Here is a 144,179-nt window from a genome sequence, read left to right as displayed (position 1 = left end):
TCTAGAGGAACAGATAAGTTCATCATCTGTAAAGAGGTTCCTTGCCATGGTTGTTAAGATAATTTGTGGATCACTTCGGTGATCCACAGATTTAAGAAAACTCTCTTCCTCTGTAGAACTGCTCTCTACATTTCCTTTTTCTAACTGAATCACTCTCTCCTCAAGACGACGTGTCTTGCGCCTTAGGGATCTTATATCTTCTTTTAATCTATAAAAAAATATGCATCATTTATTCATAAGATGTTAGACTAGACAAAATTATACCCTCAGTCTGACTGTCAACCTTTGACCTCCAAGTGTGACCTCGATCTTGGAGGGAGGGGTCTGATTTTTTTCGCATGACATATTGTCTGATTTATAATTGTGAACATTTGTACCAAGTTATATTTGATATAGTTTAATTCAGTTTGACTTGACATAGGAGATAGGGGTCTGGTTGTTTCATATGACATGTTGTCTTATTATGGTGAACATTTGTGCCAAATTGTTTCAAGATCCCTTCATATATGACTGAGTTATGGTCCAAACACACAGTGACAGACAAATGGATGTCCTAACTAGACAGTATTTATTATAACATCTGACAAAGAATTTAGAATATAGCACTGATACATGCGAGGATTACCTGGATTTCTTACAAACGTACACCTCTAGGTAGGTGGGAAACACTGAAAGTGTGTCTGAAAAATCTGAAGGGTGTTACACAGGATCAAACCCGGGACCTCGGTAGTGAAAAGTCAGTGGTCTAACCAACTGAGCTACTGTAACGCGCCACCATTTCAATATTCAAAATTTATTTTTACTGGCAGGAAAAGATGAACAAAATACCATATAAAATTGATTAACTGGAATGTTTGTAAATATAAGTTGATGATTTCATGAAATAAATTAACTTTCTAACAAAGCAAAATCATATTATTTAACCCTGAAGTTTATTTTACTCACTCATGAATTTCTTGATTTTCTTCCCTTGGCCCATGGTTGTGAATAAATTCATAATACGAGGTCTCCAATACATGAATGTTGAGACAGTTCACCTGGAACCCCTCGTGAAGTGTGATGCAGGGCACACCTTCTGCTTCTGCCTTTCCATCAACTATGTTTGTTGACTGACAGCACTTTCTCTCATGGGCTGTAGGTATGTGAATGCAACATCCACATTCACACCTGAAAATAATATTATAAATAACTATTAAAGCTATAACTATTACAAAGGTAGTTATTAAAATAATCTTAGAGATGGAAAGACGTTCTATTAAAAGTGGGTGCATAGAAAACTAGAAAGCACCATTTTTATTATTATTTTTTTTGCGGAGGGGGCGGGGGGGGGGGGGTTGGTGGTCGGAAAATTTCATGCTTTAACGGATAAATATATGTGAATCGCAAAAATCAAACTATTCAATAGAGATGGTAAGATTAAAATTAATCAAAGAAAAAAGAACAAGTCTAAACACAATTACCACTCGTCAACATGGCCGATAAAAGAATCATCAGAACTGTCTTCAAACTCCGAGTCCGAGTCGGACACACATTGGTCCTCCTGGCTTACAGCTCTCGGCTCATACATAATTATAAGGTCTTATTTCATTGACCTCTTCATCATAAATCTCAGAGTCGTCAGAAAAATCCATGATATTGTTTAATTTTTATTTAGTATAAGTTATCTGAGAAAGTTCAATATATATATTATTTAATAAGCGCGTTTCAATATAGCGGCGTTTCGAAAGTACATCTTTGACGTCACAAGCAAAGGGAAGTAATCGAAACAAATTTTAACTAAACGGTGCGTTATGCGAACATTTACTTGGTGATTTATGACATAGAGCGGAGGGTTATAACTTTGCAAATTATTTTAATCTTCTTTTTATATTACATACTTTAATATTTTCAAATAAAACAAAGAGTTAAATTTGACCTTTAAAGTGTTATAACATCTGACAACTAATGTTGACACAGTTAATTAAAAACTAGAGCACCACATGTGTTACCACACTCTTCTTTGGGCCATTGTTCTACTTAAATTCCAAGTTAAAAAGGGGGCATAACTCCAAAATTTTAGCTTTCAGAGTAATGCCCCTTCCCTTGTCTTGCAGCTGCACCCTGTCATGATCATAAAGTTTTCCAATTTTGGTCTTAATACCTTGAATACTTTTTAGCTCACCTTGAGCTTTTGTGATCGCTTTTCGTCCAGCGTCCGTCCGTCGTCCGTAAACTTTTGCTTTAAATGACATCTCCTCATAAACCACTAAGCCAATTTCATCCAAACTTCACAGGAATGTTCCTTTGGTGGTCACCTTTAAAAATTGTTTAAAGAATTTAATTCCATGCAGAACTCTGGTTGCCATGGCAACCGAAAGAAATTTTTTTAAATATCTTCTTTTAAACAACCCTAAGAGCTAGAGCTTAGATATTTGGCATGAAACATCTTCTAGTGAGTGTCTACCAAGTTTGTTCAAATAAAAGCCCTGGGGTCAAAATTGGCCCCGCCCCAGGGGGTCATTGATTTTCCCTATATGCATATAGTAAAAACTTAAAAAATCATCTTTTAAAGAACCCAAAGAGCTAGAGCTAAGATATTTAGCATGAAACATCTTCTAATGGGTGTCTACCAAGTTTGTTCAAATAAAAGCCCTGGGGTCAAAATTGGCCCTGCCCCAGGGGGTCATTGATTTTCCCTATATCCATATAGTAAAAACTTAAAAAATCTTCTTTTAAAGAACCCAAATAGCTAGAGTATAGATATTAAGCATGAAACATCTTCTAGTGAGTGTCTACAAAGTTTGTTCAAATAAAAGCCCTGGGGTCAAAATTGGCCCCGCCCCGGGGGTCATTAATTTTCCTTATATGTGTATAGCAAAAACTTAGAAATCTTCTTTGAAAAAACCCAAATAGCTAGAGTTTAGATATTGTAAGCCACCAAGCTTACAAGCTGACTTTAAGGGTTTTTAGCTAGTGTGAAAACTAATAATAAGAAACACCATTAACCAGAGCAACAGATAAGCTTTAAAAGTGAATTGGGTATTACTCCATCATTTCCTTTGGAATTGGGTATTGGCTCCATTTAATTGGGTATTCCAAAACTCGATACCCTATGATTTCAAGATCAATTGGGTATTCAATTATGAAGATATGAATTTTATGGTTTCAATATCAATAAAATTTAAACGGTTTTAAAAAGAAAATAGGATTAACAATTTACTAGAAATTTTCACAATTGTTTTATTTTTTATATAAAATGCTCATGTTATATTTCATAATATTTTTAACAAATTCGTTTTCTGACTGATTTTTGATTATTTACGAATCATTTTCCCTTTTGCACGACGCCATATTGCTTTCAAAGCGTCTATTGATACAGCTGGAACCTACTTATTGACGGTCTCCGCAAAATCAACGGTCTCTGCCGGTCTGTAAAAACCGTCGACCTGAGTAGACAAATCGACGGTCTCATGCTTTATTGATATGGCTTAGTCAGTCATTGGAGACCGGGGACCGTCGAAGACCGGAGACCGTTGATTAGTTAGCATTGATTCGGGAATATTCGGATAGCATGCATATCGATATAATTTGTCCAAAACAACAAGCGTACGACAGATTAATTTTGCAGTGATGAAAATGACAATACGCACGGGTTTCTAAGACAATTGCGTATTTTATTTTTTTAAATGGGTTTTGATACGCATTCTTAAAAAATCAATTGCGTATTTTCTAAAATTAATTGCGTAAATACGCAAATACGCACCTTATCTGTTGCTCTGCCATTAACGTTTAAATAATCTCTTCTGTATTGATGAAGATAACGAATTCAAGTTTATATCATCAAATATAATAATAAATTATGTAAGAACTTATATTTTATCTACTAAGACGTGCGGTTGTAACAGCAAAGGGGACCACCAGTTGCATAGTGTTGATGTTAAAAAGCTTGACTACGGGGTTGCTATGTAAACAAAACTCGGCATATGTAAACAAAAGGAATTAATTCTGTTTATTGTAAATAAACGGGACTAAAACACTTAAAGGATTGTTGTTTTCTTTAGGGATAACATGTTTTTTGATTGTAACTTACTGAATAAAATAGATTAATAAGATGTTTCTTTGAAAATATTCCCCAGTGCCTTGGTTACTATGGAAGTTATTGGAAGCTTGCAACTGGTGCCATTTTCGGTTACAGCCGCCCTTATATAGCTGTCGGATGTTGGCAAACATAGCGTCAGCCAATCAGAACTTGCAAACATAAAAATGCGTAAACAGGTTCTACAATGTTTTCAAATAAATAAACATCATTCACTCGACATACATACAATAAAATACATGTTAAACATAACAAGACGTTCCTAAATAATGACTGATAATCATTAATTTATCAATATATCAAAAATACTCTTGACATATAGAAATAATAGTTGCCAACATTTGCCAACTTTCCTACGCACAAGTGCCCTAAATAGTTCCTTAGAATCAATCACTCTCAAATACAATATAGCATTCATCCATTGTAGTATTTCATATGTAATGCAAAAATATACGTTAACAATCAATTTCTAATTCAACTTGTAACACAAACTTAAGTATTAGCATATATATCAAGATGACAACAATATTCTTGCACCGTAGTAGAACAAGTCAATATGGCGGCCAAATTCGAGTGCAAAATGTTCCGTATGATTGTACACAAAGTAATGGATTTAAACAGATACAAAATAATTAACAATGTTCTAAACTGTGTTGTTTAAGTGTACAATGACATAATATAACTAATAATGGAAATAATATGGATTAAAATTCTGCAATAAGGTGAGCATTACTTGTACAATTCATGTTCGGACAATTCATGTTCGGACAAAGCATATGAATTGGATAACACATATTACAATATTAAGCATGAAACATCTTCTAGTAAATATCTACAAAGTTTGTTCAAATAAAAGCCCTGGGGTTAAAACTGGCCCCGCCCCAGGGGTGTCATTGTTTTTAACTATATTTGTATAGTAAAAACTTAAATCTTCTTTTAAAAAACCAAATGAGCTAGAGTTTAGATATTAAGCATGAAACATCTTCTAGTGAGTGTCTACAAAGTTTGTTCAAATAAAAGCCCTTGGGTCAAAATTGCCCCACCCCCGGTGGTCATTGATTTTCCTTATATGTGTATAGCAAAAACTTAGAAATCTTCTTTGAAAAAACCCAAATAGCTAGAGTTTAGATATTAAGCATGAAACATCTTCTAGTAAATATCTACAAAGTTTGTTCAAATAAAAGCCCTGGGGTCAAAACTGGCCCCGCCCCAAGGGTGTCATTGTTTTTAACTATATGTGTATAGTAAAAACTTAAAAAATCTTCTTTTAAAAAACCCAATGAGCTAGAACTTAGATGTTTAGCATGAAACATCTTCTTATGGGTGTCAACCAAGTTTGTTCAAATAAAAGCCCTTGGGTTAAAATTGGCCCTGATGGGGGGGGGGGGGCTGAGGAGGGCCTATATACAGGTGAGCGACCTCAGGGCCATCATGGCCCTCTTGTTGAGTAATGGGCTACATTCAAGTTTTTGCACAACAAATCTAGCAGTCACAATACCTTGACTTTTTCTTTGAAATAGGCAAGCTAATAAGACAGATTATACAAGGGCCATTATCAAGTTCAGAAGGACATGAAACAATATTGAATACTTTCATTAAGATACAAATGACAATATTTGAAATTATGACAAATTTTTAATAATACAAGCAGATGAACTATCTATCTGATCTGTCCTCGAATTTCTTAGAGTCTGACTAGGTATCTGGCCTGCCAATATATAAATATCACAAATGTAACTATATAGGTTTCATTCATTCAGAAAAGCTCCTTGAATTTCTCATTTAATATGTTGTATTATCTTTTCCATTTTTTTTTTGTATCTGATGAAGTAATCATCAGCTTGTTTGCTTACCATATCAGAAATGTGTTATGTCCGAAATTGTAGGTTAAAGATAGCAATCAGAAGTTTCACATAATTGTAATCTGAAAGAATCATTTAACAAAACTGAAAAGTCTTAAAACACACAGACACACAGACAGACAGAGTAACTGTCTTAGCCAAAAGTAACCTGTTAGTGGAGCTTAACATTCTTACCTGGAAACCCATCAAACCTAGCCATCATTATATATTCAAAGTAGGCGTACTGCGCTGGTGTAAGTTTGCATCCTGTCTTGGCGTCAGAATCGTCCTAATACAGTATACTTTTTTTATAGAGTTTTTAAGTACCACATTCTCAATATCGTCAATTTTATAGGGTATTTTGGCCACAGGTTTGCTTGTAGCTTCACATGACAGAGGTTTAAGTGAAAACCCACCAGTCTTCTTATGCTTCCTTCCATCCTCAGGTCCGTCAGAAATAGGGGAGCTGGAAAGGCCACACGACTTGAATGCTTCAAAGTCGGACCGCAGACTTCCTAAACTGTCGTCCAGTTTGTCAAATTCATCCTTCAGGTTCACCGTCTCATTATCTAACTCTAGAGAATTTACTCTCTCTTCTAATGATTGACAGTTAACTTCAATACTCTTTAACTTATTTAGAGTAAAGTTCTCAAGTGCATCAAACTTAGTCTCCAATTTCAGCTCCATTTCTTCTAAGTTGTCTTGCATTTCTTCTAAAGACATTGCCTGAAACAAAACAATAGGAAATATAATTTTCTTTCAGACCATTGCCAATAACAAGACCTCTGCCTAGTCAATGCATATAAAATCAATGAACGGGAAAAAATTGAAATAACACACATCATTGTTTTAATTACCCTCTATCTACATACCAAGTTTAATTAAGCTATGTTATATGGTTTCTGAGAAATGACAAGTACTAGCAGCGCCAGAACGTAATACGTCGAGTGTAGGACAAAAGCCCTCCCAGACAAAAGCCCTCCCGTCCAAAAATGACAAGGCGGACAAAAGCCCTCCTGTGAAAATGGCAGGGCAGACAAAAGCCCTCCCGTAAAAATGATAGGGCGGACAAAAGCCCTCCCGTGAAAATGACAGGGCGGACAGTAGCCCTCCCGTGAAAAATAATGGGCGGGCAAAAGCCCTCCCGTAACATAAAATATATAATTATGTTTGTTAAATACCTGTTTATTTGTTTTTCTTTCTCATATTTTAAAACTGTAAAGAAGGCAGATACATTTGTTGTTGATATTTTCAATTTGGTTGGTCTTATGCCATGTCGGAACATTCAGGACATAAAATGCTAAAATCTGTAACTGCATATTTCGTATCGATTTATTCGGGAATCATCATTGACGTAAATAAAAAGATATATAAAGATGAAAAGAAGTATAAATTAACTAAAATTATAATTCCTAGAATGATTTTACATTTCGGGAACATTCAACATATGAATAAGCCAACACTTTTTTTCCGTTCTTTATTATGCTCCCCGAAAAAATTTCGGGGGAGCATATAGTCGCCGCCTTGTCCGTCCGTCCGAGCAGACGAGAGCTACATTATGAGGTTTAGGTTTATGTACAGGCACTCTGTATGGGGTTCATTCCGTAGAGACATGTATTATGTGGTTAAAAATGCTCTTATGGGGTTAAAAAAATTTGCTCTTGTGGGGTTAAGAGATCAAAGGAATAACCCCACAAACACGTCTGCTAAGTAAGTCCGTCCGTCCGTCCGCTTTTCTTGTCCGGGACATAACTTTGAAACAACAAGAGGTATCAACATGAAACTTTGTAGGTAGATAGATCTCATTGAGTAGGTGTGCAGTGTACAAGAACCATAACTCTGCCTTGCCTAATTTTTGAATTATTCCCCTTTGTTTATTTTTACACTTTGAACTTTGTCCGGGACATAACTCTAAAAGTATAAGAGGTATCAACATGAAACTTTGTAGGTAGATAGATCTCATTGAGTAGGTGTGCAGTGCACAAGAACCGTAACTCTGCCTTGCCTAATTTTTGAATTATCCCCCTTTGTTTATTTTATACTTTGAACTTTGTCCGGGACATAACTCTAAAAGTATAAGAGGTATCAACATGAAACTTTGTAGGTAGATAGATCTCATTGAGTAGGTGTGCAGTGCACAAGAACCGTAACTCTGCCTTGCCTAATTTTTGAATTATCCCCCTTTGTTTATTTTACACTTTGAAATTTGTCCGGGACATAACTCTAAAAGTATAAGAGGTATCAACATGAAACTTTGTAGGTAGATAGATCTCATTGAGTAGGTGTACAGTGCACAAGAACCATAACTCTGCCTTGCCTAATTTTTGAATTATCCCCCTTTGTTTATTTTACACTTTGAAATTTGTCCGGGACATAACTCTAAAAGTATAAGAGGTATCAACATGAAACTTTGTAGGTAGATAGATCTCATTGAGTAGGTGTGCAGTGCACAAGAACCGTAACTCTGCCTTGCCATATTTTTGAATTATCCCCCTTTGTTTATTTTACACTTTGAAATTTGTCCGGGACATAACTCTAAAAGTATAAGAGGTATCAACATGAAACTTTGTAGTTAGATAGATCTCATTGAGTAGGTGTGCAGTGCACAAGAACCGTAACTCTGCCTTGCCTAATTTTTGAATTATCCCCCTTTGTTTATTTTACTTTTTGTACTTTGTCCGGGACATAACTCTAAAAAGTATAAGAGGTATCAACATGAAACTTTGTAGGTAGATAGATCTCATTGTGAAGGTGTGCAGTGCACAAGAACCGTAACTCTGCCTTGCCTATTTTTGGAGTAATTGCCCTTTGTTCATTTTGACACTTTGAACTTTGTCTGGGACATTACTCTAAAATTATAAGAGATATCAACATGAAACTTTGTAGATAGATAGGTCTCATTGGGTGGAAGTGCAGTGCTTAAGAATCATTACTCTGCCTTGCCTTATTTTGAAGTAATTGCCCTTTGTTTATTTTTACTTTTTGACTTTTGTCCTGGACAATACTTTAAAACTATTAGAGATATCAACATGAAACTTTGTAGGTAGCTAGATATAATTGGATAGAACTGCAATGCTTAAAGAACCTAAACAAAGCCTGGTCTAATTTTGGAGTTATTGCCCTTTGTTCATTTTTACACTTTGACTTTTACCCGGGACATAACTCTGATATCATCAGGAAACTTTATAGATAGATAGATCTCATTGAATAGAAGTGCAGTGCAAAAAAACATAACTCCGCTTTGCCTAATTTTGGAGTTTTTGCCCTTTGTTCATTTTTTTTATACTTTCCTGTGTCCAGAACCTTCTCGGGGAGCATCACCCGGTTCAACCGGTTCTTGTTTTATAACAAATTTCAAAGTTCAAATTTAGTTACAAAACATAAAGCAATGCAAGTTATATACAGCACAAAGATACAGACAACATAAATATATACAACGTACAAATACATACAAATACATAACGTAAACACACATCTATCTATGAACAAGCACATTATCTTCAACACTAAATTAGCACATATAGTAGCACATATTCGTTCATTTATTCATCTGTCTGTCGTGCCAGGCGGATGCATTGTCCCATGGCAATGAGAAACTGCGCCATTGTCTTATCTCCCCTTTCATATTGCTAGCACAAGTTTTTAACCATCTTCTGGTGATTGGCTGCTGATTTTCTAACTCATTTTGACTCTGGTTGACCTTCATTGTACCTATGGATGGCAGCCTCGGACATTGCTGCATCTTTCTGTAGACACCCTAGTATGGTCCATAATGATGGATTGTTATGGCCAACTAAATGTTTAAAGGAATTTTTCCAAGACTCGCACATATTATTGGTTCCTTGACGGTCTAGAAGGGTCTCTTCTCGTACATTCCATGTCTCATGGTGGAATCAGGGTGGCGTTCTTCTGAATCGTAGAGTCCCCCCTGCTCCAACTACTGACCTGTTTAATTATAAATATATTATGTAGTTGTATGTATATATGTATAGAGAGATCAACATTGGTAGCAAATATACTAAAAGTTGTAATATACTCTTAATATAAAAATTGAAATCTTTGTTAAATAGCACCAGTTTCATAAAAACATTTCACTAACCTATAAGAATGTATCAATAATAACATAACTTAAAAGAAACCGCTAAATGCGCGTATTTAAACTGACCTGTAGGAGCCTGTAACAAGTACTACAAGACCTATGGTTCCTTCTGGCTCAGCTTCTTTAAGGGCTCGCATGCCGTCTGCTACCTTGTCAACCGGAAGGAATGCTAGCGCATCCAATGAACCGCAGAAGTTTCTAATGGATTAAAATATAAGAAAGAAAAACAAATAAACAGGTATTTAACATACATAATTATATATTTTATGTTACAGGAGGGCTTTTTTCCGCCCATTATTTTTCACGGGAGGGCTTTTGTCTGCCTGTTATTTTTACGGGAGGGCTTTTGTCCACCCTGTCATTTTCATGGGAGGGCTTTTGTCCGCCCTATCATTTTTACGGGAGGGCTTTTGTCCGCCCTGTCATTTTCACGGTAGGGCTTTTGTCCGCCTTGTCATTTTTGGACGGGAGGGCTTTTGTCCGGGAGGGCTTTTGTCCGTCTCCCTAATACGTCCCCTCGGGCATATAATAACAAAAGAGTCTAAAAACATAATGCATTGAAACTAAACAGTAACACAGAAGGATTAGCTTATACTATGTATTAAAGGCACATTACCCTTATGCATTTTTCTTTCGGATTATTCCTTAACAGTTTCTGTTATTAAAACCTACCTAGGAAATTAACAAAACTTACCATTGTTTAATTTGAAAGTTGTTTTCTTTTTCTGTGGCTGGCTACTCTTTATTTTCACAGTTCTGAAATGGGGAATATGTTGAATAAGTTTTACAAAATTAAAATTTGTAAATCTGTATATAGTTATTTACTTCTCTTTTTTATTATCCCCCGCCGATGGGAGGGGGATATAGTTTTGGCGTTGTCCGTCCATCTGTCCGTCCGAATTTCGTTTCCGGAGTAGTTCTCTGCAACTACTGGCTGGAATTAAACGAAACTTTATAGGAATGATCAATATCAAGAGGAGATGCGCATATCGTCGGCTTGTTCCGGTCCGACCCTTTAACTCAGAGTTATGGCCCTTGATTAGTTATGTAGTATGCATATAGAGTTAAAATCGTTTCCGGAGTAGTTCTCTGCAACTACTGGCTGGAATTCAACGAAACTTTATGGGAATCATCAATATCAAGAGGAGATGCGCATATCGTCAGCTTGTTACGGTCATTCACTTTAACTCGAGAGTTATGGCCCTTGATTAGTAATGTAGTATGCATATAGAGTAAAAATCGTTTCCACACTACTTCTCTGCAACTACTGGCTGGAATTCAACGAAACTATGGGAATCATCAATATCAAGAGGAGATGCGCATATCGTCGGCTTGTTCCGGTCAGACCCTTTAACTCAGAGTTATGGCCCTTGATTAGTTATGTAGTATGCATATAGAGTAAAAATCGTTTCCCCTCTACTTCTCTGCAACTACTGGCTGGAATTCAATGAAACTTTATGGGAACCTTCAATACCAAGAGGAGATGCGCATATCGTCGGCTTGTTCCGGTCAGACACTTTAACTCAGAGTTATGGCCCTTGATTAGTTATGCAGTATCCATATAGAAAAATATTTGTTTCCTCGCTACTTCTCTGCTACTACTGGCTGGAATTCAATAAAACTTTATGGGATACTAAGAGGAGATGTGCATATAGTCGCCTTGTTCCAGTCAGATACTTATAACTCAGATTTATGGCTCTTGATTAGTTATGTAGTATGCATACATCTCATTGGCATTTCCAGATTTTACTATTTAACACAAAGTTATGGCTCTGTTATTGCCCTGAATATTTATCAAGTTCAAAGAATATTACTGTTTATGCCATGATTAATATATAAATAAAGCCTTATGTCTTCAGTTGTTGTGTTAATAATAACCAGTACTCTGCGGGCGATATAAATTCAACGAATTTGCTTGTTAACATAACATTTACAAATAACATTTCAGAAATACATTTTATACTGTCCTATCAACTTTAAGCTTTAAATAAAACAGGTATTTGAACATGAGATCGAACTAGGGGTAAAATGCTGCTGTAACCATATAATCGACTGCTCATTAAACACAATCAACATAAAACCAAGCATCTAAGGTATATGTCAAGAAATGAATTATTTTTATACAGTAAAATTAGCAGGAGCACTAAAATAGACCAAAACAACTTTGTACATGTCTATAGTATATATGCATATTTTATTTTATTTTTCATTTCTCAGGTACTGGACTTTATTTAAGTATTTTTATGCAATATGTAGGGTACTCATTAAGTAAGACTACACATCAGCATTAAGTTAGACTACTTATGAGGGCATTGTTTTTGTTTTTTTTCGGGGCACTAGCCCTTCTACTCTGACTGTTCTTAACTGATTTAAAGTGTGTCTCACTTCAAATACAGATGGGTTATTGTTTCCTCCACCCTTATGTCTGTAGTGGCCAAAATGTTGCTGCAGAGGGTCTTGATTAAATGCATGAGTGAGAACAAAAGGAGCACCACTGTTGAGTAAGATTTTTATACACTGGACAATTGACTTAACTGAAATATTTTATCCAATCCGTGTTTGTATTGACAAGAGCATTTTATTTCTCTCACTTAGTGGTATATTTCCAGGATGTTCCATTACGGATTTCTCCCAATCTTTCAAATATCCTAAAAAATTGTCCTGTAGCCAGAAAAGGCGGGGGTCGTCAACTGAGGTGTAGGGGGTTAAATTGTCATTTCTTTTCATTTTCCCCTCGTACAAACTTCGTACATTCAAACAATCAAAAAACTTGTCCATACTTGATAACAAACTTACTGTCTCTGACACAGCACTACCATACAACATTTCTAGAGCACTGGATACTGTGCTTGATAGAATTTGTGCTGCGAGATTAACTTTCATAACACTGAACGCTGTGAGATGAACGTGAGAGTGGGTTAATTTGGGGCACGGCGTATACAAACTGTTCTCACAATGTTCTTCATACAGCCTTATTATATGCCGCCAGCTAATGTCTTTCCCATCTTTTCATAGCCGTCTTGAGTTTTTGTGCCAGAAACTGTTACTTATACAGTTTCTTGTAGTTTTTAAAAGATGTGGCACATCTGCGATAAAGAATATCTCTCTTGACCTGTAAAAGGAAAATGGATACCATCATTATTTAAAATTAAAGCACAGAAGGCGCTGAATTTGCTTGGGTCTCAGAATGTCAGAAAGGTGAAGGTTGTGAGATTATAAACCAATTTGTTTTTGTATTGTGCCACCAATGCTTTTCAGCATTTTAATTGTAGTAAATTGGCTTTAAGACTAATTGCAACACTGATATTCGATTCAATGTTTATTTGACTTAAACAATTTGAAGAAAAAAAGAGTTGCCTTCACTGGGATTTGAATTTCAGACATCTCGCTTCCTAAGCGAGCGCGCAAACCCCTCGGCCACGGTGAAGTTATATTTAAACGGCCTGAAGAAAACCGTATTATTCTAAATTAGGGTTTGTAACCCTTATTATTTCGACACTAACTGTTGTTTAACACAGATGTAAATAATTATGGAGCTTATTATAAGCATGTATACCTATAAAGAATAAAACAATATTAGAAATCTTCGACCATTCGAAAACTAGTTTGCTTGAAAATTAATGCGCCTGTCATTTGACCATCTTTACGCAGTGATCTCCCCTGAAATTTTGTGGCGTTAACAACTAGTGCACATATAAAGGGAAGTAACCGCTTCAAAAAAGCGGCTTACTTTTGGCATTTGCAATTAACAGCATCAGACTCTGAAATTTCCCTACCATTATTTGTTTGGTCTGACGACCCAAACAAATAAAAACAAAACCTTTGCATGTGACATAGCTACATTGTACATAACTCTGCAAAAATTAATATTTTAACAACTATCAAATATGTTCAACACCATGGTTTTTTCCCGGGATTTTGGGAACATGACCCATACTCAATAGAATTGGGAATTTCAGCAATGTTTTGTTAAAAATTGGGGGAAAATGCATGACTTTAATGTTACAGAGCCAGATAAAATGAATGCAAAGAATCACTGTCTAGGATGGCTTCATTAAACATTTAAGCTCTGTAATAGTGAAGAAGCCTTTATTTTCAAAGATTTAAGCATTCATTATTCAATATTTTTGTTTTGTTACTTTCAATTGGGAATTTTTTCCTGTGGATTTGGAAAATAATATACCATTATGCAATATTTCTAAGAATCCATTATTTCAAAATTTTTTTGGTTATTTTGATCTAAAATTCAAGCACTTTTCGGGTTTCTTTAATATAGGTGTGTCATTTTAGTATACATATGCAGTAAGTATAGAGAGTTTTAATATCAACAGTGTCAAATTTATTACTAGAGCAATATTATATAAATTTTTTATATATTTATCAGTATCTTAACAGTTCTTCCATATAAACATTTCCTGTTATTCAAAAAAAAATAAAAGAAGACTTGGATGCAAAATAATGAGGTTCCTTCTCCCCTTTCATTCATAAATTCAAAGTATTGATTAGTATAGAAAAATCAAAGCACTGAAAGTACTGTTGGAAGGAAATTTTCATAGAAATTCCCAATGCGTGTGAATTAAAAACAAAGGAATATGTGTATGTTCTAATTATATTTAATCAAGCTAGTCAAGCTTCAATCTACAGCTAGCTGATTGGATGACGTAAAATGTGACGTCATTGTTTCTGTTTTTGCACTACTCATGTTCAGAGGGCTGATAACTAGTTCTTGGCCCAGGGCCGCTGAAGTTGAAACCCATAAGTTGTGACACTCATAATCAGTTGAAATCATAGGCAATTCAGTTACTAATATAGTAATAAGTGAATTAATAGATAATACTACTGCATTATGAACACAAAGAACCACTCAGTTTGACCTAAATCGGCCATGACTTATATAACTACTTCATAGGAATTTAAGACCATGCCATAAGCATTATTTAATCATAGTTAATGAAGAGACTTTTTATTTTAAACTCAAGGACAAGAAAAGCTCATCATGTGTTTACATGTGTAAGTTCAAACATGACTAATTGTGTTTTAGTATGAAATTGATGTACATGCTGTTAAAGTCATAGCAAAACAAAGAACAATGATTTAAAATATACTTTTATTGTCAAAACTTGCATAAAAGTAAAAATATATGTGATATAAAAAATAAATGCTTAAATATATGGAGATAATGAAATTTAGTTTGTCAGATAAATTGTGTAAAAGGAACTCCACTGAGGTTTTTTGACATGATGAGACTGAAATTTATTTTTCTAGATTAATGTACCATTTGATTTATGTTTTGACCACTAATCTTTGAGAAAAATTTTCTGATCATTTGCGCACTTCGTTTTTCAAGAATAGTTATTCAAATTGTAAAAAAATGACCCAAAATGAAAGCGTTTAATCACATTTTACGCAGATCAGGCTGAGAAAAGCAAAAAAAAATCGATTTTCAATTTATTTTAAAGTATATTTCTTCACTATCTGTGCATATATTTATACCCCCGCACAACAAAGTTGTAAGGGGGGTATACTGGAATCAGATTGTCCGTCCGTCCGGCCGTCCGGCCGTCCGTCCGGCCGTCGGTTTTTTCTTGTCCGCCCAATAACTTAAGATTCCTTTGACCCTTAGTCTTCATATTTGGCATGGAGGTTAGTCATGATTAGTAGATGACCCCTATTGATTTTGAGGTCACTAGGTCAAAGGTCAAGGTCACAGGAGCCTTGACTTCAAAAAGCTTGTCCGCCCATTAACTTAAGATTCCTTTGACCCTTAGTCTTCATATTTGGCATGGAGGTTAGTCATGATTAGTAGATGACCCCTATTGATTTTGAGGTCACTAGGTCAAAGGTCAAGGTCACAGGGCCTTGACTTCAAAGAGCTTGTCGCCCAATAACTTAAGATTCCTTTGACCCTTAGTCTTCATATTTGGCATGGAGGTTAGTCATGATTAGTAGATGACCCCTATTGATTTTGAGGTCACTAGGTCAAAGGTCAAAGTCACAGGGGCCTTGACTTCAAAAAAGCTTGTCCGCCCAATAACTTAAGATTCCTTTGACCCTTAGTCTTCATATTTGGCATGGAGGTTAGTCATTGATTAGAAGATGACCCCTATTGATTTTGAGGTCACTAGGTCAAAGGTCAAGGTCACAGGGGCCTTGACTTCAAAAAGCTTGTCCGCCCAATAACTTTAGATTCCTTTGACCCTTAGTCTTCATATTTGGCATGGAGGTTAGTCATGATTAGTAGATGACCCCTATTGTTTTTGAGGTCACTAGGTCAAAGGTCAAGGTCACAGGGGCCTTGACTTCAAAAAGCTTGTCCGCCCAATAACTTAAGATTCCTGTGACCTACAGTCGTCATATTTGGCATGGAGGTTAGTCATGACTAGTAGATGACCCCTATTGATTTTGAGGTCACCAGGTCAAAGGTCAAGGTCACAGGGACTTTGACTTCAAAAACTTTGTCTGCCCAATAACTTTAGATTCCTTTGACCCACAGTCTTCATATTTGGCATGGATGTTGATCATGATTAGTAGATGACCCCTTTTGATTTTGAGGTCACTGGATCAAAGGTCAAGGTCATAGGGACTTTGACTTAAAAAAGTTTGTCTACCCATTAACTTAAGATTCCTTTGACCCACCGTCTTCATATTTGGTATGGATGTTGATCATGACTATAAGGTGACCCCTATTGATTTTGAGGTCACTGGGTCAAAGGTCAAGGTCACAGGGACCTTGACAAAAAAAAAAGCTTTTCTCAATTGCTAAAGAATGTCCTGTCCGCAATGTATTGATTTTGACATTTTCACATTTGAAGCATGTAGAATACATAACTTAGCAATGCACTGTCTTAGTAACCTCAGATTTGGCAGGGAGGTTGTTCTTGACCTCTAAATGGCCACTGTTGATTCTGACAAAGTGGTATGCGGGGGTATTCAAGCCATTATAGTGGCAGTTCTAGTTCTGTATCAATTGCCCCGGCTCATTTCTGTAGAAATTCAAATGTTATGTTTTAGGCTTTTAAACCTCAATGGAGTGAGTCCCTTTAAATTATTGGTACATATTGAGGTGACACAAGTTATAACAATCTGAATGAAAGAAGCTTTAATGCATTAACAGCCAGTGGTATAGGAGGTGCTGTTTTAAGGATTTTTAACATACAAGACTGACATTATACAACAAAATATAGTCAAAACTAAAAATGTGCCCATAGGACTTGAATGCCTGCGTTAAGAACAATGCTTATATTGAGTGGGTAATCAAAATATGTACATAATTAGACAAGCCCACTGGCAGCATATCTAGCCTGTTGCCTTTATTCAGAACTGAACCTTAAAGCTTCAGATTGGGGAGAAGAAAGTTATCTCATGTTCTTGGTGAAAGACTGGTGACTAGTTTTCTCCTCAATGTCATTTCTTTTTCTAATTAGATTAAGTCATGGTACTATATTCATGAGGCTTTCGACATCACATCTAAGAACTCATTAACCAACATTGCAAAGGGCAGGCAGTCTCCTGGTATTCCAATTTCTTTTAAGTTTTATAAAACCCAAATATTTCTATTTCTTTAGTGTTTCCGACATGAAGACACATCTACATGTGTCTTTCCTTATCACTCCTGCTTTTACTGTTCTATCATATAAGCGCCTCTGTTTCCTGAAATATTTGTATATTTGTTTAGAAAAAGTTAATTGCAAAATAAAATTTCCACTATTTTTGTATATATTTTTTTCGGGGGATGGGGGGCCTTGGTGCACCTATGTGTATGATTTCAGGCACATGGGTACCATCAATGTTCCATAAATGAGCTTTCTCACATGAAAAAACTTGTAAACCCTTGCTGAGCTCGAACTTACAGCAGTGAAAGGCTTAAAGTCAAGAAACTAAACCAATCAGTCACAGACACCCCAAGTATTTTATCTATTTGCTAAGCAGCAATTTTTTCAAAATTATTTAAATTCATAAATGTGAGTGATTCTGATAAGCTAAGTGATGATAAGATGATCATATATGTCAGATATGTCGGAGTGCTAACACTGCTTACTGTGAATATTCATTATTTTAATGTGAATTGTCCTGAGGTGAAAAGGAAAGGAAAGCTGAATTCCTAAATACATGTTACATGTCACAATTGTTCTTGCTATTTATTTTTTTCATAATTTCTTGTATAAGATGATATTTAAATACACTGTAATTCTTTTTTATAAATTTGTCTTTTTGTGACAATAGTCTATCCAGTGACAAAAGCTCACTGACTTAAAATAAACTGTCCTGTGTCAGCCTTTAAACAAGTCAAGAAAAAAAAGCTATTAGAATATAATAATTAAGAAATATCATATACAAATACTTCTAAATAATCATGTACCTCTTCCTTAAATGCCCATGCTATTGAAAGAAACATTTTTTTCCATTTATTCACTTCAAGGTTAGTCAGATTGACAGTCTCACATTTTAGCCTTTATCTCTCGTGATTTCATTGTCATTGACCCTAAAGCATCCTTAAAATCGATATCCTGCTGTTCACATTCACAAATGAATACCAAATGACTAACAATGGGTTACATAGAAAACAAGAACAAAACATATAATAATCAATCTAATTTATTGTCTATAAACATATGAAACAGTATACATGTAATTGTCACTTCTCATGTAATTGTCACTTCTTATCACTGAACATTATTCGCACATTACTCTGCTTCTTGTCTAAGCACCCTGGGTTGGTAAAGACTTGAAACCTTCTTCAGCAGTGCCGTTGCCGACAGTTGTTTCGCACGATAGCTGCAAGCAGAAAAATTAAATGGAAGTATTAAACAGTCAACAATTATAATATAAATGTATATTCATTTGAATGATATTATACAAATTAGAAATTAACATTAATTATATTTACATTGTATCACACACATTTTTCATGATCAATTATCAGTCTGTGATCATTATACTAGCCTCTGTTCCAATATATTACTAATGATATTCAACTTGACATTGAAAGAAATGGTCGTTATGTCACTTAATTTAGTATAAGACACAAATAATAAATCATATTGTTCCAAGCTTGAAATATCTGCGACTGCATAGATCTGTAAGTCTTTCTTTGCATTCGCCGCTGCTTCATCTCAGAAACAAGTCGCACTTGCGATTCCACGAATCTTGCTTCTTTGTACTATAGCTTAATCAAATTGTAGAAAGGCGGCGACATTCCAGCTCTGATATTCAGACGACGATGCCATCCTGCAAATATGCAAAATAATATATAATGTTTCTAGCTGAGTTATAAATCTTAAAAACAACATATAGACCCCTATATATTTAAATGGAATAAAATGTTTGTAACAAAATATTAAGCTGCTACATTTGTTGGCATCGGTCGAATGTTCCAATGTCGATTACTTTTACGATTTTACTAAAATTTATATATCAATATACATTGCAATATTAAATTTACCTTCGCAATCGTTGTTTGTTCGGACGGACTGTCCAAATACGCTCCAGTTTTTTTTACCGTCCACGTTGAGGATTCGAACCACGTTCTTCTGAGGTACTGGAACAATGGTTCAAGATGTTCAGATGTGTTGAAGTCTTCCATCTTATCGAACACTTCGATGATGTGTTCCATGGGTAGGAAAGGCAGACAGAAAATCATGCGCAGAAGAGAGTACAATCCGTGGTTATTCATATAATCTGTGGACAACCCAAGTCCCTGAAATATAAACAAATGATTTGAACATGTATTACAAGGTGTATTTTTAAAACAACATTTATTCTATTCGTTTCGATGAGATATAGATAATTATCGGAGATAGAATAAAAAGTCACAAACCACTTAATGAAATATATACGTTTTAGATTTAAATGGTCAGCCACTCAAAAACATATAATAGGAAACAACTTAAGCGAGATAAATAAGAACGAAAAAATTCTATACCTGTATATGATGCCAAACAGCCTGGCCCCAATGGAATGAACATCCCTTCATGAGTACGGTCGGGAAAACCCGCCTCAAAGCTTTCCAGATGGCCTTTTCGAAGTCACAGACTACCTCTTCAACCTCTTGTTGGTTCCTTAAACCTCGTTTGATGGCCTAAAAAATTGTAATACATGTATACATACATATATAAATAAAAGAGAGACAAAACTAGAAATGTGTCCATAGGACACAGATGCCCCCACACGCCACTGTTCTGTCAATCTTATGACTCTAGGTCAAAAAGTTTTTGGACTACATGTGCCACAAGTTGAAAACTAAAAATCAACAAAGGGCCATAATTCTGTTAAGTTTGGTTGCAGCAAAAATTCCTTCCTTTACTACCATCAGATTCTACACATTAGGGTTGTTAATCCCTGGAAGTTTAAGCAAAATCTGCCATCCAGTTTAAAAGGAGTTGCGGTCACAAAATTTCTACATAGTATATAGTGAAAAAATCAACAATTTAGGGCCATAATTCTGTTAAATTGTGTCGCAGCAAAAATTCCTTCCTTTACTACCATCTACACATTAAAGTTGTTCATCCCTGTAAGTTTAAGCAAAATCTGCCATCCGGTTTAAGAGGAGTTGCGTTCACAAGATTTCGGGATGTACGGATGGACAGACGGACGGACAAGTGCAACGCTATATGCTCCCTCATTGTGGGGGCCTAAAAAGTAACACTAAAGCACGCCTAAAACAGCAAGGTTGAAAAATTTACTGATTTTATAATTTTAGTTGATTTAGTTAATTCTTTTTCCCAGACATTCTTCCAAAAGCGAAATTTGATTTCAAACTGTTTTTACTTACTTTTAATACGTGCTCATAATCCGCACTTGTCCTTCCTGTCATAGCTACAAACACCAGCGGAACCTGCTACGCACAAATGCATGAATTGTCAAAAGCATGATGAACGGAGTACGCATCACCTAAAATATAAGTCAAATTAACGTTACATTCTGTCATGACAAAACTTTTCAACAGATAATAAATATATATCGTTCAGAAAGCATCGGAAGCATTTGATTTTCTTAAAAGAAAAGAGTTGAACTTGACGGACAAAATGTAAGTATAATATCAATTTAAATAACAATGTGATTTCTACTGATTTGATAACTCCATTATGAAATAATGGGCTTCTGATTATTTTTTTAAAAAAATCTAATTATTTTTAATTGGTACATTTATGTTAAACTGTGCAATTCTCAGTTGATAATCTTGTAATTTTTGGCTAACAACATTATTTTAACCAAAATAGGATTTTACATAAAAATAACTTTAGGGCCGATTTGACTAGTTTTGGGGCCGATTTGACTTTTTAAAATTGTTGTGTGGCCAATTTGACTAATTTTGAGGCCTAATTGACTAATTTTGGGGCCAATATGACTTGGGGCCGATCTGACTAGGGGCCGATTTGACTAGTTTGCAAAAAAAAACACATCATTACAGTTTGTGAAATTATTTAAACATAAATTGTTGTTAACAATTAATCATTTTAATAATTTTTAGAGCTCCCAGTTCAAAAATGAGGATGAAAAGAAACCATAGCCATGTGCAGATAATTCCTTATAATTGTCCGGAAATACTGTATTGAAGCTCTGTTCAGACTAGAAAAATACGCTTAAAAAAACTGGAAAAAACTAGCATCAAAACAAAAAACGAAAAATCATATTTCAATTGAGAAATCCTTAATAAGAAAATGCAAGAATTATACGTATTGATCTAACAGTTAAAGATCCTTAACAAATTAAAATTGACCACTCTCGCAGGATTGTTAATATACCGCTGAATGGCATAGTATCCACACCATCTGCTTCCAACAAGATTTTCTCCTAAAAAATACTCAATTTCTTCAAAACAAGCAAACCTGTCTAATCCAAACTTTATTTACAATCATTTTCTACCGTGACCTTTAACTTCATCATAAACTATTGCTTCATATATTAGAAGAAAATGATCAGCTTTTATTATCGGTATATTGCCGTGAAATCAATATGGCGGTTTACGGCTACTTTTTCCCAGGATGCATCAAAGCTCGGAAAATCCCACGACATATGATAACATACGGGAACACGTTTTGCGTCTATGCTGAATTTAACTGTGTGACGTCACAATAGCTTCTCCATTCTATATTAAGCTCCATGGAATAAGTCAGACCATTGTCATGAACAGATGAGACCTTAAACTGCCTGAAAGTACATATTCCAAAATATTTAATCTTATCATTTTTCAGTCCCCATGTAGTTTCCTCAGAGGAAAATTGAGGACAAGATGCAGGTAACAGATAGGCATTATAAGGCTTTTGGAAGGGTTCATTGACTTTGACATAAAAAATCAAACCAATCCATGTTTGAATTTACAAAAGCATTTTATTCCTCTCACTTTGGAATAAATGTTCAGGTTGCTCCATTACAGATTTTTCCAATTCTTGCATTTATCAAAGGAAGTCATCCTGTAACCAGGTAAGGTGGGGAACATCAACTCTAGTGTAGGGGGTTAAATTTTCATTTCTCTTCAGTTTTCACCTTATATAAACTTCTCATATTCAGAAAATAAAAAAACTTGTCCATATATGGACAGCACTACCATAATTATGACAATTCAAGTGCTCCAGATACTGTTTTGGATAGAATCTGTGGGTTCATGACACTGAAAGCTAGATGTACTTTTGGGAGCGTGTTGAATTTTGGACATGGTGTGTACAAATGATTTCAGTTGAGTGTTCTTGTTTACAAAGCCCATTGCCTGCTTTCTTCCAGCATTTGTTTTTTAATAAAAAATAAATCCCTTTCTTGAGCAAGTCTCTGCTTGAGAAGGTCACCTTCAAGCTTGACACGTATCAATTCCAGCTGGTATAATTCGTCTTGACTAGGCTGCTTCCTTTTTGTACCTGGGAATAAACATTAGAGTTATCAAAGGAATAAAAGATATGAATTTTATCACACATGTTTAGGCTAATATTAAAACAGATTTGACTTTGATGTACATGTAATTCCTTTAAAAAGAGAATTGTATCTTCTGTGTGTTGGCTTACTTAAAGATGTCTCTTAAGATGTTCTTTTTAGAGAAATTGTAGACAACAATAGACAAGATGGTTTGAGGAAAAAACCAATAACATTGCCGGATTTCCTCACTGCTGTAGTTCTCTAGCAGGTTTGAACCATCCCGAAACACCCGCCGATCAAATGGCAGGCTACTCAAATAGTGCAACCGACACTGCCGTAACACATACTCAGCCATTTTTCAGAGTGTATTGTGGGATTGATCTTTAATTTGATCCAACTAAATACAAGGATCAAAATTTGGATCAATTTTATCCAGATTTTCAGATCAGAATTGATCGTTATTCTTTGTGAACACCAACTTTGATCTTGATCCGAAAATTGATCCAAAAACTTGATCTTGATCCAAATATAAGGATCAGAAATGTAAGTGAACTCGGGGCCTGATGTTAGATTTTCTGGATTGGAGTACACACATGAATATTTTCCTCTGCGCATCTCAATATTTTCCCTGGAATCCTTACCGCTGTAAACCTGTTTATCTTGTAATTCCTGAACTTGTGCCTCTATCAGCGAAATTAAGGGCGAAATTACGAAAACGATTGGGTTTTCTGTGAGACCAAGTTCACTATATAAATATGATAATCCTTGAAAACACAGAGACTTTCCTGATCCTGTCTGCACAAACAAAATTAATGTGACCTTGTTCTAGCAGGTTCGAACGATCCCGAAACACCCGCTGATCAAATGGTAGGCTACTCAAATAACGCAACCAACACTGCCATGACACATACTCAGCCATTTTTCAGAGTGTATTGTGGGATTGATCTTTAATTTGATCCAACTAAATACAAGGATCAAAATTTGGATCAGTTTTATCCAGATTTTCGGATCAGATTTGATTGTTATTCTTTGTGAACACCAACTTTGATCTTGATCCGAAAATTGATCCAAAAACTTGATCTTGATCCAAATATAAGGATCAGAAATGTTAGTGAACACGGGGCCTGATGTTAGATTTTCTGGATTGGAGTACACACATGAATATTTTCCTCGGCGCATCTCAATATTTTCCCTGGAATTCTTACCGCTGTAAACCTGTTTATCTTGTAATTCCTGAACTTGTGCCTCTATCAGTGAAATTAAGGGCAAAATTACGAAAACGATTGGGTTTTCTGTGAGACCAAGTTCACTATATAAATATGATAATCCTTGAAAACACAGAGACTTTCCTGATCCTGTCTGCACAAACAAAATTAATGTGACATTGTTCTGCTCAATGATAGATTATATTTGCAAGCTTATCGAAATTTGATTCTTTAACAGTCGCCATTTTGTTTACAAAATTGTGAGCAAATACCTGTCTATTTATAAATTTTGTACACATGCGATATGTTTCAACCAATGAAACTGCTTATAAAGATTTTCTATTGAATTAGAAATTGAAAAACTTACATTGGTCGTTCAAAGCTCACTGTAAAGGTCAATATCATGAATCGATGCTAGTTAAAGCAGCTGCCTGAAATAGTGGGAGTGTATTCAATGAGCTGCTTGCTGATTTAAGTTACCATTTCAACATTAATTTACCTTCTCTTCTGTCATACTGACAGAAATTTCATTACAAACTGTTGCATTCTTTTCTCTAAGTTCTGTTAAATCTTTTGCATACTTCATTTGTTCTACTTTGGGTCTATAATTGTCTGCACATTCTGGTAAAACAGAAAGGATAAAACATTTCTTCCTTGTTCCATGGAGACTGGAAAACATGTTTGAAATTTCAATCTGTGTTATTTGGTTCTTGACTTTTTAGCTCACCTGTCACAAAGTGACATGGTGAGCTTTTGTGATCACTTTTCGTCCGTAGTCTGTAAACTTTTATTTTAATCGACATCTCCTCATAAATTGCTAAGCCAAATTCATCCAAACTTCACAGGAATGGTCCTTTGGTGGTCACCTTAAAAAATTGTTCAAAGAATTTTAATTCCATGCAGAACTCTGGTTGCTAATTGGCAACCGAAAGAAAAAACTTAAAATATCTTCTTTTAAAAAACCCAAAGAGGTAGAGCTTAGATATTTGGCAAGAAACATCTTCTAATGAGTGTCTATCAACTTTTTTCAAATAAAAGCCCTGGGGTCAAAATTGGCCTCGCCCCAGGGGGTCATTGCTTTTCCCTATATGTATATAGTAAAAACTTAAAAAATCTTCTTTTAAAAAAACATAAAGGCTAGAGCTTAAATATTTGGCATGAAACATTATCTGATGAGTGTCTACCAAGTTTGTTCAAATAAAAGCCCTGGGGTCAAATAAAAGCCCTGGGGTCAAAAATTGGCCCGCCCAAGGGGTGGGGGGGGGGGGCGTTAAAGATTTTCCTTATATGTATATAGTAAAAACTTAAAAAATCTTCTTTTAAAAAACCCAAAGATTTAGAGCTTAGATATTAAGCAAGAAACATCTTCTGGTGAGTGTCTACCAAGTTTGTTCAAATAAAAGCCCTGGGGTCAAAATTGGCCCGCCCAAGGGGGGCAATAATTTTCCTTATATGTATATAGTAAAAACTTAAAAAACCTTCTTTTAAAACCCCCAAAGAGCTAGAGCTTAGATATTTGGCATGATACATCTTCTAGTGAGTGTCTACCAAGTTTGTTCAAATTAAAAGCCCTGGGGTCAAAATTGGCTCCACCCCGGGGGGCCTATATACAGGTGAGCGATTTCAGGGCCATCATGGGCCTCGTGTTTGTTTCTGTTTTCGTTTCTAGTTATGCTGTAAAACCACAATGTAAAAGGTTTCTTGACAAGTTAGCTTGTATTGTTATGTTTTCCCCTTACACAATGTTGTTTTGTCTAGATTAGGTATATCAAACTTATGATAAGCCATGTTTCCTCTAAATGGGACTTTAGCTTGACTTTCAATGGTTCATAGTTGAACCATAAAGATGTTGAATTATTGGGGATAGGGATTAGTGTTGCTTACACAATTGGCTTACTTAAAACCAAAATCGAGGCGTCCGTGGCCAAGTGGTTAAGGTCGTTGACTTCAAACCACTTGCCCCTCACATCTGTGGGTTCGAATCCCAACAGGGACTTTGGATTCTTTCATGTGAGGAAGCTATCCAGCTAGCTTACGGAACGTCGGTGGTTCTACTCAGGTACCCGTTCGTGCCTGAAATAATGCACGGAAGGGCACCTGAGGTCTTCCTCCACCAGTAAAGCTGGAACGTCGCGATATGACTTATACTGTGTCGATGTGACATAAAACCCCAAAAAAAACAACAAACAAACTAAAACCAAAATGTTGCTCAACTGGGAGCTGGTTAAAATGCTCAGTCAAAGCAAGTTCCATACCAGAGTTCAAACAGTACTCATTTAACAATTAAATAAACTGTTATCAGTCTCCAGACCTTTGAAGGTTTGGTAACTTAATAGCCTACTGTTTCTTTGTTTTGTAATTTTGAGAACTGACCCTGGCAATTCATTACACATTTTTCAAGGAGTTGAAATGGCCAAGAAATTAAGTTGATAAGTAATTCAGTTGCTCATCATCTACTGATCTGTACTTTTTAAATGGGAATTATGGGTTCTATCTGCTTTCCCCAAACAGTCAAAAAACTTGTTCATGTGAAGGATAAACTTTACAGATTCTATAACTCTTTGATCGTAGTGCATTTCCAATGCAGTTTCCACTGTGACTGATAAAACTTGTGTAGCATACCTTACATTCATTGCACCAAAAGAGGTTACATTTACATGTATGTGGTCATGAGTCAATTTTGGACGTAGCCTGTACAATGGTCCTTGGAAAGGTTGACAATATGTAACCAGGATATGACAAATCCATCTTTCCACATTTATCTACTTTTCTTATGGAAATGCAATTTTGAGAAACAGTCCTTAGCTGTTTGAATTATATGTTGGTGTCACTAATGATGTATACATCCCGTTGAATGAGGGAAAGAATATTCAGACTGCTGAAAATGGTGCGCATAGCATTCTCAGGTTGATGAAGTTTAATGAAATGTCTATTTGGTGAGGCACCATCACTATAGTAATAAATTAAACTTCTTTTTCACAATGTGTCTCTAAAAAACCCAATTGCCCCCCAAAAAATAAAAAACCCGTGGTCGATGATGTTGGGGAATTTAAAAACTTAAGGTTTTCCAAAATTTCCTCTACCTTAAGACAAACCACTTTTGTTTTATCTTGAGAAAATTTGATTCCCTTTTTTGTCCAGGTGATTACCCATGTTCCCCAGATAAACAAACCCAATAAGTTACATGATGTCTTTATAAACTAAATCATGTTTATTTTGTCAGCCTAAGTCCTTGGGATAATCAAAATGTATCTAGATAAATATGTAATTTACATGTTTATACATGTTTATCATCTTTGGATGCCTGATGAAATTTATATAACATATTAAGTACGCTGTAAACTTATAACATTACCATAATTTATTATATTCACTTGATTATTCTGTACTTAAAACGGTCTGAAACTAAAAACATGCTTTTCTCATATCATGCATTTATTCAGGCACAAATATTGTAATTGGTATGATTATGAATAGTGAAAATATACTAGAAAACAGTACTTGTAAACCGATATGTGCCATTACGACAGCATATCTTACCAGTTGGACTCAACACTATGTTGGTCCAGGTCATGTGGCTTCCTCTGGTACAAGACCTGCCAATTTATCCAAAATTCAGTTGTGCTGGGCTCACCAACCAGTTTTCCTACATTTGCCATAGCCATCCCATTAGACCATAACATCCCAATGGCAACCCTCATTTTTGAAGGACAATATTGCACCTTTTGAATCTAACCATGTTGCTTGCGATGTTTTGTCAAATGTTTAGAAATGTTGGATCGAATCTGTTTGCAAAATTTGCAAAAATGAACCTGATCCCACACAATGGAATGTTTTTTTTCTTTCACCAAATGGACCATATCTTGATTTCAAAACTTTACGCACATAAAAACAGTATGTTTGTTCTTGATAAATCTCTTGTTTTTTGGTTTCATTTTAAAAATTAATTTTAAAAATGCACATTTGTTTTATACCTGTTTAGTATCTAGCAAATATCATCCATGAGCATTTCTGCCTTTCTTTGTTTTGGCTGGCAAGGGCAACAGACAATAAATTATCATTCCCAAGGATGAGAGATTCTATCAAGATTGACTACTCTGCTTCAGTCCACCTTGGTTTATGCACCTTGGGAACACATTCAGTTTCTGTTGGCTCCAAAATTATCGGACAAGTTTCTGGTACTGAGGGCTTCTTAATATGTATATAATTGACTCATTTTCATGCTTAACTTAGATTGGTCTCAAAAGTTTTTATAATCTCACTTTGAGTTAAATTCTCCTCTGAGTTTGGAGCTGAGATCTGAGTTGAGATTTTAAAATGTTTATAACCACTGGCCTGGTCCTAAAAAATATGGCAAAAGGGTCTTAGTTGAAAACAGAAAGAGCGCTGTTGTATATGTTCATGTTGTTAGAAATTAATGATCACTGATAATAAACTGTTGATAACTGTAGCTTGTCAATAATACACTGACCTTTATATTTTGAAAAGGGTAAACATGCAACTTTTGGGGCAACAAGATTTGTGATGATCTGCTGATAGAGGGTAGTTATGTTTTAGCTTTTTAATGTTTTTATAAACATTTTTTAATGTTTTTATAAACATTTTTTAATGTTTTTATAAACATTAGTATATAATTATGCGTGTAAAAAAGATTGTTGTGATAAAAATGCTGTATTATTTGTTGGTGTAAATGTACTATATATGTTGTTTAAATGCTTTTAAAAGAAATACATGTACATTGGAGAGCACACAGTTAATAACGTGTCATTTGACTCCTATTAAGCTTCTTTTTTTTTCAAAGAAATTTTTTCAAACTATTGTAACAGTCATGTTGTCAATGCAAGTCATTTACTGTTACATGAAGCATATTTTTTTTCTTAATGATTTGTCTAAATACTTGGCTGGATAAGACCTTCAAGTACATGACCCTGAACTTGACATTATAGGTCAAATTATTGAATTTTCCTTGATATTTTATATTTATACTTTATATTATTTCCCAAGATAAGAAAGAAATCATGGAAAAACATTGCACTATTTAGGGATAAACATTGATAGATATTTGAGTCATGTATAAAATGCAGAAAAAATGTTTTAGAAATTGTGTCATTTATCTGAAATAGTCATAATGTATCCCAATTTATTTCAATATTTAGTATGTAGTAGTAGTCTATTACATCACATGAATAAACTGTTACTCAAATGTGTTTGGTATCATTTCAAATATTTTTTACCAGTTGTTTTCCAATGAATAAAATGTAACATATTAACTAACAAATTAAAGCAAAACCAGTGAAACAAATCCACCTAACATAGTTATACTGAGTAATTAACGTCCCACTCCTAGTTAATGATGAAATAGGTCTTGGACAATTATCTGTAGGAGGCTCCATTTGCTGCACTTGAGGATTATCTTGTGCGGTAATGTTAACTTTATATTGCATCAATTGAGGCCGCCAAGTTTCGAAAGTCTGTAAACGGAATGTCACAGCTTTTATATATATTTTAATTGACAACCAGAAAGTTTAGTATTGCTTGATGTCATGTTCATTGTAAATGCTTAACGATTCACCAGCTTTTGTAGTCCTTGTAAGTGTCTTGATTTGTAGTCCTTGTAAGTGTCTTGATTGCTCATTTGACACTTGTAGAAAGATAATTGGATGTTGTGAAAGTTGTGACAATGCCTCTTCTTTCACTAATGTACCACTTAGAAGCTCAAGTGGAAACTCGTCGCTAACGTCTTCTCTTGATTAATGTTTTCTTTTACAGAAAATGGTTGGGTGTTTCCAGCATTATTAGTTTTCGAGCAATTTTCTTCACCAAGCAAAACGCTCTGAAAATTGAAACTGCTATCAATATCGCTGAAACCTAGTTGATTTTGCAGTACATCTAAACTGTAACTGTCATCCAATTCCGAATGGTCTTCTTGAGTGTTTAAATAGGACTGTTCCTGTTTGATTTCTTCTTTGAAAAGTGTCTGCCTTACCTTGTTTTACTTTCAGACAAGGACAATTGTCCCATTTTCAAGTTATCACAACCGTCCGACAAATTGTTTTTATGCTCATGCTTGCACTTCTTGATAGCATCCCCTTGTATTTGAAAGTGGTCATACTTCTTTTCCAGCGTTTTACACAGCACCGTTTCTATCAAACTTTACGTTTTTGTTTTATTTGCCTATTTTTTTTTGTCAGTTAAATGTTTCATCGTTAAATGTGTTTTAGTCTGTAAATGTCTATTTTTGTGTGATTCGCTCATATATTTTTTGCACTCTTTTATGTATTTTGGTTACAGTATTCGAAATCTCTATTCCATAAAGAGTGATTCAAACTGCCGTTCTTAATCAGCAATATCTAATTTCAAAGATGACCTTTTATAAGGTGATCTGTAAATTCATTACGAATGCTTTCAAATTTAATTTGCAATTCAATATATTATCCCCTTTTATTCTCAATTTCTTGTAAAGTTTTAATAAACTTTGTTGAAACATCTTATAGAAATTAATATGGTTGATAATGATTTTCTTCACACTGATATATGATTTTTTCTCCTATTGGGGATGTTCCTTGTTGGTGGTGTTGCCAATTCCAAATCCGACTTGATGCCCGAGTGTTTGCAGATTTTCCTTGTTGTTGGTGGTGTGAATACCCAATCCGACATGATGCCTAAATTGTTTGCAGATTTTCCTTGTTGATGGTGTTGCGAATACCCAATCCGACTTGATGCCTGAGTGTTTGCAGATTTTCCTTGTTGTTGGTGGTGTGAATACCCAATCCGACATGATGCCTGAATTATTTGCAGATTTTCCTTGTTGATGGTGTTGCGAATACCCAATCCGACTTGATGCCCGAGTGTTTGCAGATTTTCCTTGGTGGTGTTGTGAATACCCAATCCGACATGATGCCTTATGTTTGCAGATTTTCCTTGTTGATGGTGTTGTGAATACCCAATCCGACTTGATGCCTGAGTGTTTGTAGATTTTCCTTGTCGATGGTGTTGCGAATACCCAATCTGACTTGATGCCTAAATTGTTTGCAGATTTTCCTTGTTGATGGTGTTGCGAATACCCAATCCGACTTGATGCCTTATGTTTGCAGATTTTCCTTGTTGGTGTTGCGAATACCCAATCCGACATGATGCCTTATGTTTGCAGATTTTCCTTGTTGATGGTGTTGCGAATACCCAATCCGACTTGATGCCTGAGTGTTTGCAGATTTTCCTTGTTGATGGTGTTGCGAATACCCAATCCGACTTGATGCCTAAATTGTTTGCAGATTTTCCGTGTTGGTGGTGTTGCGAATACCCAATCCGACATGATGCCTTATGTTTGCAGATTTTCTTTGGTGGTGTTGCGAATACCCAATCCGACATGATGCCTTATGTTTGCAGATTTTCCTTGTTGGTGTTGCGAATACCCAATCTGACTTGATGCCTAATGTTTGCAGGTTTTTCTTGTTGGTGGTGTTGTGAATACCCAATCCGACTTGATGCCTAATGTTTGCAGATTTTCTTTGTTGATGGTGTTGCGAATACACAATCCGACTTGATGCCTAATGTTTGCAGATTTTCCTTGTTGGTGGTGTTGCGAATACTCAATCCGACTTGATGCCAGAGCGTTTGCAGATTTTCCTTGTTGATACTCAGCAGCTGCGAATACTTAGTCTGGTTTGATGCTTGAATGTTTGCAGTTGTCTGGATTTGATAATAAATCATTGAAAGCGTTCTGCTGCTGATAGACTGGTTACAATTTCTGTTTCAATACGATTTGCATAGATTCAATGTTTGATCAAGACATTCTTCGGTTTTTGAGCGTCTTTCCATTTTATAGTAACGGATTTAGATTTTGTCATATCAAATGCCCCTTTTTCCCCAACTAGAGTATTTGAGAATTTTACCCTTTCATACAACCCGTTGTTAGTGCCACTCGGATCTGTTACCCTTAAAAACAGTAACAAAACAAACAAGGGCCATGATGGCCCTGAAATTGCTCACCTGAAAAACAAGGTCACAGGAGCTAAAAATAGAAAAAGCTTGTTAACACTCTAGTGGCTGCAGTTTTGATTCAAATATTCTGGAAATTTGTCAGGAAGGTTGTTTTGATGTTTTTTAGGTCAACTTCGAAGATGGGTCATCTCCGGTCAAAAACTAGGTCACAGGAGCTAAAAATAGAAAAGTTTGTTAACACTCTAGTGGGCTTCAGATTTATTGACTAGTGCCTGGGGTTCATACAGGCCGTTTAAGAAGAGCTTGGCACAATGGGACCTTGTTTTATTCTTAAACAGGGCTGTTGTTGACTCTAGCCAAGTCACTGGAACACACATATCGGATCCAGATACCAGAAACGTGTATCCTGTTGGTGGTGCCTCTTGCCCAGAAGGAACAAAAATCTGCAATTGAAAAGAACGTCATATTAAATATCTGTATTATATAAAAACTTACTATAAAAACTTGTAGCTTTTAATTGTATATATTCCTTAGAGAACAAAAATGTTAATAAACAATAAAATTTAGAAGCTTGAATGTGAACTCCTTTGAAAAGTAAAAAATTCTTTACCGAGTTAAGAAAAGCTTTTTTGTGAAAATATGGTGGCTTTTAATTTTATCAACTGACTAGAAAACTGTAAATATGAGACAAAATAAAACAATAAATAATTTCCTATTACAACAGGAAAATAACATCTTCAGGCATCCTTCAAACAACAACAGTGCATTTATGGATGCTACTGTTTAATAACAAAAGGTCAAAAGTGAATAGCTGGAAATCTTTGGTTGCTTTGGAAGGTAGCTTGTTAAGTACAGGAAATGCTTGCATATCTGTAGATGCCATGAAAGTTACTGATTGTTAAAGGAAGTAAATGCTTGCTATGGCTGTAGAATTGTTACAAGGAGTGCTTAAATTTCTATCAAAGCTATAATTTGAACAAGTTGGTAGAGGTCTATCTGGCCAGGTGTCATGTTAAATATCTAAGCTGTAATCATCAGAGCCAAGTCAAAAATATCCTCTGCCTCCTCTGACTTCATTTCAAGCAATTTATTCATGATCTGCACAAGAGGAATCATACCTGATGTCATATATTGTTATGTCCTTTGAAGCTCTTGGACTTCGGGTGCTTTATGATCAACTGTGGATGACAAACCATTTTTTACCGTCGAGGCTATCACATCATGTGCGCTGGGTCCACATTCTTCTTGTTTGGTAAACAGTTATTCCACTGCTTTCAGTTTCGCAAGTTTCCTGTCTGAATGTGAAGGTGTACTCTGTTCAAACTTTTCTTCAGTGGTTCACTTCTAGAAGTTACGCCACTTTCACTTCCGGACTTCGACAGATTTTTGGAGAATTTCCTATCCACGTGCTTCCTCCGGATATCGATCCTTGTCCCATACTTCCACCGGATGTAGAAGCTAACTTATCTGACCCTTCGCCCATAATTGAACAACTTCACACAGTTCTGATCACAAAAATCCAGCGAAATTGGAATAGTTCACTGCTTTATATGTTTAATAATGAGACACGATACATAAATTCCCTTGTGGTACAAAAAAGTAATAAAATTTTCAATACATAACAATCCTTAACTAGATAAACTATTATTTTTATATTCCTCGTAAAATCCACAAGACTTAGTGGTCAGTTCCCAGATAGTGTTGTTCAGCTAGTGATTGGTTACATGACTGCGTTCCTTCACTAATGGGATTCTGATTGGTAGACAGGGGTAGCAGAATTGGTTGTTTAGTTATATTTTAAAAGAACTTATGAGCCAGTATGTATTTAGATAATGGTATCACTTAAATTATCATTCGAATTTTCATGATATAAGACTTCATGTGAATTTCTAAGTATTAATATTGTTTTAAACAGGTACTATGTTAGTTTGCCTACCTGTACATATTGCATTTCTTCTCTGTTATTGGTGTATGTGTATTATCATTTTCTTTGCTTAATTACTCGTTATTTCAATTTAATTGATCTATTTTAATATAACATTTGTGTATATATGTTGTGTATATGTTGTGTACATGTAAACTGTTAATATATTGTAATTATGTTATATACATACTATATGATCTAAAATGAAAAAACTGGTACATGTAACATTTTTTTTTATTAAACTTTAGAGTTATGATAAAAAAATTTATATACATGTTTATGGCATTTTTCTATTTCATGAATCAAGTCTGAAGACATAGTTTGCTTGTTTCCTAACAGTAGGATGTTACAACAAATAATTATTTTCATGCTCTAAGAAACTTTATTTTGTATTAATATTCAGATATATTTAAAAAGTACATGTTACAGTTTATACTGTTAATCCAGTGTTTGTGTTTCTGTTGAAGTATTCATGTGTCTAGTTCAAACATATTGTCTTTTACTGTTCTAAGACTACATGGAACAGCCAAATGTCTTGTGTTACAGTTCTAATTTCACAGGTCATGTTATATTTCACATTACAGTTTAAATACACTATTACAATTCTGGAATATAACATGTACCATAAAATTCCTATTAACGCCTAGGGGCTAAACTTTTCTAAAAGGAGGAGGGGGGGGCTATTATTACAACACAGTTTTTCCTAAATCCAAAAAGCGTTCTAAAATATATTTTAAATGTAAGCAAGTGTTAGTAATATCATTGAAAAGTGTTCAGGTTTTAAAATTTATATGTTACATTTTTGTGGGTTTTTTTTTATAAAATAAAATGTGTTCGGAAGGATTTTATGGTATGTGTTACGATTTGTAATATAACACGTGTTGCATAATACTAGTATAGAGCTGTAGTAAATGTAACTTACTTGTGTTTGTTCAGAACTATTGTATTTTTTGTTATCAAGACTGATATACCATGTGCTGCACTAGTTTTAATTTTAAACAAATTCTGTATGAAGTGAAAAATTTTGTTGTTGCAGTATAATGTTTACAATTGTTATTTTTTAAATAAAACATACTTTAAGATACTTGAATGTGTTCTTTTTCTTTACAAATGTTTGCCCATTCATTTTACATCATTTTATTTTTGGTAAGCTATTTATAGCTTGACAAATTTTTGTCCAGCATCTATAATCTTCAGCCCTTGAAGTTTACTTCCAATTTGTCAACTTCTTTGTGCCCTAAAACAGATTTTGGTCATATAGAACTCATGAACTGGTGGTCAAGTTGACTTCAAACCACTGCCTCTACATGCTGAAGGTACAAGCCCCTCTTAGTGTTGTTGAATTCTGCATGCGAGCTAGCTGACAGTATGTTGTTGGTTCTAATCACTGGTACTCTGGTGCCTATTTTTGCCTGAAAAAGTGTACAAAGGGCACACAAAGGTCTTCCTCAACCAGTAAAGTTGCAGTCACCATATTACCTATTCTGTGTCAATGGGATGTAAAACCCAACCAAACAATTAGAAAGTCTTCTATTATGTTAAGTAACACTGCTTTAAACATATATTTTATCCATTAAATGACCTCACATAAATCAATGGATTGATCATCATGTATCCTGGTCGGAAGAATCCATGGATGGTTTGTTACCGAGTTTGCTCAAATAAATGTTACGAAGTAGAAGATTACAACTGAACAAGGGAAATACCTTAAAAACTGGAACTGTGTCCAAAGGACACCGATGCCCCCACTGTGCAGATGTGCTCGTAAACAAGAGCATGCATATCTGTATGTAAGATTTTTATGTGGAACTTTTTCATTCCACTGTTTCATTTCTGTACATATACCTAAAATGATCTACAGGTAACCTTATGTACATGTTAAATTAAATTACAAATGTAAAATTTATATGTTCAATTATTTATATGGTATATAGTGAAAAAATCAACAAAGGGCCATAATTCTGTTAAATTTGGTCACAGCAAAAATTCCTTCCTTTACTACCATCTACACATTAAAGCTGTTCATCCCTGGAAGTTTAAGCAAAATCTGCCATCCGGTTTAAGAGGAGTTGCGTCCACAAGATTTCGGGACGTACAGACCGACGGACATACGTACATTAAATACGTACATCACTATGAAATGTGACTAAGTATTGGCAAGCATACAAAGTGATTTAGCAAGACAAAGGCAGTACAACTGGCACCAAGAGAAGCACTAGGAGGAATGGCAATTTATGTCAAAGTGTTATTTGTATGCTTAATTTTCATTTGAGAAGAGTTCCATTCGAGAAGACTCATTCTCAACTGACTGAAAAATGTTTCATTATTCTTAAAATGCTAAATACCCCCAGAGTGGAAGCATTTTGTTCAGTAATGCTTCATGCCAAATATGCAAGTTCTGGGCATTAGTTTTTTTTTTTTTTTTTAAAAAAGACATGTATTTTCTCATACTTAAAGCACATCACCCCCAAGCGGAGGGCCAATTTTGATCTCAGGGTCATGGTAAATAGAACTTGTAAGACTACAACTGATGCTCCAGTCAGGTATTTAGTTCTGGTTTCCGTAGTTTTAGAGTTAAATTTTCAAGATTATAGATGTCTACATACACTAAGTGATCCCTGGGGCATGTCAATTTTTAATCAAGTTATGATTTATGTAACTTCAGTAGAGGTCCACTTATTAATGCTACATGCCACATATCTAAGCTTTGGGTGTTGTTTTCGCAAAATAAGACTAAATGTATTTTCCTATACATGTCTATATCTTAAGGGACAGGGCCAATATTGATCCAATGGACATGATTTATATTGGGTTTTGGCCATTATTCAGTCATAATAAGTATCAGAATAATGTGCTTTTAATAGTGAGTTTGGTTATGTTTTTTATTTCCATAAAACTGTCAAAATCCATGCTAGAATTATTGACCTTCGACAGTGACCTCCTATTATATCCCCAAATAAGTGAGTGAAGTTAGAAGCAAATATCATTAGTGATTGTTGAGATACTATGATGCATTCAAAACTTTAACCAAAATGTTACGCTGACACACTGGCGAGTAGCAAAGCTCTAAAATTCTTTGAATAGTCAAGCTCAAAATACAAATAAGATGAGAACTTTTGTTAACTTTTTATTTCAATAAAAAATACAATGTGTTGATGATGGTGATAGCATGGCAATATATTTACAGTTATGATTAATTTGTTCTACAGCAGAGATTCCCCTATGTCATCCAACTATTTTATATACTTGATAACAAATTTCAGTTCCATGCAAAAGACTGCAAGTGAGGAAATTATGAAAAACTTTATTCAAGTCAAGACTAACTGGACTATATCATAAGAAGGTCAAACAGTGAGTTAATGATGATGTTATATGATATGAAATACGAGACACAGGAATGCATTACGACATCTACCAATAGTTAAACTATGTAATCTAGTGATCTCACAAAAAACAACATGTATATTTCATAGAAACATAACAATATATAAATGATGGTAAAAAAGAGCATTTTAAAAAAGTGAACAAACATCATTTCATATTATAAACCTCATAGCTGCAGATGCTGACCTGAAAGATTCTTAAAACTTTCCACTCAGACTCATAATAAATGATGTAAAATAGTGTAGAGCATTTTCTCTCTGGCAAAAGTAATCAAAAGAAAAATATCCACTACAGTTGACAAAATGGTCGTCCCTCATTTAAGACATCAATTGAAAGTATAATGTAAGTATGTATGTATGTGTTTGCTATTTGTGATCATGATTCATCCTTGTCATTATCACCTTTGCCATCTGGAGACTTTGACCTTGATTTAGACCTTGACCTAGATCTTTTTTCTGAACGTGACCTCGACCGTGACCTCTTTTCAGATCGAGACCTTGACCTGCTTCTACTCCTGCTGCTTCTATTGGACCTGCTACGACTCCTGCTTCTAGAGCGGCTGCGAGACCTGGACCTGCTGCGACTTCTAGAGCGAGACCTACTTCTGCTGTAGCTGTGAGAGGTAAAAGGGAAATTTTAAAACAGAAAATAAATTTTTTTATGCATTTAACTCATGAAATATTCCATAAAAACCTAAACTGATAAAAAATTAGGTTATGAAAATAACCTTATGGTTTCTTCCTGAAATATCAGTAACATAAAATGTCTATCAACTATAATATACATGAACGTTGTAAGTAAAATGTTCTGGAACAAAATATTACGCTGCTATTTTTAGTAGTTTTTTTTTTACGAGTTTACACATGCCCCAGTGCTCTCAATAAATAAAATATACTGACAAATTTTTCTGTCATTCTAGGTATTCCGTATTCATTTTAATCACATTATAAACGAAGAGACAACAAATATACAGCTTTATATACTTAAAATATTACCATTCAACATTCATTCTTCAAATATTGCCTCTGTATTGCAAATTCGAGAACAAAAGTTATTAAAAAATAGTCTAGCATTCCTGTATAAAAATAAAGCAAAAAATTTCTCCAATTCCAAATTTCTAATGAATTTTAAACATTGAACACATTGAAACCATAAATACGAAAGTTCTCACTACAATTGTGACATAATATGTGAAAATGACCATTAAACAACACAGCATATTTTTTAAAAATAACTTAATTTGACAAACAGATAGACAAATAGGATTTGGGGTTTTATCAGATAGACAAATAGGATTTCGGGTCATGCCTTAATAACAATTTTTAAAAGCGGAGTATAGAGATGTTTCACCTTCTCCTTCGTCTGCTAGGTCTATCTTCAATCATCCGGATCTTTCGTCCATTTATTTCAGTACCATCCAATTTCTCAATGGCTCTTTTCATCTCTGCTTTTGTTGAAAAATCCACAACTCTACAATATAAAATGACAAGTGTATGAAATGTATGTTCATATTGTTAAATAGAATGTCAATTTTATTTTCTTTGGTTTAAGTTGCACCTGATGCTGATAAAACGTCATGTGTTGCCTTTCCACTTTTCCTAGTTGTAAACTAAGTGTACAGTCATTGAATTTAAGATTTTGAATTTACTGGCCCGAATTCCAGTTTTGAATTTATTCTACTATATATATTTTACTAAATTTTCTTAAAATTTACACTGGCCTGAACTAATTTACACTGGCCGTGACCCCGCGGGTCAGTGCCTAATTCAATGACTGTGTGTATATAAAATTATGTCAGACATGATGAGCAACCAAGTAGGACAACAGTTCCTGTCTTCCATATGGTAGCGCAGTAACTTTCTCATATTAAGGAAATCAATGATTATACTTTAAACAAAGACTGAATTAAATATCTTCAATGACTGTTAACAGAATTAACAGAGAAACAATAACTTATCTGAACTAATTAAACTATTTTAATTTAGTATTTTCCTTAAACTGAATTCTAAAATAAAATAACCTCTTATATAACCCGAGAGTATGCTGCAAGGTACAACTAATGATTTCTGCAGACTGGTGACCTAGTGGCCAAGAAATTGGCCTATACACTTCACCAATGTATGACAAGTAACCTGCTTTTGTTAAACAGATTTGCCTACAGTTTAAGGATTTCAATATCAAAATACAAAACTAACGACAGAATAAAGCCTAGTCCGACAGAACAGATGTGCAGACTGACCTGGTTCTGTACTATAGTGGCAAAACTTAATGGATTCCAGCTCCAGCAGGTTACGGTTTCAACTAACAAGAGCTGTCAGAAGGACAGCGCGCTCGACTTTTTTAGTGCTTGCCTATAAAACAAAACTTTGACAGTTAAGGGCACACAAGACTTTAACTAGGAATTTCTAAGTACAAATCAAGAAACATTTTCACAGAGTTATCTTCTCTTGCTTACAGATAGGTCTCATGATGGCACATAAGAACTCCAACTTCCAAAGTAATATCTCAAATGGTTAAGTCAACAAGTGGACAAGAATGAAAATCTTAACTGAGTTTCTAAGTCAAAAAGGGCCATAATTCAAATAAAATCCTTAACAGAATTACCTTCTCCTGCCCATGTTTTGGGACCATGATGGTAAACAAGTATTCCAACTTTCAAATTAATATCTCAAACAGTTCAGTCAAAAAGTGGACTGGTACTAAAAACTTAACCAAGATTCTAAGTCGATAAAAGGCCTTAATTTTTAAAACAAATCCTTGACAGAGTTACCTTCTCTTGCGTACAGATGGGGGTAATGATGTGAAATAGCATTAAAAGTTTCAAAGCAATATCTCAAAGGGTTAAGGCAATAAGTGGATTTTACCCATATTCAATGTATTTTCTAAGTCAAAAAGGGGCATAATTCTGTCAAAAACCTTGACAGAGTTATGTCCTCTTGTCTGTTGATGAAGGTCGTGATGGTAAACAAGTATGGTCAGTTTCAAAGCAATACCTCCAATGGTTTTGAAATAAAGTGAGGTGGTACAAAAAACTTAACCAAGCTCAATACACTTTCTAAGTCAAAAAAGGGCCATAATTCTGTCAAAAACCTTGACAGAGTTATGTACTCTTGTCTGTAGATGGAGGTTATGATGGTGAACAAGTATGGTAAGTTTCAAAGCCATACTTGTAATACTTCTGAAATAAAGTGGGGTGGTACGAAAAACTTAACCAAGGTGTGACGCCAACGCTAACGCTAACGCCGACGCCGACGCCGGGGCGAGTAGGATAGCTCCCCTTTTCATAGAAAAGTCGAGCTAAAAATGCCTTTCTTTTCACTTACCCTTCATTTTTTCTCTGCTTGTGAGCATCAGCATATGTCACTTCCCCTGCTTGTCTCATATAGTCCTTTAAATCCTATAATATATAAAACATCAACATACCATTACATTTCTGCTACTGTTTAATACTGTAAAGATCTTAAAACTGCCTTATATAACAACGATAATAGAGATTTTATTTTAAATGTTTCTTATGTCAACATATTTAATTTCTGTGAATGTAAATTCTGCAAAAGAAAAAAATGCTTTAACATTTTGAAAAAATAAATTTATCTACCAAATAAGAATTTAATTCACCTAAATATTTTCATCACAAAACAAGGAACCTTTTCTGTTTTTTTTAGCCTTGTTTCAACAAAGTATTTTCCTGCAAGCTTATAATCAGGCCATGTTTATACATGTATTCTGTTTACTTTATTCATTACCTACAACGTTCGTCATAACATCAGCTAAGTTATCATCATGTACATGTATCATCATTAAAATCATCAGAGAAACATCAAGAGAATGATCATCATTGAGTAATCATCATCTTCAATCATCAACGTCAGAGATGAGTGACACACACATCTCACATCATCAGTAATCAATCAGCCAGAAATTTTATTCCCCAAATATTTTCACTCATCTGAGCAATCAGCCAGATCTTTTTCCCCCTATTTTGTGCCTCATCTTAGTAAACAGCCAGATCTTTTCCCCCTATTTTGTGCCTCATCTTAGTAAACAGCCAGATCTTTTCCCCCTATTTTGTGCCTCATCTGAGCAAACAACCAGATCTTTTTCCCCTAATTTTGTGCCTCATCTTAGTAAACAGCCAGATCTTTTACCCCTATTTTGTGCCTCATCTTAGCAAACAGCCAGAATTTCTCTACTTTAAAACTTCAGAGAGCTTCATGATTTCATCGAAGGGCCTCGTCAGATTTTGCTGCTTTTATAATATACATCACTGCTTATCTCTTTAATTTGAACCCAATTATATCAATTATAACTTATTTATTCATTTTATACATGTAACTTCTACATGGTAATGCATTTCATTTGTGTGTCTGGGGTTTGGAATTAGTTTGTACATACAGAAATATACAGACGCATTGTTACCCCTCACCAGTGTTCCTGGATTCTGTACCAGTACTTAACTTGTACCTGTAACAAGTAACTTCCATAATTAGCTATGTTAGGATTTTTTTTTCATTTTTCTAGCAATGACCCAAGAGAATAAAGCAGTGATGTGTAATATGCTGACATCAGGACCCGAGTCGGACAGCAGCTGTGTTATTACACCTGACATCAGCCAATCATCAGCCTCAGACACTTACTGACCCCCTCTCATCTCATCTGACAACCAGTGGTTTCACTTTATATAGAGTAATAAATCTATGTGTCAATAAATTCATTAAGATCTTTTCTTTATCACATCAATAATAGAAACTGTCAATCTTTCATAACATTTCATAAAATATAAGAACACTAAAAATCTTAAGCTACAGAATTAATTTGAACAAATGATCATTTTATTTCTTTCAAATGAGTTTGGTATAATTTCTTGAAATATCTATTTATAATTCTGGAAATGAAATCTGTCATTTGTTTAATGTTAGAGGTATTTAAAATACTCGTAAAAAACAAAGTAATGACTCAAAATTTTGAGGCCAGTCAAAATGAAACTTAAGATCTCATTAAAGGCTGGCATTAATGATCAGTCTACTTTTTCAAGAGTCTGTTAACATTTTTTTCATAAACCTTCAATACTTCAAAGTGTATATTTTTCTATTATTGTTCTACTCTTGTCCTAAATCATTAATCCAATAACTGCTCGTTTTTATAGTGAAAAATTTGACTGACAGTTATAACACTTTGTAAAATAACTTTCTTTTCATAAATGTAAGTATTATCAAACAATAAAGTTAAGTGCATCAGTTATCACAAGATGTGGATCAAATAAAGTGTAAGCTTTGGTATAATAAATTAGACTTACCTGCCAGCTAGCACGAGAGGATAAATTCTCCACTATAATCCGGTAATCAGTTCTTGTCGGTGGCCCATACCTATCACATAAATTCTTTATAAGAACTCCAATATCATTATTAAAAATTTGCCTTGCAATGAACATACCAAAAGTTACAAAAAGTTCAAGATGATAATGTAAACTGATATAAATACACATTTATACTGCAGTAGTTTGCTACATGACCAGTGACTAACAATGAAATCTCTTCAGCACTTCTATATTATTAACAAGCACACATCACTTAACTCAAACCAGTTTTTACCTAGAAACACTTTTGGACATGTATTCTTGTCAAATAAATATATACTCTGGAGTTTCATTTAAACTCAGCTAAAATTTACATGTTTAATAAATAAGTAATTTATAAATTGAAAATTATTACACTCACTTAGACAGCCAACTAGGATCGCGCCTGAAGCTTCTTCCACCGCCGCCACCACCACCACCATATCCACCGCCGCCGCCACCACCACCATATCCTCCGCCGCCACCACCACGATCACGTCTTGTACCTCTTGCATGCTCTATCACAACTCTGAAACACATCCATTTTCATTTTACACTTACCTGCTGAATTTGGATTTGGTTTTATGTTTCACCAATACAGTACAAAACATATGGTTAACTGGTGTGTCATGCACCGGACCTGCCTTTTTACTTTTTTTTAGTACGGAACTATTCAATGTGAGTTTGAGGGATTACAATATTCAAATTGCAGAAAACAGGGCCAGGTAAGAATGCACAGGCTAGTAATTGAAGTATTTTAACTGCATATTTGTTTTATAGAAATAATATTAAACTCAATCAAATTAAACACAGTAATTCAACAGTTCAACTACAAAAACAGCCATTCATGACGTAGATAGTGTAACATGAGAGGCTGACAGTCTACCTTCTTTATTGGCTTGCAGAAAAAAAATAGAGACAAATACTTGGATCATTCATTCACATGAGATAAATTGTTTAAGGTATCAATAAGCTAGCTGGATAGAATACTCCGACACATGAAACAAGAGGGCCATGATGGCCCTGAGGTCGCTCACCTGTATATAGCCCCCCACCCCCCCCCACACACACCCATAAGAAGATGTTTCATGCTAAACATCTAAGCTCTAGCTCATTGGGCTTTTTAAAAGAAGATTTTTTTAAATTTTTACTATACACATAGAGTTAAAAACAATGACACCCCTGGGGCGGGGCCAGTTTTGACCCCAGGGCTTTTATTTGAACAAACTTTGTAGACACTTACTAGAAGATGTTTCATGCTTAATATCTAAACTCTAGCTATTTGGGTTTTTTCAAAGAAGATTTTAAGTTTTTGCTATACACATATAAGGAAAATCAATGACCCCCGGGGCGGGGCCAATTTTGACCCCAGGGCTTTTATTTGAACAAACTTGGTAGACACCTATTAGAGCATGTTTGATGCTAAATATCTTAGCTCTAGCTATTTGAGTTCTTTAAAAGAAGATTTTTTAAGTTTTTACTATATGCATATAGGGAAAATCAATGACCCCCTGGGGTGGGGCCAATTTTGATCCCAGGGCTTTTATTTGAACAAACTTGGTAGACACCCATAAGAAGATGTTTCATGCTAAACATCTAAGCTCTAGCTCATTGGGCTTTTTAAAAGAAGATTTTTTTAAAGTTTTTACTATACACATATAGTTAAAAACATAACACCCCTGGGACGAGGCCAGTTTTGACCCCAGGGCTTTTGTTTGAACAAACTTTGTAGACACTTACTAGAAGATGTTTCATGCTTAATATCTAAACTCTAGCTATTTGGGTTTTTTCAAAGAAGATTTTAAGTTTTTGCTATACACATATAAGGAAAATCAATGACCCCCGGGGCAGGGCCAATTTTGACCCCAGGTCTTTTATTTGAACAAACTTTGTAGACACTCACTAGAAGATGTTTCATGCTTAATATCTAAACTCTAGCTATTTGGGTTTTTTCATAGAAGATTTTTTAAGTTTTTACTATACACATATAAGGAAAATCAATGACCCCCGGGGGGGGGGCAATTTTGACCCCAGGGCTTTTATTTGAACAAACTTGGTAGACGCCCATTACAACATGTTTCATGCTAAATATCTTAGCTCTAGCTCTTTGAGTTCTTTAAAAGAAGATTTTTTTAGGTTTTTATTATATGCATATAGGGAAAATCAATGACCCCCTGGGGCGGGGCCAATTTTGACCCCCAGGGCTTTTATTTGAACAAACTTGGTAGACACTCATTAGAAAATGTTTCATGCTAAATATCTTAGCTCTAGCTCTTTGGGTTCTTTAAAAGAAGATTTTTTAAGTTTTTACTATATGCATATAGGGAAAATCAATGACCCCATGGGGCGGGGCCAATTTTGACCCCAGGGCTTTTATTTGAACAAACTTGGTAGACACTCACTAGAAGATGTTTCATGCCAAATATCTAAGCTCTAGCTCTTAGGATTTTTTAAAAGAAGATATTTAAAGTTTTTTCTTTCGGTTGCCATGGCAACCAGAGTTCTGCATGGAATTAAATTCTTTGAACAATTTTTAAAGGTGACCACCAAAGGAACATTCCTGTGAAGTTTGGATGAAATTGGCCTAGTGGTTTATGAGGAGATGTCATTTAAAGTAAAAGTTTACGGACGACGGACGGACGGACGACGGACGGACGACGGACGCCGGACAAAAAGCGATCACAAAAGCTCACCCTGTCACTTTGTGACAGGTGAGCTAAAAATTAAATCCCCACAATATGACTTGTGCCAACAGCAGTGTCTGTGACAGGGTCAGCTGACATAGAAAGTCATTTTTAACAAATAAAGTTATAAACATATAAACATGTATTCTTACCTTTCACCCATAAGCTCTTTCCCATTCAATTCATAAACAGCATCATCTGCATCCCTGTCATCTTCAAACTCCTGTAAATGTAAATATATTTCAGAGTTTTAAATGGATTGAAATATTCTGTAGTTTTTAATGGACTGAAATATTCAAACACAATTTACGCACATTCTATATTCAAGCTGATGAAGTTCAGATCTACATGCAACATGAAAAGATCTGAATTTATCTCAAGATTTGGATATACAAGGACCTCCAATTTTCAGACCACAAGGCATGTTTGAAGTTACATGCAAATATCTTAAGTGTTAGTTGATGCAAATACTCTTTGACATTGAAACCTCGTGAGCATAAAAATAGCCCCTAAATTCATCAAACAATTAGCTAAGAGTTGTAGGCCAAGTGAAATATTGTGAAGTATATATGTGACTTATATCAAATTATATAAGATCATTTGATACACCTTTATTTATTCCTCTTCATTTGTATATATTAAAGACAAAAAGTTCCTTACCACAAAGCAGTATCCATTCTTTAGCATCACATCTCGAATTCGTCCATAACCCTTGAAAAATCTCTCAATATCTCTTTCTCTAGCATGGTGAGACACCCGACCAACATATACACGTGTCCCCATTTTCTATGCCAAACTCTTAAAATACAATAAAGCAAAACAAAATATATTATAATGATACTTACATGTACATTTTATCACTTAACATATTACTTTTCATAAAACTGTTAAGAAATATTTTTCATTACACATACATGTATATAACTTTATTTTTATTATAACAATTGGAGATTTACAATTTTTTATTCCAATTTTGGGGTTACTCAACTTTGCTATTTATGAACTTATAAAGAATTTGCTTGCATTTTTTATAAAATATTAATAACAACATCAATGATATTTAAAGAGATTTTTGTAAATATAATCGCTGTTGATTATAAAAAAAAGAGATTTATGATAATGCGATCTACTGCCTACTGCCGTAATCGGTCTACAATTTGGTTATTTATGATTTATTTTATGAACATTTCTTTTGCGGTGGCTTGGCTTAACTTAATAGGGAACGATCTGAGATAAGCATCGTATATGTCACTGATAAGAGACCTGTTCTAAAAATAGCCACATATCGATAAGTTTCGGACAAGGAAACTGGTTAATCTACATGTAGATTATACAACATGTAATGGTTACGAATACTTTTATTCACATTTCTCTCAATGGAAATGATGTTCCTGGAGTTAACCTTGCGTAAAGCATGATTGAGATGGTTTATAACCATCAGGAAAATAAAGATGATATGGTGAAAAAGAAATAACTTTCGGGCAATACTTTCCCTGCATGTCAATTTGAGAAAAATGCCGGCACTTGGCAATTTGTCTTTGTTTCACTGTTTATCAAAATTTGAAATGGTGAGATGATATTGTATGATTTTAAGAAATTGGGACTAAAAATGAAAGTATCTTTCTGTCCCAGATACACTGTACAAAATTTTGTTTCTATGTAAAATACGCAGATTAGAGAAGTCATGAATCTATCCACCAGAGTGCTACAAGTAATTAGATTAATGATTAATTATCTTAATTCTTTAATAATTTTAGAATAAGCAAAACTCTGCATTTTTCCTATTTTACCAAATAAAAAAATGCTGATTCTAGTATTTGTTTTATCAGAAATAATGTATACGTACATGCATGCTTGCATGTATAGTTAAACTGAATTGACAATTGAGGTCCGTGATTTAACATACACTGTTTACGTATAGACAATAAAATACATTTGTTTTTATTTCCCTCGGATATCATATGTGTCACACAAAATATTTGTTAGGGGTGTGGATCGTCGGATAAGTGACGATCCGATCCGAACCACGATTCAGCACTTACGATTCACAAATCGAACCACAAATCTTTTGTTATCAAGACACCCATAAAAACATGTACATTAGTTATAAAAACATGTTTTTTTTAAAAAACAAAAAACACAACAACAACAATATACTAAACATTAAAGATATAAAATATAAACTAGGTTTATGTTTTTATTCTTTGGATGAGTATTTTTGTTTTGTTTTTTGAAACCAATTACTTCCTAGCTCAGCATCATGGTACATGGTCTTTAACCGACAAATTGTATAAAAAATTTAGGTAAACTTCATATAATTTATACTCAAATCGTATTTTTCTCGATTTTAAGAGTGTGAGAAACAGTGAAAGTATATAAAAAGATTAAATTGCGATCCACGATCACTGGGCTTACGAATATTCAAACTCGATTCGTGATTATCCGAGTACTCGGATACTCGCCCCAGCCCTAATATTTGTTGTTAAAATCATCGCCAATTACTGGTGTATTTTTTCAACTTTTTTTATTAACAAGGTGGAAAGATGTATATAGAGGTCAGACTCTGTTACATATGTTTAAATTTAACTTTAAAAAAAGTACAGTGTTTAGTTGTCCCTTTTCTTTTCACACTAAATTCCATTTCCAACTTGTTTGCTTCCTACAATTGTATTAAATTTCTTAAAATATTGCATGTAAACAAAGTAAATATACGCTGATTAACATCATGTATAATGTGTACCCCCTAATCCCTTGTTCGAAAGTCAGTAGTGAGTACAGGTGATGTAGTGGTGATTAGGTAAAATCTATTTTTAGAACAGTGTTACCTTCAGATCGAAGGCTATTGACCGACTTACTGGAATTGGTGGGGAATTACTTAAATATTATTATAGGGCAAGTTGACCTGTGCGATGTTGGTATAGGGCCAAGATGACTCAGGAGCCGAGTTTGTAGTGCTGTTAGTATTTAGAGATTAGCATTGCCTACATGTATTTAATTAAATATGCATACTCCGAGAACTCTTTCTTTGAGCCTTCTTTCATAAACAGACACTTTAGATTGTTTTTGGCAAATAAGTGTAATTTTAATGCCACTGATTGAAAATAATATGTTATTGCAATTCAACACCATGTCATCATAAAGAGGGATTTGTGACACCAGTTAAAAACCTGTGGCTGTTCATACAAGTTTTGGCTGGATGACTAAATAACCTAACGAACTAGCTATTGCGGACCTTTTTTTTAATGCTGAAACATGTTTGGTGCAGATTTTTGACGCATACAAGTCATGGTCCTTTGATACTGATTTCCTCACTTTCTACCCCATTTTCAATTTTGGGAGCCAATTGTGCAAAAATCGTGACCTCCGCAGATCTCTGATTATATCAAGTCCTCTTTTAATACCTCTGTAAATGAGTATTAGAATAGTCTTTGATATTGGGTTTTCAATAAGGTACAATGGCATTAGGCAACAAGGCAGGGATTTGAACTCACATGAATTTGGTTTGATGACATAGATTCTAAGCAAAAAATGGCTTTGTGGTGAAGTGTCTGAGGGCAGGGCTCACACTGGCTCAAATAAAATAATAGCCAATATTTTTAACTTAAAAAATAATAGCCAAAAGTTCAGCGGACTATTCTTGATTCCATAAGCAGTTGATTAAATAAACATTACATATAAAAAAATTCAGTTTTAGAAGGATTCTCAAATAAACTGATACATTTGTGTATATTGATAACTACCTTTTTTACATAGAACCACAACTTAAATTGTTATTATAGAACAGAATAAAAATGTTATATAGTATAATTACTGTCTACTGTTACAATAATATTAAAGATTCATTATAACTTTACATAATGCTGTTATTAGACAATTTCTTTTGTTTGTTCTTATCAAATTTTGTCAGCTATAACCAGTCAATTTCCACATTTCACACAGAACTGGAGTAGATCTAGGTCATATTAGCCTATAGAAATAACATTCAAACTCATTCACAAAATGCAGCATTTTTCTGAATAACTTACTGAAAAATGTCATCATCACCAATGTAATACAATTTGTCTGCCATAACAGTAAAGATTTTTAAACAGAATATGGCTTATTTTCACCTTAAAAAAATGAAAATTAACGGTGTCGCGAAAATATGTGACAATCGGATTTTTTCTTGTTTTCCAGAGCTCCAGATAGCGTGCGTATAAGCGTAAAATACGCATAGAAAATCTAAAATACGCATCACTTTCAAAATTCGTGCGTCACAGTTACGCACAACAAAATGAAAATACGCTCGTATGTCAAAATTTATGCGTGAAGGAATAGAAGTGTAAACATTTGATACGTAAAAGAAAATGTTTTGAGCATAAAAATACAATATATTTCCATTTTATTGCATTGAAAACTAAAATTTCTGTTGTCAACAACGCATGTTAAAAACGAAAGTAGCAGGAAATACAGAAGGGAGGTAACTCCCGTACAACCTGATGAAATTTGTGCCAGATAATCATCGTAGGAGTTAACACAGTATTAAGTTTGTTTAGGCATCTATTGACATGCTTATGCCTCAATATTGACAAAAATATATTTTAATTTCTTTAACTTTTGTGGTTGGAACAAAATAACATGTTTTTCACCTGCAGTTTTGTACTTAATATTTTCGTACCCAGTCTAAAGTTACGGACAATTTTCTCTCAGATCAATACTTTTTTTAAGGAAAGATAAAAAAAAATCTTGTTTATGTTTCTTTAATTCTAATTTCAACTATAACTGTTCAGAGATTTTGAAGTCTTTGACTTCCAAATTTTGAAAATGGAAGCCCTGATAATTTTGCTGTGTATCCTAAACTTGAGTTCAAGTATACTCTGGAAGTCTGATTTTACATGGCATGCTTTGTATTGTTTCACATTAAATCAGTATTTAATTTGTAAAGGTTTTTCTAAAAAAAAAAAAATAATAAACAAACAAACAAACAAACAAAACAATAAGTTTAATTTGTTTATAAAAAATGCAAAATGCTTTTTTGACAGATTTTACCCCTCAAGTTTTTCAGAATTTGCATTTTACCCCTCACTCTAAATTTTGAGGGGTAAAAACCCCTTGGCCAAAAAAATTATCTGGAGCTCTGGTTTTCTGAAGAAATATTCACAATTTTGGTTGTTGTGCAAATAGTTGTTTGGAAGTTAATACTTTTTAAATATTTTATCATTTTTTTTACACTGACGATTTAGTCAAGCAGCTTAAAACCAAAAAATCAAAATTTGCAATTTACGCAAATTTTGGGTTGGCCAATATCCAGTTTATCAATTTTAAGATGATTTTTTGTGGCTAAGGCCATCCTTAATAATATATATGTTTGCTATTGCCGACCCAGAGTTATAAGGAGTGGGTCGGTAGGTAGGCTTTTTTTTTTTTTTTTTTTTTTTTGATATATAATTTTGACTGAACGTAAGTTAATACGCTTAGTACGTTGTAACAGATTGTGGAAATTTGGGCTACACTATCATCATCGGCAAAACTAACATGTAAAAGACAGTCAAAAACAATAAAAAACATGTTCACTAGTAATCATAACATGAAATAAAAAAAATGACTATGTGGACATAAATTCAAGCATGGTCAAATTACCGATGTGATAAACTAATCCTGCGTAAATATTCCCGTACGAACTGGTGGATCACCAGGACATTTCGTTCTCACGGATGCATGATCATTACTCAATTTATTACACGTCTGTAAAAAATAACACACGCAAGATTTGTCTCCTATAATTTCTGAATGGCGGATCGTTAAAATATTTCATTGTTAGTTACCGAAAATTATCGCAGATTGTTGAAATTCCATAGCGCTAAAAGACACAAAAACACTCGCGCAAAAAGTAGCATCCATAAATAAAAGGAATATAATGTTTCCATTGTTAAATATAAATACAAAATTTACACACGAAATGACCTCTGACAAATGACTGGTCGGCTCTTCTGAAGAATCTGTGAATCTTTGATGTTTACACACCTGTAGTTGTTGCCGAATCATCAAAGAAATGCCGACACTCAATTGACTTCCACCTCTTTTTTATATATCAGAAAAAAACTGTCATTTCTTTTTGTCAAGGAATGATTACACATGTTTAATTATTGCTCAAGTAAAAAATGTTGGATATTTATCGTGTCAATTATTGACATATTATTAATCGTAAGTGCATTTTGACATGGAGTTTAATTAGACGTATGTAAATCTGTGATTTTGATTGTGATATTTTATTTACATTTTTATGATCTTGAAGATATTTTGCAATACTTGTGTCTGCTATCAAAACAATAATGCATATGAAATGACCACAGCTTCCAAAAAAATATTTTTTCGGTCAATTTTATGACAGAATCCCCGCTGCTACCAGAAATGTACGTTTTATTGCATGGGCCACGGATTTTAAATCCGTGCATGGGCTAAGTATTTAATCTGTGTCGGCAGTCATAAACAAACGAACATGTACTCCAAAGCACATTAAAATTACCACATGGTAAACTAGTGACCATATAAATGCTTTACAAATATTCATTAACTGAAAAAACATTATTTTTAATCCCGTTTCCACACCTTAATTTGATACGTTCTATTATTAGTTAATTCGACTTAATTGCCGCGCGCATGCAGTACTGCGTGACGTAAGGAAAATATCCTTCCCTGGTTGGTCGCTATTTATGTAAATACTTTAAATAGTAACGCACAGAATGCCCTCATGAATGATCACTCGTTACTTTACATATTCAATGTGTGATTTTCCTCCGATTTTATTTTTGTTTTCGAGGGAATGTTTTAGGTGGAATGCCCTGGCTGATTTGGCGGAAATAAAAAAAAATCTGATTTTTTTAAGCTGAAAAAAACTTTTGAGTCGGGGCATTTTCGCTGGGTCGGCCGGCAATAGCAAACAGATAATTTTTTAAGAGTGGCCTAATTGACGGATATTTGATGGCTATTATAATGCTGGACAATATCTTTAAAGTACTTATACAATTTTACACCTTGCATGTATTTTTATCACCTCGGGCAATATAGTAAGCAGCACGCAACCGATAAAAAGTTGACACTCAATTAAATCCACGTCGCTGGTGTTAATTGGGTCTACTGCACAATCTTTATCGATTTTTACACCTTATATAAACACTGTTGGAAGTAAAAAATAATCGCCAGATTTTGTAGCCAAAATGCAAAAATAATCGCCAATCTTATAAAATAATCGCAAAATTATGGCGACTATGGCGACCGACAGCGTGAGCCCTGGAGGGGGGATTCCGGGTCAGCTCCACCCTAAAACGTACTCGGCCCCCCGAGTCAGCTCGGCCCTCTACAAACTCGGCACGGGTCAACTCGGCCCACTTTTCAATTATTTATATTTAGGTTTGTGTAATCACTATTTTTTGTAATATTTGTAATTATGTATAATACACGGACTTAATTTTCAGCTTTTGACAATTACAAACAAATTAAATGAAATTGGTTAAAGACATTAAAGGGACTCTTATTGTCACAGGCTATTATTATCAATCAGTGTGTTCGTAAGGATACCGATTAATTAGGTGATAATTATGATTGACGCATTCATTAAAAATTGATTAGTGACCACCTGCAATTAATTAGAAGCTTAATTATGATATTAAGTAAACATGTTTTTGTTTGATATTTTTTTTAATATTACTACGTTAAATATATTTTTTTAAAGTGGGCCGAGTTGACCCGTGCCGAGTTGGTAGGGCAGCACGAAATACCCAAATATACCCAAATACACCCAAATATTGCCCAAATATACCCAAATATTGCCTAGATATACCCAAATATTGCCCATTTATACTAAAAATAAATGTTTTATACTAAAAAAGTGCTGTTTTAATCATGAATACAATATACACTTTCACTAAGATATAATCATTTGTACCCAAATATACATTTTCTTATTATTGTGTTTTGAACCAAAATACAGTATATGTACTTTATTAAAGCTATTTTTTTAATAACATGGACATTCTTCTTCTGTATGATATGAAATTTCAACAAAATTACACCTTAAAATGTAAGTGTAGACAACAAATATCATATCTTGAATTAAATTTGCAAGTACAAAGTATAAAGAACCTATATTGTAGATAAGCAAATGTCACGTACAACTTTATTTTCTTACAACATCTTAACTGCCCATTTCAACGGAATGAATTAAAGTTATAGCAGGCTAAGTCATATTATTTTATAAATATTTATTTATTTCTCATTATTATCTATATTTTATACGAACAAAAATAAATATTGCTATATTTGGGTATATTTGGGCAATATTTGGGTATATTTGGGTGTATTTGGGTATATTTGGGTATTTCGTGCCGCCGAGTTGGTATAGGGCCGAGTTGACTCTTTTCCGGAGGGGGTGAACTGTCTGTAAATCAGTCTAACATACACAAATGGCGATGGCTCCACTTTACAAAATCAATTTTTTGTCGGAGCTAGAATTAAATGCGTATGCACAAGAACCTTAATATGCCACAACGTATTTTTTATTGATTTTTCATAATCATAAAATTATGAAACCATAGTCATGATAGAAGGGTCATAATTTTATCAATGATTAAAAAGACAGGCACGTAATGATGTATTCCCTACGAAGCAAGACATACTTTTGTCACTTATGCAACAGAATTTGTCTGAAATAAATGTTAAATTGCTAAATAATAAGTTGTTTTTTCACTTACAATTTTTTAAGTCAAACAACAAAAATGGCGTGCTTTCCAAAACGGTGCACATGTAAAGTTAGTCATTCATGACAGATGTAGGGAAGAAGAAAAATATCGAATCTTGTCCATAGGAACTCTGGAACAGGACCGCATATTGCGGCGCATAAATCCGAATCCGTACCGGCTTTACATATTGTTTGTCGGACCTTTGAATATCTTTTCATATTATGCGAGCGGGTGGTCTTTATTTATCTAATCTCAATTAAATATAATCTGCTAATTTAAAAATCAGTCAAATATACGGTATATTGAAAAAAGAAAAGGAGTGACATCCGCCATTTGCCGCAACGTTCGGCGTAAGTTACCCCCCTTGATATGCTTGATTTTTGTTTTAATTTTTCTAGTAATGAATACGAGATGAGTGCCTGAAATATTTATCTATGGATCATGTTTAAATATTCCTTTTATCAGTTAGACAAAATCAGTTGGACCATATTACTAAAGTGTCTGTTTTCTCCATTTTAACAAATCAATACACAAATACGCCCGTTATAATGCCGCCTATACATGTCAACACGTGTACAAACAATAAACCGTTAACGTTATATCCGGACGATACCTGATAGTTGACAAAAATAACGGGAACAAAATTCTGAAAAAATAGTAATCAATTGTAGCCAAAGGGGAAAAACTCATGCCGAAAACGTTGCGGCAAATGGCGGATGTCACTCCTTGTCTTTTTTTATAATACCGTAAAATTTGACCAATTTTAAAAGAGACAGATTGGGTTCAATTGATAATATATTTTTTGAGTCCATTCACTCGGATAATACTAAAAGATATTTAGATGTAGCAGAAACGTATTTAAAAACCGTTACAAGATCGAAAATATACGCCGCAATCTGCGGTCCCGTTCTCGAGTTCCTATGATCTTGTCAACATACACTAAACATAGATCTAATGCATTTGTAAGGAAAGATTTTTAAAGTTAAGGATAAATAATAATAAAAAGAATATCTATCAGATGGTATGTATACGTTTTTATTCGCTCGGACGTTCATAGATAAATATAGATAATAGTTTTTAGACTGTAAACAGGGTCAGCAACCACTAAATATGTTAACGTGACACATATACAGACTACAGTGGCACTCTGACACACGGTATGCCTAAAATACGAAAGTGAGATTTTTGACGAAAGTGAGCGAAAGTGAGCGAAAGTGACTTTTAAAATTTGAATTGTACCGTTTTAATAGAATTTTATAGTAAATTGCTATTTGCAGACATATTATAAGAAACTTATAATATTTCTTTTCAAAAATAATCACTATGATGATTTAATCGCCATTTATTTGCATAATTTCTATGAACAAGTTCTGAAACTTTCCTTTCGCTCACTTTGAAAAATACGAAAGTGACTTGTAAAATATTAAATATAGAAGTCTACTTATAGAGTTTAAATTGAAATTTATACTAAAATTGCAGCTTGTAGACGTATATTATCAGAAATATATAATATTTATTTTCAAAAATAATCATTATGATAATTTAATCACCATTTGTTTGCATAATATCTATACACAAGTTCTGAGATCTTCCTTTCGTTCACATTAAATAATACGAAAGTGACTTGTCAAATATGAAATAAAGCGTTGAATTGAAAGTTATACTACTAATATTGCATATTCAGGCCTAGTTTAATACATTTTCAATTTAAACTCTATTTCTAATAGTTTACTAGTCACTTTCGTATTTTTCTATGCCAGCAAAAAGGAAGGTAACTAAACTTGAATATAGAAATTAGGCAAATAAATGGCGATTTAATCATGATTATGGTTATTTATTATGATATATATACTAAGTTGCTAATAATATACGTCTTCAAACAACAATTTTACCGTAAACTTCTATTAAAACGGTGCAATTTAAATTTTAAAAGTCACTTTCGCTCACTTTCGCTCACTTTCGTCAAAAATCTCACTTTCGTATTTTAGGCAAACCCCTCTGACACATTTGGAAAGAAAAAAGATCTGAATCTAAGAATTGTAAAAACCACGAAAAAACCACAGACACTTGGGGTTTGGAGCTCAAAACGCCTTTAAAATAAAAAAAAAAATGCATATTTGTCAATCCCAGCACATGTACTGATCATATATATCAAAAAAACTTAATATAAGCCGTTTTGAAAAAAAATCATATTTCAACATCTATAATAATTATTATAGATGTTGAAATATGATTTTTTTTTCAAAACGGCTTATATTAAGTTTTTTTGATATATATGATCAGTACATGTGCTGGGATTGACAAATATGCATTTTTTTTTTGATTTTAAAGGCGTTTTGAGCTCCAAACCTCAAGTGTCTGTGGAAAAAACGACTGAATTTATAATAACCCATAGGAATACAACTAAATCAGTGATCCGATAAATACAAATTTATACAAAATAGAATGACCAGTTGGATGAACCAATAAAAAATTCTGTATTGTATCGATAGTTAATAGATTTTAGATAAATCGAAAATACTCTAAATTCTATCATATAACCAATATTAATGATAAAATCCAAAAATGACACCTATATACTATAATTTAATAAATAAACAAGTGAGCCATTGAATATGAAGTGATATTCACCAACAGATGACAAGGTGATAGCAGAGTCTGAGGTCAATATCATTTTCTGCCAGTGAATATCACATCATATTCATTGACTCACTTGGTCAATAACTGTTTTATTATATGAATAGTCTAAGATTTATAAAAATAAATCACAAAAACTTCAGCCTTATATACAACTATTACCTGTTTCATAGAAGCTCATGAAGAGACGCATGCAAACAATAATTTCTTTGTTCACTTCACAATATTTTACTTAAAGTTTTTATACATTTTCAAAATTTAAATGAACATTAGCAGGAATCTGGAGGCATTCTGCTTTAATTTCAAATAGAGGCCTTCTGTATAAAACTGTTGATAAGGAAGATATGAATTAGGTATCTAGTTAAATATACTATACATGCTAGTTAAAAAAAAAATCATGAACAATGTAACTGATGGAAATACATGTATATAATATTACTATACTTGTATATAATTACTTTGTTGTAATAGAAAAGATATACTGGTACCTGATTATGCAGTCAAAACAAGATGCAATGTGCACGTATATATAGGATACTCAAGTATAATAAGATTTTTTATTTTTAGTAAAATTTTGTAAATTCCTGCAATTTATTCCAGATGAAAAGCCCATGGAGTAAAAAACAATTGTCTTCAACCTGAATAAATGACATTGTGATAGAAAATAACAGATCATGTTAATGTATTACAGAAGTTTTACTTTACAGTAAAAAGGCGCCCCAAGATGTCACAACAACTGTTGTAAGCAAAACTGTCTGAGAAGATGGATGATGATATATGTATTATGTATACAAAATTACTTATGAGATTAAATAGGAAGTTGTCTGTAATGCATTATTTAGGTCTTAGGAGAGTGCAATCTGACTGTATTGGTCTTTCACCTTGTGTTTCAGTAGGTATTAGGATTGTCATACAAACTTTAATAATGGATGATGGGACATTATGATAATTTTTGTCTAGGAGACAATCCCTGTGTATTGTAGAGTGATAGCTATGTGAACATCATGCCATTAATTTGTCATTCTGTATATCTCCTTAGAAAAGTCAGCTGTCAATATTAGAATAATACAGTATTGGAAGTTCCTGTTATTTTTCCGGATAGTGAAAATCAAATGTAAATTGCAGCATAATATATGTAGATCTATCAGTATTGTAGATTTTAGTTGCTTCATATTTTCATATATCACATCACATCACATCAACTTAAAATAATGATACAAATTATGTTGGTGTGGTAAAACAGAAAGTTTAAATGTCACCAATTTGTGATGTATTTTTGTATTATAGATATTATTATTATCATTATTATGAAATATGACATTGATTTGACATTTATAAAGATACAAAAGCCAGGTTCAGTAGGAGACTAATAGCAAAAAAAAAAATGGTACCTGTACATGTTTGTGCAACTTTATAATGATAACAATTTAATTAATGTTCTCGGAGTACTAGATAGGAAGTCTGTACTACATAATTTTATATATACTGTTTAAGTTAGTGCTCAATAACACTGGTACCCTATCCATTCTTATAGAACCATCAATGCAAAATTTGAAGACTTGTGCTGCTGTTGTCCAACAGGACCAACTGTGAGAAGTACTTCATAGCATAGGATTATAGGATTATCTATCTACAGTGATACACACAGGTTTACGGTGCATTGATTGGTCATTTTTTACATTCAATAGTTTAAGGTGCATTGATTGGTCATTTTTTACATTCAATTGCATGGTCCCTGTAAAGACCAAAGCATTATCATAACCCAAGTCGATTTTATACATGACACTAACATAAAGTTTGTTAAGCATGATCTCTTAACAATTAATGCACACATAAAACATTAATATTTTAAGTGTATATGAAAATCACATTTCTTAAAACAGTTTTATTTCAAATATCTACTTTCGTTTTCTCAAATTGCTATGGATCACTTCTTCAACAATAACTTGTAATATTAAAATGTTACAGCCAAAATATTAAAATATTAATTGCAAAACATTTTATAATTGAATCGTGTGCAACATTCTTTTGTTTTTAAATGATCTTTTAACATTTTGTGTAATGATACCTTGCAAAACAAGCCCAAGGGTTCACGAAGGATTAAATGAATTATATATGTATGAGAAAAGGCCACTCACATTATACGTTAAAGCAAATTTTCATTTTTTTTTTTTTTTTTCAGATTTATTTCAATTAGACTTAAAATGTGTGTGTACCATATCTTTTAAAATAACAGTGTGTTCTGTACCATTTCAACATAACTTTATGAAAAAATGCTTAAACATCACTGCATTAACTTTATGAAAATATGCTTAAACATCACTGCATTCACTAGAAACAATGTACATAGTAAATCTGTAAGATTTAGCATTCATTTTGCTATGATACAGTGTAAAAGAACGGATGACTTGCTAGAAATCGCTTGTTGTGATAAATGAGTGTGTACCGTTCCCCTCGGCCCCCGCTATGAAAACAAAACTGTACTCGAATGTTCCCAAAAACCGTTCAAGGGTTTTCAAAATTTTGATTATCCGTAGGTAGCTGATATAATTACGGGTACTCTGCGCCTTATCTGATCAAATTCAGTTGAGTAACAGCAAAGTTATTGATAAAAAACATACCTGAATTGTGAAAAATCTGTGTGTACCGTACCCGAAAAGTGACATGGTATGGCCACATTGTTATTTGTACATGTATGAAGGTATTAAAAGTGTTTTCTCCAAAAAAAATTATGACATATCACTAAGTAAAGTAGATTTAGATTTTGCTGTTTCTACAGGGTATGTACAATGTATATCTTAAATGGCATCAACATTTAGATGTCAAATAATAGTACATTTGTAACTATGCAATTTAAATTAGCCAACTATCTTTAAGATCCATTAAACTTGCAAATTACGAATTGATGTACTGTTATCTACATAACAGGTATTTATGCAACAAGATATTTCAATGTTTTCTATATGGTTAAATTGAAATTTCTTCTCCATTCAATAAAAGATGTTCCTGTATATAGAATTTTTCAAAACAAATTGAAAGGGGAAATAATGTGAAAGGAAATTGCTTACTCAGAACATTACATGAGTAGAATATATATATACCTGAGTATGAATTGTATTTGTATCTTTGTATCATTTGAGGTAAATTAAGTTTTTTAATCAAGGTTTTTTTGGGTTTTTTTTTTTTTGGGGGGGGGGGGGGTTCCGTTCAAACCTTACTCATTTCAACTTATATCATTTCACTAGAGGATTACAGTGTCTTATTTATAGTTACAAAGGCTTAACTGTAGATTGTAAATAAATGATGACCATTGCTTTTTTTCTTGGCACACAGATGATTTTGTTAAGCAAATATATTCATTCATCCACATTGTACAATCTAATATAATCTTGTATGCATGCTGTTGGAAGTTAGAACTTCTTCAATTATAATATCAATACTAGTTATTTGCCTTGAGTAGGCTGTCTCAGGGAACCAATATCACCATTGATGACTGGCAGAGAAATGGATCAATGCTATATAGCCTCCATCTACAGCCGTGCAACATATGGGATCACGCTATCGCTATATCGGACCAAATATCAACTACCTGTGCCTGTGTTTAGTTTTGCTTTAATTCTAATTGTGGATTTTTAAATAGATCACTCAATCTGGAAAAACAGTGTAAGCTTTAAGAACCAAAGGGTAATTTTTTTCAGTTTATTTGACCATTATAATCTAAATTTATTGAGTCATGAATGAATGACTAATTGCTTATACATTGAAGTTCTTTAAAAAAAGGTTTATCTTGACAAATATATTGACATGGTGTTGTGTGTGTATGTACAGTTTACAGTATTGCATGTTTCCTTTTGATGTATATTGTATATGGTATTTATAAACATGTTTTGTTGGAAGTTCAATATGTGCTGTTGATACAGAAAGTGAAACAAGCTTACCATATGGTGCATAATAGATATTATATCTGATGTAGCAACTTTAATTAACAATCATGTCATGCGTGTATTACTTTTGTATGTAACAAGTTTGTGTAAACTTTTCAGCTTGGCATATGTGTTACTGATTTATTTGCTGTTATGACTTAGTACTTTCGTACATCTAACCTGAGTGTACTTATTAACATATAATGAGATACAATTTTTAGATTTATTATGTATGATGAAAAAAATCAATGAGATCAATATCAAAATTGTGGAATCAGTGCTGGTTAACAAATACAGTAACTGAAGCTTTCAGTATGCATGGGTAAGCTTAACTTGAATAAATATTGTCACAGTCCTTGTGGAGACGATGTGATTGGAGGACAGGAGGAAAAAATGGTCAATTCCTACTAACTGTTCTATTTTAGAAATAAAAACATTAGAATCATTTAAAGTATTAACTTTCCTGTCTGAAATTTCTATTTGTATGGAAGAAATATGATTCAATTATAAATATATAATTCATCAGCATATCTGTTTGTATTTCGTATCTATCTTCTGTACATATTACATCACTTTACTTTATTCATTGTAAAACAGCAATTCACAACAATATAAATAAGAATTTGGCTGCATGACAATATATATTTATACAACAACATAAGAAAGAGAAAAAGACATTAGCATATAAAGGAAATTAATAATTCAGTCTAGCAATAGATCTCTGGTGGCATGGCAGTGGGAAATAGAACAAATGATTATAGCTTAACCCTAATCCCTACCTACGGTATATGTACTAAGAACATCAGAGAAATGCGAAATGAATATGGGAATTTTTAATTGATTTTTTTTCATAAATCTATATTTTTTTGTTGTTGTTTTTTTATATAGCTCTATATATAGATGATGTCATATATATTATACATAATTACTATGACAGGTTTCTAGGAAAATCCTAAATATCATGTACAAGTTTTACCATTTTAGCTTCTCAGAACAGTCAGCCAATCACAATAAATTAGGTAATCTGTTGCACTTATTTTGAAACTTTAAAAGTTTGTTTGTACCCCCACATTTTTTAAGCTGGGTTAACCCAAATTATTCTTACTATTAATATATACATGTACATGCATGAATGTCACATTCTATCAGAAATATACTACAAATGTGTTGTGTTTTTTATACAAAATATAAAAATTGAGCTACCAACAGTACAGAGCCTCTACAGGCGAGCCTGCTATACTGGTGGCAAGGGCTAATTGTATTTTGGTTCCAACAGGTTAAGTGTTAAGCATGTAACACATTAAAGGAAATCAAAATGCTATTAAATACCTTTTTTGTTAAACCTAAAAGTAACATATGTTCTGAACAGGAAATAATGAGCCCATATGGTATGATAATCCAGAAGTTGGTAATTTGTCACAAAAATCAATAAAACTGCCAGTACATAGCAGTATTTGCTAATGAGAAAAACAACACTTTTGTTTTGGGAAATACCACCAAATTCTGTTGTGCAGTTTAAATTCGTGATTTATATCTGCATCAGACCTTGTATATAAAGGATACTATATACCTAGGGATTTAATTCATTGAAATTAAGTTAGTCCATTTATGGATTAGTTGTGGAATGGAATTAGTTTGGAGGTTTGGGGTTTTTTTTGGAGTATGTTTTAAATGTCACTATTATCCTGGAAATTTACCCAATCTTTGATACATTTGACTTTTTGCTATTGATGAATGAATGCATTTTGTTAGTTGTTCATTTATTCAGTGTTTTGTTTGTCTGTATATTGTTAAAATTTTATAATTTCATTTTAACTGTTTAGTTTAAAAATATTTACATGTATTTAAGAAGGTCTTGCAAGTTATATTAATAATTTTTTAGTCCACTTCCTTGAACTTGTACTGGTGTCTGATGAGGAAACACTTGGCGTCTTGACCAAAGTAGGACCCAAACCTGTTAGCTCAGGGTTGAGAGGCAAGCACCTTAACCACGAGGCCACTAACAGTTTCCCTCACTTAGTAGAATAAATCTGTTGCAGTGTTCAGACTACCAGATTACTTAAAAAAAATTACAGGTATTGAAATATTGATACCAGATGAATATTCTTTCCCATCCTTAACAAAAAGGTGGTGAATATTGGCAATTTTAATACCTTTGTATTGATTTAGATTTTCATAATTGTCACATCACTATAGTGATTTATTATGCTATGATAGCAGAAAACTTTAATAGCAAGGTTTTAGTTGTGACAGCTACAAGCTAATTATCAGTTTCAAGATATGTTCCCACCTGAGCTTGAATCCTGGAGAGACACGCTCTTTAGTTTGTAAGGCCAACATTGCCTTTGTGATTGAACTTTATTAAACAAAGATATGTAGCTTCATAGCCTTGTCATTGTCCTGATTAGCCAACTAATATTTAAAGTAGAGTGCATGTACATGTTCTATTACAAAGTAAAACTTGACCAAAAAATAAAATTAAAAAAAAAAACAACAAAAAAACATGCTTGTATCTTATTATGACAAAACTACATTATGACAAAAATTTTAGTAAACGGTTATATGGTTTTGATGTGACAATATGTCCTTGAGCCATCATCAGTTAGATATGAATTAATATCATAGATCATAGATTATTTATCATGTATGTAAGTGGTTTTATCATTTTATTTATTAAATAGGACATGTTGTGATTTTTATATACACAAATAGCTATATTTAGATTTAGATCTCATTCACATGTGACATACCAAATATAAAGTAGATATCGGTATACCAAAGGGCAGGTAACTCTATAAACATGGAATAAATATATGTGTTGTAACTATAGAATGTTTACGTAGATTTTTATTGTGATTTCTATTGATTGATTATCTACATTATGTTTGTATGGTTTATATAGGGAATTCACTGTTAAGGTGTGGAAAACATTCTCACTCAAGCTTCTGTTTATATAGAAAGATTAAATCTACCATGTCTTGTTTCTGTTTGTCCCTCATTGTTCATAAAACATGCCGTCTGCATAATTTATCAGGATAACAAGCATACAATAGCTTTATTCAAATTGTTATCTTTATTGTACAGTCCTAAGTTTATGTCAGCTTGATTTATAGGTTAGCTTTAATCTTTAATTCAATAGAATTTAACAAAAAAATATTTACTAGAAGTTAAAACTTTTATAAATCATGCAACGCATACCGGTATTTACTACTATGTATAGAGTACAGATTAATTTGAATAAATGCATAAATTTAATGGATGGGACTGGGATATGTACAGTGTTCTTTATCATGCAAAAAAATGAAGATGTTATATTAAACCATTCAAAAGTACTTAATCGAATTACCAATGGCAATATCTAACTTGAAAATGGTTGGTGTCAGATTCTACTTAGGTGCCAGATGGTGTCTAAGCAATGCACAGAGGAGATCTGAGGTCTTATTCCAGAAGTAAATTTGGAAAATCTTCATTTGAACTTTACAGTATTTTACAGTATTGTCATAGATCTTGTCTGTTAGGTAAATACCACAAGCATGATTAATAATGACTCTCAGGATGCCAGCAGCTTGACTTGAAGAAATATGATGGTTCTACACAGGATCTACTCAAGGATTTACATAAATACATACTGCACTAATAAGCACTTAGGGTCTTGCCAGAGATTCACCTTTTGAGGGCCGATCCTGAATCAATGAGGAAAATGTCCATTGTGATAGCAAGAGGTTGACATTCTACAATTATCAACAACAAAAAAAAAAATAAAATAAAATACCTCAAGATCTTAATCTGAAGCCTCTGTTCAGTTTCTGTTTGCTAATAATTATAACAAATTTTATACAATATTTTCAGATCACATGGAATGAGCCAAATTTCAAAGCTTCAAAGAATCGATATGATGTATGTCCATCAACCTTAATTGTGAGAAGAATTAGCCAATTTTAAAACAGAAATAAAGCTGAGTCATGGAGTTACTACAAAACGATCCTAAAAGCAGTAACTTTAGCAGCGATACATGTTCTTTTCCTCTTGTTTCTGGCAATAAGACAAGCGTCATCTACGAGGGGTATCTATATGGTGGAATCCCGGAAAATCTCATAATTAATGCTGTTGTATGGGTGGTAAGTTTGAACAATGTAATTATGGTCTGCAATACTATAAAGTGTTGGATGTATCAATTAAGTGCAGAACACAACAGTAACTATTTATTATTTTTAAGTAATTGCCCTTTGTATTTTTCTTTTTTTATTGGACATGATAAAAAAGTAAAAATAGCAGGTGTCCTTTTCCAATAGATAGATCACTAATTTTGTAATTATTATCCTTATAATTTTTAACACATTGTACTTAACTTTTTTTAATGGCACATGACATTAAATAATGTCAAAATGATATTTTAAAGTTATTATAATTATGATCTAATGCTCATTACAACTGAGAGATTTGGTATTATATATATTATAACAATTTGATTTTTGTTAGTTCTTATTATTATGTTACATGACTGTGTTGTGCTCTTCAGTAGTGTAGGAATAAAAGATATGGTGATTGTTTTTAGTGAACCAATGAATACATTTTGCAAAATTAAGATTGACTAAGAATTTTCATATACCATGGCATTTATAAGCAGTTGTACAAAAAGCAGTACATGTCTAAACAATTATTGATACCAATTTAAAAAAACTAAATTTGGACATATGCGCTAAAAATGTGTGGAGAAAAAGATTTGATTGACTGTTTCAGGTTTTGCTGTTTTTGTTTGCGGTATTAAGAAGGGTAGCATGGGACTATGGTAGAATAGCACTGGTTAGTCGACAAGAGGAAAAGTAAGATAATTTGATTTTTCTGTTGTCCTACATCGTTATTGTCATACATATTGTTTTGATGTAATTATCCAGCCTTTGGAGTCATCTGTATTGTATTTATTTATGGTTTATTTGAATTATATGATTTCATTGAGCAAAAAAAAGAAAACTGCAGATTACATAGATATTTCTGAGCTTAAAGGGTATAAAGCTATATCTAACAACATATTCTTATAAAATCTATAAAATGTAAAATTACGTTATTTCCATAATTTTCCTAATGGTTGATTATCAAAAGACGTTTATCATAGAATGTTTCTGTTATTTAACATACATGAACATGAATCTTGTATTAACTCCTAAGGAAATAATTATACAAACATATAATATTAATATAGGAGTGAATAAAATATTTATGTATATTTTTTCTTTCATAAAATTATTTTAGTAACTGTATCATTCTTCAATAAATTTGTTAACTACGGACAGCAGCTATATAGCTTTATACACTTTAAAATGTTTTTGCAGAGTGATTATCTTTTAAAAAAAAAACAACACATAAAAGTTTATAGAATGATTGTGTCTGTTTTAGGTCTTTTATATTGTTTCATATTATGTTTTTTATTTTTAATTTTTTTTTCTAATGAAATTGTTTATGTTTAAATATTGTAACACCATTAAGATATTTTAATATGATGTGTGACATTTTTAAAAAATGTTTTCTGACATAATCATGGCAATTCAAAATACATTGCAACATATTGTTATAGTGTAATATACATACCAAAACTGGGAGTAGAGTAGTGTGGGTGTTATATTATTATTCCATTATGAATATTAATAATATTGACAATATGATACAGGTCATATGAACAGCTTTAAGAATTTTACAATTCAGCATTTATGTTTGGAAAGCAGTGAATAGCAATTACCCCTTGAAAATCTAATTCCTGAAGCTGATACTTTTTTATCAGGTGTGCATCAAAGATTTTTTACCACAGGAGATCACTTGATTTCCACTGGTAATAATACATATTCTAGGGTTAGTTTAAGGATTTTACCTCTTTTTCAAAAGAAACATAAGTCTAATTATTTCAAGATTTTTCACTAGTTTTTACAAGATTTTCACTAAAAATGTACAGTTGGTATCCAATGCTGAGGGGTTTTGGCAAATTAGCCCCCCCCCCCCACTTCCCCACATGGTTATTTAAAATATTATAATTATTTTGCAATTATTTAGCAAGTAACTTTTGCTCTCTTTGAACACCTAACTAAAAAATTGAAAAATACAGATTGTTTTATAAGAATAGCCATGATGTACTGGTAAGGTGCGACCAGGTTTGTCTTTAGCATTTCTTCTTAAACATGGAGTGATATAATTATTTTAGTATTACTTGATACAAATGTTTACCATCATGAGACATAGTGTTACCTCTAAAGGTGAAAGGTCAGAGGAAAAGACTTTTCTTTAAAGCAAAACTTCAGCTTATGTTCACCATTTTTAAGCAGAGCATTTCGTGCAAAATTTCAAGTTTTTATGGCCAAGGTCAATGACACATACATGTTAACCATTTTCAGATAAAGTGATGTGCCCTTTAACTAGGTCAGTAGCACAAAGGTCAAGGTCACATCTGGAATTCTTAAAAAAATAGCAGCATTGCAAAATTCTTGACCCTTGTTATTTCATGACAAGTGTATTTTGTGACAATGATACCCATGTTTAATTAGATACTACAAATGTATAAAAAAAAACACAATTTTATCTTTAAAAGAAAGTCTGTTATCTCTCTATAACAGGAATTGTTCAAAGACAAGTTTTAAATTTTGTCTCCTCTGTCCTTTAAAAAGTGATAATATTTAAACATGAGAGGAAGTTTTTGACAGTTTCAATATGAAGAAAGTAATAGCTTTCTCCTAGAAGAAGTATTAACTATTTTGTCAATTTCAGTGTCCATAGCAACTGTTCTGAAATTTGTCTTTCATTTATTCAGTAACAATTATGTTGCAGTATTTTCTGATAACATATTTTTTGTTCAAAGGAGTTTGAAATTCTATCATAGTAAATTATACCCATATTATTAGATGTGGGAATGGGGTGTTATATTTTTCTAAATTAAGGATACAGATATCAATTTTGAGTGCCTTGTTGTAGAAACATGCACAGTTAATTTCAAATGGGCAGGTATATAATCACCAAGTTTGGTATTCCTCAGTGATTGATAACAATTATACTACCACCCTAGAAAAGTTAATATTCTTTTTCCATTCAAATACGCTAATTAAAAGAGAATTGATAATTAATATGCCGAACAACATAAAGCAGAGAAGTAATTTTCCTGACTTCATTTGGTTTATTGTATCTGTTTCTTTTTTTATGCCATGCATATATTGAGTAATGCACTGGACTGCCCTATCTTTTTAATAGGGGAATAATGTGAAGCGTGTTAGAATTTTATTTTATTGATAGAATATCAAACTGGCCTGTGAGGTTTGTACTTATATGCTGTAATAAATCAGAGAAATGTCATATTAGAATATCTTGATTTATTGTTGTAAATTTTAAGTATCTAGAAGCATGATTTATTGTTTTTCATGATTATAATAATATTGTAAAGTGATTTATTGTTGTTCAGTGTAAAATCGATAAAATTTCAGTTATTAAAGATTATGGTTGTTCCTCACAAAATCTTCTAATTTTATTTCTTTATTATAGGTTACAAATGTGTATTCACTCTGTGTTTGTGTTAATGATTATTTTTGTTGTTTATTGGTCAACCATTTGTGCTTGTTGTTTTTTAACAGTGACGAAATATCCAGGAGAGAATCAGGAGAGAATAAATACAATGTGTAATGTTTATTATTTTCTTGGAAATTCCCATAACCTTCCGCTATGCATGCTTTTCCCCCTGGGCAAGGGTCTTCTATAAAAATAACCGGAGTGAATTTTCTTTGTCAATCATCATACCCTTCATGTATATGTTAGTAAATTCCCTTCTAGAGAATATGTCAAAATTTGAGGCTTTTTAAAATATGGGCAGGAAAATATAGGTCAGATATGAGAGAAATTTGTAACAATAAAATAATATGTCTACTATGAAATCTCCAGGCAATTGAGTGTAAATAGATATGTGAAATATTGTTTGAAGAAATTTGCTATTTATGTAAATGTTTTATGGAATGATCAGAATGTTATTCAGAAATGTCTCTTTAACATTTTTCCTTACTAAATAACCTTTTTTTTCTGCCAAGATCACCTTATGGAAGTAGCCTGCTTTCACTTTTGACATGTCATTATTTTGTAATTTTAAAGAATATCAATATAAGCTTAAAGTTAGGCTGCCAGTACTTTAGAGTGTTGCCATGCTGCATGGGTGGTGGTTGTACTGGCATAGCTTTATACTGACAGCATAGTTGCTAGCATCTGGAGAACTATTTTAACAGCAAAAAATAAAAAAATAATTGTCCTATTGATTGATAACATAATCATAATAAACTTGCACTTAAAGCTATCATGCTTTTACTTGTTATCAGTAGTGAGTACCATTGCATTTAAAGACATGTTTGACTGCATTTAACAAAGTCATATTAGATGTACATGGTACCATAACTGTGTCATAAACTACTGAATTAGTGGATATTTCTGCGTGTCATTTAAAATTCCAGACATTTCGCGTGTAGAATTTAATGACTTGTTGTTTGATATTTACGCTTGAGGAAATTTTAGCAATTTTCGTTAGTTTGCAAAATTCACCAATATTTCCGCGTTGCTAACTTAACCACTTACACAGTATAGTAAGCAAACTGACAATATAATAAATTAATTTTCATTCATGTTAATAATGAATATCTAGACAGTTTTGAACTGGAAATATTTTTACTGGAACATCAATAACATTTTTACCCAATATACAAAAGTGTGTCAGAAAATGTAATTCCTATTTAGCAAGTTGGGGAAACATACTTGTTTTACCATAGGAAACATAATGAATAAACTATTCCCAAATGTACATGCCATTGGTACGGATAATTTTGTCTATTAGAGGGTGAATGATGAATAACTTGAAACATTGATTACAGCCCAGAGAGAAAGAAATTGTAGAAATAAAGATGGTCTTTATCTATTGTCTGCATCTTACATAATTACTCATACAAAACATGAGGACAGTGTACAAATTTTAACCCTTAACCTGCTGAATTTGTAGAATGGACTTGCCTGACTTTGAATTTGGAACAGTCCATTTAAAGTTTAAGGGATTTCAATGTCAAAATACAAATTTGGGCTACCAACAGTATAAAACCTGGTGTGCTTGTGACTCCCTGACCCCCATTGGAACTGTACATGATACAGTTTTATTAATTTTTCATGGAGTGAAAATCTACAAAATATTTATATAGTCAAAGGGTTATAAAGCTTTATCTGATGAAATATTTTTTAATAAAAATTTAGAAATGGTAAAATTATGCAGTTTCCATAATCTTATGGATGATTGTCAGAAGAGTTGTATCATATTAAAATGTCATGCCCTGTTGCTGTTCAGGAAATATACAATGTTCACACATTTTTCTTTCGGAATAACTCTTTTTTTTCAAAATTAAAACAATAATTTTGTGACCAGATATGTAGCTATATACACAGAAAGAGCATAATTCTGTCCTAGTAACCATAAAGTACATAATCTTCAGTTTTTATAAATCGCAAGGATATTTTAATGGGATGAAGGAACATGTGCTGTAACAGGCATATTGCTAGATTTATGACCTGAATGCAAATTAATTTTTTTCTTGAATTCAATTTCCTTGGTAATTTGAGAGGATTTATGGCAGTAAATTATTTTCTGCTGGTAGGAAGTTTCAAGCATGACTATTTCAGGCAAATCAATGCAATTGTATCAGTTTGTATACACATTTAACCATTTGCTATTTTAAGTTACTCTGCTTGCTAATAATGGAGCAAATGTTAGTCAATATTTTTTTATTCTTTTAACATGCTGAGTTTTTGTAATGTATTTGACAAGGTTTTAATTTAGAACAGTCCAGAATACAAAAGTTGAGCCGTCAACAGTATACACAGACATGCAGGCTGGTCTGTCTCCTATAATACTGATGGTAAAGTCTAATTACAGTCATTTAAATAGCGAACTGAATCTGACATCCCCGGCTGATTCCTTCTTTATTTTAAATTAAATCACATCGCTTTATATTACTCGCTTATGACGAATTTTCGGCATTAACGAACCATTTTTTCAAGCCCCAAATGACAGAAAACATGTAAATTTCCTTGGTTATAACAAACTGTTATAATTGAAATGTCCGGATGCGCTCGATTAGGATCAGTACATAAATAACACTATCTGAAAATTATACAATCGACTGATTGCACAGACTAGTTATGGCTTTAGGGAATAAAGATTTTTGATAAAATGTTCTCACAACATAATTTCCTACTTGTTACAGAAAATTTGTTTTTCGCACCCTCAGTTGATTGCTGTAAATACCCGATAATTACCAAATAATCGATTGTTTTTGTTTGCAATATTAACCAAACGATAATAAACAAATAGCAAAAGAATACTTTATAGACAAGTTCTACATGAATAAATACATGTACCATGTACATAATATATTGTTTTAGTAAAATACTGGTTACACCGGTAACCAGTGAAAGTATGGCTTTTTCACGGCAAATTTCCCCATCCAAACAAGTCAGCAAGTTGTTGCTACTTCGCTTTAAGCGAACTTCGGATATAACGAACGATATTTTAATGTCCCATTGAGTTTGTTATAACCGGAGTCGACTCTACTTCCTTTTCTAACAGGGTATGAGATAAAACTGTCACTAGAGTTATAGACTTTAAATCAAATGGGGCAGATCTATAATTTTGTTATTTATCTTTAGTAGTTTTCCTCATTTAATTGGGTTGATCGAGGCCCTTTGAGGCATATTGATTTTGGGAAGAATTATTGCTAAAATTGCTAATTTGGGAAGTGTTCTTCAAGCTGGTGTAAGCTCAGATTTTTGGGGAAACTGCATGATTTAGAAAACTAGATGAGGAAGAGGCCTATAATAAAGAAGAGGTTTTTTATATGCCTCTGTTATATAAGATGAAAATATACTGATCCTGTAGAAAATATGTTGAGGATTTTCATGGCCAGTCAAACCAGTTAAAATAATATTAAATAAACACATACATAACTATTGTTTTGACCAATTCAGGCGTGGAAATGTAATATAAGACAATAATATATGATTGATTTTTACTTGTTGAAAAAGAAAAAAGTTATCTACAATATTTTTTATTTTGTGAATTGAGTCTGACAATAAAATTATTCAATATGAATATTCATGCATTCTTTGAATTCAAGTTCAATGAGACTTTATATATACATGTATAATAATGTAATTGGTCAGCCTTTCAGAAATATATATATAATATAATTATATTACATGTATATGATTATACATTAGATGTTTATTTCTTGATTGAAATACAATTCATTCTATCAGGATTGTCAAGTGAACCAAATATAATTTTTCTCACTCTTTGGCTATTGTTATATAAATAATGAGATACAATTATATATTGTGTGGAGGCAGACAGACTCAGTTCTCCATTGACAATAATAAGAGACCACCCACTCCAAGCAATGAGATATTCTTGTTATATCAGTGAAAGACACAAATTATTCCTCTCCTTGACTTGTATTGGATGGTACTATCTGTCGACTAGATTGTCCTTGATGTATGATAACAGTGTTAGACAGGTCAAGTACATCAATATCTCCAGGAAGGAGAATCTTGTACAGGGACATATCATTGATTATATAATGTAAACTGTTAGTTTAATGCTTAGAGGGTTTGAAATAATATATAATAGTTTGACCATAACAAAAGTTTTGAAACAGGCCACCATGCACACTGGACACAACATTCTTGATTTGCTCGCTGTTATATAAAAGAGTCTCTGAAATTCAAACTATATTATGGTATTTTAAACTTGAAATTTTTAGATTATTGAACTAAACAGTGGATTGTTTTTGCGCTTAAGTAGGCGATCATCACTTTGGATCTTCCTCCACCAATAATGCTAGAAAATTACCATTACCATATGACCATTATTGTGTTGGTACAAACAACCCAATAAAAAACCTGGGTTCAAAATTTAAAGAATACCAAAGAAAAATCCATTTCAGAAAATAAATGTGGAAATGCTCAATTTGGGTTTTCTAGTTCTCATAAATAATGATAGTTTAAAAGGTATTGCTATCATATTTTCCTCTAGAGGCAATGCAGACGCTGGAAGAATACTTTTATGGCATAAGTCAAACCCAACATAATATTATCTGTAGTAAAATATGCCAAATCAATAGCTGAGGTGATAAGCATTCTTTATGAAGTGCACGGTTTGCATTGGATAATTATGTATACATCTATTACACTGTAATAACTAAATTATTATTTACAACATTAATGAATATAAATAAATATATTCCAAAAACAGGACCTACAAACCAATATATTGGAAGGGTTGGGTTCTGCTCTGTTATTTGAATGGAGCATATTTTATCTTTAATAAGGGATTCTAGTAACTGGCCCTACAAAGTAGGCAGGGAGGAAGAGAAAAGTGTGCCATGTTTTATTGTTTAAAGGGTTAAAAAAATGGTTTCCTAGTGATTTAATGATAGTTTGTGTGACAAGATTTCCTCTGGCCTACAATGACAGCATCTGACCTGTAGATGATAAATGTGCCCTCACTTGTAATTATTATGCTAAATCTCAGGAGATAATGATTCTGGTCAGGCAAGGAAAAGTAGATGCAAAATCTCTCTCTGGACATTGTTCCTCAGTGGGTAACATCAAATTGTCATTTGTACTAATATATATTACATTTGTTTCACACATCAAATAAAAATGTTCCAATTTTTTCTTCTTAAACATTAGTCAAAGCTTGTAACTGCTTTAAATGTATCAATTTTAGACCCAGATAAGTTTCAATTACCTATTAGTACCCTAGCTTATAAAATTGAAGAGCTATTTTAAATATATTTATGATACATTTGTAACAAATTTTTAAACTAGTGAAAAATGACTTTTGGGTGTATAGAATGACAAAAGTAAGTTTGCACCTGAGACTGTTGCATTCATTAAATTTTATTGAATCCGGTTGGGTACCACTTGTAATGTTTGGTTCCAAGTATTGGCCAAGATACCTAAGTGCTAGCCTATGTCTTAGTTTATGTTACTCTTGTACATGAGAATCAGAAAGACTGTTATTGCATGTGCTTTAATTATCAAAGCTTATTTTCACACATAAGTTGCTTAATTTTCACATCACTATTTTCTCCTATATAACCATGCATATTGTAGTTTGTAGGAATAGAAACGGCTTGGTGCAAGAGGGCTCTATCTCATGTAGCAAATTGTAATCATAAGACCTTTTTCCATCAAGGCATTGTGATTTTATCTGAAAAAATTGAATCTTTGTAATGTTTATGAGAAAATTATATAATTAAGTACATTTTATTAATCTGTACTATAGAACTATGTATGGGTAAGTATTGATATGTTACAGGTTCTTAATTGTTGCTTTTATGGTCTTTATTAAGGTTACTGATATTCTTTTATTCTGTGTTTGTTTAATTAATTATTTAATGTTACTAGCATTCAGACAAAAAATTTTCTTAGATATGGGATATTGAAATGATTAGTTTGATTTGTTATTGAATTTATTCAATGATTTAAAGAAGAAAAAAAAAAGAAGCAAAAATCAGTGCCTCTGAAGTAAGCTTCATACCGTTTTATTCATTGTCTACAATAAATTAAAAACAGAGTATACACAAATTTGATATTCTGTTTTTCACACACCATAAATATAATTCTTGGGTGGCAATTGTCAAAAGTAACCTATGCAGAATTAGTCTCATTTGCACATATTTTTAAGGGCTTGGATAAAGTGGGTTTAGCTTAATCTTTAGATTTGATTATTAAGATTTGTTTTAAAGAACATTAAATTTTAAGCTTTTAATTTGTTGTGATAAATAGCATTATGTTTAAGGTGTCTTTCTCCCTCGTAAATGATCTTGGATGTATCTGATATTAACTTCCATTTATACATTGTATTCAAGTACTAGTATATTCCATTGTTATTAACATTCTTATTCTTCAGTTAACAAATATCTCAACTACCTTATATTATAAGATCTTTAGATAATTTTGATATTAACAACTTCTTAGATTGTTTTTGTTAAAGCAATATTAAACATTAAAATATTAAATTTAACATTACATATTAAGCAGAAGTTTAGAAAGACTGAATATATCATTCATATATTCTTGTAAAGTGAAATCATTGTTCTTTGAGTAGTATTCATCAAGTTTGTATGATATCGTAATGATGTGACTGAAAAAATTAATGAAAGCCAATGGCAGTTTTTATTTTGTAATTAGCAAAGTTCGAGTCTTTTTGTTTAATCTCATGTTCATGTCTGGTTACTATTTCAGATGGACTTCTTTGTTTTATGGTGAACATGAAGGAAACCGTCATTATGGTTCTATGGAATCCCTTGACTCACAGCTTCATGCTCAAGACAGGGTAGGAATTTCTTTAGTTGGGGTTTTGAGCGACACTGACATTGTGATAGTCATATTGTGACTTTTCAGCTGTACTGGTGGAGGAAGGTCTCATCATGCATCTCTGTGCATTATTTCAGGCACAAGCAGTGAGATTTGAACCCACGCCAACCAAAACCCCTCAACCTTAGAGATCCTAAGGGTTTTTATGGTATTTAATCAAAGGTGCTTCAAGTCATTGTCAACAGTTATTACGGTCACGTTAAATAACAGGGCTAATGATGATAATGTCACATTGTCTCCACATTATAAATTTTTTGTTAAATTTAAAAATGTTTAAGTGTCCATTAATATCTGAGTATGCATAGTGGTATGCTAAAAAAAAACACTTAAAAGCTGCCATATGACCCTTTTAATGATGGTGTGAGCAAATATTGTTAGTTTTTCAGGTACATATGTAAATGAGTTACCTATAAATAGGTTGATTTCAGTGGAATTTATACTTGCATGCATGCATGGCATTTTCATCTAATGAACAATAAAAATTAATTTTGCTTGATACCTGAAAAGCTTGTGTTTATGATGTAACATGGATTTTAGCATTTTTGCTGAATCAACAATATTTTGTGCCATGTAAGATCAATGATTTATTCATTTCATAGAACTCCTAATGATCTGTATGACTTGATTCCAGTGTACATTAATGGCAATATGATACAATGCTGGTGAGGTGTAATGATAAAAGATGAGATTTCTGATTTTAGATTATGACTTTTGTTATTAGGGCTATATATTATACATGTATTGTAGCAGAAATATCCACTGAGGTCATATTAACATAAAAGCTTTATTGATTAGATCTATATATTATGTTGCAGAAAGGATAAGTTTTCCTCTATTATTTCAATTTTACAAAAGCGCATTTATACCTTTAAATAATTAATTAATTTTGTCTTTGAAATTTGTTTGCATAAGTTGTTAATGAAAATGCCTATTTATACAGAATTTAGGATTTCTTTTCTATTTGCAATGATTAAAATTTAATGCTGAAGGTTGAAGGTCATTGGAAAAACAAGCTATGAGAACTTTCCTTATTAATAAATGAACTTTAAAGTACATATATAATGATTTGTTTTAAACGTTTTTAAGATTGAATAACTTGGAAACTTGATAAATTTGAATATCATAACTGAACATTAGAATATCAGAACTGAACATTAGCAGCAATATTGATCTACATATTTATACCACCAGACCAGCTTACCAGTCTTTTAACTGATTGATTGAAATATTTTGTTCAAAATGCAGTGTAAGGCTTTTCCATTATACAAATTCATCTCAAATATTTCTTGACTTTTTCCCTAAGAAATAAATTATGTCAATTCTAGTCATTGCAGTATACATTATCTAGTAACAATGTGTCCACAGAAGCACCTCATTACCAGCTCATTGCCTTTTAAACCTATAAGAGCTGTCAGCAATAATGAAAGGCCCTTGCCAACAATATACAACAAGGTCAGTTAACCAACCTCTATTATAGTTCTATTATAATGGTTTCTCAGTAGATTGAATATTACATCCCTTATAAAGAAATGCAAGGTTCTGAAATTACTATAATAAGTTGCATTGCACAAAATATATAGGGGAAAAAAATAACCCTACCATGTTGAATTTGTTACCAAATGAATGTAATGAAATTTTCAGGAATCATGCATTTCTTATGTAAATGATTTATATGATGGAATTTCAGGTATCAAAATGCTTAAACTAAGTCTAGTAAGACAACATGTATGTGAGAATGTGATGGATGGAAACACAAGATAGTGGCAAAACAATTTTTACTACCAGTATTCCAGATATATATTGATTTTATATCTTTTTCAGGGATTCTGTTCTTGGATCACTGCATTCATCAGAGTAAAGTAAGTTTTCTACTTAGTGTAATAACCTATAACTGTCACTAAATAAGTAAAAATATATGTCCAAATACAGTTAAACCTGTTCTCAAGATTACCACTTAAAACCATCTACCTCAAAGATTTATGTAAAGTTATAAACTGTTGTTAAAGACTTAGAGATTAATACATGGCAGAGTAGGGACGGAAGGAAATAATCGGCCTGCAAAATGAATGGCCCAGAGGGCTTCAGCGCAACGGCATTATTCATTTCAGGACCAATTATCAATATCTGGCCGATCTATGTCATGTTTTAATCTCTTTAACAATAACTTGATAGATCTAATAGTAACATGAGTATTAATAGGATTTAATTTTTTCTCTTTGATTGTATCATATGTAACACTATTTTTATTGTGTTAAACCACACCTTAAGTTAAGGCCATCCTTTATGTATTTCTAAGAAATGATATTGTCAGACAGTTTAGACTACATGTTTGTCTGGAAAGTATGGCCAAGCTTAAGAAAATGGTTTTTGGACATGAAATAAATACATGTGATAAGATATATTGATACATCTGATGTTGGTGAACATATGTGAAAACATATATGTCTTCATCTCAACAATTATAACGTCTGGAAACTGTCCTGATGTTTTATTATTTCTGACATTGCTGGGAAGAATTGTGTCAGTTTAATGTATCCCCCCAGGATTTTCTTTTTTTTATGGATTCTATCTGTCCATATATTATGTAACTATATATAACATAGTGTTTGTTTGAATTAAAAACAAAAAGTGCCATTATTAGTCACCTTTAGACAGAATTGTATACTTAGTAATGCTCTTATATTGATATACGTAAATAGTAGATGTATTATTTCTTTGACATGACTTTCTATGCTGCCCATGAATGGCCATTATCTATGATAAATGTTTGATCTGACAAGGGGAGTTTTTAGAATGACTAATGACTAGAATGGTTTCCCCAGTGCTCTATTCATCCTTTTAAGTTTCACAATTCTTCCTCGTAACAAGCCTTCATTATCAAATAGAACTAAAAATAACAGGATTTCAGTTTATTTATGCTGAATTGTATAATATCAAAAATTCAAAATATTGAGAATTTTTTATAAACATATCTGGTAATCCCAATTGTTCTTGGTAAATTTACTTGAATTTTAATGTTAACTATGTGTTTTTTGTCCTGCATCATTAAAACATGTAAATGTCAGTGATGCTTACAGTTATTCATAGTAATGTTTTGGTTTTTGTAAACCTGTGCCTTTCTATGGAGGAAAATAGAGCATGATAAATCGGCAAAAAAAGAAAACGTGAATCAGAATCCAACAACCAAGAATGCAACATAGCCGCACATTTAATCAGATTTTCAACTTAATTGCAATTTAACATGCAATGTAAAATGTACTTAGCAGAGGCTATTCATGGTGACAGTTTTATGTCTTCTAGTTTACTAAATTTATCAGTTTTGATCTCAATCAGCTGCTGTTAACTTACTGTTTTGGTGACAAATGTACACAATGGCATTTAACAGGAAAATATATCATTTTAGTGAAAAATGCAGTTTAGAAATAGCCTGTAAAATACAGGAAAAACACTCTGGTGCAGCTGCCATTTTCACTATTTCTGTCAGTTTGTCTACCATTAACAATATCTTATAGAAATGAATATGATTTTCAAACCTGTTTTTATGATGTTTTGATAATGAGTTTAAATTGAGCATATAAGATGCTTATCACATGGAGTAAGTCTCATTTTCCTTCCCCAATTAATACATATTTCCTGCCTATTGTTTAATAATTTCAAAAAATAAAAAAATAAAATTATTTTACAACTGAAGGGTTAAAGTCTTTATTTCATTTGTGCTTCCTATCCACTGATTGTGAAATAGATTGTCATAAAAGTAGCCAAACATAAACAAGGTGCTATTTTGTCTTCCATACCAAATACATGATCATTTTATAAGTTTGTACATGGCTAAAAAGCAGGAGATAATAAATATTGCCAATGAGGATTGTCTTAAAAAGTGTAATAATAGGTACACAAAAAAGAAACAACATGGTTTTGGGAATTAAAAAGTACATGTACAAATGTACTTAGAAGTAGCTTTATTGGGACTTAAATTGGCCTTTAAATTTTCATTTGTATATTTTGTTTTTCAGGGACTCAGACATTGTAAAGAAATGCGGCATGGATGCACTACAGTACATCACATTTCAGCGCTATATATTACTGTATGTGCTTGTTGTCTGTGTGCTTTCAACTGCCATTATAATACCTGTCAACTTTACTGGCAGTAACAGTAAGTAATACCTGAATCACATAAACATTTAAATACATGTCCGAAGTTCAAATCTCAACAGGTATTGAAGATTATTTCGTGTGTGAAATTATTCCGGCTAGCTTATTAAAGATCAATGGTTCTACCCAGATGCCAAGAAAAGCAGCTTGAAAGTATTAATATTACATATTACATATTTTCTGTGACTTGGGATAGGTGTTATTTTTACCTACATGTTCATGATATACAATGTATCTACAATTTCTACAAGTTTTTGAATATATACTGTTGGCTGCACATGAATAATATTTTTGAATTTGAAATCCCTGGACTTTGCACTTCACTGTTATAAATTCTAAGGACTATTAATGTGCCATAGACAGCTATATTGTGATCTTAACTGGCAATTAAATGCCATCTTCCCTTTCCATTAATCCTTTTAACTTGACTTTAACAAATATATATTTATCATGTGCTGTAAACATATACATTGACATATGTTATCCTAGTATATAAATTCTCTGTATGCTGCCATCTTTAATTCATCATTCAACTATTCTCATTTAATCGTAAAGTTTTTCTTGTAAAATCCATCAGTCAGATATTAGTTTTAATATTATGCTTTTTGTTTCCTGTGAAAATTCTTGTAGGTTTCATTATTAACAATCTTGCATTTATTCTTTTATACTCTATTTCAGTTGGAAATGCTACTGATTTTGGGCACACTACAATAGCTAATCTTGATGCAGAGTAAGTTTTCACAATCCATTACTCATCTTAAATGGTAATTGTTGTTGTTCAGAATTCAGGAAATACTGACTAGACTAGGCTAGACAATCACATGTCTTTGTCAGCTTATGTGACAGTACATTATTCTACAGATTGAACAATACTATATTGGTTTTATGATGTAGGAAGCGGCTTAATTCTCCATTTATTTACCAAAATAATGTGAGTGGTTTTATCTCACATATGTGTTAAAAGCATAGTTAAGTAGATGGAATAAGATTTAATTTACTTTAATAGTCTGCAATACTAAGAGGATTGAATAGGGAAAATGACAGCAAAGCATGGAAGAAATTTCTCTATTACATAAACTGACTGAAAATTAATATTTTCTTATTGAAAATTAATATTTTCTTAGCACTTACTGTAAGTGGTGCTCGACCTATCATATTCCTCAGTTAAATGGCAGACACTTCAGATATAACACCTCTGAATTAACTGAAATAAAATCGTTATTTTAGTTATTTTTATACGATTTCTCAGTTTTAATGTTGTATGCTTACTATCTTAAATTGCTTCTTTCAGGTAGTCACGATGTTTCCTTTTATTAGTCTATGTATAGCAATGGTTTCTCAGTTTTATCACTTAAACGTGTTGTTCTTTTGATTTATGTATTTATATATATATATATATTTATATTCTATTATTGTGATATAGATTTTTCATCTCTTATAACTCCATGCTGGAGTGGCATTGTACTTTTATGCTGTAACTTTTTAACTTAAGTGTATGTCTGTACAGTGATGAGATGTAACTTCACCTCTGTAATCCTAAATAAGCCAGTTTTATACTATATATTAAAATACTAGTCTAAATATAGTAATGAATGATGATATATATTTACAGTTCAAACTTGCTGTGGATTCATGCCATTCTAGCTGTTGTGTTCCTGGCATTAGTTGTCATATTTATGAGACATTTCTCAGTCAATCTCACCTTTGATGATGATGAACAGGTATTTACCTTGTTGTTTTCTCAATATGATATTTTTTATAAGATACTATATATAAATTAATAAATATATATGATGCAAGTAATATGGCCAATGTACATGAATTGTGAAATTGCCGCTGTTCTTAATACTTGTAAAATTCACTTGCCAATGAATTATTGCTAATTTATTTCTTTGTTTATGGTTTATGAACATAAATAGAAGGCATAGGCAGGCTGTCAAAATAGTACATGTATTATTTTTGTTGATAAACTAATGTTTTCGTATAAGAAATGTTTTTGACTAAGATATATTAGAAAACGGTGATTTTTTTTTTAATTCACAAAGATATATACAATCAAAATTACATGTGTCAAAGAAAATAGGAATATATTGACTTTTAATCTGTATTTAGGAAGAATATTCATGTATAATTACAGGTAACCAAGACCCTGATGATAGCAAACATTCCCAAAGATAAATGTTATCGTAATGGGATAATGCAACATTTTCAGTAAGTTTGAAAAATTTGTTTTTTGCTAATTTACCTTTCTAAAAATTGAGGTATATACTGCTGCGTCCGTCTGTCCATCTGTCTGTCTGTGAGTAGTCATATTTAGAAGCCATACTAGAAATTTTTGGATAAATCTTTATGTTTATACAAATATGAATACATTTGTGGAATTAATGCCTAGACTGTTCCTGTTGTCAGCAACAGACTTAGGCCCTTTGTAATTGTGATCATTACTTTTGCACAAGAGCAAGGTTTCTCCGAAGCCTGATGGCAAAATTATTTCAAATTTTCACATGTTTTAATCACCAATCTAAACTTGAATTGTGTAAAAACCTTGAATGTTGTGAAATTTAAAAAAGAAATCAATGTATTTGGTATGTTAAAATCTTCATATGTAACAGGTTACGACATGTGTAATACTTAAGACAGCTTTTAGTTTAAACATATTTTATTGCATCAAATACATGTTAAATATTATCAAATGATGAGTATATAACATATAGCAAATGGGTTGGACAACAAGTCTAGGTAGATCAGAAAGAAAACTGATTTTAGATTCCCATAATATTGTTTTATACTTTTATGAATATGTTGACTAGTTTTCTATAACATGAATGCTATCTATAGTTGAAGCTTATTCAAATGTCAACTGTGAAACAAATCAGCCTCTAGTACTTTTACAGATGTCTCGGTTATTTTTATACCAGTATCAAATTCATAGGAGAAATCAGACTCCTGGAGAAGCTTGTTATTATAGGAAATAAAGTTGTCTTAAGTTGAAGAAACTGCGTCTGACAGATGCATTTATTCAGACATATTAATGTTCAGTTTAAATTTTCTAATCTTGTAAATTGATGCACTGGTAATGCACACAAGTTAACTTGAAGTACAGGAAAGAAAATAGATTTCTGTTAGATGGCAATATTATGCTTTAGTGTAGAGTTAATTTAGGTATTGGAGAAATACTTTAATAAAATAGCATTTGATGCACTTTATTGGATTTACTTGCAGAAATGTTTTCTCAAAATAAATGTTTCACTTTTATTACTTTAGGCTGCATTTCAAATTAAGTAAAGCTGTTAGAAAATTAAACTGATAATACTTTGAAATGGCTTTTTTGTTTTTCAAATTGAATGATACAGTAATTTATGGGCAAAAGACATTTAAGTAGAGACTTTCAATTACAATTGAGACTTAATTTAACAAACAATTTTATTTGATGTTTATTTCAATGTTCTCAAAGACTAATCAAGTCCTATAAAAAACCTATGTCACAGGGAGTGAATAATGTGCTGCCAGACTGGGAGTCGAATCCATGACTCACATAACAAGACAGGATTTTTTATGTTGATTTGAATTATTTGAATGCAATAAGTAGTAATATGAATTCCCTATGTCACAAGTAAAGTAATGAAAATTATAACCTCCCAAAAATGCAATAACTGGATATGTGCATTATAAACATTTAGCATGATAAGGGTTAATATGTCCTAACCCCAAGAAATATATGTTGATAAATCAGTCTGACTTGAAGAATCAGACTGGTTTTGGTTACTGAATACTTAAATACATCACAGCAATATCATTCTTAGACTGGTTTATAAATTCTGAACATGCTGGAATCAAAAATTATTACTTTGCTTTAAGTAAAGAGTTCAACTGCCCAGGGGTGTGACACAGATCTGTTCTGTTGTAAGTCAATTGTTGTATTTTAATATTAAAAAAACCCTTATCCTTTGAATGGACTGTCCTTCATTTCAAAGTAGGGCAGGTCCATAAGATACAAATAAAGCAAGTTAAGGGTTAACTGTAAACTGAGACATTTTACATTATATAAAACATATATTATATAATGTGTATTTCAGAGAAGGATACCCAGAGGTACATGTACAAGATGTACAATTCGCATATGATGTAGAAAAACTAATGGATCTTGATAATAAAAGGTAAATCCTACAGTCTCTTTGTAAGTTTTTTTTTGTTGAATTTTGTTACATTTAGTTTTTAGCTCGACTATTCGCAGAATAATCGAGCTAATGCAGTCACCCATTTGTCGGCGTCCCTGTGGTTAAGTTTTTGCGTTTAAGCTGGTATCTCTATAACTACTGAAGGGAATGGATTGAAACTTCACACACTTGTTATCTATGATTGTCTTATGTGATTGGCACAAGTCCCATAACTCTGATTTGCTTTTTTGCATAATTATGCCCCTTTTTTCGACTTAGAAATTCTTGGTTAAGTTTTTGCTTGTAAGCTTGTATCTCCATAACTACTGAAGGAAATGGATTGAAACTTGACACACTTGTTCTCTGTGATTATCTAAGATGATTGGCACAAGTCCCATAACTCTGATTTGCTTTTTTGCATAATTATGCCCCTTTTTCGACTTAGAAATCCTTGGTTAATTTTTTGCTTGTAAGCTGGTATCTCCATAACTACTGAAGGGAATGAATTGAAACTTCACGCACTTGTTCTCTGTGATTATCTAACATGATTGGCACAAGTCCCATAAGTCTTGATTTGTTTTTTTTCCATAATTATGCCCCTTTTTCGGCTTAGAAATTCTTGGAAAAGTTTTTGCTTGTAAGCTGGTAAGGGTTTGTGCCTTTTTTGGGACAATTTTATGCATTCATAACAATAAAGCAGTGATTTACTCGATAAAACGTCTTAATAACAAGCCTTTGTACCTTTTGGGACAATTTTATGTATTCATATAGGTAAGCATTATTATACTCAATGAAACACCCTTGTGACAACTTTTCGAATAGTCGAGCGTTACTGTCCTCCGACAGTTCTTGTTACAGATTTGATTTCATGATTTTCCATTTTGCATACAATGTCATGTTACAAGATTGTTTAAGTCAAAATGTGGAGATCAGTAAGGTCAAATTTCTGCCTTTATCAATGAACATATCTTATAAGAAATCGAAGAGTACCTTGTATCTGTAAGGCATAGGAGTGTAAATGTCTAAGTTAATTGATTTTATCAAATCTTTAATGTCTTTTGAATTGATATTTCAAAGTTGTCTTTATATTGGCATCTTTCCTATCTTCAGTAATGTCCTAAAAAAAATTCAAATTTCTTTTTGAATACAAAGTGCTTTAGGAATAACAAATTGTTTCAAATATTGTATTTATAGACTTTTTGTAACAACTAAATGGCAATATTCATATGTTTCTTATGTTTTTATTCAGGGCTGCTGCAAAAGAGGCACGCATGAACTCTGAAATAGAGTTACAGAAAACTGGACATCGTCCAACAGTTAAACCGTACACTTGTGGTCAGTGTATTTTCTGTGCAGAGTCCTGTGGTTGTGTTGAAGTAAGTGCCAGATTTATACTTTAGTTTAAAAGGGACTCCACTTAGGATTTTTGACATGAAGAGACTGGAAATACTTTTTATAGATTTGTGGACCATTTGATTTAGGTCTTGTCCAAGATTTCAAAACATTAACTGACTGAGTTTATAAAGTTATAAATGCCATTTGACCTATGTAAAAATTTCAAATTTTATGTTTGAATGGTTTTCGACCTCAGTGGATTTGTTCTTTGGTTTTTGAGATATTAACAAAGGTATTGAAGTGAGTTTTTTCTTTCTTTAGACAGGTATTGTAAAAGGATATGTTCTCAATTGCTAGAAATTCCTACTTATTTCCCAAATATTATTGTTAAATGATAAGAATCAGTTATTTTTTACTGGTCAAGGCTTACATATAAATAAAAATAGGACAGTCCATTTGCTGGACCAATGAACTGTCTCCAAAAGGATGAAGAAAAAAGAATGCTGTTCCATATAACACATTTAAAAACTTCATTTAGCTCAATGTCATAACTGAAGCTGATAGAATAGTCTCATAATTTAGATGAGGATTTAAAAACATTAGATTGGTGATTAAGTTAAGGTTCTTAAAAAAGTGTTTAAAATGGTGTTTTTATTGAGTTTGAACAAACAGTTCACTTACATCAGTAGAATTTGACGAAAGGTTTGTGGTATTTATCAATAATGAATATATATATTTTGATCAGTTGGATGCTATAACATACTACGGAGATGAAGAGACAAGATTAGTGGAGGAATGTGAGAAAGAGAAAGTGAACGCCTACAAGAGTTCCCTCGGTGTCGCTTTTGTTACCTTTGAAAATGTCACCATGGCTGAAAGGTGAAACTTTATTTTTCCAATCAATCTTTAATAGATCTGTTAGCTGTAACTTTAATCTTTATTGAGTTTTGTCTTTATTTAGTATTTATTTTATTTTTTTGCTCTAAATTTGTACTTTTAAGTTTAAAGCAGTAGTATGAAAAAAGATGCCATTTTGCATTTGGAAAGTTACCTTTGATATTACAGAAATAATAAATCCACTTTTTCACTTGATTTATGTGAGTTAAATATATAAAATTTCAGCTTCAAATTAATAGTTCTCTTATTGACTTTTATTAATATACATGTAACTACAAGAATAATACAATAACAGATAAAAGAAAAATAGTAAAAAAGTAACGTTTGTTGCAGTAAGTGTTTCTGATATGTAATGCTAGTTAAAATTATCATTTTAATCATTATATTATTTAAGAGGAATGTAGAATGAATGATAATATAGAAAGAGTTATCATCTAATTTGCAATATTGCTTTATATGCTGAATTTTATTGTGACTTTTTAAGTGACTCATTTTGACTGCTACATGTATGTAGTGAATTTGTCCTATTCTAAATTTGAAACAGTTCAGTAGTAGAATAACCTTTAGCCTGCTGGCAGCATCTGAATCGACCCTTGCAACCATTGCACACCACATATATCTTTAATGAAAAAATTATCCATCTGTCAGTCAGTAAAAACCTTTCATTATTTTTAGTGAAAATTTTAAAACTATGTTCTTACTGAATAGGGAACAGTGCCAACCATGATCAGATGACATGAATGTGCAAGCTGATCTTGGTCTGCACTGGTTGCATAGGTAGAATCTGTTACTGCCAGCAGGCTAAAAGTTAATACCGGTACATTTGTAGACATTTTAGATAATTATTCAATTTTGTTACAGTGTTAGGAAGGATTTCATACCCACATGCTGCCACATTTTCAAAACTAAACAGTTCTACAGGCATAATTCTTCAGTTTTCTTCTGCTAAATAAAGAGCTAGAGCTTCAGCTTTTGTCCTCTGTCTTCCTTGTTCTAACTTTTTGCTTTGACCTTTGCACTCCCAAGAAATACAAATGCTGGTGATAGTATACAGGGATATAACCCAGTCTTCCATTTTGTCAATCTCACCTTTCCCATAAACATGTGTTTTTCAATTAGAAATCATATAAATCAATACTTAGCAGTTTGAGTGAAAGTCAATATACCAGGAATTCCTTATTTTAATGGTCTAAATTATTTATTTATACAAAATTTGTAACATTCATGTACATGTACACTGAAATTAATTGAAAATTGCCAAAAATAGCACATGTGACTCATAATATATATAATGTAAAAAGCAAATGTGCAGTACAGCTGTCTGCATTACAGTATAAAATCAAAACTGTTTGTATCACATACTCTAAAAACAGGCACAATAAAGAAATTAGGAACCTGCAGATTTTATTCCAAAGCACAATTATCGCAATTCAGAAAAAGGAAAATTTCACAAGAGTAATGAAAACAAAATGAATTGGTGGTAATCGTAGACTTGGTTTGATTGTATCTGTGAAGACTGTCAATACATAATAATTTCATGATATATTTAGTCGAAAATAAGGAAAATAAGACCTATACACAGAATGATCACATTGTTATCATGGTCATATGAATTCATGTCAAGAAATGTTCAGTTATGTAAAAAAGATACTAAACACTATTTATAAATTTATAGTACATGTATCTATTTATCCTTTATAGATATTACATCTAGCACATTCACATATGTCCTTGACAGTACTCAATATAAGAAATAATTATGATTATTTATGCCATTTTTGAATATGTACATCATGTAACTTTATGTATTATATATCTCCAAGAAAGAACATTTTCATAAAAGGAAACAATGATATTTTAAGTTCTCAACTTACTCTGATAGTATGAGATGGCATATACAATATATGTTCAGTCTTTATGAATGATAAAACCGCCTGTTTCCTTTGTGCTTTATATTGTCCTTTTTATATGTCTATGTATATATTATATATGATTGCTAATGAATAAAATATAACATGAAAATATCAGATGACTTTTATTCTTCCAAGATCTACACATACCTTACATGAATATAATAACTGTCTTAAAAGATCAATCTTCTATTAAGTTTCTTTTAATTAAATTGGCGCAGTATCAGTGAAATGTTTTTAAATAATAATAATAAAATAACTCAGATAACTTCAATAGATCAATGATAATCTGCTGTTAAGATTACAGTATTCAACTTTACATATAAAATATAGCATCAGTTATGCAGAGTTAATTGAGTTATGCACACATACTTTTGTTTGTGTTAAGAATGTAATGTAAAATTAAATGAAAAATATAAAACTTTTGTAAAACTTACATATATATTGCTGCATATATTATAGTTTATATATTTTAGTTATATATAATTATTTAATAGTTTTTGGTCTTGTCGTAACATGAAGATCATACTTATACTTTGATATATTATTTCAGGATAATGAATGACTTCCAGCCATCTTGTAAGGCTTCCCAGAATCCTCAGCCATCATCTATACATGTTGACCTAAATGTCGTAGAGTGGGAGGTCTCTTACGCTCCATCTCCTGAAAATATTTATTGGTATGTATTGTATCAAGTTAATATTATTTTGTGTAATTCAAATAACATGTGATAATGAAATATGATTTTTTGATTGATCCATCAAACAATCAATCAATCAATCAATTTCCTTATAATAACTCATTCTTGATGCAATGCAATAGCCATCAGGAAAAAGGATATTTTCAATATTTTCAACTTCAAGTAGATGAAAGTAGATGAAAGTATTCCGCATCTATAGAAGTTTTAATCAGCATACATATTTCATATATTCTTTCATATATATATATATAGTTATTTTTTAAAGAACCAATTATTTTTCTGCTCATCGCCGTAATTCCAGTGTCTGTAAAACTGTTGTCTTCCGACGTTTGCTTTTACTCTCAAATTGAAATTATTCCCCCCCCCCCCCCCCCACAAGAATTTTTTCCGTAGAACATTTTCTATTAATGATTCTGAAGCGGAAGTCAAGAGATACTCCTCAACTACTCTTGGATGATTCTCAAGATATACTTTTACTTCATTTTCTGTAATCTTTGTGCATATTTTACTCAACCCAGGGCATGCCATTTTTTAGCACAAAATCAATTCACAATTTGAGAAAAGATATAAAAAATGTTACATTATTAGATATTGTTTAAGTTTTGATTTCATATTAAATTCATTTTTACAACGTTGTTAGAAATTGTAAACATTATGAGCTGTTACAGCCTGTTGACATATCTATATTACAGATATTGTATTTGACTTTATTGGAGTATGTACATATATTTGTATCTAACTTGTAGGTCAAAGTTATCCCTGAATGGTTGGAAATGGTGGTTAAAGGCAATTATAATCAATTTTGTAGTGGTAATCTTGCTGTTTTTCCTGACCACACCTTCCATTATCCTGACTAACTTGGATAAACTTAGTTATAAAGAATATATCAATAAAACTCACGTAAGTACAACAGTCCTTGTTAATTATTTATTAAACCATTATCTCCAGACAAATTTCAAGAGATATTAGATTATAATTTGTTATTTTTCAGCTATTTCTAATACTGTTTTAATTCTGTTTGTTTGAAGGTGTACTATATTGTTAGAGCTACTTATTGCAGTAGAGAGAGCAGATTTGTAATCTAGGAATTGCTGGTCTGTCCCTCGGGTTAGGCGAAATTCTTCTGTAACAATTGATCACAGACATTGTGTCTAATGGTTATTTGTCTCTTAATGCTGATTCAGAAATCATGTAGCCACTCACTTTGCAGAGAAATTGGTCATTACTGGTAATTTTTCCATGAGAGCCAGTTAGGGGGCTGGTTGAAATATGACCAAAATCCTCATAAAAAAAATAAGAATCCAATTATTGTATGAGAGTTGCAAAAACATGCTTTGATAGTGTCACAATGAACATAAAGTGTAAGTCACATTGTATATATATTTTGTTTCTTCTTGTGTTACAGAGTGCATTACTTGTACAATTTCTACCCACCTTATTACTATGGACTTTCACAGCCCTCCTACCAAACATTGTATACTGGTCAGACCAGTATGTTGGTCACTGGACAAGGTAACTGTTTCACTGTATTATAATTGACCACATCAGCTGTGTTTTAACCTATGTTATCAGATTCTTTAATATTTACTCCTATGCTTTATTTAACATTGAAATAATATCTAAAAAGAAGCTTCTAGTCAGAACATAGCCTTATACTTGTGGCATAGACCTGTATGCATGCTTATGTTAATTGTAAACTTATTCATATTTCAGGAGTTCAGAGCATCATGCTATTATGTTGAAGACATTTATATTTTTGTTACTGATGGTTCTCATCCTGCCATCCCTTGGTTTAACCAGGTTTGTTCCATATCTTATCTTTATTAAAAAAGTAAATACTACAGAGTTCCTTAAGTATACTAGGGACAGACCAGCCAGCCAACATCATTTACTAATAGATGTATCAATATTACTAGTGTTAGTGTGTGATATTCTTACAAAATCTGCAAATAAAACTTAATTGAGGAAAATATGACAAATCTAGTGTATTCAATATAGAAATATTACCTAATTGTTACTATAATGGGTATAAACATGTATATGTATTCTAACAGTAATTAGTTAATTATTACTCAATGTAAGGTCATGTAAATGGACAACTTATTATATGTTTGTATGTGTAGTGATTTTTATACTTATTATGCCCCCATTTCGAAGAAAAGGGGGTATATTGCTTTGCACTTGTCGGTCCGTTGGTCCGTCCGTCCGTAGACCAAATGGTTTCCGAGTGATAACTAAAGAACCCTTAGGCCTAGGAACTTCAAACTTGGTATGGTGATTGGTCATGACCAGTAGATGACCCCTATTGATTTTGGGGTCAAGGGGTCAAAGGTCAAGGTCACATTGACCTTGTAAGCAAAAACGGTTTCCGATCAATAACTAAAGAACCTTAAGGCCTAGGAACTTCAAACTTGATATGGTGATTGGTCATGATCAGTAGATGATCCCTATTGATTTTGGGGTCAAGGGGTCAAAGGTCAAGGTCACATTGACCTTGTAAGCAAAAACGGTTTCCGATCAATAACTAAAGAACTTTAAGGCTTAGGAACTTCAAACTTGGTATGGTGATTGGTCATGATCAGTAGATGACCCCTATTGATTTTGGGGTCAAGGGATCAAAGGTCAAGGTCACATTGACCTTGTAAGCAATAATGGTTTCCGATCAATAACTAAAGAACTTTAAGGCCTAGGAACTTCAAACTTGGTATGGTGATTGGTCATGATCAGTAGATGACCCCTATTGATTTTAGGGTCAAGGGGTCAAAGGTCAAGGTCACATTGACCTCTTGGGTAAAAACGGTTTCTGATCAATAACAAAAGAACCCTTAGGCCTAGGAACTTCAAACTTGGTATGGTGATTGGCATGACCAGCAGATAACCCCTATTGATTTTGGGGTTAATGGGTCAAAGGTCAAGGTCACATTGACCTTGTAGGTAAAAACGATTTCCGATCAATAACGAAAGAACCCTTAGGCCTAGGAACTTCAAACTTGGTATGGTGATTGGTCATGACCAGCAGATGACCCCTATTGATTCTGGGGTTAAGGGGTCAAAGGTCAAGGTCACATTGACTTTGTAGGTAAAAACGGTTTCCAATCAATAACTAAAGAACCCTTATGCCTAGGAACTTCAAACTTGGTATGGTGATTGGTCATGACCAGCAGATGACCCTATTGATTTTGGGGTTAAGGGGTCAAAGGTCAAGGTCACATTGACCTTGTAGGTAAAAACGGTTTCCGATCAATAACGAAAGAACCCTTAGGCCTAGGGACTTCAAACTTGATATGGTGATTGGTCAGGATCAGTAGATGACCCCTATTGACTTTGGGGTCAAGGGGTCAAAGGTCAAGGTCACATTGACCTCTTAGGTAAAAACGGTTTCCGATCAATAACTAAAGAACCCTTAGGCCTAGGAACTTCAAACTTGGTATGATTATTGGTCATGACCAGTAGATGACCCCTATTGATATTGGGGTTAAGGGGTCAAAGGGCAAGGTCACATTGACCTTGTAGGTAAAAATGCTTTCAAATCAATAACTTAAGAACCCTTTGGCCTAGGAACTTCAAACATGGTATGGTGATTGGTCATGACCAGCAGATGACCTATTGATTTTGGGGTCAAGGGGTCAAAGGTCAAGGTCACATTGACCTTGTATGCTAAAACGGTTTCCGATCAATTAACTAAAAACGCTTAGGCCTAGGAACTTCAAACTTTGTATGATGATTGGTCGTGACCAGCAGATGACCCCTATTGAGTTTTGGGTCAAGGGGTCAAAGGTTAAGGTCATGACCAGTAGATACTTGATAACCCTTATTAATTGTTTGATCACTGGGTCAGAAGTCATAATAACCTTATCACATGACTAATTGGCTGCTGATAGGGGGCATACATGTTTTACAAACATATCTTGTTTATTATAGGGATGGAGTCTTTATCCAGGCTACAGCCCTTATCCATGGCATGATAGGGATAGTTCAGCTGCTTGGCCACTTTTTTCAGCTGCTTTAGAATAAATGCATAGGTTCTTATCTTGTTTAATACAGACATATGTATCTAACTCTTTGCATAACTGTGTATTTATTTGCATTTTCAGCGCAAAAGCCCTGTTTGATATTTTTGTCCTAGACAAAGGCAAAACTACAAAATGGAAGTAAGATATAACCTTTCTAGCTTACATTATAATTCAAGTTGATAAAATTGTTTCCTTTGTAAGAGTTAGGTTAATAGTTATTAAGCAAATTATATATGGAACTTTTGAAAAGTCAAATTTACCATTACCGTGTGCCGAGTTTTTTATTTTGTTAATCAATTGATTGAAAGGATATGTTTATGGTAACTTTCATGTGAAAACTTTTTCACAAACTATATACAACCTTCTAATTGCCTTTTTTTGCATGTCACATATGAACAGAAAAAGTTTTTGAAATATTTCAACATTTTTAGTTTATTATGAAATATTTCAGTTGTATATTTCTGGCTGGCAATGGTGCATTCTTTGTGAATTACGTGATCACCTCGGCATTTATTGGCACTGCCCTCGAGTTGCTGAGATTCTCTGAACTCTTCCTGTATGGAATTAAACTTTTAATGGCTAAATCATCTGCTGAGAGAACTTCTGTAAGAAAGGCAAGTATTGACTCAATATGTAAAGAATATTTGAATATTCATGTATTAAAATGTAATGTTAACACTTACTCTGCTGATATAGGGTTATGGATTTACCCTGCAGTGAATTTTGAACAGTCTATTTTAAGTTGAAGGGATTTCAATATAAAAATACTAATAGAATTGCCCTGCCAACAGTAAAGAGCCTGGTCAGACTGAATAAACACGCAGGCTGGCCTGGATCTATACTGATTGCAAAGGCGGATCACTTTGGGTTAAAGTAGATAAAGAATGTATTCATTTTCTAAATAAAAATCTAAGGCAATGTTAATTTCTTATTGAGAAATTGTGTGTGTTAATGTGGTGTTATATATTTCAGCATGTGTTATGGGAGTTCCAGTATGGGAATGAATATGCCTGGTTCCTATGTGTGTTTGCTATACTGATGTCTTACAGTCTCTCATGTCCCCTCATTATGCCATTTGGTATGTCTTACAACATTAACTTAACTTTTAGTTTATGTAGTGATAATGATTTGCATTTGTCATCAGTTTACAGTAAGTTCAGCTGACATATCCTTACACTGATTTACCAGATTATGGAATTTCCCAGGGGCTTTCATGGCCGTGTGGTCAAGGTAGTTGACTTGAAATCACTTGCCTCTCACCACTGTAGGTTCGAGCCGCGCAAGTGTCGTTGGATACTAAATGTGAGAAAGCGAACATCGGTGGTCCTACTCAGGTGCTTGTTTGTGCACAGAGCCAGTAAAGCTTGAAAGTCACCATGTGACCTATACTGTGTTGGTGTGAAGTAAAATCAAACCCAAAAAGAAATACTGAATTTGCCACTGAGTTTTTGCAGTTTGAGTCTTTTCTTTTAGCTACTCATTATTTACAGCATCATATTAGAGACTCTTAAATCTATGGAAAGTTCAAGTCAAAGCAGAAAAATCCTTCACATGAATTTTGATGAATAGGTTAAAATGATTTAGTTAGCAAACCACTTCTGTAAATGCAAAAAATGTATTTACAAATGTTTTCAAAAGAAAAAGAAAGTACAATATCTTAAGCTGATGATGTTATCTTTTAGAATATTAACTGATTATACAATCCAGTGGAATGTAGTCCAAATAGAATATCTAATCTTATGAACAATTATTTTTAGTCCCTGAGAAAGTAAATGATGGATGATCAGATCCGTTTCTGCTTTTGTGTTATTCCAATTGAAAAAATGAAGAAACATTTAATATGAAAAAAAGAAGAATTATTTCTAATAGTTTGTTAATTAATATCATTGTGTAAAGATATGTTATTGTATATTATATCTCAGGTTTGGTATACATGATATTCAAGCATATAGTAGACAGATATAACATCTACTTTGCCTACAAGCCTTCACGTATCAGTCCACACATACACTGGACCGCCGTCAACTTTGTTGTTGTCTCAGTTATCTTTCTACAGTTCAATTTTGTATTCTTCTCCGTCGTAAGAGGAAGTAAGTATTTTTATAGTGGTTATGATGGTATTTTATTTTACACATTTCACAATCATTTTACATACAGTAGAACTTCTATGAGTCAAACTTCGATTAGTTGATTTACTCAATGTGTCTAAGTAAAATAAAAGTCCCGATTTTTTCCCCAATATATTCCTAATAAAAACCTATATATGAGTCAAAATTTTATGTGTTGAATTTTTTTATGTGTCAAAGTTTTTCCATGGTCCTCATAGAATAAATTGAGTACAATTTACCACACATAAGTCGAAGTCCTTAGATTGTCTTGACACCTTCAATCTCAAGACATTTTTCACACCTTTTCTAACCGCGAAAATGATTTCCAATCATCTTGTGTGACAGGTGTTTAACAGCCTTGTGTTCTAAAAGTCTTTGTAGGCGTTGAAATGTGTGATAAAATGCTTTAATTTTACCATTCAAATTGTAGTGGTATTTGAAAGTAAACAGAAAGAACTACTTTCATTTGAGAACTTCCATTACCCGGTGTAAATGTCAATGGCTCGAAACTTTGTCATTAAATTGAGACCTATTTATGAGTCGAAGTCCTGATGTGTCGCAGTTTTTACGCGATTCCCTTCAACTTCGACTTACCGAAGTTCTCCTGTATGTGTCCACCCCTTGTGCCTTTAAGGCATCTGAATTGCAGTCACTATTTATCCCTGCATGATCATAAGAGGTCACTAAATAGGTATGAATTACTGGAGTCTATGCGTCTCTTAGCTACAGCAGGTGAGGTGGTTTACCGTTTTGAACCCTGGGTTGATTTAAGTTTGTAACACCCAAGGTTAGCCTTAATTATCTTTCCTGTATCGATGTCATATGACCTAAATACTGTTAGTGTGCCGTAATACCTAGCAAAACATGTGTATTTAAGTAACATGGTAATTTCCAAAATGTTTCTACACACTAAAACCACTGAATTATTTTTCATCATACAGATACAAAACTCACAATGTGCTGTATTACAGTGACATGTGTTTGGTTTCACATATTGTGTAGAGTGTGTGGCTAATGTTTTGTTCTATATTTTGGTCAAATTTATTTTCATTCTGTTTTTCTTCATTAAGATTTAGCAACTTTTTCAGCATAAGCACCCTTATGTATCTGAAAAGGCAAATGTACTCGCTTAACTCTTTAATTGCTGAAGCTTTGCCACTAGTAGTGCCAGGCCAGCTTACATATCTTTGCAGTTTGGCTAGCCTCTATCCTGCTAGCTGACCAACTTTTAAGTTAACAACCAGCTAAGGTTTGGCTAACTAAGTATTATTAATATATTAATAATTAACTTTAAAAGTTTTACATGCAGATATATACTAGTATATTATGCATAGAGTTTCAGAAATGCTACTATTTCAACTATGTTTTCTATATTTCAGGTTCAGAAACGCCTATCTCCATCTTCTCCATTGTTGTTCTATTTTTCACTCTCCTGTTCTTCTTTGGTCGAGTCTGTTTTGGCTGCTTCAAATCATTCAGTCCATTTAAAACCAATAAATACAAGGTAAGAGTAATAGTTTTTGTCAGGTATTTTACACAAGCTTGATACATGATTCTCAGTTTATGTTTTTCTTAATTTATCAAATGCATATATTGTTATCTCCCTTGCATGGAAAATGGTTATTTTTAATAAGTTCTTTTAATTATTATGTCCTGATGATAGTTAGAGGTTAATTGATGAATGATAGAGTGTTTAAATATCAATTGATTTAACCCTTAACCGACTATATTTCAATATCAATATACAAAAATTGAGCTGCCAACAGTATAGAGATTGGTCAGACTGCAGGGATGTGCAGGAAGAAGTTTTAAGTCCAGGTTAAGTGGTGTTGCTTGGGTAACATTGCATGAATATATTAAATACTGCATGTACAAATTTGCTTTCATTTTCTTACAGCAATTTGATGAACAGGCTCCAACTAGAAGTGACTCAAACCAGGTAAATTTCAAAATATAATTGATTAGTTAATTGTCTTCCCAGCTGTATGTGAGAGAGACACTGGTATAGCTTTAATACTAACAAGACCATACTTTTCACATTTTTTTTCAGGGGACTCAAATTACCTTTATCAGTTAATGTTAAAATCAGTTTTGGATTGCATATGTTTTGCAGATCCAATTTCTTTACAATATGATGTGAGGATTTGATCAAAATCATGATTTTATATCATCATTTAGATGCTTGTTATTATAGTGGTGATTGTCACTTATAAGTTTATTGATTGATTCAATGTTAGATTGACAGTGATTTGATGAAGGTGTAGCAATATTTTTTGAGGGATTCTTTTTTTGTAATAAAATAAATATTCAATCATATTTGGAAAAGGAGCAATTGAACTGATTTATGTTATATGAAATTTAAACTAAGGCCTTGACTTAAACATATCATACACTTGAAATGATGAATTCTCAATTACAGACAAACTTGTCATAAAGACCACCTTCAAATAAAAAACCATGTTGAGGAAACAAAACATCATTTACCAGCATTATACATTCCAACTCTGATAATATTTCAGATGACATGTTTGAAGAGACTTCCTAACTTGTAATAGAATTAAGTGATGGGGTCTTCAATGATGATTATCATATTATTATTTTCAGACATTTGTGGCTAGTGTTTTATCCGGCTCACAACCAAGATCTAAGTCCTCTGGGTTATCAGCATCTGACACCCTTACACAGTCATATGGTGCCATGGCAACTACAAAGGATGCTGGGAATGAAAGAAATATACAAGATGATGGAGAGGAAATCACACAATATCAGCAATGATCGGACAGACTTTTCAGAGTGGGACAACAATTTAAAGCCAAAAAAATAATCTCAGTTGCCTCCTAAATGATTTTATATAATTAGTTATTATTTTATCATATAATTCAACATGTACAGGCCATTTTTCTCATTTGAAAAACTTTCTTTAATGTTTGCATAATCACATCAATTACAGTTAAGAAGAAATGGGATTTATGAAGCTTTTTGTAACTCATGTTTAATGGAAATTTATTGAAATAATACAAGGAATGTGGTTATGATATTTAAAAAAGCAAGTAACACATACGTGAATTTGAATAAGGTGGACAATACAAAACATGATGTTATGACATTTCAGATCTCTGCAAGAAAATTGTGGAAATTAGATATAAGAATGGGTTTAAAAAACTGGGGGAAAATAGTATTTGATATAGGAAGTAATACAAGTGGGCAGAAGTGCAAGATTTTTTTTGTTTTTGTAATTTATTTTTTTCAATGTTAGAAATAATGAGAAAGAAATTGGGAAAGTACTCTTTAAAATTGTATGTTCCTAGTGTTTTTTGGTTTTTATACTGTGATGATGAAATTGAATTAAGTCTGATTTCAGGGTATTGTTGTAATATAATAGTAACCATGACATAGAATAAGTCAAACTATATAACATTTCATGCAAATGAGAAGTTGTCACTGTATATGTCATGTTATAATGACAGTAAATATGTATGTAGTTGCTTAAGTTATATTATATGTGTTCATATAAATGTTATATAGTGAAGTTTGATTGTAAAACATGTACAAATACATGTAAGTGAGAGAAATTGAAACAAGTTGTAATTTAGTTGAGGGTGAAAGTTGGAAAAATCAAGAGCAAAGTGAAAGAGAGAAAGTAATTATTACAGTTTATTACATGTTTTGCAGTAGATTACTGAATTATAACGGTTAATTATATTCTGATAATTTCACAGTAATGATTACCAAATATAATTTCACAGTAGCCGAACTATATTTGGCGTAAAAACAAAATATTTATCATTAATGAATGTTTTTTTCAGCGGAAATGTAGTCAATCATAATAAAAAATGTACGTGATAACTGTAGTTCGTAAATATTTACGAACGTTGTGCTGAAAAACATCTAAAATCTAAAAATAATCATGGAATTATATTTTGCTTCAACATTGTGACGTCATTATTTGATGACGTCATGAAGATAAGAGCATGACGTTACGCGGCAAAAATCAGTAAAATGGTGTAAAAATCGTTAAAAAATCATGAAATAAACAGAAAATTTGTTTGTTTTACATGTAAGATCAAATAATATTTCACTCGTGAACCCCAGCTATTATATTTTCACTCGTGGCTACGCCACTCGTGGAAAATATTGTATCTGGTGTTCACTCGGTGAAATATTTTTCGATCTTACACTGAAACAAACAAATATCCTCTATTTATTTGTTATAGAGTGAATAATGTGAAAATTGTAGGGAAATGAAAGAGAGATAGTAATTGTTATAATTAATGTAATATAGAGTGAACATAGGGAAAATGTAGAGAGAAGAGAAAAATCTTGAAGAAATACCTGTTTTGTAATTTAGAGTGAAGATTTGACATATGTAGAGAGAAGTTAGGATTTGAATTAAAAGAAAGTAACTGTTGTAATTAAAAGAGAGAAAAGATCATGTAAAAATGTAGAAGAAAGTGAGAGATTGAAACAAAATGAAAATATAACTACACAACTTAATGACATATAATTATTTACTAAATAATGGAATGTCATATGTCAAAGATTTGCAGTGTTGATGGATGAACATCTTAACCATATTGTCACTGCTCCCTCTTTGTTTTCAAGTGCAATAAAACTTAAAACGATGGAACATATATTAAAGTGTAACCATGGTAACAGTGTAATATTATGTTTGTTAAAGGCCCATTATGCCTCAGAAATGCTTTTATTTTATATTTACCAAAAGCATTTGATTAAAAAAAATGATGTCTAGTTTTTTTTCCAAAAATGTAATCATTAGCCTATAGCCTGAGCCATCATTTTTTCTGTTGCTTTTTTGGCATAGTGATTTAGTATTTTGTATGGCAGTCAAAATACTACTTTGTTTACATTTTGCTACCTTTATGACCAATAATTTCACTTTCAGCACTACTTTCTTCACTTGATATGCATCTAACATGCTCTTAAAACATTACCTGAATTAACTTACTTGCCCTTTATACAGAAAGTAATATTTATTCATTTCTGAGGCATAATGTGCCTTTAAGTTGATGTGCAATAATAGAAGCTAGTTTGAATATATTATAATCTATTCTTGTATATGTGTGTATAATGTAATTGTATGTCAAAGCCTTGTTTAAATTTGTGTTTATATTTGTTGTTCATATTCTTTATGTCTAGATTTCAATTGAAATATGTTATCAGAACTGCATATGTTAAGCTTAAGTTTGAGTATTTTAATTAGTTTTAAATTTCATCATTCCAGTCAATATTAGTAAATGTATAAAGAAGGAATGTTGAAAACCTTGTGTTTATCTTTGTAAAAAGTGTTTATATTTTGTTAATATATCAATACAGATTTATTTATTTGCATTAAATTTTGGGGAATATCTTGAAAGCTTTAGTTCATACAAGTTCATAGTCATAATTTATGTATACCAGACAATAACTTACGTTAGTTGGAAATTATTTAGCATAAATTGTGTACATAAATATATATATGAAAAGTTAATGTCATATACAATAGTCATAATATCATTTTATATTGTGCATTGTATGTCTTGGTGACTGTGAGTTACATTGTAATGAATTGTTTTATTTGTGTATTGAAATGATGACATGTGAATAGATCTACTATATCTAATGACAAAACCTTTTCTGACAAAATTTGTCATTTCTGACAAAACAGACAGATCTATCAAAGCCATATTGGCAAAGTGACAAAGGACTAAACACAACTTACAAAAACCTGTTTTCAGGTAAGAAATAAATTTACGAAACCTGTTTTCAAGGAAGAAATAAACTGAAACATTGTTTCTGACAATACAAATGTATACTGACAAAGGTAAATAATTATCTTTCATGATTGTAAATAATAGTTAAATGTGTTATTTAGTACTAGATTTCAATTGACAAGATATTAGAAAGAATTAGACACATTGATATATTTTCTTTCTATCACAAAATATATTTTTACAATTTTCAATAGTTATAGTACAGTTCCTATATGTTGTGTTTATTGTCTTTCATTCATTCTACACAATGCTTTTTTGTGATACTTGTATTCTATGTATTTAGTATTTTCTTATTTTATTAACGTTGACCCCCACTGATTTTGTATAATGGACTTACCTTTGTTCTAATTTGGAACAGTTCATTAGTATTTTAAATAATTTCAATTCTGATTTCTAAAATTGGGCAGCCAATGTGATTGTGATTAGACTATACAAATATAAGAAAAATAGACTGACTGGCTGCATACTAGAGGCATAGGTCTTTCACTAGCATCAAAAGACCCCCAAAGAGTTTATTCTTAGTTAAAATGCATAATTATATTATTCATATAATATAGATATCTTAAACATGCTTGTGTTGGTCATAATATCAACAGCTGTTGATATATTACCTTATTGTGTCATTTTTCTTTTATTCCATCTCCCTCACTTCTTTACCAGAAATCTAGCTTGATTACAATAGTATTTGTATAAAACATCATGTTAAACCATCCTATTACCATCATATGCCTGCCATATCAGTTTAAATCAAGATTGTCTGAAAATTTGAGTTGTAGACTTTTAAAAATGCACTTGTACTGTCTCCATGGTTACGAATGTGTTAAGGGTCTGCAGTATCAGAATACAAAGCCTTGGCAGACAATAGTATGAAGGTACATCATACTGCATAAATTTACAAAAATAAGTCTGGTTCTCTAAATTACTGGTAGTATAGGTTCATTCCTTCTCTGTCATGCTATTGGTCAGACAGATTTTTTACAGCTACATTTATTTACATGTAAAAAGAAAGCTAACAGAACCATTAAGAGGGCCTAAAAACAATATGTAAAATCTTATATAGTGAAGGAAAATTTTGACCATCTCGGAAACAACCCGTCTTACAGGCTGGTAAATATATTGTAAACAGTTTTTGCATTGAGCCATGTTTTGTAATCTGCCTATAAAGTAATTAATGTGGAGAAGATGGCTGTCAGTTATAGAGAAAAATTAGGATTGATTTAGAAAAAAGGAACTTGTGTTAAAATTCCTGTTCAAATTTGGTATCTGTAACAAAGAGTGAAGTAAAAAGCTCAAAACTTATCATATTTTATGTTCAAAAAAAAGTTTATTTCATTTTTCTATCACTTTGCCTATATATAATATACATGTATTCCCCCTTCACTATGTTGTTACATTGTTATATAAGTTTTATAAAACGTTACTTCTATAATTACTGTTGATGTCTTCAATTTTACTTTTAATATTTTTTGTCTTCTTATGAATAAATGTTTTCAAACATATATGTTTTGTTTGTTTTCATACTTTTAAGGCACTCACAAGTTGTGTTAGTAGTAAAATATCAACGTGTCTTTGTTTTATGCCATTTCTCAAATTAAAAAGACATGAGCCCAAATTGCGAAAAGGTTAAGATCACTGTCTCTACTTGTCTGTCAAATTTGTGGGTTTGATCTTCATCAGAGGCATTGAATCTTCTCTTACAACAAAGTTATCCAACTAGCTTCAGGAAGATCCAGGGGGCCGTTGTATCAACATTCTACTACATGTTGTAGGCTATTTTTTGTCGCAGATCGGTAATGACTGTTTTATGAAAGTTTGTCATAGCCCACGACGTCCTAGAAAATGTCAAAGCTCTGCCAGTGTTTGAAATAGAGCATGGAGTGAGGAAACTTAACTCCTTTACCAGTAAAACTTGGAAAGTTAAACTTAAACAATCACTCTATGACATGATCAATGTGACCTAAAATCCATGAAAAAAATTATTAATTTTCTAACAACAAATCCTTTATCATTATATACATTTCTATGCTTATGACCTTATCACATGCATAAAAGGAGTAGAATGAGGATTGTAGGATATTGTGTTAATTCAAGCGGAAATGCATTGCTGCACTCGAAGGTTGTTCTTGAATTACTGAAATATTAACAGAGGTGTTGGTACATTGCATTTTAAGTCTAGACTGTATCTGCCAATAAAAGAGGGCACTGGGGGTGAGGAGTGTGTGTGTGGGGGGGTGGGGGGGGGGGGGAGTTCTTAGCGCATTTTAAATTAGAAGAGCAAGTTGATGCTAGGAATAATCCTCTTTGTAAACAAAGTTGTGGAAACTGAACTTGTACTAATTTCAGTAATATTCAACTGGTATTTTTTGTAGGAGGTATGTCTGTTCTCCCATTAGTAAAATATCAATCAAATTTGAACTTCTTTAAAATGTACGGAAAAAAAAACCCACATTATTTTACGATTTTCAACATACTGTATCTACAAGTGGTTTTCAAGAAATACATTCATCACATCCTCATTTTAGTCTCTTTACAATATACATGTCTTATCTGTGTCAGTTAATTTGCTAATGATTACAGCAACAATTTATACTCATTCATTTAGTTTTTAACTTAAATTAGGCAGCCAGTGCAATAAAAGTGAATTTGCTGAAGGCTGAATGACAAATTAATAGTTTGTATTTTAGTAAGCATTTATTGTACATATTAGAACAGCATATATGTGAAGTTTGTGGTTCTATGCTAGTTAGTACCTGTAAAATGCAGAAAGGGGCACGTAATTTAAAGCTGCACGCCTCTAGATGAACCAAAATATTTCAAGAAAATCAATATTGAGAAAAATGCACTAAACTTTTAAGAAAGGTAAAAACATTCAAGATGTTAAGTTAAATTTTACATGTTATGTGCGGTTAACACTGATTTGGCAGTATTTTATCACCAAATTTCTACTGCGTTAGTAACGCGGCAAGGGCTGTTTTTGCATATTTTTACCACTTTTTGATAATTTTCGTGGATTGTAAGTGCCGATGGCAATATGTACGAGGGTTGATCAATATATTCATGGACACTATTAATAACTTAATAATAATTCAAGATATTATAATTTTTTTTTGCTATTTAGGAGAAGAATTTAATACTATTCAAATATATTGTGATTTTTTAAAAACAAATTTCATTTTGTTCATTATATGTATCGCCATAGCAACCCTATACCGTACGAACGCCGCAGCTCAAAAAAAAGTTATATTTACCATTTTGAAATACTTAAAAATTGTCCTAATTTTGGCGTGCTTCTTTAAAATATGAAAATGACGGCAACGTTCTTTCATATTGTTTATAGAACATTAAAAAAAGCAAGCGTCGCTACTATTTCTTTTGTTTGTTGGAGATGTTAATGGAGACAGGGGTGTGTCACCAGAGAGGAGCACGACGTTGTTGGAGCAGAGGGCAGTAATTAAGTTCTGTGTAAATCTTGGTATGACGCCAAAGCAAACTAAAGAAAACATGGAAATTGTATCTGGAACAAAAAAAGTGTCTTATTCGTTAGTTTATAAGTGACACATACACTTCTGTGAGGGTAGAGAAGAACTTCAAGATGATAAGAGATTCGGCAGACCAATTAAAACTTGTTGCGATGCGAACGTTATGCGAGTGAAATTGAAGGCAGAGTTAAAGGGACACAAGTTAACCGGGTTCCATGATTTGCAGTCCATAGCATTGTCTGTGTTGCGTTCATTTGATACTTCATTGTATAAGAACATTTTCAGTCGCATGAACGATGTGTTAAAGTTGGTGCTGCATTGTTTTTGAGAAGATATAACGCCGACGTAACGTAAGTTGCAAATGAGCTGCGGGGATCAGCTTTACATGTATTTCTTAAAACTGTCATTTCGGATAAAATATATGGATTATTTATCTGAAACTTACACATCAAATTGATAAATAATTGAATAAATGTCACATATAATTTTATTAACTTTCCTTCCCCAAAAAAACAATTTATGGAGTGTGTCCACGAATTTATTGATCAACCCTCGTACATTACTTTATTTGTTTACCTCACATTATTTTGCCTTTAAATACATTTCAAAAATTTTCATGAAATTAACATGAATCTGGAGGCGTGCTGCTTTAAATTCTCCACCTGTCAAACAGGGAAAAGTTTCCACATGACATTAACAGTGTTAGTGTGAATTTAAAAACAAACCAAAAAATGCTGTAAAAGGACAGTAGAATTTCTTCTTGATTGACAGAAATAGAATGGTAGAGGTTGGAAAAACACCAATTTGAAAATATCTATAGTTAAAATTACTTTAATTAGTGCATGTAATAATACATGTACTTACAAATGGTTTGATTTCCTTATTTTATAATCAAACTGCATAATTAAAATCTTTAGTTTTTGATGAGTAAACAGACCAGCAAAAATTCTACATTAGTTCCACCAAATGTTTACAGATATATTTTTATTTAATCTTATAATATTTCTTAATGAAGATTATCAAAAGAATGTGTTTGATATTAACTTCCATTCACAGGTTATAATTGTATATTTCAGCATGAATTATACAATATTCTGTGTTGAAAAATCTATATATTCAGAAAGATAATTCAAAGGTTTTTCTATTATTGGTGCTCTAGTGGCCTTTGACAAGGACCAATTAAATTCATTTTGAACAATCAAATTAAGTTGCATCTGAGACAGCTGATTGCCAAGTTTGATTTTGATGTATGTGTTAGCAGGTCATTAATTTTGTAGGTTTCAACTTTTTATGCCCCCACAATGTGGGAGCATATAGCGTTGCACTTGTCCGTCCGTCCGTCCGTCAGTCCGTCAGTCCGTCCGTCCGTCCGTACGTCCCGAAATCTTGTGAACGCAACTCCTCTTAAACCGGATGGCAGATTTTACTTAAACTTACAGGGATGAACAACCTTAATGTGTAGATGGTAGTAAAGGAAGGAATTTTCGCTGCGACCAAATTTAACAGAATTATGGCCCTTTGTTGATTTTTTCACTAGATACTATATAGAAATTTTGTGAACGCAACTCCTCTTTAACCAGTTGGCAGATTTTGCTTAAACTTACAGGGATTAACAACCTTAATGTGTAGATGGTAGTAAAGGAAGGAATTTTTGCTGCGACAAATTTAACAGAATTATGGCCCTTTATTGATTTTTTTCACTATATACTATGTAGAAATTTTGTGAACGCAACTCCTCTTAAACCGGATGGCAGATTTTGCTTCAACTTACAGGGATGAACAACCTTAAGGTGTAGATGGTAGTAAAGGAAGGAATTTTCGCTGCGACCAAATTTTACAGAATTATGGCCCTTTGTTGATTTTTTCACTATATACTATGTAGAAATTTTGTGAACGCAACTCCTCTTAAACCGGATGGCAGATTTTGCTTAAACTTATAGGGATGAACAACTTTAAGGTGTAGATGGTAGTAAAGGAAGGAATTTTCGCTGCGACCAAATTTTACAGAATTATGGCCCTTTGTTGATTTTTTCACTAAATACTATGTAGAAATTTTGTGAATGCAACTCTTCTTAAACCAGATGGCAGATTTTGCTTAAACTTACAGGGATGAACAACCTTAATGTGTAGATGGCAGTAAAGGAAGGAATTTTTGCTGCGACCAAATTTAACAGAATTATGGCCCTTTGTTGATTTTTCACTATATACTATATAGAAATTTTGTGAATGCAACTCCTCTTAAACCGGATGGCAGATTTTGCGTTAACTTCCAGGGATGAAGAACCTTAAGGTGTAGGTGGCAATAAAGGAAGGAATTTTTGCTGCGACCAAATTTTACAGAATTATGGCCCTTTGTTGATTTTTTCACTAAATACTATGTAGAAATTTTGTGAACGCAACTCCTCTTAAACCGGTTGGCAGATTTTGCTTAAACTTTCAGGGATAAACAACCGTAATGTGTAGATGGCAGTAAAGGAAGGAATTTTTGCTGCAACCAAATTTAACATAATTATGGCCCTTTGTTGATTTTTTCATTATATACTGTGTAGAAATTTTGTGAACGCTACTCCTCTTAAACCGGATGGCAGATTTTGCTTAAACTTACAGGGATTAACAACCTTAATGTGTAGATGGTAGTAAAGGAAGGAATTTTTGCTGCGACCAAATTTAACAGAATTATTGCCCTTTGTTGATTTTTAGTTTTCAACTTGTGGCACATGTAGTCCAAAAAATATTTGACCTAGAGTCATAAGATTGACAGAACAGTGGCGTGTGGGGGCATCCGTGTCCTATGGACACATTTCTAGTTTAATTATGTCTTGTAGCTGCAAACTGGAGCCACAAAAATAATTTGAGCAAAATGATACACTTTGAAATCTAGACAGGTTGGACATTTAAAGAAATTTAAAGTTATATAACAACAAACACAGAAGATTTTCAATATAACATTTATTTCTTAGCAACAAGTATGTAAAAGATTTCTGAATAATAATACACTTTCCCTAAAACCTTAAAATTGGAATAAAATTTTCTCATACTGTGATAATGGAATGTAATAGAATGCATGTTAGTACAATATGTAACAATTCTTTCAAATAAAACAATTTTCTTAAAAACAATTCAAAATTTTCTATGACATGTCTCCTCAAGTATCAATACAGTGCCACTGTCTCTATAGACCCTGACCTTTCTTGCCTTTGCCATGTTTTTTAATTTAGAAGTTTTTAATAAAGATTTCATTATCAAAATACAGAAATTGAACTACTAACAGTATAAAGCCCAGACAGACTGCATGGATGTACAGGTTGGCCTGACTCTATACAGGTGGCAAAGGCTAATCACCTTTGGTTCCATCAGGGGATAGGTTTATATAATACATGCACAGTGAATTTTGTCCAATTTACATTAGTAACAATAGCAACAAGAAATCCCCTTTTTTATCATCAAGTTTCCTATAACATGACCAATGAATAAGTAATTCAGACAAAACATTTCAAGCTTAAATTGATAGGATTGTTTCACTTTTAATAACATCGGAGATATTCTTGACACGTTCATGATTTTTCAAATGCAGTTGTAGCAAAAATAGCTACAGTGGGAACAATTTTTCATTACTTTCAAGTCAATCAATTATCACAGCTGTATACAATTACTAACTAATAATTACTTAACTAAATTCATTTGTACCATACTTTTTTTTTCAAAATATGCCCCTGTTATGATTGTACCTAACTCAGCCCCCAAACAACACAAATTCATAACAGTTAGGTGGAATGTATGTGAATTAATGCAAAGTTACTACTAATAATGAGATTTTGAACATTATTTACAGACAGCACATATTTTAACCCATTAAAGGGACATTATACATGGCAATTATGTTGCATTACAGTAAAACACACACAAAACATTTAGAAATGCTCCCAACAGTTTTTGACACATGATGTCAAATCTTCAGAAACTACAATAAAAGCAAGAAATCAGCAGAACAGGGGTCATGGTCCGTTTTCTAGTTTCATTTTCAGTTTTATTATATCATGCCTACATATAAGATTGCATATTTCATGATATAAATGAATGCAGTAAGTAATACATAATAATACTGCTATGTGTCAGCAGAATGTACAACAAATACAAATTACACATGAGCAAAATTAACAACCAGTAAACTCAAGGTTAACCTTAACTTTTATTTCAAAAATTTACAAACAGGTTTTGCCATATTTACTCTTCAATAGTAAATGCATTTGATAACAATGTTGCACAAAAATGTTGATATAAACATAACTAAAGCATAGTCAAACTTGTGAGTAGGAACCACCTTTAAAAAGATTTATATTCCAAATATAATGACTCTGTTTGAAAAGTACTAACTAAGAAATAAAAAACTTCTTTTCAAATGATAAACCAGATAATAATAATAAAGGATATTCTTGATTTGTTGTTGTTTTTTACATCAACAAAGATTGCAGCTATATGTAAACTAAAATAATTTTAGAAATTTTGTCAACCATCACACTATAATAATATTAGAAAATGCAGTCATATTTTCAAACTATTATAATGTAGGAAATTGCAGTCATATACCACTTAGACATTGCGGCCATAAATCAAACTATAATAATTTCAGAAATTGTTGCAACAATTACATTAGAAATTATGCCCTAATATCAAACTGTACTAATTTTAGAAAAAAAAGCTATAATTATTTTAGAAATTGCAGTCATATATAAAGCTAAAATAATTTTAGAAATGTTGCCATATATCAAACTATAATAATGTTATAAATTGCAGCCATATAATTATAAAGCTATAATAATTTTATAAATTGCATCACAACCACACCTATTGCACTACTACTTTAAATACATCAGCTAATATATATATACATTTGTATAATTATAATTGTAAAATTTATAAATCTTTATATCTTTGAAAGAAAAATTCTGGATTAAAGTTTGATCTTTAAATTAAAAAAAAACATGTCTACAAATTAATCTATGAAAAATCATAACACTGGAAATAATGTAAACAAATCTTTCTTTGTTTCAAAGTTTTAAAAACTTGAATGTTTCTGGAGAATCATAAAAATGGCAATTATATGTCTTTAATGAATGTATATACAGTACAAAATAAGGTATGAGCCCTCTTATATATTACCTCCACTTTGAAGAGTATTTAAATAGGATAGAATTACTGTAAACTGCATTGAATCTGCGGGGTGAGTGTTCCAACCCCAGGAGAATCAATTTCTTATCTTTCCCCAATATAAAGTACAAAAAAGCTTATAAAATATCCTATAATTAAAATGTAAAACAAATTCATTTAAACATAATTATTCTATGATAAAATATGAAGAAAAAAGAAACAAGTCTGATATAACACCAATAAACTGTAATTACATATCAAAATATTGTTATAATAAATATAAGTATCTATATGAAATATTCTCAATCTATGTCACATAAAAATCTGATACTTGCAGTCAAGTATATCTAGAATAAAATCAGGAACTTGTGTCAGTGAAAATAATGCATAAATATTCTGTTGTAGTTTTTTTTTCTGACTTGAATTACACAACAAATCTAGTTTATCTTTTATCACTTCTAATAAGAGAGAAAAAAGACAAAATAAAGAATTTAATAATACATTTTCAGTTCATTATTTTTCCCTTGAAATAGAAAAATCTTAATATTATAGTATCATTCCTTTACAATGAAATATAAGACAAAATACATACAGTGAAAGCCACTGATATAAATACGTTTCTCTACAGCAGTAAATTCTATTTAAATTACCTATTTAAAGATAATAAGACCATCTAACGTTAAACCAGGATATCATCTATAAAACATGATATAATAACAGTGCTATAAATTCTATCAAATATATTTCTATGACAGCAGTAATTTAAGATAACAACAATACTGAAAAAGTGAGTCAGCAGTAATGAAACTCCTATAAAGAATATATGAAATCACATAAAAGTAAGATATAATATATATTTTAACTAGACTCAGTGACAAAGCATATATATTAACATCAGAAATCAAATATCTAAGTGCAAGAAATCATATAATTTTTAAAATCATATTATTATTACTAAAATCACATGTTCTTTGTACATAAATTGTATCAAGTTGGTTGATATTTAAAACACCATAAATAGAAATTATATTAAAAACACACTTTGTATAGTGAACCACCAATTTTTACAATAATTGTTAAAAACGGACTATATGTCAATAGAATATTAAACAGTATTGTCATATCCAAGTACATGTACCTACAAAAAAAACTAGAAGCTACAAAAAAGAAAGTGTGTTTAGTAAATGTCTCATTATTATTCATCATTAAATTTACATTACGATATAAATTTAAGTAATCAATTTGTTTTAGTAGACAAAAAGTGTCATGTGGTTTGATAGAGTTACATAATTATTAGGTTTCATTCACCTATAAATGTAGACTAACAATTTTATTCCACTTACTTCAAACAATAAAATGTATTTTTTTTTGGTTGTAATAAAGTTTACACATTAAATCACAGGGATTAAATTCAACAGTATGTATTAAGAACATGAGCATCAATTATTTGAAACATTCTTTGTACTCCAGACCTACAGTATGCCATTTATTGATATTCTCTAAAATTCAAAGGCATAAATATTCATAAACTTTACTGTAAATTTTGTAACAATATCATAATACCTGTTATAATAAAATTTTTTAGAGACTTCCCTGTAGAATAGCTATCACAAATGTTAAAGTAGTTATCACAAACCAATAAAACATAGCCATGTTTATACACAAAGTTTGAGCCATTCAAGAGCAAATATAATATCACATTATTATTGTAAAACTTTTAATAAAGCCATTTTCACATGTCTGTCTTTCTTTATAACTATTCATTATATATTTGATGAAGTGGAAACAACAAAAATAATACAACATGAAAAAATAAGCATACATCTTGGAATCAGTCATAATTTGATTTGGATACAATGTATTCTAATGAAATACAAACATGAAGAACTTTAAGTTTCTTTCTAATGACATTTTTAGTGTGAGCTTTGTTTTATTTTTATTTCATATTAAATACCAATTATTCCTTTACATTCATGTATACAATAACACCAGACAAATATTTAAATATCTATAAGTCAGAGAAAATACATCTATGTGCCAAAAATATAAAAAAGGACTAATGTAATTGTAATATCAAAACTCAAAAGATTGTGAAAAAAAAGAATATATACATGTATGTATATGAAACATTTAAATAAAATGCAAAACTAAAACTTAAGATATGTTGGATGAACTTAATGACCTTCATGACCAGGAAGTGTGACAGATACAACTAGAGTGGTACCTTTGCAGTGCAAGGAAGTACTCGATATCCAACAGTCAATGAATATCAAGCAAATGTATTTATTAGAACAAATGTTAAATTTTTATCATATTCAAATCTATAATGAGTATAGAAAAGCATTACTCTATGAAAAATAAATTTAAAAGTTCCATATTTTGGCATTTGATTTGATAGTTTTTGTAAATTTTGCAAACAAAAAAAAAGTGAATTTTATGGCATCTTGTGCAAAAAGTGTCATCTTGAAAAGCAGATAAATCTAAAAGGTTACTTATCTTGTGCAAGGGCTTAGATTTTTTAAAATAAAATTTTGCTAACCTATCTTGTCACACTTTTAAGCTGGATTTAGGGGCTCAAAACTGGATTTTTATTGACTCGAATTTCAATGCACGTTTGGCTAACAAATTTTTTAATAAAGAAATTTTGTTAATCAATCTTGTCACACTTTTAAGTTATAACTTTTCAATCTTTACATGACACCAGACTAACTAGTAAATGATAATGATAAAGCAAGGGACGATAAGACAAATTGTTACAATGAAAACATGTGAAAATATAGAACACAGACATGAGGATGAGATTGCACTAAGTGAGATATATTAGATATATTACAAAATATCAATGACACAATAAAAGCATGTATCACAAATATGGATGGATTTTGTAAGAGACAGCTTTCTTTTGACATCACAGACATAAAAACAATTCTTCAAAAAAAAATAAAGAAGAGAAATAGAAAAGAGAAATGAAGATAAAATCATACAAAGAATACCCTGTGATTTTTTTTATATATACATCTGGAAATAGACTTTCGATAAGGGGTGGGAGCTAAGTTGAAATGTTTAATACATCATAGAGACTTTGCACATAGTTTACACCATGTTTAAATAAATGTCATAATCACTTTTTTTGCAAGTAAATTTGCTATATTTACAAGATTGAAAATAATGAATTTATATTCAACAAAACATATTTTTGCGGAAATGATATTTTATAGCATAAGCTCATCATATTTGTTAGTACATCTTTGAATTCAGTAAACTTTTAAAGTTTCACAAATAAAATAAATTACATAAGCTTTTACAAATAAACAAGATAACCAAATAAACAATAAACTCTTATAGCATTTAACAATAAAATAGATATTTTCATCATTTAAAAATCATCATCATCATCAGTTCTGTATGTGGCTGTTGGCTCAGTTGTATGATGACCATCGTCATCCTCATCATCACCATCATCTTCATAATCATCATCATAATCTTCTTCTTCCTCTTCAGAAACTCTTGTACTATTATCAGCAGTACTTACAGCCCTTACATTTACCTCCCTTTGATGTTCCCTTGGAGTGACTTCCCCTTCCTCGTGACTTTCATTTACCTCCCCTTCTTCAAGCTCTTCTTGCTCATTAATGCTCATCTGATATGTTTTCAGAGCTTGTGTGTCAGTGAGATTTGCAGAATTGTTCATATCTGACCTTATTGTACTATACAATTCATCGTCGTCTGCACTTTTGAATGGATATGAATCAGCAGACGGTACAGTGCTTACTTTTGAAGCCCTGGATTTTATGCTTGCGTCCATGGTACCATTTAACCCTGTTTCACTATCAAATGTATGATGACCTCTGAACTTTGAAGGTTTATAATCAGGAGACATGTATGGCTCTATTGTTGAATCAATGCCGTTCTCATTGTATGGTTCCGTAACATTTGTCATATTTAGACTGGTATCATCATCAATATCGTAACGCGGAATGTCCAACTCCTTCCTGATGCTGTCCAATATCTCATGCATACGAAGCTACAAAAATTATAAATAGAATCATTTCAAAAGACAATTAAACAATTACATGAATTATATGTATGGATTCAACTTTCATTTGTGGTATTCAAAAGGGGAATAATACAGTAAAATATACATACTAAAAAGAAACAACGCTGGAGTTACAGATCTTGATAAGTAATAAAGACCTTGTAAAAGTTTCAAGGGAATGCCTACCATTGAAGAGATAATACTTGCATATAAAATGTTAACCTGCCAAGAATATGTGAGTACTTCAAGGGCTATAACTCATCAATAAGCAAGCTAGAAACATGGTATTTAATTCTAGCAATAGGTTTGATTATTAAAATGCATTTGTGAAGTTTGATTCCAATCCATGCATTGGACCTGAAGATATAGCCCACAAAGAACCTGCACAAGCAACACCTACACAAGGGTTTGTAGAATAACTTTCCTTTATATTTTTACAATATTTGACCTCAAAAAGTTTTTTTTTTCATAATCTTACCTCATCTAAATGGCCTTTATTCCTGGCTATATGTGATTTAAACACTTGTCTCAATGCCCTGTAATAATCATAGCAAAATTAAATCAGTTGGATCTATATCTTATTACAGAAGAAAACATTATGTACAGCAAAAAAGTATAATAAAATTAGTACCTTATTGCAAACCATGTCTTAAGAATGTAATAAAGCAATCAAACGTGATGTTCTTCATTGTTTAAACACATGGGGCTTCTATGCTAAGTAAAACTTTTCCAATCCAATTTAAATACGATATTTTTGCTTGAAACAAAGAAAAGGAATCATATTTTAAAATTTGTAATAGCCATTCATTTGTTTATTGCATTGAAATTGCCCAACAAAATGTACTTACATTGAATTACTGCAATATGTGACTTTTGTATGTTTCTACTCTTAATGTTCAAGCTTGTGCCCAATCAGAAACTAATATTTTTTATAGTCTTACAGTTGATTTAGATCTGATATTACACTATATAAAGTTATCATCAATATGTTACCTGTCTGTATAAATTCCCCTGTCTAGGACCTCATTAGTTACATCTCTCATAAACCTTACATACATGGCTTCCTCATCCCTAAAACAATACAAAAATTATCATCTAATTTGCTACATAATTTTACTGTGTTACAGATATGAAGATTTCGATCCCCTGCCATGATAATTCTACAGAAAAAGATCTTGTGTCTTCACCTATTAAATTATCGTTTCGCATAAAATATATTGTGTCTTCATGATGGCACCCTCAAAAGTAAAGGCGAAGGCACGCTAAGTAAGCATTTTATCCTGTCTTTGTGTCTTTATAATCTACCTCTTTTAAGAGGTGATGAAACAAAATGGCAGAAATCTGGCTCCATAGTTTACAGTTAATGCAAAAAAGGATAAGCTTCATTTTCTAAAGGCATTCACTTGCCGGGATTAAAATAGTCTGCATGTATCACTGGACATCAGCTTTATATGTTTAATTAATCAGCATCAATTTCAGAAACCTAATTTGGCCAGTCAAAAATACAACACTTTTAACATTGAACGCTTGACCTCAAGATATTTGACAAAATGCTTAAGTACGCTTAGGTTAATAGCTTTTTATAGGTTTTATCAAATCTGACCTTTCATACATCTTTATTCTGATCTTATATTGATGACAGCTTGTCAAATATTATGTTCTTATAAATATTTTATGAAGTTGTCAGTTAATTGACAAATAAATCTCCTTCATTTAATATACTAGTATGCAGCCATGCTACACAAATGTGTTGAGTTAAATTTATGGTATACATGTAATTACTGGGGCCAATTCTTTCTGGTCTGCTACTAACTGGTGTAAATGTAACTTCCAGTTTAACTAAGCTAAAAGATCAGGCATTAGTTTTTAAGATATAATTGGCAAAATGATATGAAACAGAAAGCAACAGAAGAATATCTAAAAATGTTTTAAGAGCCATGAAAATTGTTTGATAAGATGAAGCCAGTTAAGACTTTTAGCAAATAAGATTTGATTTTAATAATTCTTTTAAAATTTCTTTGAACATTATTTTAAGCACGTCACAAATGCTTCTTCACCCAAGAATCTTCAATTTAAGCCTTACGGGTTTGTTTGCTTTGACATTACTTCTGTAAGACCTGGGATCAAATTGAATTGTAGTACAACTTATAGGAATTAAACCTTATTGGGGGAAAAAATGCTTTTTTTAGTCTGCAAAGATTCAGTGACAAAAAATGAAATGGACATAACTTTCACTGATGGAAGATAACTATTTTTAATTTTAATTTAATAAATGTGCTATACCAATATTGATATTGGTGATGCAGATAATTTAGGAATGTGTATTATTAACCAAAGGTAATTTTGGAATGTGTATTATTAACCAAAGGTAATTTTGGAATGTGTATTATCAGGCCTCGACATTAGCGGTGGTCCGTTGGTCCGAGACCACTTGATTTTGGCATGGACCACCTAATTTTAAAACCCACTGGTCCGTCGGACCACTTGAATTTTCTGGTTGATGCAAGGCTCATTTGGGAGAATGGCGATTTGGTCAAAAACATGTTATATAATTTTGTTTAAAATCTATGTCTGATGTATATGGTTCATTAATCTCTGATTAGTTCAAGAAGTTCTAAGTCATCAATAACTTTCATTTTAAGTCGCTAAAATTTTGTTTATGCAAGTTAAAAGAGTTAAGAATTTGTTATATAAATTTAGGTACAAAATCCATTCAAATGGTGCTAGTAATTATGCATCGTCTGATAACCACGGCTTTATGTTATGTTACATGTTAATCAACCGTGAGTATCCGATGATGGTAATTATATGATATAGGATAAACTTAAATTTCAAATACTTGAATAACGGCAGCAAACTAAAGGTACTGGAAAAAATACATCTAGTAATTCTATGCTATTTATCTTTATTTTAGCTGTTTAAAGATAAGAGATCTGTTTCTTCTTGAGTTAAAATTATTTTAAAAGGTTAAGAATACCCAATGTCAAAAATAAATATCAACCAACAAGGAACAGGGAGGTAAAATTCTGTATTATAAATCTGTGAGAAAAATAAGATAAGTTATAGTAAATAATAATGTACGTTGTCATTATTTTAATAATTTAGATATTCCTTGTTTTCAAAAACAAGGATAAGATAATTTATTAGTTCCATTAAAAATGTTAGTCTATAAAAGATTCTATGTTATTATTATGATTATAAGACGTACCACGTATCAGCAATGAATATTTGAATAACAGTAAGAAAATAACAGACACAAATGGCTTCACTATTCCCTAACTTGAGTTGAGGGAGAAATCACTTTAATATAAAAGTTAACATAAATAAAAGCTCTGTTGTGTTTTTTTTACTGAAACAAATAACTCTACGATAAAATGCATACCGACTTGCTCTCCCTTTTCTGATTAGATGAAAAATTTATATCTAAAAATATCTGTTTTCTTTAAATGTTAATAATACATCTTTGTCATAAAGTTTAAACATTTTTTTCTACATTTGCAGTTAAATGACATAATAATGATTACTGACCACCTGACTTCTGGAAGGACCACCTAACTTTCAAATCTAGTGGTCCGGCGTACCACCTGCTAAAAAAGTTAGTGTCGAGGCCTGGTATTATTAACCAAAGGTAATTTAGGACTGTGTGTTATTAACTTGGTAAGTTTTTACAGAGCACAGACTAATTTCATTCAGGATTTCTTTTATAAAATAATTATCATCATCACTTAGTTTTTTCAAGATCTTTTTTATGTTTTATGTCTGCAGGAAGATCTAGAATCCCTTCATCAAAACTGAAAATTACTTTTTTACACCTAATGTTAGAGCCTTTAAGCCTATGGAGCCTATAAATTATTGTTAGTTTCCACATTATCTGACCGTAACAAGATAACATATTTCATAAAATTGACATTTACATGAAGAACTAATTTCCTAATGTATATCAACTATTGTCATGATTTATCTTTAATCAGGATATATTGTAACAAAAGCTGAGTAATGACATAACATAAAATACATCAATCTTGATATATGTCTGAATAATTTCTGTATTTTTAACTGTAAAGATAAAGATAAAAAACCCTAATGATCATATATGCAAGTCGCAATTTTGGTATTATATTTAATATTTATGTCACAGTGAAAAGTCACGCTCTCATGTGACAAAAATGTACTTGAAAATATAAATGTAAAATCTGACCAACTTCAGGACTTCTTATTTAACCTTTTCCCTTATAATAAGGGTGTTTCGACAGCTTTTTGCGCCCCCCCCCCCCTTTTTGAGGCCTCAAACAGTGAAAAAGTGCCCTATTTAGGCCCCAAACACTGTTTTTCGTTTGAGAAATGTTGTTTAAGAAAGTGACCACTTTTTCGGCGCCGTCCCCCATCCAAATGTTACATCAGGGGGTTGCCAGAAGGGGGATGTGCCCCCTTCTGTTTGGAGGGTTTGAAGGGGGCTGCAGTCCCCCTCATCGCCAAGCATATTTAGGACATGTGACAGGCTAAAAATGGCCTCAAGTCGATCTTAGGGTAACTAGTAACCGACGCTGAAAAGCCTTTTACTCTATCTCAATTCATTGAGCAGTTGCAGCACTTTGAAGTCAGTTTTGATGGAAAAAAAACAAAGCAAAATAGTGATTTTTGGCAATTTTGTGACGTCCCCCGTTGCCATGGTAACAGAAAATTTACGATTGAGCATGCTGTTTCAGAGGCTATGGTCTAGTCAACATTTGTGCCAAGTTTCATCAGTATTGAAGCATTTTTCATAGTTTCATAGCAGTTTGAACTTGTTAAGGGAGGCTTTTCAATGAAAACGGCCATTTTTCGCAATATGCTCATGGGATAAAAGGTTAAGTGTAGTTTAGGAGTTGATTTTAAAAAGATAAGTCTACAATGGGCACCTTTTCCATAAGGATTTCAAATATTGATAAAAACAATAGAAATTAATCATAAAGAATTTTCTTTAAATATACTTTACTTGATAAAAATTTTTGAAAAAGGTCTTAGTGATCTGGTATCAACATTTATATGAATTACAATATTTTGTTCTAGAACATTTTATTATCTGTTATATATAAACATATGTAATATCAAATCAGTCAGTTAACTATTCAACCACTAAGTTTATACTGTTCTTCAATACCAAGGTTAGTAGTATACAACAGTTGAAATACATGTACCTACCAATATTTCTAACAGAAATATCTTTTCATCATAGTAACTGATGCTTTATGTAAACTTAATCATGAAACTGCTACTTTTAGATGAAAAGTTTATCCATTTGTATTTATATACCGGTAGCTTTTTTATTTGTCAATGTCAGTGACTGCATGCTTTGTTGTGGTGGTGTTGGTAGTTTTCACTCAAGATCAAGGCAGTAAGTCAAATTGACTTTACCAGAGCACAGTTTAGCCATGGCATCCCTCCTGGGGAGGCTGTCAAGCAATTTACCAGTACCAGTTGCTTTCACTTTCGGAAGGAACTGGTAACTCCTGTACATGCCAGAGCAGAGGTTCAGTACAAATGACCGTAGAAAGGATTTTATGATCAATTACAATGAAATTGACCTGTACCGTCTGGAAATCAAACCTACGTCACCCAATTCAAACGCTCTACCTATTGAGCTAATAAGACGGTTTTTTGCATGTCTTGTTGCTGTACTATTATATATTTTAATTCTCATTTAGGAAGCTATGAAGGTATGTGGTTCAATATAAGATGCTTGTACAGTCTAATATATTCAATACATGAGAAGCTACAAGGGTATTTTCTCCACCAGATCATCTGGGAAATTCTTAAAGGTTCAAATAATGTCATTGTTACTTGGGACAAGGTATAATAAAGAAATTTAGGTAAATTTTTAAGAAATAAAATATACAATACATCACTTAATAAAATCTTTAATTGGATTTAAGTATGCAAGGAATTATCACCAGTTTGTAGCCTGAGTGATATGAGGCACAATCGAAAGAAACATGATTAAAATTCGCACCATCATTAGCCCTTCACTTACTGAATTTAAAATTTTGGAACAGTTCATTTGAATATCTTATGGGAAATCAGTATCAAAATACAAAAACTGCCTACCAAAGTTACAGATCTTAGCCAGAATGCACACTAGTGCAGCCTTGCATGTATATATACTGGTAGCACAGACTTCTTTATTATTTTCAGTTCAAACAGGTAAAGATTTAAATCTATATATATTTGTTTGATTTTTTTTAAAAATCTATTTATATTTATTTGATTTTTTTTTAAATCTATATATATGTTTGGTTTATTTTATTTTCCTATATCTTATAACAAGTCTACTTAGGTAGTTATATCTCATAGAGCAGACAAAGTACATGTAGATAATATATTGTTATCATTCAACATCTTAACTTGTCTCGCCTCATGGATTTTACTACATTGTTTTGTATTTTTGTTTTAACAAATTACATCAGTCAGTGAACGTTGACAGAATTTTGATTATCTAATTATCGGTGTAACAGGATTTCAAGGTTAATTCACATCTTACTCTTTACAGAGGATAATTGTCAAACTGGACTGAACATTCCTGGCTTCTGGTATTGTAATATTTTTTTATCGTATTCATTTGCTTTCATTTTGGAGTATAAAAAAGCAAGGAATGTTTTAAATGTAAATATAGTAGATTATAAACTTATAAATGTTAAACATATGTTAGAGTGTGGATGCAACTGATCTCTAATGAGATACATGTACATGTATAAGTCTGCCTCTATTTTTTTTATCTCAAAAGTAGATTAAATTGAATGCAAATACTTTCAAGTTAGCAGAGTAATGGAATGTACTGCTTAATTATTTAATTGTAGTGTAAAACTGTAATCTGACTTCAAATTTATGTATCATAAAGTATGTATTTAAAGTAAAGATTACGTCTTTATTCACATTTGAATGGGTAATCCAATGTGTTGCCTCAATAAATAAAGACTTTACATTACTTACTTTACTTAACATTAAAGTTATACAACAATGGGTATCAAACCAGGAACCTTCAGGTGATTAGAATAAGGCATTCAGTGGTATTCTACACTGCAAAATTTATTTTAACCAGAAAATAGGACTAGACAGTGACAGGTATCAGTGGCTGTGATGCCTAATGAAATAATTAATAAACTAAAAAATTTAATCTATAAATTAACACAAATATAAAAGTATGTAGTGTTCATATTGTATATATGTTATTTAAGGCTTCTTTATGTTCTACTTTTTATTAAAAAAGTTTGAGTGTTAATAAAAGTGAAATAATAGGAGAGAATCTATCTCTACAGAGCAACAGATCTTTGTAAACTGAGTAGGAAATTTTTGTATCAGTATTTCAAGACAAAACATAAATTGTTAATAAAATAAGATTTATTAATAAAACTTGAGCACTACATCTACACCATATGTGAATTTATACAAAACAAAATTTTATAATAGTAACTGGTGCACAGGTACATTGACAATATTAATATACATGTGAATCATGTGCAAAATATGTTACAATGTAACAAAATTATTAATACCATATAAAATGTTTTTCCTGCGCAAGTTATAAATACTGATATAAACATAATTGCTGTTACCTAACTTTGGTATAATATGGCAAGGAAAATCAAAGGAAGACAATGTTTATTTCTGTAAAGACACTGCTTTTTTTCTGTTAAAAACAGATTTACATTCAAACTTCGCCAAATATTTTGTTTCTCTTGCATTCGTAAATATAATCATAACTTCCACATAAATTGCTATTCTCTATAAAAAAAACAAGGTACAAAATCATTTACTTGATTGACCCCAGATGTTGAGCTTAGAATTAAAAAAAAAATCCGTTGATTCAAATTGGAAATTGTAACTGTTAAACTTGATAGAAATTCAAAAAGGCCAAGCATTTTATTGTCTGAAAAAAAAACAAAAACTTTTTTTGCTATGGATAAAGAAATACATTTTTTGCCCAGATTCTTGGAAGAGGAAGTGTACTTGAAAAAGACACAATCAGATTTGGAAAGAAAAGATTTTTACTGGCTAGTACATAAGATTTAAGTGGTTTGAACAATACTGAATATAAAGGGGAAGTCAATTACTGTATAATGTTACATAGCTTCCTCCTGTTGTAAAAATAAGATGTTCTCATGTTATTTATAGGCTAGCTAGATGTCTTAGATATACTTATTTCATATGAAAACTATAAATGTTTGAAATAAATACATATACATTTTGGGAAGGAAATTCCTTTGGTATGTACTTCACAAGGTTTAAGCATGTATAGATTTGCTGATATAATCAAAGATCACTTGTCTTTATTTTTTTTTTCAAACAGTCACTTACGGATGTTACCAGTTTGTCTGTGCTTTTCATATACATCATAAAAACATAGAAAATCAATCATTTGTTGAATCAAATATAAAATAAATCATCATAAATTTAACTCAAGGGTGAAACATGAACATTTAACATGCTAGAATGACCATCACCAGTACAGTACAATAAAGGGCAGGTGAAATACATTAGACAGGTAAGCAAGAAAATAAGCGATCAAGCATTTTATTACTCCTTCAATATTCAATACACAAAACATTAAGATTGTGTTTAGTGAAAAATTTAACTAAACCATAAGCCACCAAAATTTCAAGTTAATAAAAGCAAATCGAACAAAGTTAAAAAGTAAAAAAAAAAGATTAAACAAAGAAAGTTAGAAGTCTATCTTTACAATTATCAATTTATGTGTTTAAATAAAAGAGTGCAATAAGATTTTATTTAATGTCTAATTTTGTGATTATAAAATAATACAGTTAAAAAATGTATATAGTTTTTACATCAATTTTAAACATATGCTTTAACAAATAAAAAAGTTATATCATCCAAAAATCCATATTCTATAAAAAAGAAATTAATCAATTTTCAATTACCTTTTACTCTCTGACCTAAATTACTTGAAGGTAGATTAATTAATTTTCAATTTACTTATACTAGAACTTTAAAAGAGACCAAAAAAGCATAATGGTAGCAGGTACAGTTCAAAGATAAAGCGTTGTTTTGCCACATTTGTTCTACCAGTGATCCAAACACTTACACTCACCCTGTATTTTCTGTATTTTTGGGAGGTAACTGTACATGCTTGGGTTTTCTTCTGTATAAAATGTATAAGTAAATCTATTTCGTCAATGTTTACTTTATAAGTTTTAATCACAAATTTTGCGAGCTTTTCTAAACCGAGCTAAAGATTATCTAAGATAATGGGCTAAAAAAAATTTCAGGTCCATAACCTTTACCCTTGCCGTACTTTGTATCTTAAAACAGACCTGTCCATCTTCAATATGGACAAGACAATTCCTCATTTTTAATGAAAACCTTTTAAAATGTACTGACTGAATAGTGAACAGTGCAGACTGTGATCAGCCAGCCACTGGTTGCATGGATTGACTTAGTTTTGTAGCTGCCAACAGGCTTAGTGTAAGAGAATGTGTATTTCTAAGTACACACCATGATATACGGCCAACTAAAAAGTATGTCAATTACAGCAGCAATAATACAAGGCATTACAGTTTTGCTGCATGTCAACAACAAAAGAATCATGCACATACTGTATCAAGTCACTTTAGAGATAAATTACCTCCGACTTTAACATACACCAAAGTAAGCAGGATCAAAATCATGCAAGTTTTAGAAAAAGGAAACAAAAATCATGCACCGATTAAATGTTATATACAGACAAGTTAAGTAAAAGAAGTAGTGTTTAACAAAAAGACAAGAAAATGATCAGGGAGAATTTATTATAGTGAATCTTATAATGGTATAAGAATCTAAAGATTTCTAGGAGGTACTAGGGATATAACATAGAATATTTACTTACTCCGGATTCATCTTCTTACTTGTCCCTAACGTGGGTCTGAAGGGGAGAAATAATTATATCTGGGTAGGTTACATAGGTAAGATGTTACATTGTAAGTATTAATAAAAAACATGCACAAGAAAATTAGAAAAAAAAGGATATAAATTATGCTACATTTTCTTTTCATGCAATGCAATATGTTTTGAGACTAGTACTAATCAACATCAACATTCGGCTTCAAATTCATATTATTTATTACAAAGTCACTTTGTTTCAGAAGATTCTGCTTTTACCTAACTTTTACAGGATCTTTTTTTGTTTTTCAGAATTTGCTTTTTCATGTTTCAAATAAAACACCTTTGTGAATATGATAACAATCTTGATTAATCACTACTATTTTAAATGATTGAATTGTTTCATAATGCCATAATCATTTTCCTTGTGTCATTGATGTGTATTTAGCAAGATTTAAGTCAAACAGAAAACTTGCAACATATTTACAACTATAGAGCAACAACATTAACACAACAATAAATAAATACCATTAACCTTAAAGCAATAACAGTTAACAGTTCATTGCTAATATAAGTATCACAGATAAAAAAGTCCCTGCATCTTTTTATTCAGATTGCATAATAACTATAAATAGCCTCATTTCTGCTGTGTCCATGGAAGCATGTTTACTCAAACAGATATTTTTGAGTAAGTTGAGTATGGTAATTACCTTGTTTTTGAACTACCAAGTGTTCCATATGTTAGCGACATTTCACCGGTATTCCCAAAATCAACACTTGTGTCCAAATGATCCTCTTCGTGTACCGTTGATTTCATTGTATCATTATTTGCTCTCGCGCTAGCTTTAGAAGCCTGATCTTTAATCCATTTCAAATGATCTGTGTCCATGGAAATATCAAGTTTTGGAATGTCAGAATTCTGTCCATTTTTATCATTATATTTGCTGAAATCTCTGCTATGGAGCGTCTCAAACATTAAGGAGTTCATCGTTACTGGACCTTCACGAGTCCGGTCTAGCCTTGTGTGTCTGGGTTTAGGTTGCGGTCTGGATTCACTTGTAGGCTCTACCTGCTTCTTTTCTGTTGTTTGTTCCTGTGGCACTTCTTGTTTCTTAGTCTTGTCTTCTTTTGGCGGTAGTTTATTGTAGTACTTGTACTGACTAAGACGTGACTTCCTGTCTGTCTTGAGAGTTCTGGGAGTGAATGGCTTCTGTTCTGTAAACACTTGTGCTCTCTTCTCTAGCAAGTCCCCATCGTAAGTTCCTCTCTTTGCTGGTACCTGAACCATGGTTCGAGAAACAGCACTGCCCATAGACCGAGCAGACCTGGCAGAACTAGGTCTCTGCCGTGTTACCCTGGCATATGGACTGAACGTGTCAGGATTCTGGTTTGGGTTCCCAGCCTGATGGCTATCAGGATCATGATTCTCCCGCAGTGTTGTCCTCATAATGTTATGTATCATCATCTCTTCTTCATCTTCCGGATCAACTTCTCCCTGCAAAATGTTTTAAAAAAACATTTCCATTTGTTTTTACATTGTTACTATATACTTTACTTTATTACTTTATATTAACATTCAATTAAAATATCGACACATCTAAGGAATCTTTAAAACAATTTTTAAGATGGTCTGGTCAATGAAAAGTTAAAAATTTATTATTACATATCTGCTGATGAAATTTGAGTAAAGTCATCTTAAATAATAATGCATAATACTAGCCTTAAATTTTTTTTATTATAAATATAAAGTTTTTGAAAAACATTAGGTATTCTCTAATGACTCTATTTAGTTCAACACTTATATGACTTATTTTGAAGTCCAGCAATTTATATCGACAAAATGGAACAATCAAACATTATAACAGTTTGTATTTAAAATTTAATGAAGAATTAATGTGAAGACTATACCCAAAGGTTTTCATTATATATATCATCATCGTTGTAGTAACCAGTTGTTGTGTGAGGCCGACGTGTGGATTTTGTGGCTGACATTGGTCTCTGACCAGTCTTCTGTACTACATCTCTTGTCTTACGATCTCGAGCTGAAATACAAACATAATTTATGTGATAAAATTAAATATTAATACACCATCTTATCTTCCTTTTTAACCATTTACCCAGTAATTCTGTATAATAGACTTCCCTTGCTTTACATTTGAAACTATCCGTTGTTAATAAGTCAGTCAAGTCTAGTCAGGTTTCACAGGTAAGCAGGCAAACCTGGCTCTCTCTTCTATACTGGTATTGGCAAGACATTTCATTGTTAGCAATAAGGGAGCTTAATGCATGTAATAATTGATATAGCTAAAGGATAAACAGAAAATTTAACCTAACACAAGAGGGCAATGATGGCCCTGAGGTCGCTCACCTGTATATAGGCCCCCGGAGCGGGGCCAGTGTAAACCCTAGGGCTTTTATTTGAACAAACTTGGAAGACACCCATTAGAAGATGTTTCATGATGTTAAGCTTTTACTACACACATATAATGAAACACAATGACCCCTCCCCGGCAGGGCCAATTTTAACCCAAGGGCTTTTATTTGAACAAACTTGGTAGACACCCATAAGAAGATGTTTCATGCTAAACATCTAAGCTCTAGCTCATTGGGTTTTTTAAAAAAAGATTTTTTAAGTTTTTACTATAAACATATAGTTAAAAACAATGACACCCCTGGGGCGGGGCCAGTTTTGACCCCAGGGCTTTTATTTGAACAAACTTTGTAGACACTTACTAAAAGATGCTTCATGCTTAATATCTAAACTCTAGCTATTTGGGGTTTTTCAAAGAAGATTTTTAAGTTTTTGCTATACACTTATAAGGAAAATCAATGACCCCAGTGGCGGGGCCAATTTTGACCCCAGGGCTATTATTTGAACAAACTTGGTAGACACCCATTAGAACATGTTTCATGCTAAATATCTTAGCTCTGGCTCTTTGCGTTCTTTAAAGGAAGATTTGTTCAGATTTTACAATATATGCATATAGGGAAAATCAATGACCCCTGTCGCGGGGCCAATTTGGACCCCAGGGCTTTTATTTGAACAAACTTGGTAGACACTCAGTAGAAGATGTTACATGCTAAATATCTAAGATCTAGCTCTTTGGATTTTTAAAAGAAGATATTTAAAAGTTTTTTCTTTTGGTTGCCATGGCAACCAGAGTTCTGCATGGAATTAAATTCTTTGAACAATTTTAAAAGGTGACCAACAAAGGAACATTCCTGTGAAGTTTGGATGAAATTGGTTTACGGCCGGACGAAAAGCGATCACAAAAGCTCACCCTGTCACTTTGTGACAGGTGAGCTAAAAATAAAAGCTATTTAAACCATGCATTTAAAGTAAACAATATGATTAAAAGAATCAGTAGCAATTATCAAGTTAGCCTAAAATATTCAGACTGCAAGACACCCTAATCCATTTATTTCCTATATATGTAAGATAATTTTTCTTCAGATTTTACATTATTTTTATTTTATTTCATCAAGCTTTGTGCATAAGATAAGAAGTTGAAATGTAAATTGAACAGAAGGAAATAAGATGCATAAGTGCAACTTGCAAAATCTTGAAAAGAAGTAATACTTCATGTACATGTATATATACATGTAGCTGTATTTATTATTCATTGTTTACTTTTAAAATTGTTTACTTGGGTTATTATCTATTCATATTAACTCTTTCAAAAATAATTGTTTTTGGTTCAAATATTACTATGAAAAATGTTAATGATCATGTGTGATACCTTTCTGACTTGTGCTCATAGACTTTGGAGGCTTGTTGTCAATAGCAGCTGAAATGAAAAGAATATATTTATCAATCTTTTGAAAGTTTTGGTAATACAAATAGTTTTATACATTTTAGATTTCTTACCAATCTATCATGCATTTCATATTTTGCTTTGAGGCAATTAGTGTGAATTCACCTCTAGAGTTATTTAACAAAGAATTAATACAATTCAACAATGAGCATCAACAGGTGTCTGAAAATTAATCATTTAAATGACATAAGAATAATTATACTTTCACATCTAGAAAGAAAAACAAACACTGAATTTCAATTGGCTTTTCTTTAGAAATAATAAATAATATAAAAATGATGCTCCAACAAGTGCAATATCCTTTCTTAGTTATGAAGACCGTTATGCCAGCTCTAAATTACTTGCCCCTACCTATCATTATTTGAAGTCTTACTCAAGATCTCCATTACTATAAATAAGACTGGAAATTTATCATATGAGCATAATCAGACTCTGCCTACTTAAAACTCAATTAAAGAAAGTTTATATATATGAAAAGATTATGAAATGGCTAACTTGACCACCAATAACCATTCTGATATATATAAAAGAAATCATTATAAAATATATGTCCACTTACACTTAGCTTTAGTAATTTTACTATAATGATTGGTCATGTGATCAAGCACCAGATATTGTGTTGTCAGCTTGGCTGAAGTTGGTGCTAATGCTGCAAAAGACAAAAATCAAAATTAATCACAAAAAACTAAAATAAAACAGCAGTATAGATTTTGAACTAGGACTAGAAATAGCATAAATATGTTAGTAAATCTACTGCTACTGTCAAAAACTATATAGAGTTTATCAACTTTTAAATATTTTTAAATTATTTGAAAAAAAACATCATATTTAGTCTTGAATAATGGCATTATTTGTTTGCATTTAGATAATAAGATAACAAATATAAGTCATGTCAAAAGAAAAAATATTTAACTTACGACCACTTCTTAGTCCCATCTGTCCTCTTAGAGAATTTGAAGACTTCATGGTTGTTTCACCTACAAGTAAAAAAGTCAGATTAAAATATTACTATTCATGTTGTAGCAGTGAAAAAACATTTACAACAAGAGCAGTCAGTAGGACAGCACTCTTGACAATTTTCAGTGCTTTTTAGCTATACAACAGCTTTGATAATGTAAGAGTTAATAAAGAGGAAATTATCCATCACAAAAATACAAATAATGTACATAACATAGTTATAAGTTTTGGATATTGACCAAAGAATTTTCTTAAGATTTAAGTTCACATGTGCCTTATTTTATTCAAAACCAATGCAGGCCTTGGAAGGTGACATAAAATTGTAATTCAAAAAGCATGGATAAAGTTTCAAGGTTAACAAGGTCTTTTTGTAATCTGTCCAAGTCTATCCATTGAGTGTCATGTAAACTAAAGAGTCACTCGAAAATAACCTTGTTTTACTTTAGACTGATTCCTGCAGGTCATTGATATATTGTCAGAAACAAACAGGGTCTGTCCCGTCAAAATACAATGAGCTCTGGGGTCACCAGAAAAGTTTCCACCATGGCCCACAGTCTGGACCATTAATGCAGAGTTCTTGTTACAAGCCAACAAAGAAGTTAGAAATTATCTTATCTATAAATCTATCTTCATTTTCTGTCAATATGAATCAAACTTCAACCAGTATGTAACCAGTCATCATGTTAAGACCCCAAGAAAAGTTTAAAAAGTGAAGAAAAAAATCATATACAAAATGTACTGACAAAATGAATAAAAAGTGGAAAATGTACAGTAATTGTGTTTTTTATTAATTTTAAGTAGATCTACTGTAGTAAAAGCAATCTTGCAATCTAGCTGTTATGGTGAAATTTATGCTCAATTTGAATAACCCGTTACAGCCATATTGATTAATTATATTAAAAAATATTGGTTTAAATGTGGATTTTAACAAAACATTACATGTTGCATGGTGTTTCAGAAACTTTCATGCACAGGCCTAAATCATAACAAAATTTAACCTAAACTTGAAAAAAATGGCGACATGCTAAAACTTGCACTAAAAACAAAAAAGATAATTTCTAATGATACTTTGCAATGTTTTACATCATAATATTAACCATGCAATGGTATCAAAGTTTCTTAAAATTAAATAGGATTACCGTGAACTCCCATAATATCATAAAATCTGATAAAAACAACTCATTCTTCCCCAGCTACACGTCGGCCATATTGGTTTCTATCAACTAACGGTAATGGGCGGCTTTAACCGGAAATTCTCCGGTATATTCCGTAACTAAGAATCAGAGTAAAAATCGGATCACGACGGACAGAGACGGAAAATGCACCGTCAAGTATTCTTTACAATGAATAATTTTCACGCAACCAGGATATTCAGCCTTTCAAGCTTCAAATTATTTTTATGTGGTAAATAACGGATGTTGTTGGCAATTTTTTTATGAAAAGGTAACATATTTATTTTAAGATATCAGTGGATATCATTTTATAATTCAAACTTTGGTGCAGTATTGTTTTTTTGTTTTTTTTTTAATTTTAATAAAGGGAGACAACTCTTTGAAAAAACAAAACAGAGTTATGTCATCTTTTTGCAAATGGCATCATGTACATTTTTTGGGCAAGAAATCTTACTGTTGATATAAAGATCATCCATTGTTAATTTTTAAGTTGTGAATCCTTTATAATGTCATTGTCCCCATCAGTTTTATAGAAAGTTTAATTGTTAAATGTTAATATTAACTTTAACATGTATTAATGCATGAATACTTGAATACTTCAAAGTCATTCAATGATGTTAGCAGGGCTTATCTAATATTTTAACTTGCTGTGCATTATAAGCGCACACATCCAATATTTTTACATTGGACTATACATAGATCTATTGTATTTGTCAATTACTATTTGTAGAAAAATCTACTTAAGATACATGTACACTAATGTTTCCTAGTATTGAACATAATTTTTTATCTGTTGCTATTGCTTTCATTAGGTAGAAGTACGTAAAAGAAATGATATATACATTTTGTATTTACAAACTATCTGAATTCCGATACAGGCATCCAACAGCAGGACTTTGTTGTAGTCAGATTTGGATACAATAACCTAGACATTAAGAGAACATACTTAAAACTTTGGCCTAAAATAAAATATTATTTTTATCCTGTCCAACAGTCTACCAGCACAAACCACCGTTTTACACAAATTTATTTTATTTTATAATTTTATTGCTGAAAGAAAACCCCAGCTTTCAATGAAGAACTGTTGAACAAATGCTTAAAACAATGATTTTGCATGTACATTGAATTCATAATATTTAGATGTGAAGAATATGTTCAATATATAGAGGATATTCAAGTTTTTTCTATAAATAAATGATTTATTTTCATTGAGTGGTATGAAAATAAATATTTCATGAGTGGCGGTAGCCACGAGTGAAATATGGTAATTTTCATGCCACAAGATGAAAATAAATCATGTATTTATAGAAAAAACTTGAATTTTCTGTTTATTATATACATTTTTCTCTTTTTTGACATTAAAATTTGAAAGACTTTCCCTTAAATTTTGTGTACTGGCATAATTTAAAAGAAAGTAGTCCGGCAAGACACCAGTGAAAATAAGGAAAATATGTTTCACTACAGTGAAAAATAAATTTTTACAGTGAAAATACGGAAAATGAAAATACGCATTTTATTTCATCAATATTTCTCAATATTTCATTTATAAGTATATAATAAAAAAGAATATTTTAGTACTAGTTGAGATGGTTTTTTATTTTAATTATTTCAGGCAAAATGCAGCTACTTTTATTGGTCTCATTAATTGCTGTGTGTTTTGGTGAGAATGTGGATTTAAAGTTAGATTTTACAGACAGTAAAGTTAATGACCTTAAGGGACAAGATGCTTTGGATGCCTTCACAGGAAAAAGTCAAATAACTGGAGTATATTTCTATAAGAGAGGTAACAAAATTATATACTGTATTTTTAAAGAAAAACAAATTAGCAATGAACTTTTATTTGCAAATCAAAAAGTTGTTCAAACTTGGAATTGATTGATTGATTTATTTGTGTATATATATATGTCATATTACAAAACAAATTAAGACAATTTATCACAGTTATATCTATCACATTGTTTTTAACACAGTAATTAATTGAAAAATAATAACTTTACATTCATAATTAAATCAAAGATCTTGTTGACTTCAAGACAATATATACAACACAGGATAACCCATGAAAGTTCAATATAAAATAGAGAACTTATTTCCAATGGGGTCCTTTGATGGTAAAGAATATATTTTCTTGAGAACTGGCATTCAGGTCCATACTTAGAGATGATATACTGGACTGATGTTATATTTCTATGATCAAATAATATTAATTTCTATTGCACATTATGTTAATTACATATATCACATATTTGCAGGAATAATACTATGAATATGACTAGTTATCACACCAATGAAAGATATCTATTTATATATATCACAAAACCAATCACAAGATACATTTATATAAAACATACTATATTGATTAAAACAATTATCTCTAAAACTAATAAAAAATAAAATCAGCTTGTTCAAATTGTTTCATATTTTTGCTTAGTTCAGCTTTTACTCCCTTTTTAAAGTTAAAAAAGTTACTTTCCTTTTTAATATCAAGTGGGAGCATGTTCCAATCCCTAATACCCTGGTAAAAAAATGTACTTTTTGTAAAACTATTAACATGGGGTATATGAAAGTTCCCTACACTGTTTCTACTTTTATAACAATGAACATCAGACTTTAAAGAAAAGTTATCATACATATAAGATGGACACTTTTTATTAAATATTTTGTGTACATGATTGAGTCTTAACTGTATGACTCTATTTTCTATATTAAGCCACCCAATACTGCTAAAATCAATAACTTTCAATGATTTTCTAGAGGAATAACCATGAATATAACGAACAACTTTGTTTTGTGCTACTTGAAGTTTATGTTTAAGTTGTTTAGTAAGGCCACTATACCAAGATGAGCTTGTATAATCGAAGTGACACTGTATTAAAGAGTTACATAATAGTTTTCTTAGCTCCATATTCAAACTGTTGCCTTGTCTATACAAAAATTTTAATCGAGAGTTTACTTTTTGTACTATATTATCAACAATAGAAGTGGCTGAGAGATCATTATCCAAGATAGAACCGAGATACTTTACTGATGGCTGAGATTGTATGGTGTGATTATTACAGTGTATTTTAAACTGCTCTAGTTTTGACAATTTCCTCTTAGAACTAAAAACAATACATTCTGTTTTACCAAGATGTAATGATAGCTTATTATCAACAAGCCATTTACTACAATTTTCTAGTTCCTTACCCAAAACATTACAAATAACATCTGGATCTTTATGTGAATATAAAATTGCACTATCATCTGCATAAAGAATAAGCTTACATTTTTTGCTAATACTAATACTCATATCATTGACATAACATAGAAACAATAGAGGACCCAATATACTTCCCTGAGAAAGAAACATAAAAAGTTCATTACTGAAGAAACATAAAATTTTACATGTTTATCCGGAGTTGCAGCATTTTGAAAAATACTTAACACAGCAAATATTGTTCTATTGTATAATTTGATAAAATTTGATGACAGTATGTTGGGAAACAAATGAATGAGACATGCCAAGAAAAGTAAGTTTGACACCATTGTTACATTATAATATCTCAATTTTGCTTATTGTTTTATTTCTTTTTTTATTATTAAAATACAATCAACACAGGCTTTCTGACTTGATACTTCTTTTTGCAAATGAAATTTATTCCATTTTTCAATTTGTTTCCTCATTTATTTTCAGCTATAAAAAATTTTGAGTACTTTGTAAGAGACTTTAAGCTTGCAGCCATGGACCTGGAGGTTTATCAAGTCTCCTTAGGATTTGTAAGTACTTGTTATATATTCCTATAAACAAAACTAAAAGGTACACATTTTATATAAGATTTAAAGATTTTAAACTTTAAGATTTGATTGTTACATTGTGAGCATTCACTATGCCATTAGAGAGCATTATGTACAATTTGCTATTCTTTGCAAAAGCATGTTAAAAGCCTGTAAGTACAAGGTCTGCTTGTCAAGCATGGGGCAGCAACATAGTATAGAAGTAAAAGTTTTGTTGTTGCATTGTATAAGGTGTTAGTATAAGCTCTATATCATATGCCCAAGTAACAATAATGGTTGAAGAACTTGTTTCCAAATTAACCTTAAATAACTTAAAAAAATAATTAGAACAGATTAACTAATTTTATATGACTAAAGCAAGGCATCTGATATTTAATCAGATCATGATATAAATTTTAATTTTCAAATAACTTACACATCCTGGTTTTTTTTTTTCAAAGGCCTTTATCATAGCAATTTATGATCGCTTACCCTTCAGATTACTAAGATACCTTAACACAAGAAGTATCTTCCAGAAATAAAATTAACTTTTTATAAAAGTAATTTTTAAAACAGGCTTATGTGTACCTTTTTTAATTTGTTGTTATTATTTATAGAAAATTGTAAAATTATAATATATTTTCAGGTTGACTGTACAACAGAGGTAAACAAAGATGTAAACATTTGTGACATATCAGAAGTAGAGGGTAGTATTCATACATACAGGTAAATTATTGCTTCTATATTCTGTCCAATTTCCATGTAACCTTAATACCTTTATTGATTATTGCCTTCTAAAGGTTGATCAGTATTGTAGATATTCAAATTCCTGATTACTCTATCTTACTATTTGTCCACTTAGTTTAGAGGGTCACTGGTTCAGTCCTTGGGTGAAGAATAATTTCTCTGTGACAGATGATCTCATGTTCAGTTGCCGCTTACACAGATTCAGAAATCATGTGGGTCACTTGCGGTGGAATTGGTAATAACTGGATCATTATCCAGGAAAACTTGGTAGGTGGATTGACTGCCAAGATATCACAAAATAAATATATATTAAAATCCAGAAAAAATCAAATAATACTCTGTCATAGACATACTTATGTGATAATACTTATATATGAAATATATATTACAGGTCTGGGGAGCAAAAGATGTTATTTCAACTAAGACATCTGTATTCTGCTCATTCTATTGTAGGAAATATTCTACAGTAAGTAAACTTTTATTACATAAATTATGTCTTCTTTAATGCCTCATTATTTATTAAGGTATGATTTCTGTTATAGAAATTTCATTTTAGGAAACATTTGGGAAAAGTTATATTCTTAAAGTTATGTCTTAATGTCAGTATTATAGAGAATACCATGCTAGTGTCTGATATTACAGAATTTATCAGGCAAGGCTTAGAAAAAAAGAAGAGCCAGGCTCTGCCGGGTCATATTGATAAGAAATACATGTAGTTCTGAATGCTTTTAGTCAAATGTAAGAGATACTCTAATGTTTAAATATCTATTTAATTCAAAGTTTATCAGTTTAAATTTTCAAACTAGTAAAGCAATAAATATTCCATTCTACTCATTTTATTTCAATGTATCGATGAGGTGTCTGATAAGGCTTGGGGTTACTGATAAAGCTAAATTTATCAGGCATGAACTTAATCAACAAAAATCTAAAACATGATAAAATGTCAGTTGGTAGAGCATCGGATTTGTTATCCAGGGTTAGTTGGTTCAGTCCTTGAGTGAAGCAAAATTTCTCCTTGACAATTGATTTCAGACACTCAGGTCTCGTGGTTATTTGTCTCTCACTGTTGAAATCATGTGTGATTAATAGTTAATTTCTTGTCGACAAGAAGTGACGTTTAGGTGTTCTACCTGCTGAAATATTATTTTCAAAAATGGGTTAAATTTGGCGTAAAAACCAACAAACAAATCATCAAGATAATGTAATTGTCACATAAAGAAATACATTGCAGGCTTGTTTTGTTACGTGATGTACCATTATTGAGAAATGAAACAGAAGTTGGCATTTACCTTGAGGACCACAAAGGTGGAAAGAAAGATCTTGTGCTGGCATATTTTCCTACACTTGGTAGCTATGGTAATCACAATTTTTTTTCTAATTTTTGTCGAGAACTATTTATGTTTGCAAGTACTTTATTTAATAGCTAGAATCTGATGAAGAAATTCTTCATTTACAAAAAATTAATTATATTATAAAGTTAACTAATTTAGATAAATAGTAAATTAATAAATCATGTGTTGTTTAAGGTAATAATAAACATGATTTTTTTTATATGAATAAGGAAAGAAAACATTTGTCTAAGAAAACAGTTTTTAATGAAAACATTTGTGAATGAAAACATATTTTCAACTAATGTATTGATACAACAAAGTTCTACCTAAAATGAAAAATGGTTTTGTCCATATTGAAAGATGGACCATTCCATTTATGATTTTAAGAGGTGTAAATGTTAACCCTCTTAGTTAACAATGAATAGTTCTAGTTTCAAAGCAGTGTAAGTTCATGTTAAAAATGTAGTGATTATATGGGTTAATTCACTTAAATCATTGAATCATAATATAAGTTTATTTCTTTTCAAATTATATTTATCTACTTTGAATTTCAATTTATGTGTACTATGTAAGCCATGATATATGTAGATTTTCTGGTTTATTATAATATAACAGTAACTGATGATTTCAGATCACAGAGCATTCCTTGAAGTTGCATATGCTAATAAGGACAATTTTCAGTTTGCCATCATCATGGATACGAAATCAACCAAATATTTTGGGTAAAGTTGTAAAAAATAGTTAAAAAGCGAATGAAATATTCTTTATAACAATTGATTGCCATCTAAGTTTTTCAGATGACATGTCTTCATGATAATTTACTGAAATTCATTCTGTCAAAATAGTGTATAAATGAAAAAAAAGCAAAAGTGAAAAACTGCTGATCCATTCTGATAAAATATGCTTAACACACTACTATTTAAAGAATAAGGAGAGCTATTGTACTCACTACTGAAGGGAATGGATTGAAACTTACCACACTTATTTGAGAGCACAATATGAGATTAATTTCCAAGGCTTGTAACTCTTACATTAATATTTACAGAAAAATGGCACTTTTTGAAATTCTACATTATCCAAGCTCTTATTTTACTATCAATCTCTAAGAATAATCAAGCAATCTGTCCTGCGGACAGCTCTTGTCTTCATTGAAATCAATTTGTTTCCAAATGCAATTATCCTGTAAATAGTTGGCTGGTCACACCATCACTGCAATGTAACTTTAAAGTTTTTCCAGCAGAGGAAAAACCTTAGATTGTCGACCAGGCACATTAGGCACAAGAAGGCACAAGTAGACTAACCTTATGGTCACTTTTTTTCATTCTCTTAAAAAAGATTGAAATTAGCATATTGTTTGAAAGTTTATTTGTCTTACATGAAGTATATCTATACAATTACAGAGATGGTAAAAGAATTCTTAAAAATGTGCCAACATTATGGTGGGTTTGGGCAAGTGATAGCTCCTTTACCAGTGTCAAGTATGGCAGGAAGTTTTCGCAAAAAGACCTTACCATCTTCATAAATACCATATCCAAACCTAAACTGGTATGATTGTTTTATATGTAGATAAAATATCTATAATTTCTTAAATGTTTATATATTTTTCATCCATCTTTTGTATAACAAATTTTGAACAGTATTATTTAAGTCAGAGTATGTATTGTTAAAAGTATTATTACATGTTTCAAATTTCCAATGCAGGGTTCTTTTATTTGAGACACAATTGTTGCTTATGTTTTCCTATGTTATCCAGTTCAAAACAAAAGCTTTATTTAAATGAAATTAAATGAGTTTGTAAATGATTCCTTCCAATGTTCTAAGATGAATTGGCATTGGGCCTTACCTAGCTAAGATATTAAGATATTTCGCATGAAACATCATTTAATGGGTGTGTACCAAGTTTGTTCATATAAGGGCCCTTGGGTTAAAATTGGCCCCGCCCCATGGGTCATTGATTTTCCTTATATGTGTATAGTAAAAACTTAAAAATTCTTCTTATAAAAATAAAATATCAAAAGTGGAGATGAAAGGGGGGACCGTTAATATTAGGTAAAATACAGGTGTCATTTCTATTTAAGGTGGGAGAATTTAAACCTCAGGGGTTTGACAGATATGTTTTAAAGCTTACTTTCTTTTTATTCATTTCCTATCTATGTTTTAGTTTGATATTCCTGGTGATGGTATAGAACATCCTTTCTCATCATTTGAAGTCCCACTTGTTAAACTCTACTATAATGCCGCATCAAAAGACAAGGTCTACGAGGAAGCAGATGTTTTAATCAGATATTTTGGAGGTGCAATTGGAATTATAGTGGTCAATATGTAAGTATATTCTTAAAAGTGTACAATGTATTTTTAACACTGCACCATGTTATCAGCTGCCCAGTAATATTATTTGTTAAGAAGCTGGTTCACTGGTTAGACACATCTCTTGATCCCAAATTTGAGCCCTATCAGGGACACTGATAAATTCTGTCACCAAGAAAATGACTACACTCACTTCATGAAATGGATACTGGAGAGGGTGTAGTAATTCTTTGGTGTCATAATTTTAGGTGCCACAAGTGGTGTGAATAAAGAAACTTTTAATCCTTGGTATAATTGTCTTCTCTTGACAGTCTTTTTCAAGAATTTTAAATGTCTTTTTTTATTTGCTGTAATTTATAGCAATTATGGCGATGAAGCAGTGGTGACAGTATAATTTCATGTATAACCACAGTTTAATTTCATTTATAACATAATAACAATTTGATATATAATAAATATGATAAAGATGATAGTAGGCTGCCTATTTTCATACACACACCTGCATCATACCATGACTTGCTTTGTTAACTACATGTATATATCTATTTATTCTATCATCAATAAAATATAACATGTTTATAACTACTGGTATGCATAAGATGACTGAAGTTACAATTGGCCTTCACTGATTTTGTGAAAACACTTAAAATCATACAAGAACATGTAAATTGAAAAATAGTTCTTATTTGTTGATAGGGACAATGAAGAGGCAAAATCAAAATATAAAGTAGAGGAAGAATTGCCAACACTGAGCTTTCAAAGGAATGCTGAGGTAAGTTTACAAATTATACTTTGTTACACTTAGTTATCCAGAAACTTTTTGCTGCATGTAAATGCATGTAATTTAATGAAACATAAAATAAAATAATATTACACAAAAAATATTTCATAAGAGCTTAAATCTTTATGAATAACACATATGTATGTGAATTATACAAACATTTAAAGAATGTATGTATGTTTGATACTGTTTAAAACGTTTAGATAAATTTAGTTTATTACGTTTTCACCTACTTAATTGATATTAATGTAAATTGAATTTCAAAAGTTTAGATAAACTAGAATGTAGTTTATTGAAAATTCAACTACATATACTAATTTAATAATAATTTGAAATAAATAGTAATACCGTATATATTTTAGTTATACACATGTAGTTCTATCCCATCATTACTTATCAAGTATCTGTTATTCCTTTTTTGTGGGTGATGACTGTGGAGGCAATAAATGCTGTGTCAAAGCAGCCTGCGATTCACCAATATTCTTTCATATAAATACATGTAATGCAAGCATTAATAGATGGTAAAAGATTCTCTAAAAGTCCTGTTTGTTGTAATACTAGTACCTGTGCCTTTTATCTTCTAGGCTAACGAGGAGTTCATTCCATCTGATTTTAACTCACCTAGTATTTTGAACTATATATCTATAACATTGAATGAAAAACCTGTAACAGAGATGGTGGAAGAAGGTTTGGAAGAAACATCGGATCAAAGTGAAGATCCACCCTTCAACATGGAAGAAGGTTTGGTTATTGTTTTTATCACATATCTGTGACGCTTTTGCGACTCCTTAAAAATGGTATTGCAGGGACATGTATATATTTTGATGTGATGTCATAGCGTCAGGATGCACAAGATGCACTAAATGTTTGCATTATGCTATACGCATACGCCCATCAATGAAAAATTATTTTTTTCAATTCAGACTGTGTTTATTTTTGGTATGTGATAAATAGATTACTAAATTTGTGTAAGTTCATCACTGACTTCATTGAATAGAATAATATTCTACTCACCAGAGGCTCGCATAATATAATTCAATAAATTCAGTATTAAACATATCCTCTATATATTGTAGGAATACTTCATAAAGGGCCTTTGATGATCAGTGTTAAACTAACCTTTAACCTGCTGTCAATTTTCTAAATGAAATTTGTCCAACTGTTATTTGAAATCGGTCCATTATCAATTTTAGTGATATCTGGATGAAAAATTAAAGTTTGGTCTGCCATAGGTATAGTCTCAGAGCCAGGTCACATTGCACTAAATGGCTTACCTTCATCTATACTGGTAGAAACAACTTCGTAGTTTTAGTTTTCTAATAAAACATTAACTTATTTTCATAACTATAGGAAGATGTGAAATATCAAGACACATATTTTGAGACCAAAATAAATGAAGTGTGATGGTCAATCTGATTAAAATTCAAACATTTTTTTTCTAACAAAAAATCAACAATTTGTTTAACTTCCCTGGACAGGGATATTTTAATACTTTGCCTATCTGTAAAGAATGGTTTGATTGCGTAGCTAAATATAGCTTTCTTGTGAATTCAGAGTCACAATAAAGGTGAAACAAATATGGTGTTTTAGATCTACATGCAAGAAATCACTTTAATTGATCTCAACTTTAGTCAGATTGCCGTGATGGTGATACAATAATGTTGAATATATAGAGGATATTCAAGTTTTTTCTATAAATACAAGATTTATATTCATGAAATGGTATGGAAATAAATATTTCATGAGTGGTGGTAGCCAAGAGTGAAATATTATAATTTTCATACCACAAGATGAAAATAAATCCTGTATTTATAGAAAAAAACTTGAATTTTCTGTTTATTATATACATTCTGTTTATATATATTGTGTACTGGCAGAATTTAAAAGAAAGTAGTCTGGCAAGACACCAGTGAAAATACAGAAAATATGTTTCACTGCAGTGAAAAATAAATTTTTACATTGAAAATACGGAAAATGATAATACACATTTTATTTTATTAATATTTCTCAGTATTTTATTTATAAGTATATAATAAATTGATATATATTTCAGTGTCAACACAAGATGATGCTGTTGCAGATGCCGTGTACGTCACAAGGAAAGTTGAGCTGCCACTTTCCTTGGTTCCAGCACTTAACGATAAAACCTTCCCAAAATATATTAAAGATTCAGACACCGCTGTTGTGATGTTCTATTTCCATTGTATGTTATTGACTAAATTTTTTTATTATTTTTAGTAAAAAAAATGTGTTTATATCATAACAAATATAAGGATTAAATCTGCTTCACAATACAATATATAATGTGGTTTGAGAAAACAATTTTTGATAGATTTGTTATTGAAGGTAATATGAATATCACATTTAATTAGTGCTTGGTAGAGGGAATGTTTTATTTCAAAAGTTGCTTAAACCATTACCCTGTCTAAACTGTATAATGGACTTGCCTTGGGTTGAAGTTAGAACTGTTTGTTGTCAGTTTAAGGGAATTTTAATTTCAGATTGCTGAAATTGTTGTTGTTGTTAAAAGTTAGCTTCCACTTAGCTCAAAAGGGAGAGCTTTGGATTTGTAATTCAGGACTAGATGTATCGTCTAGAAGATCCTCGGGGAAGGCGAAATTTCTCTGTGATGTGACAACTGATTTTGAACATTGAATTTGAGTCTAATGGTCATTGTCTCTCACTTTTGATTGAGAAATTATGTTGGAAAAGTAGTTGTTCACTGTGGAGAATAGGTAATTACTGGTTAGTTATCCAGAAAAGCTGGTTAGGTGGCTTTGTTGCAGAGATATGACCAAAAATGTGTAACAATTTGCATAAAAACCAACAAGCCAAACCAAACCACCTAATAGTATAGGGTCAGATCGGAGTGTAAGGGTGCGCATGCTAGCCTGGTTCTGTACTAGTCATTATCAACAGGCTAATTAATTACATTGTTAAATTTATCATTAATCATCTCTTTGGTCTTAGTTGATGCACTCAGTCACGGTAATATACGTATGTTTGGAGAAGCAGCAGACAAATTAGGGAAGCAGACGACAATAAAACTGGGGCGTGTCAGCTGCTTTGATTGGACAGATGTCTGTCAGAAAGAGAAGCTGACTATATTTCCAACACTGAGAATATATAAGAAGGGTGAAATGGCCTGGGACTATAAAGGACCACAAGATACTCAAGCATTTTACTCCACACTTAAGTTGTAAGTCTTTGTTTGTTTAATATGGCATATTTTTTTTATTTTCAAATGTTTTTATACTTCTGAAGTGTCACCTACACTGATCACACCATTTGTTGTGTCTCTTATGACAATTTAACCTTTATTCCTATCTTATTAATAGACTCCTTAGGACATTTTTAGAAAAGATAAATATCAAATTGGTTCTATGAATTCATATTTATCTACTTTTATGCTAACTATTTACTTTTAAACTATTGCAAATGGAACACTTGTTCTAAGCCTTTTAGCTTGACTTTACAAAATATTGTGTACTGAAAATAGCCAAGTGTGCTGTCCTTTGGCAGTACTTAAAACAAAGATAAATTCTTTAATTTTTTTTAACTTCTTGTATTTCTGTCGCAGCTATTGGCTTTATATGACAGGTTCTTTTTTTTCCATTCATTTTCTCATGAAACTTTCATTATCATAACTCTCTGACATTTAGGTTAGAGTTATCCCCTCCTGTATATGAGACAGATAAGAATAAACTGATGCAATATATAGATGGAAATGGGGAGAGCACACTGACTGGAGTTACAAATACTACTGTTGTTGGACTCTTTAGAAAAAAAGATAAAAAAGGTTTGACATTGCATTTTTCAAGAATGTTATAATGTATGTAATACATACATCATTTCAGGAAATGGATAAAGTTTAAGATAGATTCATAAATCCCATTAAATTTTTAAGGATTAGAAGCATTTTTTGAAAACTTTCCTGAAAATGAATTTTTCAATGCTTCCATTTTTGCAGCAGAAGTGACAGGCAGCTTTTTTAACATAAATCTGCAGAATTTCCTACTTAGACAGGTCTCAACTTTATTTTAAAGCAGTCTAGTATCAATTTAAGTGAAAAAGCAATGAAATGTGCAAGATGGTCAATCAAAGGTGTAGAGACTGGACAAACTATACAGAAATGCTTTCAGTTGTAAAGATGAAATATGAAATTTATACAATTATTTTCTTCACAATGATGTGGTCATTGAATTGTGCAAAGAGTATTTTTTGGTGGGAAAATAAGATAAAAATAACATTACTTATTTAACATGTGTGATAAAGTAGTCATGAGTCTTGTTTCTTTGGAATTACCGGTAATCATTACTTTGGATATGGTAGATTGGATAAGCCTATCCGCCACAATAATTATTGTTTTTAGCTCACCTGTCACAAAGTGACTGGGTGAGCTTTTGTGATCGCTTTTCGTCCGGCTTCCGTCCGTCCATCATCCGTCCGTCCGTCCGTAAACTTTTACTTTAAATGACATCTCCTCATAAACCACTAAGCCAATTTCATCCAAACTTCACAGGAATATTCCTTTCGTGGTCACCTATGAAAATTGTTCAAAGAATTTAATTCCATGCAGAACTCTGGTTGCCATGGCAACCAAAAGAAAAAAACTTCTAACAAATATCTTCTTCTAAAAAACCCAAAGAGCTAGAGCTTAGATATTTGGCATGAAACATCTTCTATGGCAACCAAAAGAAAAAAACTTTAAATATCTTCTTCTAAAAAACCCAAAGAGCTAGAGCTTAGATATTTGGCATGAAACATCTTCTAGTGAGTGTCTACCAAGTTTGTTCAAATAAAAGCCCTGGGGTCAAAATTGGCCCCGCCCCAGGGGGTCATTGATTTTCTCTATATGCATATAGTAAAAACTTAAAAAATCTTCTTTTAAAGAACCCAAAGAGCTAGAGCTAAGATATTTAGCATGAAACATGTTCTAATGGATGTCTACCAAGTTTGTTCAAATAAGAGCCCTGGGGTCAAAATTGGCCCCGCCCCGGGGGTCATTGAATTTCCTTATATGTGTATAGCAAAAACTTAAAAAATCTTCTTTGAAAAAAAACAAATAGCTAGAGTTTAGATACTAAGCATGAAACATCTTCTAGTGAGTGTCTACCAAGTTGGTTCTAATAAAAGCCCTGGGGTCAAAATTGGCCCCACCCTGGGGGTCATTCATTTTCTTTATATGTGTATAACAAAAACTTAAAAAATCTTCTTTGAAAAAACTCAAATAGCTAGAGTTTAGATATTAAGCACGAAGCATTTTCTAGTGAGTGTCTACAAAGTTTGTTCAAATAAAAGCCCTGGGGTCAAAATTGGCCCCGCCCTGGGGGACATTGATTTTCCTTATATGTGTATAGCAAAAACTTAAAATCTTCTTTGAAAAAACCGAATAGCTAGAGTTTAGATATTAAGCATGAAACATATTCTAGTAAGTGCCTACAAAGATTGTTCAAATAAAAGCCCTTGGGTCCAAACTGGCCCTGCCCCAGGTGTGTCATTGTTTTTAACTACATGTATATGTGTAAAGAAAAAACTTGACCAGCTAGACCTTAGATGTTTAGCATGAAACTTCTTCTAATGGGTGTCTACCAAGTTTGTTCAAATAAAAGCGCTGGGGTTTAAACTGCCCCCGCTCCGGGGGCCTATATACAGGTGAGCGACTTCAGGGCCATCATGGCCCTCTTGTATAGACTAAGATTTTGGCACCCATGTATTATTTTTCCAGAAAGAGAGATATTTGAAGAGTTTGCAAGAAGTTCTAGAGAGAGAATTATGTTTGTATATACTGACATAAAGGAAGCTGGTGACATGTAAGCTCTATTTCCCTACCATTGATAAATATTGAAATTGTTTAAAATGGGGGTAAATATAGGTCAATCAACTGATATAAAGGTCAATCAACTGATATAAATATAGATCACTCAAATGAAATGATAATTAAAGAGGATAAGGTTATACAGTGTAACCTCCATAGAATGGCCCTTTCTAAAATAGTTTCTTCTTTATAAGAAGAGTTTCAATTCTTCCAGAGTTAGACTTTGCAATAAGTTTAACCTCTCACAAGCTGTCAGAAACAACCAGAATCTTGGTCTTCTAAAGAGTGTTGCTATGCAGAGGATGGACTGTATTGCCTTTTGAATTTCAATTTTTATGCCCCCGCCATGTAATGGCCAGGGCATATAGTGTTACCCTGTTCCGCCATTCCGTCCTTCCGTCCTTCCGTCATTCTGTCATTCCGTCATCATCAGTTTCTGTTCATTATCTTAAGAACGGTTGCACACATTCAACTCAAATTTGACATATGGATATGTCATGAGAAAATACAGGTCAAGTTCGAATTTGGTCATGGTTCGATGATTTTTGGCAGAGTTATGCCCCTTTTACTTTGAAAATAATATGAAATTTCAGTTTCCGTTCATTATCTCCCCAACGGTACAACACATTCAACTCAAACTTGACATATGGATATGTCATGAGAAAATACAGGTCAAGTTCAAATTTGGTCATGGTTCGATGATTTTTGGCAGAGTTATGCCCTTTTTCTTTGAAAAAAAAATATAAAATTTTCAGTTTCCCGTTCATTATCTCCCCAATGGTACAACACATTCAACTCAAACTTGACATATGGATATGTCATGAGAAAAATACAGGTCAAGTTCAAATTTGGTCATGGTTCGATGATTTTTGGCAGAGTTATGCCCCTTTTACTTTTAA

General features: G+C 32.1%; 5 protein-coding genes across 9 annotated transcripts; 2 read left to right on the top strand and 3 right to left on the bottom strand.

The window, feature by feature from the left end:
- Window positions 1-16,972: 16,972 nt before the first annotated feature.
- Window positions 16,973-25,128, bottom strand: LOC132727586 (uncharacterized). The gene is made up of 4 exons (XM_060713140.1): window positions 20,787-25,128; window positions 19,935-20,093; window positions 19,487-19,712; window positions 16,973-19,243 (listed from the first exon to the last, which is right to left on the bottom strand). The coding sequence occupies exons 1-4, from the start codon at window positions 20,826-20,828 to the stop codon at window positions 19,176-19,178; spliced, it is 495 nt and encodes a 164-aa protein (XP_060569123.1). The 5' UTR covers window positions 20,829-25,128; the 3' UTR covers window positions 16,973-19,175.
- An 11,914-nt stretch (window positions 25,129-37,042) lies between these two features.
- Window positions 37,043-54,171, bottom strand: LOC132727583 (serine/arginine-rich splicing factor 6-like). Its single transcript, XM_060713136.1, has 8 exons — window positions 54,064-54,171; window positions 45,995-46,132; window positions 45,487-45,557; window positions 43,033-43,179; window positions 42,612-42,681; window positions 40,639-40,712; window positions 38,666-38,785; window positions 37,043-37,928 (listed from the first exon to the last, which is right to left on the bottom strand). Exons 2-8 carry the CDS (start codon window positions 46,115-46,117, stop codon window positions 37,691-37,693), a joined length of 843 nt encoding a protein of 280 aa, XP_060569119.1. The 5' UTR covers window positions 46,118-46,132; window positions 54,064-54,171; the 3' UTR covers window positions 37,043-37,690.
- Window positions 54,172-54,974: 803 nt separating this feature from the next.
- LOC132727582 (calcium permeable stress-gated cation channel 1-like) lies at window positions 54,975-98,422 on the top strand. 4 transcript variants are annotated; one of them, XM_060713132.1, is made up of 25 exons: window positions 54,975-55,072; window positions 64,461-64,729; window positions 65,352-65,434; window positions 68,216-68,260; window positions 74,913-75,003; window positions 76,866-76,903; window positions 79,058-79,197; window positions 79,875-79,926; window positions 80,809-80,917; window positions 81,334-81,407; window positions 83,273-83,353; window positions 84,603-84,729; window positions 85,434-85,567; window positions 86,447-86,506; window positions 88,049-88,174; window positions 88,942-89,095; window positions 89,601-89,707; window positions 89,909-89,995; window positions 92,290-92,346; window positions 92,660-92,822; window positions 93,181-93,286; window positions 94,131-94,298; window positions 95,696-95,820; window positions 96,214-96,255; window positions 96,921-98,422. In XM_060713132.1, exons 2-25 carry the CDS (start codon window positions 64,574-64,576, stop codon window positions 97,089-97,091), a joined length of 2,496 nt encoding a protein of 831 aa, XP_060569115.1. In that variant the 5' UTR covers window positions 54,975-55,072; window positions 64,461-64,573; the 3' UTR covers window positions 97,092-98,422. The 4 variants fall into 4 exon arrangements, with proteins under 4 accessions (XP_060569115.1, XP_060569117.1, XP_060569114.1 ...); XM_060713131.1 differs by lacking the exon at window positions 54,975-55,072 and adding an exon at window positions 63,428-63,529; XM_060713134.1 differs by lacking the exons at window positions 54,975-55,072; window positions 68,216-68,260 and adding an exon at window positions 63,427-63,529.
- A 12,948-nt stretch (window positions 98,423-111,370) lies between these two features.
- LOC132727584 (glutamic acid-rich protein-like) lies at window positions 111,371-128,661 on the bottom strand. 2 transcript variants are annotated; one of them, XM_060713137.1, is made up of 11 exons: window positions 128,511-128,661; window positions 127,332-127,391; window positions 126,974-127,063; window positions 126,340-126,387; window positions 124,508-124,641; window positions 123,310-124,094; window positions 122,607-122,642; window positions 121,833-121,883; window positions 113,744-113,821; window positions 113,229-113,286; window positions 111,371-112,738 (listed from the first exon to the last, which is right to left on the bottom strand). In XM_060713137.1, the coding sequence occupies exons 1-11, from the start codon at window positions 128,521-128,523 to the stop codon at window positions 112,091-112,093; spliced, it is 2,001 nt and encodes a 666-aa protein (XP_060569120.1). In that variant the 5' UTR covers window positions 128,524-128,661; the 3' UTR covers window positions 111,371-112,090. The 2 variants fall into 2 exon arrangements, with proteins under 2 accessions (XP_060569120.1, XP_060569121.1); XM_060713138.1 differs by lacking the exon at window positions 121,833-121,883.
- A 36-nt stretch (window positions 128,662-128,697) lies between these two features.
- On the top strand, window positions 128,698-143,275 carry LOC132727585 (thioredoxin domain-containing protein 16-like; the record flags this gene model as incomplete). The annotated part of the gene is given in 15 exon segments (XM_060713139.1): window positions 128,698-128,814; window positions 130,156-130,326; window positions 132,217-132,299; window positions 132,943-133,022; window positions 133,435-133,509; window positions 134,275-134,399; window positions 135,006-135,096; window positions 135,775-135,919; window positions 136,536-136,696; window positions 137,378-137,453; window positions 138,047-138,203; window positions 139,516-139,665; window positions 140,433-140,661; window positions 141,125-141,261; window positions 143,191-143,275. Coding segments are annotated over 14 exon segments (1,760 nt in total), but the record flags the coding sequence as incomplete, so codon positions are not given.
- Between the last annotated feature and the right edge of the window lie 904 nt (window positions 143,276-144,179).

Source organism: Ruditapes philippinarum, unplaced genomic scaffold, assembly GCF_026571515.1.
Source record: "Ruditapes philippinarum isolate M1 unplaced genomic scaffold, ASM2657151v2 ctg849_1_1_1_1, whole genome shotgun sequence".
In the NCBI taxonomy this organism is placed as follows: Eukaryota; Metazoa; Mollusca; class Bivalvia; order Venerida; family Veneridae; genus Ruditapes; species Ruditapes philippinarum.
The sequence above is the reverse complement of the archived record's forward strand: the minus strand, read 5'-3'. Positions and strand labels throughout refer to the sequence as shown.

Excerpts from the sequence above, each read along its gene's own strand:
- LOC132727582 (XM_060713132.1), top strand. The coding sequence starts at position 64,574 with ATGGAGTTACTACAAAACGATCCTAAAAGCAGTAACTTTAGCAGCGAT. Across the intron at positions 89,996-92,289 it reads CCATCCCTTGGTTTAACCAG|CGCAAAAGCCCTGTTTGATA; the intron begins GTTTGTTCCATA and ends TTGCATTTTCAG. Across the intron at positions 95,821-96,213 it reads TTAAAACCAATAAATACAAG|CAATTTGATGAACAGGCTCC; the intron begins GTAAGAGTAATA and ends ATTTTCTTACAG.
- LOC132727584 (XM_060713137.1), bottom strand. Across the intron at positions 127,064-127,331 it reads GATGGGACTAAGAAGTGGTC|CATTAGCACCAACTTCAGCC; the intron begins GTAAGTTAAATA and ends TGTCTTTTGCAG. Across the intron at positions 112,739-113,228 it reads ATAAAGGCCATTTAGATGAG|CTTCGTATGCATGAGATATT; the intron begins GTAAGATTATGA and ends TAATTTTTGTAG.
- LOC132727586 (XM_060713140.1), bottom strand. The coding sequence starts at position 20,828 with ATGACAGGAAGGACAAGTGCGGATTATGAGCACGTATTAAAA. Across the intron at positions 19,713-19,934 it reads TTTGGCATCATATACAGGTA|GGACTTGGGTTGTCCACAGA; the intron begins TAGAATTTTTTC and ends TTTATATTTCAG. Across the intron at positions 19,244-19,486 it reads AACTGGAGCGTATTTGGACA|GATGGCATCGTCGTCTGAAT; the intron begins GTCCGTCCGAAC and ends GCATATTTGCAG.
- LOC132727583 (XM_060713136.1), bottom strand. The coding sequence starts at position 46,117 with ATGGGGACACGTGTATATGTTGGTCGGGTGTCTCACCATGCTAGAGAA. Across the intron at positions 40,713-42,611 it reads CCTCTCGTGCTAGCTGGCAG|GATTTAAAGGACTATATGAG; the intron begins GTAAGTCTAATT and ends TATATATTATAG. Across the intron at positions 38,786-40,638 it reads AAGCAGAGAAAAAATGAAGG|AGTTGTGGATTTTTCAACAA; the intron begins GTAAGTGAAAAG and ends TTTATATTGTAG.